This window comes from Pleurodeles waltl, chromosome 4_2, assembly GCF_031143425.1.
Source record: "Pleurodeles waltl isolate 20211129_DDA chromosome 4_2, aPleWal1.hap1.20221129, whole genome shotgun sequence".
NCBI classification, from domain to species: domain Eukaryota; kingdom Metazoa; phylum Chordata; class Amphibia; order Caudata; family Salamandridae; genus Pleurodeles; species Pleurodeles waltl.
In genome coordinates this window covers 1,044,130,859-1,044,275,037 of record NC_090443.1, presented here as the reverse complement: position 1 = coordinate 1,044,275,037, position 144,179 = coordinate 1,044,130,859, and the positions used below count along the sequence as shown (strand labels likewise).

Sequence of the window (144,179 nt, the reverse complement as noted above, 5' to 3'; positions counted from 1 at the left end):
CATGCATCTTAACCACTGTACACTCACCACATCTTTCTAAAAGCACGCACTCACATTCAACAGATATATGGCACATGCATCTAAATCATTGCACATTCACACTTGTGTCTTAAAGCGTGAGCTTGCATTCACCAGATAGGTGGCACATGCATCTCAATCATTGCCCATTCACCACATTCACCACCTGTCTTAAAGTGTGTGCGCATATTCCCAGACACATGGCACGTGCAGCTCAATCATAGCACACTTGCTGCGTGTACTAAGGTGTGCATTCACATTCACCAGACAAATGGTACATGCTTCTTGATCATTGCGCATTCATCACCTGTCTTAAGGTGTTCACTCACATTCCCAGACACATGGCACATGCATCTCAATCACTGCACACTCACCACATGTGTCTTAAAGTGTGGGCTCACATTCACCAGATATTTGGGACAGGCATCTCGCTCATTGCACATTCACCACTTGTGCCGTAAAGCGTGCACTCACATTCACGAGACAGATGGCACATGCATCTCAGTCATTGCACATTCATATTCACAGTGTGGATTATGCACTCCCTTGAGGGATTGTGCAGTCATACTCATCACAAGGATTGCATAGTCCCAAGGATTGCATGCACATATTTCCCACACATTGAATGCACTTTATATAAAGCCCGCCCTCACCAGTATTCTTTATTCACACTCATCCTTATCCCTTATGGCTTGCAGGTTCTCCAAGCACTTCAGCAGGTACAGGCTATCGGAGAACATCTGTACTTGGGGGAAGAGGTGCTCCGATGCTCTGCACCTGCACACCTCGTTCGTGCCTATGTTCTGACTGGAGAAGTGAATGGTCACCATAGCTCCTAGACACTCAGTACAGCTTGGCATTCTCCTCCCTTCCTCTTGACCCAGAAAGACAAGAAAGCCAGTCTGTTAGTAGCTAGGCTTGCCATTTGTTTTCAGTGATACAAATAGTGATTTCTGTGGGGTGCTTACTAATTCCATACTTTGGTCACTGATCATGTGGCAGGCATACTTACTGAGTCTAGAGTGACAATTACTTATCTCTGAGACATGTTTACTGATTCCTGTAATGAGGTCACTGATTGCTGCTCACATGCTTACTGATTATTGAGTGGTGAGTATTTGTCTCTGTGACATCCTTACTGATTCCTGTAAAATGGTTTGTGATTCCTGTGGCTAGCATGCTTACTGATTTTTGAGTGATGAGTACTTGACTCCGTGACATGTGTCTGACAGGCTTCGCGATTCTTGAGTGTCAAGTACTTGGCTGTGTGGCATGCTTACTGGTTCCTGTCACATGGTCACTGACACGGTGCATAATTATTGATTTATGTGATACAACTAGTGATCTCTGTGCATGCTTGCTGATTCCTGTAACATAGTCTCTGATTCCAGTAGATGTTTCTTGAGAGATGAGCACTTGGCTATGTGGCATGCTTACTGATGCCTGTAACATGGTCACTGGTTCCTGTGGCATGCTTACTGTTCTTTGTGGTATGGTCAGCAATGCATGTACTGTGGTCACTGATTGCTGTGGCGGGCATGCCTACTGATTCTTGAGTGATGCGTTCTTGGCTCTGTGACATGCTTACTGATTCTTGTAATGTAGTCACTGATTCCTGTGCCTGACATGTTTACTGATTCTTGAGTGATGAGTTATTGGCTCTGCAGCATGCTTACTGAGTCCTACTGCATGATCACTGTTACTGTGGTATGCTTATTGACTTCTGTGATACAAGTAGTGATCTATGCGGCATGCTTACTGATTCTAAAATGAGGTCACTGATTCCTGTGGCTAGCATGTTTACTGATTCTTAAGTGATGAGTACTTGGCTCTGTAGCATGCTTGCTGATTCATATAAACTGGTCTCTAATTTCTCTTTCTAACATGCTTATTGATTTTTGAGTGACAAGTGCATGGCTCTGTGACATGCTTACTGATTCTTGTTGCACGGTCACTGATACTGGGCCATGCTTATTGATTTTTGTTGATGCAAGTAGTGATCTATGTGGTATGCTTACTGATTCCTGTAACATGGCCACTGATTCCTGTGGCATGGTTACTGATTTTTCAGTGACACTTACTTCGCTCTATGGAATGTTCTTTTGTTTGTGTAACGTGGTTATGTTATATATTCCTATGGCACTCTTTTTGTTTTATGTGACATTCTTAGATATTCCTTTAACTCTCCTATACGTGTGATGCATGGTAACTGATTTGTGCTACATGCCTACTATTCATGTGTCATTCTTAGAGATTCCTGTAAAATTCTTATGTGTGTGGAATGCTTTAGCATTCTGTGTCACTGCTGCAAGTCTCTGCGGTCTGCTTTTAAGTGCCTACAGTATGGTGCATTCAATCATGTTTTAGGTTAAAACCTGTAATAACTGATAAAACCCCACCGAAAGGAAAACAGCCCCTATCAATGTAAACATATAAATACTGATGAACCCCTGCACAGCCACAAACTAAAATGCCCTTCAAAGAAAGGAAAATTAGAGAGAATTAGTCATTTTTATTTCTTCCTGAAGGGGAAACAGTGCAACTTTGTCATACAAGTTAGAAGGAAGAAAGACTAATTATTTTATACACTGGAGATAATCTGAAAATATTAAAATCATGTTTGCGCTTTTTTTGGATCTACGTTCACTGGTTGGTGAAATGGCTGCCCCAAAAGAATCTTGGCCAATGTGCACTATAACATTTATCCACAAACACAGAATGGGTCAGCCCCCTTTTCAGACATGTGGGTATTGATAGCTGAGTTGCTAAACACCTGAGGCTTTAAACACTGAATGCAAACTGTTGTAATCTGTGAAAAGTGCGCTGTCACCATGCACATAGGATAGTGGTAAAAACATTATACAAGACTTTTCACATACCAAAAACCTCAGCTGCAAGTAGCCTGTTACTGTGTGGGATACATTCAGCTAATCGTTTTACTCAACCACAGCATGCTGCTTGGGTTTTGGAGACAATAGTTACAACGTTAGGAGCACAATGTCAAGTCCAAGAATACAATGTGATGTCTGTTAAAAGGCCAGGACTGAGTATAGGAATTTGCCATGGGAATGCTTGGTAGCTATGAATATAGAAGTGTCGAAGAGTGCAGAAAAGCTATGATAAGCATGCTAAAAGCATCAGGTTTCTGGTGGCTTCTAATGTAGGGCTACCAATTAATATGGTGTAATTCAAAATTGTAAAGGTTTCACAAGGTACCATGCTGTTGGCAGGGTTGACCACCTCCATAAAGTCATCATATTCAGTTGGGAGTAGGTGAAAGACCCCAAACTGTGTCTAGGTACTTGTTAATTAAAACATTTTAATATAACACCCTTACCTTTTTAATCAATTATTAGCCCTGTAAACCAAAAAGAGTCCTGACAGAGTGAGCGTGAGAGCTAATGAGACATAAGAGAAGGTAATAAGATAAAGAGCAACATGTTTTATAAAAACTGAGATTTTTTTCTATTTTGGAGCCCTGCAGCTGAATAAACACTGATAAGCACTAATTTCAAAAGGTTTGGAAAACTCTGAGAAAACACCACTGAAATCCACACAAAAATAAACACTGAAATAACAGTGTGAACTGTACAGTGTGCTTGTGTGTGTGTGTACCTGTGTGTGAATGTATATCTGTGAATGTGGATCTGTGTATGTAAATCAGTGTGTGTGTATATTTGTCTGTACATGCTGTGTCTGTCTGTGTACATGTGTCAGTGTGCACATGCATGCACATGTGTGTCGGTGTGTGCACCTGAATGGCTGGCATGTTACACTGCTGCTAGGTGGCTAGGAGCATTAATCGTGTCAGATAGTAGACAATTGAAACGCTTCATAAGATGAAAGATTCCCTTTCATGGTGTCCTTTGTATGGACATAAACCCTGGATGCTACCCTTGGACTTTGACTCTCTCTTGGTGGGCAGGGAAATTTTCGGCAAGACCATGCCAGCTATTTTCATCGGTCCAATTTTGAAGGTAGCTTAGACTTGTCCCTCGCTTCCCGCCTGATGCTCTAAAGTAGGATAAATACTGGTCCCATCAAGCCAGAAGTTGTAAGTAATCTGGCCTTGGTTGAACATTCCATGTACCAGAGATGTTTGCCAGGGACAGAGCCCAGAGATCTGGAACACACCCTTCTCCTGTAACCTTGAAAATGAGGAGGTGTGCATCTGGTATGGAAATGAGCAGGACCGTGACCTTGAAGTTACAGATGCAATGCCATGCAGACTGAAGGCTGCAAGGATGTTCACTCGCAAGAAAGTAAGCTTCTCGGGAACCTTGAGAATTTTGGAGCTGAGCTGGCCAGGACACAACCCAAGAACATTTTCACGTTTGTGCATTTTTGGTGAGTTTGGTAAGCTTGCATCATCATCATCATGACCAGAACCACCTATGACTTTAGGGAGGACACAACTGCTGTCATCTTCACCATCAACCCTTGGGCATGCCCTGGTTAGGATTTTAGAACTACCTTGATTCTAGATCCATTTGAATCTTCATTAAAGCCTTAATGTTTGCAGAGATTGTATTCTTTGGGGTTGAGATTAGACACTAGGATCTAAATCCCACTGCTACATTGGACGATCAAGTAGGTCCCCAGGCTCTGTTGACACCTACACTCACCGAAAAAACAAGGAACCACAGGCACCAGGTTTAAGACATGGGTTTTTAATGTTTTAGTGCCATCAAACAAATGCTTGGTCGCTAGCCCAACAAGAGTATCAGCTTTCACTGAGGACCAGCTTAGACCCTTACTGGTCTTTCCTTAAGTGTGTCTAGAGCCTAACCCCTGGAAACCTTGTAGCCAATTTTACTGGACATCAATCTCCTAACATTTAAGATCTAGACTTTGCCACCAAAAATATCACTAATGAATCACCAATGAATTGCATTGAATTCCTTCTGATTTTGAGCATAGTGTCTGTTTGAGTTAGGTGCATTGTCTGCAAACTATTGTGGGAGGTAGGTGTGTAGAGCTATGTATTGGTGGAGGTGCTCAACAGACCCATCAGATGACAACACTCCTGCTGGAGGGTTGTGCAGAATCTTTGTCTCAGACTCTTGCTGTTATGGTGGAGGTGATGTGGAGACCTGTTGGTTGAGGCCTATGCCGTGCTGTGCAGAGCGCTCAGGTAATTATGGTTCTGTGCTTGTGTAGGTTAACAACAGTACTGTGCTGGTGCTGTGCAGAGCCTTGGTTCAAACTCCCTTTGGTACTACTGGAGATGCTGTGCCCAGCCCACAGTTGCTAACAGTGCTGTTCTGGTGGATAACACAGTTGATAACAGTGCTATGGTGCTGGAGGTGCTGTGTAGAGCCCGGAGTTAATAACAGTGCTGTGCTGGTAGAGGCGTTGTGCAGAGTTTGCAGTTGATAACAGTGCTGTGCTGGTGGAGGTGTTGTGCAGAGCCCTCAGTTGATAACAGTGCTGTGCTAGTTGATATTGCACTTATGCTTAGATTGATAACCATTTTCTCCTAAAATGTCTTTGCAGTTTCCAGGTGCAGCAGACCACCTACGGACCTTATATTGTTTCCATTAATGGACTGACTGCCAGCAACAGTGCGAGAATCTACTGGAGACTGCTGAGTGGGACCACCCCACTGAGTGTAGGTAGGTGCCTCCTCTCTGTGGATATCCAGGCAGACCATCCATTTAGACTATCTGTGGATACTGGGTGAAACTACTGCTCTGTATATAGGTAGCAGCCATGTGTCTATAGGTTTTGAGAAGTCGTGTTCATCTTGACTTGGTTAGAGCAACGTGTCTCAAAGTATTGAGCAAAATCATCTTTCTCAAGTGCCCTAAGGGCCTTGTGCCTGTGATATTGCGTGCTTGGCCCAAAGTCAGAGTGGTGCACCTCAGGGTTTTGGGTGATACTTCAGTTCTGGTTCGAGGTAGGCACCTTGTATCTGTTATTGTAATGATGTGGCCATCTCTCTGGATCTAGGTAAAAGCTGTGGGTCTGTGGTAAATGAGGGAAAGCACCTATCTCAGGCAATGTGGATGCCCCATTTAAAGGGGTATTGATGAATGCCCCCTATTTGAATCAGGGAAGGAGCCATGTCCCTGTGGATATTGAGGGAGACCACACCTCTAGATCTAGGTAGAAGCGGTACCTCTGAGGTGGACACCACTCCGGAGTCATGAAGGAGCTTAGGGTATTCAGGGAGCCCGCTCTTCTGATCCAAGATAGAAGCTGCATGTTTGTGATGATTAAGAGAAGCCACCCGTCTGGATCAAGGAGGGAGGTGCACAACTGGAGATAACCAGGGAGGAGATTGGGATCAGGTAATGTTACAGTAGATGGAAAGAGTGGGAACCAGGGAGAGTACATGGTAAAGGAGAGGAGGACGATCAAGAGGTGGAGGACGCTGGGGAGAGAGAGCTGGAAGGGAAGGACATAGAGACCAGATAGTAGGCATCTCATTTTTTTAAATCAGGCAACTGTGTAATATTAATTTTCTAGCTCATCACAGACCTAAGTCCCAATTTGCACATAAAAAAAGCCCCAGGAGTCTCACTTTATAACTCCGCACGCAGTCCATTTGCCCCTATTTATTGCAGCTTATTAGACAAAGCTAACCAAAGACTGAGCTGTTTGCCGAGGTAATGAGTTTTATTTACAACGCTTATATATTGGGACACCTAAATTAGATCCTTTTCCTAAAATTCAAGCATGCTTTGTTACACAGCCGAGTTGCATCAAGTGTGGCCTAAAACAACCTGTGTCCTGTTAAATTCATGTTTTTCTAATTCCCATTATTGGTTAGATTTCCTGGTGTTGATAATGTGTAGAAACTCACAAATGCAAAAGTGCGGCCTATGTAGCAGAGCAGGTCCACCGTATAGTAATTGATAAAAGGAAGTAAGAAATTAAAAATGACCACCATAGTGAAACATAAACACATAAGCCTTTCCAAAAACACCTGGGCTGTTGCGCGATAGACTCGTGTTCTGGAATCTCGACCCTCAATGTTTTCAGAGTTTAAGACCATTTATGAGTCAACAATCTTTGTACCTGAATTCAATGCACCAAAGCTTTTAAGGTATGAAATGTGAAGTCCTTTGTAGAAAATGTGATATTTAACAGAAAGATATGATATGCAGAGAAAATAACTCTGATAGAGTCCTCAGGTAACTGTCCGCAGTTCTAAACTGTCATGTACTCAATGAGTTACTCTTGAGGTCTAATATAATACATATGTTCAATGTAGTTTAGCAGATGAAGCTCTTTATGGTGAGGATAAATCATGCTCCCTCATAGTCTACAACCATGACATGCCAAGACAATCTCTATCACATTCTCAAAAATCTGCATTACATGGTCAATCCCAGTGAGATTTCCAAGCAATCTCCATCGCATGCCCAAATAACCTCCCTTTCATTCCAAACAATCTCCATGAGATTATCATTCAATCTGCACCGGAAGATCAGTGTCTATCACATTCCCAATCTCCGTCACATGCTCATTCTCCATCACATGCTCAGTCTCTATCATGTTCCCTTATAATCTCCATCCAATTCCAAACAATCTCCATGAGATGATCATTCAGTCTGCATCAGGTGACAAATCAATGTCTGTCACATTCCCAATCTCCATCACATGCACAAACAATCTCCACCATGTGCCCTTATAATTTTCATCACATACACAAACAGTCTCTATCACATGCTCACAATTCTCCATTACATGCTCTGTCCTAGTAAGATATGCAAGCATTCTTCATCTCTGGTCAAACAATCTCCAGCGCATGCCTAAACAATCTCCATCACATTCCCAAACAATCTTCAGCACATGCCTAAACAATCGCCACCACATGCTGAATCCCCATCAATGCTGAATCTCCATCACATGCTCAAACAGTCTCCATCACGTGCCCTTATAATCTCCATCACAAGGCCAAACAATATCCATCACACTCCCAAACAATCGCCATCAAACTCCCAAACAATTTCCATCACATTCCCAAGCAAACTCCAGCAAATTTCCAATCTCAAGGCTTTGTGTGCAGAGTGGTGTAACAGTTGCAAACCTTCAGATTTGATAAATCTGAGGGTTTACTGCTAAAAACTTTTTTTAAATGTAGTAAATCCATTTAGCAATTCAGAAAAGGTTTTTCAAATCTTTAAATGGATTTAGGAAAAATAAAGAATCATTATTTAGAAAGGTGCGTGTTAAGGACTTCCCTTCGAAATACGGATTCGTTAAGGTCAATCCAGTCGCAAAACATTAATATTTTACCACCAATACAAAGGTGGTGGTAACCCATTCGCAAATGGAAAGGGGTCCCCAAGGGTCCCCTTCCCCTACGTTAATATGGGCAAAAAGCAATGTTAGGAGCAGGCAGTGAGGCATGGGAGCACTCTCTGCTCCTAGGAGTGCTTATAAAAGGATTCATTTGCTTTCATAAATACATCCTGTTTTCCTTTTAGGAAAATGATCTGCGTTTTAAAAAAAAAGGAAAAAGCAATGAAAGACATGATAGTGTGCTGACTCTACTAGACCACAATGCCTCTGATTGTAGTCAATCATAATGGGTCTCAATTTGAGACCTACTTCATTAATATTTATGATGTAGATTGAATTGTGACCCACTACGATTTTGGTATTTTGTGAACCGATCTATTAGGACAGAAGTCAGTACACAAAATACAAGCGTATTCAGTAAAAGGTGGGTCTGTATATTGCGACTACATTTACCTAATGGATTATTAGTACATGCGAAAAAAAATCTACATCAGGTGCCCATGCACCACATAGCCAAACAATTCCCATCTCATTCTCAATCTTTATAACATGCCCATACAATTTCCATTATATTCCGAATCTCCATCACATGATGAAGCAATCTCTATCAGATGTCCAGACAATCTCCATCAGACACCCAAACAACTTACATTATATTCCCATCAGATGCCCCAAAAATACCTTTCAAATGGAAAAATAATCCTGTGAAATGGTCTACACCCAGAAGATTTTTAAAGGATGTCTACTGTCAGTTGCTCGTTGGATGCATGATAGCTGGTTGTAAGTTAATTCTGCAAAATCTGAGATAATGGTGTACAGTACCCTTCTATTTATTTGGACAAAAGCACAGTGGTCTCCTGATCTTGGTCAATCTCCTATTCCCGCCACCAAAGCCAGAAATGTAGGGATTTTATTTGATCCAGAAATTTCCACACCGATGTAGGAAGTTCAAATCTTTATTTTAGTAAAGACTCCAGTCAAGAGTAGCTTGGGAGCGGCCTCCACACTCCTCCTTCAACTTGTTCACAAAGGGAAATGTCACTTCCTGTGAACCATAAGCAAACATCTTGGACACAACATAATAGGCCAAAGGGGCCAAGTCAGTGGAAGATCCAGTAAAATCCATTAGATTGGCTTCAGCTCATCAGGGAAAAGACCAATTACACCCTTCCATGGGCTTCACTGAATATTATGCAAAATGTGTTCACAATCTTTCTGAGAAAACGTAACCGTTGAGAGAATTATTAAGAAAAGGAAAGGAGTTTATATGGGGAAAGAAACATGTAAAAGCATTTGAAGACATCAAAAATGAAATAGTAAATTTACAGATTTTGACAGCACTTGATCCCAAGGATTCAAGCATACTATCCGATGATGCTAGTGCCCATGGATCAGGGGCAGTTTTATCTCAGAACAAAGGTAGAGTTCAACATTCAGTGGCCTTTGCTTCTAGATTGCTGAGTCTTACTGAACACAATTATGCAGTCATGAAGCTTGAAGTATTTGCAGCTGCAAGGGGAGCCCAGTATTTCAGTACATATCCATGGGGAATAGGATTTACATTGCGTACTGACCACAAAGCTTTAATCAAGGTTTTACAAACTGGTGGGGGCAGACAGACCCTCTGCCTGATTAGTGTAGGAAAGTGCCCCCTCTGACATGGTCACACCCACTTTTTCCCTGGTACCTAGTGCAGTTTTGACTGAAAGTGCTATAGGTTCCTGCTATCCAGGTCCCCCATGCCAGATCACTTTCCCCCAAATTGCACAGTTGTCACCAATTGGCAATTCCGTGCCCCCCCCATGTAAGTCCCTAGTAAATGGTACAGTAGAGGGGCCCCAAGGGCTGCAGCATTGTAAGGAAATGGCTCCCTGTTGCAGTTACCCCCCCCCTTTTTGCCTGATACTGATGCTGACTTGACTGAGAAGTGTGCTGGGACCCTGCTAACCAGGCCCCAGCACCAGTGTTCTTTCACCTAAAAATGTGCCATTGTTTCCATAATTGGCACAACCCTGGCACACAGATAAGTCCCTTGTAAAAGGTACCAGTGGTACCAAGGGCCCTGTGACCAGGGAAGGTCCCTAAGGGCTGCAGCATATGTTGTGCCACCCTAAGGGACTCCTCACCTAACACATGCACACTGCCACTGCAGATTGTGTGTGTTGGTGGGGAGAAAAAGGCAAAGTCGATATGGCATCCCCCTCAGGGTGCCATGCACACAAAATACTGCCTGTGTAAGTCACACCTCTAGCAGGCCTTATAGCCCTAAGGCAGGGTGCACTGTACCACAGGTGAGGGCATAGCTGCATGAGCAATATGCCCCTACAGTGTCTAAGTCTATTCTTAGACATTGTAAGTACAGCTGTGGCCATATTAAGTATATGGTCTGGGAGTTTGTCAAAAACGAACTCCACAGCTCCATAATGGCTACACTGAATACTGGGAATTTGGAATCAAACCTCTCAGAATAATAAACCCACACTGATGCCAGTGTTGGATTTATTTAAAAAAATGCACACAGAGGGCATCATAGAGATGCCCCCTGTATTTTACCCAATTCTTCAGTGCAGGACTGACTGGTCTGTGCCAGCCTGCTGCTGAGAGACGAGTTTCTGACCCCATGTGGTGAGGGCCTTTGTGCTCTCTAAGGACAGAAACAAAAGCCTGCTCTGGATGGAGGTGCTTCACACCTCTCCCCTACAGGAACTGTAACACCTAGCAGTGAGCCTCAAAGGCCCAGGCTTCGTGTTACAATGCCCCAGGGCACTCCAGCTAGTGGAGATGCCCACCCCCTGGACACAGCCCCCACTTTTGGCGGCAAGTACAGGGGAGATAATGAGAAAAACAAGGAGGAGTCACCCAGCAGTTAGGAGAGCCCCCAAGGTGTCCTGAGCTGAGGTGACCCCTGCCTTTAGAAATCCTCCATCTTGATTTTGGAGGATTCCCCCAATAGGAATAGGGATGTGCCCCCCTCCCCTCAGGGAGGAGGCACAAAGAGGGTGTAGCCACCCTCAAGGACAGTAGCCATTGGCTACTGCCCTCCCAGACCTAAACACATCCCTAAATTCAGTATTTAGGGGCACCCCAGAACCTAGGAAACTAGATTCCTGCAACCTGAAGACGAAGAAGGACTGCTGACCTGAAGCCCTGCAGAGAAGACGGAGACACCAACTGCTTTGGCCACAGCCCTACCGGCCTGTCTCCCCACTTCAAGAAAAACTGCGATGCGTCCCCCAGGGTCCAGCGACCTCTGAAGCCTCAGAGGACTACCCTGCATCTAAAAGGATCAAGAACTCCTGAGGACAGCGGCCCTGTTCCACAAAGACTGAAACTTGCAACAAAGAAACAACTTTTAAAGGACCACACGTTTCCCGCCGAAGCGTAAGACTTTCCACTCTGCACCTGACGCCCCCGGCTCGACCTGCGGAGAACCAACACTACAGGGAGGACTCCCCGGCAACTACGACCCTGTGAGTAGCCAGAGTTGACCCCCCTGAACCCTCCAGCGACACCTGCAGAGGGAATCCCGAGGCTCCCCGTGACCGCGACTGCCTGCTTCAAAGAACCCGACGCCTGGGAAACACACTGCACCCGCAGCCCCCAGGACCTGAAGGATCCAACCTCCAGTGCAGGAGCGACCCCCAGGTGGCCCTCTCCCTTGCCCAGGTGGTGGCTACCCCGAGGAGCCACCCCCCTTGCCTGCCTGCATCGCTGAAGAGACCCCTGGGTCTCCTATTAAAACCTATTGCGAACCCAACGCCTGTTTGCACTCTGCACCCGGCCGCCCCTGTGCCGCTGAGGGTGTACTTTTTGTGCTGACTTGTGTGTCCCCCCGGTGCCCTACAAAACCCCCCTGGTCTGCCATCCGACGTCACAGGTACTTACCTACTGGCAGACTGGAACCAGGGCAACCCCTTCTCCATTGAAGCCTGTGCGTTTTGGGCACCACTTTGACCTCTGCACCTGACTGGCCCTGAGCTGCTGGTGTGGTAACTTTGGGGTTGCTCTGAACCCCCAACGGTGGGCTACCTTGGACCCAACTTTGAACCCTGTAAGGGCTTTACTTACCTGAAAAACTAACAAATACTTACCTCCCCCAGGAACTGTTGAATTTTGCACTGCATCTAGTTTTAAAATAGCTTATTGCCATTTCTGCCAAAACTGTACATGCTATTTTGTTGATTCAAAGTTCCTAAGATACCTGAGTGAAATACCTTTCATTTAAAGTATTGTGTGTAAATCTTGAACCTGTGGTTCTTAAAATAAACTAAGAAAATAAATGTTTCTATACAAAAACCTATTGGCCTGGAATTGTCTCTGAGTGTGTGTTCCTCATTTATTGCCTGTGTGTATGTACAACAAATGCTTAACACTACCCTCTGATAAGCCTACTGCTCGACCACACTACCACAAAATAGAGCATTAGAATTATCTCTTTTTGCCACTATCTTACCTCTAAGGGGAACCCTTGGACTCTGTGCACACTATTTCTTACTTTGAAATAGTACGTACAGAGCCAACTTCCTACAACCATATATTGTACCACCCTCTGAGACTCCTTGGCTGAACACTGGTCAATACGAGTTCCCCAGCTACATGATGGCTTCACTGAACATAGGGGTGTTTGGTATCAAACATCTCTTATTAATAAACCCTCACTGATGCCAGAGGTGCCCACTGAAAAACCTACCATTTACCCGTGTGCAGAAACCCTTCTGGTAGCTAGCTGGTTGAAACCAGCTTCAACCAGCCTGCCACCAGACAGGTTTCTGACCCCCAAGGGTGAGAGCCTCTGCCCTTGGGCAATCAGGAACAAAGCCTGCTCTGGCAGGTGTGTTAGCACACCCCTCCCAACAGGATGACCTTCAAATCTGTATTCCAAGGCAGGAGACTTCAAAGAAGCCTTTGCACTTGGTATGCAGATCTGGCTTCCTTCAGAAAGGGGATGCACACCCCCCCTGCCCCACAGTCATTTGACACCTGGACAGGCAGGAAAATTAGCATCAGGCAGGCGTGTCCACTCTAAGGTCAGTTTCACTCACAAAGTGAGCGGCCTGACGTGGACCAAAGTTTGAAAGTCTGCCATCTTGGTGATAGCAGAACTAGGAACTCTAGGACAGGGTTATGCCCACTTCCTACAGGAAGTGGTCATATGGGGGTTATAGTTACCCCATGGTTAAGTAGCCTATACCCCTAAGTTCATAGTTAAGGGAGCCCCTGACACCCGGAAATCAGATCCTGCTGACCTGAAGAATAATAAGGACACATCAGAGATGCAAAAGGCAAGACCTGAAGACCAATGACTGACTCAGCCTGCCTGCTGCCTTTCACAGTTGTGAGAAAGATGCCTTGTCTTCCAGCTGCTGAAACTTGGAGAAGCCCAGGAAGACTCTCAGCCTTCACCCCAGCACAAGGAACTCCTATGCAGCTTCCCTGCAACCTGCAGGCATTAAAAAAAAGAACTGAGAGGTCTTCAGACTGCCAAAACCCGACACTGGACACGGGAGCTCAGTGACAGGTGTCAAAGAGCATGCGAGGGAACTCCTGTGGGGCTGTCGGTGATAAATTAAACTTCAAAGTATGACATTATCCAGGCTTCAGTGCTTACTTCAAAATTATATAGAAGTGCCTCACCCAAGATGGCGGCTTTGAAAGGCTTTGGACTGCTGCCATTCACTTACCTGCTCGACATTCATGTGACGGGTTGTCCCAACCGCCAAGGAGTCCTAGAAAAACCAAAGGACAAAGATTGAATGAACAAGAAGGGGAGGGGAGGAGAGGCGAAATGAAGGAGAGACAAAAAAAAAAGACTCTGACCAACAGGAGGAGAAAGAAGGGAGATAAAAGGCAACAGAGAGACACTGAGTGGAGGAGAGAAGTGTGGTATTGATTGCGCATGCCATACACCTGTACGCAACTTAGAATGGAACTTGGTGGGTGGAATGTAGAACGTGGGGAGAGGCAGACGGCCGTTAGCTGAAGCCCTAGGCTGACGTGTGTTGACCTGCCCTTATAATAAAGGATCCTCTTAACTTACCTGCTGCCGGAGCGTGTCGATATATCTGACAAGAAGGAGGAGATTGGTTGCAAGGGAGCGATGTTGAGTGCAGAAAGGAGGAAACAAAGAAGACAAGAGACATGGAGTGAGGAAGAGATGCGGGGCAAGGAAGAGATGCGGAGCGAGGGAGACACAGAGGAAGGTAAAGAGTGGAGTGAGGAGGAGGCAAAACTAGGAGCCCAGAGAAGGATGAGCTGTGAGGCAACAGAGACTCATGGAGAGAAGCCGACTACAATGTTACCTGGTCGGAGGACTGATGGTTGCCACCAACAGAGGTTAATGACCCGCCATAGCTCAGGGGTCAGAGAAGGGGAAACCTACTAACCGATGTACACAGTCCCTATATGTTTACATTTTACTCTGCGCTGCTGTCACTCTGGGCATAGTTGGCACTTCTGAGAACCGAGAGGAGACCAGGATGTACCTGCTCGCCGATTCGCCCACGGTGCATCGTCTCTCTGCCTGACTTTGCTGCAGCAAATCCTGTTCAGCGGCTCCTCTCTGGAATGGTATCCAGCCTTCTGAAGTCCTTGTCAGATACAGCCTGCAGTTTTGCCCGGGGGGAGATTTTTGACTTGCAAAAAAGAGACTAAGGCCCATATTTATACTTTTTTAGCGCCGCATTTGCGTCATTTTATTATGCAAAAGCGAAGCAAGCTTACAAAATATAATTGTATTTTGTGAGTTTACGCCGCTTTTGCGTCAAAAAATGACGCAAATGCGGTTATAAAAGTATAAATACGGGCGTAAGGGCCTCATTCATATATTGGAGGATGGGTTACTGCATCACAATGGCGATGGATATCTCGTCCCCCCCAAATCTAAATCCCATTATGTTGTATGGGATTAAGATTTCAGCAGGAGGGATTTCCGTCAACGTTGCAATGGAGTAACCCCTCTGCCAATATCTAAATCAGGTCCTAAGTCCGAACGTAGAAATCTTCACCACAACTTTGGCCAGTGACTCCCCGACGACAAGGCCTCCTCCTTGTACACCACCAGCTGCCTTGCTCTCCTGAATATTACCTTCTCAGACACTTTTTTCTGAAATTTCTTTTGAAGTCCAAAGGTAAGCAGGGACCAGGTTGGCGATTTGACATTTTAGGCACTATTTTTGACTTTAAGAATTCATAACTACTGATTGGATTTTTGTTGTTTCAGTGTTGAATAATCTATTACATTTTACTCTATTTTTCTAAATGAGTGTGAGAGTTTTATTTTGTTGTGTTTTCACTTTACTGCTGTTTGAGTGTTGCATAAATACTTCACATAGTGCTCTAAGTTAAGCCTGACTGCTCTTGTGGCAGACTGCCAGCGGGTTAAACACAGGTTAATTGAGTGACTTTATGGTTCAGCCTGACACGGATTGTGGCTGTTGCTTGAGGGGGGCCCACCACCCCACCCCCCAACCAGCAACCCAATTTCTGACATGCCTAATCTTTTCAAGGGTCATTATCAATTCCAGATCAAAGTTGTCACCAGACCAAGCTTTGTTTCTCCAATCTGGAGCAGTGGAGTGTAGTAAATGATGATGCAGGGTAAACAGTAATATAGGTGAAACAGGATAAGATTTTTCACAAGGGAAGAGTCTCAGGTTACAGGTAGAAGATGTTATGGAGGTAGCAGAAAGCCCCAACGGAAGCAGCATCCTTGCTGCTCAGCCCACGCATTCCCACTGGCACTCACTCAAACCATGCACACAGTATCATTCTACTACCTCAGTCACACTGGCTAAGCAGCACAGGACATATAACTAGGGAGAGAATGCATGGCATAGAAATGAGGATACCACACAAAGTTTATGCAATATGTAGGATAATGTTACATCACCACAAAAGTTTTTATTTGTTCCAAAATCTAAGCTAACTCTGATCTGTTTTTCCTGGAAGCTTGAAACCAATATGTAACAAAGTTGGGTGTTTCCTAGTTGTGTGTGGTGTGTAAATTTGTATCTGCTCCTAACCTGGCAGGTTCCAGAGGGAGAGAAAAGGATGTGGGTACAAGTTGAGAGCTGAAGAGGTAATAGAGGAGGCCGTCCTTACATTCTATTGTAACTTGTTCTCGTTTTTATTTCCGCTAGGAGCTGCAGACTACAAGCCGTCAAATGGAGAGAATATGGTGGCCAAGTTCTCCAACTATTAGAGAGTGGACCTCCACCTGCAGCAACCCTTAGTCCCACCTCATTATCAATATCAATGAAAGTCTTGGCACCCTGTAAATTCAAGGGTGGGCCAAGGTTACTGTGAGATGCTGATGCGCATCCAAATAAAAAGATCCATACTATCAAATATATTTATTGTGCTTCGTGTCAGTTCCCTGTGGCTTTAAAGTGTTACATGTGTTTATTTACATGTCTAACTCAGACTTTCATTGTTCCCCAAACTCTCCCCAAACTTGCTAGCATCCCTTCTGCCATCTCCTGGCATCTTGTACATCATCTTCCCCTCTTGCATGTGTGTTTCTTTGCAAAGTTAACCCTCCTCTCATTTTGTAATCCTTTACAGCCTACCCGAGTAACTTCTCTCTCACTTTTCCATTCAGCCTTGCCCTCTCTTGCCCTCTCCCTCACTACCACTCTCACTTCCTGTGTCTTTCCCCCACTGTCTGCTTCTCTTCCCTTCACCCACACTTCTCCACTTCCAGCCCTCACCACCTCCTTCTTCTTGATCTTATTTCCCTCACCACCTACTCACTCACTTCTCTACCCCCACAATTCCATATCTCACTTATCTGCATCTCCCCCTCACTTCCTTCCTGGCCTTTTACATGATCCTCAGCCCTGGCCCTCACTTTTAACCATCCCATTGCTTCAGATTTCCTCAGCATGCTCTGTGTGCCCATTTCTGGAGTTCTAAATGAAGTACAATATAGTATGAAGTATTTCTTGGCTATCAAATTTAATTGAATTTCAATTGGGTTTAATAATATTTTACATTGGCATAAATTAAACTGAGAAGTAAATCAACAGACAGGACACTCATTTTCAAATTCTCAATATTTAGATTAAATCAAGCGAGAACCCCAGTAGTTTTCAGTTACTTTGACGAGGAGACTGGCACACATGCCTGCACTTTAGAAGAGCAAAGTGGGAGGTTTTAAACAACATAATCTGGAGAATGTATTTCCCCTATTGACTTTCTATTGAAGCAGAGGCAGTTTCAGGTGGGAGACATCCAAAATAAAGCAATTTTTTTCATTGAAAATCAGGAGTCTCCCATCTGAACCGAGTCTATTGGCACGTATGGACTGGCTTTATCCACACCATCTAGATCAGGGGTCTCTAACCTATTCTATAACAAGAGCTACTTGTGTTCAATGAAAAGTATCCCGAACTACTGATATTATCAATGTTGTGAAAATTACCACCATCAAACAAGATTATGGCCCTCATTCCGAACTCAGCGGGAAATCCCGCCGAGTTCGGTGCTCGCGTTCGAAACAACGACCGCCAGCACGTTGAAGATCCCGCCGGCCCAATAAACAACATTCTGCTGTGCTGACGGGCAGAAACAGTGTTTCCGCCAGCCGGCCCAGCAGAATGGAGCCGTCAGCAATGTAGCAGTGCTGCGGGAGCAGCAGCACCCGTTGCACAGATCACTGCCCGTAAATCATGCAGTGACATGCGGGACAGGGCTGTGCACGGGGGCCCCTGCATTGCCCATGCCAAGTGCAGGGCCAGTGCAGGGGCCCCCAGGGAGGCCCCGGGGCACCCATTGCGCCAGCCTTTCCCTGGTGGCGTAAACCGCCAGGGAAAGGCTGGGGCAAAACAGGTCCATTATCCAGCGGTGTTGCCCTGTCGGATAAGGAACTCCGCCATCGTCAGGCTGCCTGGTGGCAGAAGCCTGGTGGTGGCCGAGTTACGCCTGTGGCGGTCTCCCCGTGTATATTATATGGCAGTAATTTCCGCCACCGCCGGCATGGTGGTCCGGACCGCCATTTTCATAATGAGGGCCTATATTTTAGTCACCTTAAGCAAGTGTGCCAGCAATGATCACCTCAGTGAAGCTGGCAGGGTTGCCAGGAGTAATGTTAAAAAGGCTCTGTCAGTTTGAAAGCCTTTACATAGGTAATGCACAAGGTAATAATAACAGTAATAAGTGTCCCCAACAGTACATGATTTATCACTTGCATATGAATTTTTAAAGGTATTTTGGAAATTCAACCATTTTTCTCCAAACACCATTGTATGAGTTCTAAAAATGCACATACTTTCGTATTGGATACACAATTTTCAGTTTTGGTATAAATGTATTAATACAGCCAATCAAGAGCTTCTAATTTAGTTGGTGGGCTGCACAAGGGGTGCTACTCGAAGGTAGCTGGAGAACTACAAGTAGCTCACGAGCAACTCCTTGGAGAAGACTGATCTAGAGATCTGGATGCGCTACATTAAGCTGTTGGATATCTCGACCTCCTTCTTAAAAGTGCATTGTATCCCAATGTACCAAACTCTAAATCTGGGCCAAAATTCCAGAGATGCTCACCCTAATATCCTTATGAGTATTAAACTAAAAATGCTGTAGCACCCTCTAAAACACTGTGTAAGTGGATTTATCTTACAAAACTGCATATAAACAATATGGAATCTAGCGAAACTCAGCTCACAATCAAAGTTGTGACCATATACTGAGGCCTACTGCACTGCTTCCGCACATGTCACTTTCAAAGATCTACAAAATAATCCGAAAATATATTCTCATAAAAGTGGTGATGGGGTTCTTATTTGTGGGACTCATACACATGTAAGGAACCAAATCCTATACTCTTGAGGCCTGATTAACAGTGCCTTGCTCTCCTGCACATGTACAGAGAAGAAAGTGTTGGAGATTTTCAGGCTTGGGGTCCTTCAGAGCCAGAATCCCTGCCACGCTGGGAACAAGTCTCAAGCCCTACATCCTGTTAGAAGTGCTGCTTGGAAGATCTTTGAAGAAGAAGAAAATGTTTGGTAAATTGGAGAGAGCCCTGGAAGAAGAATCCACGGCCCGGTATCCCGGAGAAGAGGAGCAATGTAGGAGGGACTAGAAACTGACACCATGCAGCACTATGCTATGCTAGGGTAGGCTATGTTATGTTATGGTAAGTGCGTTTGTAAAGCGCTCCATCACCGATAAGGGTATCCTGTTGCTATGCAGGTCTGCGGGGCTAGCCCCAGGATGGGGAAAGGAATTATTCAAAGATTCAAGTCTTCAGTTTCTTGTGAAATTCAAGAAAAGAGGATGAGGCTCTGCTGTGATGTGGAAGGCAGCTCCATGCTTTGAGAGTGACGTAAGTCGAGGCTCAAGCTCTGGTTCTCCTCCTGTAAATGCATGGGACGTGCGCCCGGAGACGTCCAGCTGAGCAGAGGAACCTGGATGGTTGGTGAAAGTGTATGCGACGGCTCAGGTAAGCTGGGACCGATTCCGGAAGTGCTGTTTATGTGCGGGTGAGGAGCATGAATTGTTCTCCTTTGTGTATCGGGAGCCAGTGGAGCCCCCTTGAGGTGAGGTCTGATGTGGGTTCTGCATGGGGCGCTAAGGATGAGTCTGGATGCTGCGTTCTGGACGGTTTGCACTCTTCTTGTGAGATGCTTGGTGAGGGTTGAGGACGAGTCTGGATGCTGCGTTCTGGACGGTTTGCACTCTTCTTGTGAGATGCTTGGTGGGGGTTGAGGACGAGTCTGGATGCTGCGTTCTGGACGGTTTGCACTCTTCTTGTGAGATGCTTGGTGGGGGTTGAGGACGAGTCTGGATGCTGCGTTCTGGACGGTTTGCACTCTTCTTGTGAGATGCTTGGTGGGGGTTGAGGACGAGTCTGGATGCTGCGTTTTGGACGGTTTGCACTCTGCCTGTGAGATGCTTGGTGAGGGTTGAGGACGAGTCTGGATTCTGCGTTCTGGACGGTTTGCACTCTTCTTGTGAGATGCTTGATGAGGGTTGAGGACGAGTCTGGATTCTGCGTTTTGGACGGTTTGCACTCTTCTTGTGAGATGCTTGGTGAGGGTTGAGGACGAGTCTGGATTCTGCGTTTTGGACGGTTTGCACTCTTCTTGTGAGATGCTTGGTGAGGGATGATGACGAGTCTGGATTCTGCGTTTTGGACGGTTTGCACTCTTTTAGTGAGATGCTTGGTGAGGGTTGAGGACGAGTCTGGATGCTGCATTTTGGACGGCTTGCACTCTTCTTGTGAGATGTTTGATGATTCCTGCATGAAGGGAGTTTCCATAGCCAAGTCTGCTAGTGAAGAGTGCTTGTGTAACTATCATTTTTAGTGTTATTCGATGGCCACTAGCCCATCTTTCTCAGCATCCTCAGATGTGGGACCAATGGAGAATCAGCCTACACAGCAATGTAGTAAGCTAGTGTTAAACCTGCCCCACTGGTGCCATCTGATTACACTCACCAGGACCTTGAAGCCTTGTTTTGTCCCCCACTTCTGGACTAAAGGAGTAGCGGTAGTGTGGCCATGTGGCAAAGGACACTGATTCGCTAAAAGTAGCATGATTGTTTGTGCCTCTTGTAGGAGACTGGCCTGGCTTATAGAGGTACCAAGAGGTACTTACACCCTGTGCCAGGTCTAGTTATCCCTTATTAGTAGATTAGAGGGGTTCTAGCAGCTTTGGCTGTTAGAGGTAGCTATAGAAGAGCAGCTTAGGCTGAACTAGGAGACATGCAAAGCTCCTACTATACCATTTATATCATACAGCACTATATCACAATAAAACACAATACTCAGAGTTACTAAAAATAAAGGTACTTTATTTTAGTGACAATATGCCAAAAGTATCTCAGAGGATATACTCCCTTAGGAGGCAAGTAATATACACAAAATATACACACAAACCAAAATCAGGTAAGTAACAGTTAGAAAAGTAGTGCAAACAATGTAGAATCACAATAGAATGCAATAGGTAGAAATAGGCCTAGGGACAACACAAACCATATACTCCAAAAGTGGAATGCGAACCACAAATGGACCCCCGGCCTAGTGTAGGCTGTAGAGGGTCGCTGGGAGTGTAAGAAAACACTAAGGGTGTCCAAGATACCCCACCCCAAGACCCTGAAAAGTAGGAGTAAAGTTACCCTACTACCCCAGAAAGACAGTACAGTAAAGTCGAGATAGGGGATTCTACAAGAACAACAACTGCCAGCAAAACACTGAAGATGGATTCCTGGACCTGAGGACCTGTAAAGGAAGGGGACCAAGTCCAAGAGTCACAGAAGTGTTTCCATGCAGAAATACCGCAAACAAGCCTTGCTAGCTGCAAGAGTCGCGGTTGAGGATTTTGGGTGCTGCTAAGGCCCAGGAAGGACCAGGAAGTCGCCCCTTGGAGGAGGAGACAGAGGGGGCGCTCAGCAACTCAGAGAGCCCCCGCAGAAGCAGGCAGTACCCGCAGAAGTACTGGAACAGGCACTTAGAAGATCTGAGGACAGCGGTCGACTCAGAGTCACAAAGGAGGGTCCCACGACGTCGGAGTACAACTCAGTGAGTTGGGCAATGCAGGACGGAGTGCTGGGGACCTGGGCTAGGAAGAGTGCACAGAAGCCTGAGCAGCTGCAGTTCACGCAGAACACAGGATTACTGTCTGGCGTGGGGAGGCAAGGACTTACCTCCACCAAATTTGGACAGAAGGGCCACGGGACTGTGGGAAACACTTGGACCCAGCTCCTGTGTTCCTGTCGTCAGGATGAGAGTGGACCCAGAGGACCAGTGATGCAGACGTTTGGAGCCTGCGTTGGCAGGGGGAAGATTCCGTCGACCCACAGGAGATTTCTTCTTGGCTTCCAGTGCAGGGTGAAGGCAGACAGCCCTCAGAGCATGCACCACCAGGAAACAGTCGTGAAAGCCAGCAGGATTAGGCGCTACAATGTTGCTGGTAGTCGTCTTGCTACTTTGTTGCGGTTTTGCAGGCGTCCTGGAGCAGTCAGCAGTCGATCCTTGGCAGAAGTCGAAGAGGGAGATGCAGAGGAACTCTGGTGAGCTCTTGCATTCGTTATCTGACGAGAAACCTACAGGAGAGACCCTAAATAGCCCTCAGAGGAGGATTGGCTACAGAGAGAGGTAAGCACCTATCAGGAGGGGTCTCTGACGTCACCTGCTGGCACTGGCCACTCAGAGCTGTCCATTGTGCCCTCACACCTCTGCATTCAAGATGGCAGAGCTCTGGGACACACTGGAGGAGCTCTGGGCACCTCCCCTGGGAGGTGTTGGTCAGGGGAGTGGTCACTCCCCTTTCCTTTGTCCAGTTTCGCGCCAGAGTAGGGCTGGGGGGATCCCTGAACCGGTGTAGACTGGCTTATGCAAGGAGGGCACCATCTGTGCCCTTCAAAGCATTTCCAGAGGCTGGGGGAGGCTACTCCTCTCAGGCCCTTAACACCTATTTCCAAAGGGAGAGGGGGTAACACCCTCTCTCAGAGGAAATCCTTTGTTCTGCCTTCCTGGGACTGGGCTGCCAAGACCCCAGAAGAGCAGAAACCTGTCTGAGGGTTGGCAGCAGCGGTAGCTGCAGAGAAAACCCCAGAGAGCTGGTTTGGCAGCACCCGGGGTCCATGCTGGAGCCCCAGGGATGCATGGAATTGTTCCCCAAATACCATTCTGGTATTGGGGGGACAATTCCATAATCCTACACATGTTACATGACCATGTTCGGAGTTACCATTGTGACGCTACACATAGGTATTGACCTATATGTAGTGCACACGTGTAATGGTGTCCCAGCACTCACAAAGTCCAGGGAAATTGCCCTGAACGATGTGGGGGCACCTTGGCTAGTGCCAGGGTGCCCTCACACTAAGTAACTTTGCACCTAACCTTCACTAAGTGAGGGTTAGACATATAGGTGACTTATAAGTTACTTAAGTGCAGTGAAACTGGCTGTGAAATAAAGTGGATGTTATTTCATGCAGGCTGCAGTGGCAGTCCTGTGTAAGAATTGTCTGAGCTCCCTATGGGTGGCAAAAGAAATGCTGCAGCCCATAGATATCTCCTGGAACCCCAATACCCTGGGTACCTAGGTACCATATACTAGGGAATTATAAGAGTGTTCCAGTGTGCCAATCAGAATTGGTAAAATTAGTAACTAGCCTGCAGTGACAATTTTAAAAGCAGAGAGAGCATAAACACTGAGGTTCTGGTTAGCAGAGCCTCAGTGATACAGTTAGGCACCACACAGGGAACACATATAGGCCAGAAACGTATGAGCACTGTGGTCCTGGCTAGCAGGATCCCAGTGACACATATCAAACGCAGTGACAACATAGGGTTTTCACTATGAGCACTGGGCCCTGGCAAGCAGGATACCAGTGAGACAGTGAAAACACCCTGACATATACTCACAAACAGGCCAAAAGTGGGGGTAACAAGGCTAGAAAGAGGCTTCCTTCCTACACCTCTGAGCCCAGAATTGTCAACTGTGTAGATTCACTTCTCACCACCAGTGGGATCGGGGATCCATGTGTGCAGGCTCTTGGTGACAACTTTAGCCTCAAGCATACTTCCTACTACTCCCCGAGGATCTCTACTACTTTGTGGGTGGGAACTTTGGGCCTGTTTTGGGGTGAAGCCCCCAGAAGACACAGAGTGCCAAGGTCAGTAAAGAAACATCTACAGATTTAGACATAACCGAAAAACGTAGCTGAATATGTATGGGTAATTTGATATAATGCTCAGTAACTATTACGTGCAGTAGACATTCCCAAAAGACCTGACTGTAGATGTCTAACACTTTACTGCATAGCTGCACCCCACCCCACTACTCATCTTTTAGCGATTCCATTGTGTATTACCTGACACTATGGGGCATATTTACAAGCCCTGTGCGCCACCTTAGCACCACCATAGGGTCATTTTGTTTACGTTAAGGTGGCCTTTCCCCCGCACCAGATTTACAAAGTGGCACAATGCGTGCATTGCGCCACTTTGCAACCACTTGCACCACATTATGCCTATGCCCGTTATAATGTGTGCAAGGGGGGGGGGCGTTACAACGCAGGGAGGCCTGAAAAAATGGCGCCGTGAAATTTACAAGATTCCACTGCGCCATTTTTTCCTTCATTTTTAACGCCTGCTCAAGACAGGCGTTAAAATGACACACCAATTACAATCAATGGGCCTCCTTGTGCTTTGCTGCACTAGAGTCAACATTGTTGACGCTAGTGCAGCAAAGTGCCACAACAGCGTCAAAAATTCGGACCCTGTTTTGGTAATGACCACCATGATGCACCGTATTGTAAATATGGTGCAACCATGGTGTTGTTAAGTGGGGCAAGGACGACGCACGAGAAGTGGCGTATCAGGACCGATGTGCTACTTTCTCATAAATATGCCCCTATGTATTGTGTGTAGAAGTTTGTTGTGTGCCCAGATTTAGCAGTGCTAAATGTTACACAATCCAAGGCAGTATACAGGGCAGTGATCCTGGTCATGATTCTCCTGTGATGCCAGACTCACTGATCTGCCTGGTGCAGATGCTAACCCCAATCTAGTGACCCTTGGCATCCTCGCCCACCAGCAAACAGAGCCCTGCTGGAAGATATGAGGGTCTTCCTATTACTTAAAAGCATGTCTGCCTACTGAGAGAGGGAAGGAGTCTGTCTAGCCCTGCAGGAGGAAAGGCTATCCAAGCTGAGATGCCCAGCGTCTCCCCAGGATGGAGAAAGCTCACTGCCTGACAGTAAAGAGGATCCCACCTCTCTCCCAGAAAGTTTCCTGATGGACACCGAATACTGCCGCAGAGATTGCTTCAGCTGGTGGGGCTGCCACAGCTTTGTTGACTGTATCAGCCCAATTAGGGCTTCAAGTGCTGTGGTGACTATGTTGGCCCAGTTGGGGCTCGAACTGCTGTGATGACTATGTGTGCCCAGTCAAGACTGCAACTGCTATGGTGACTGTGATGGCCCGATCGGGGTCTGTAACTTCTTCGGCCTGGATGGGTAGCCCTGTGCGGGCTACCTGCACATCTGTAGCTGGATGAGCTGTAGCAGCCGGGTCCACACCTGTAAACCAGGGCCGCTGATGATCACGGGGCTGATCCAGGGCGGCCGCGGGCACAGAGCCTCAGGCTGTGCCAGGCATGCCCAGCAGGAGGAACAGGCAGCCACTGGATCACTGATGAACAAGCAGAAGGGACTAAAAGAGTGACTGTTTACCCCCCTACAAAACCAGGGATAAGAACATACGAAGTGTCTGAATTGATTGGTCATTTGAGTTGTGCGGAGCTGGAGGAAACGTATGTATGGTATGGAAACGATAGAAGATGTAGGATGGAGTTTATGTGAACATAACTATTTGGGGAAAGATAGAATCTTCGCCAGAATTGAGGTAGGTATTAAAGACATATACTATGCATGTGGCAAGTCACCTTATTTCCAGCTGCAGCACAATTGGCTAGGTAGTTGCTATGCAGCCTTAATTTTTCCTAATATCTATCCCACTGACGGTTTGAACACAAAACTCAACACATACCTGAGAAGAAATAAGGGCAGCTTCAAGCAGATAATGGCTGATAACATTGGAGCACTTATTCCTCCAATGGGTGTAACATCGAATGACGTAACGATTAGGTAACTAAAAACTCCAGCAGATAGACTTGCAACAAAGACATCAGGCGCACTAACTGTTATTAACAAGGAGTGGCATACTATGCGAGCTATGATCATTCAGAATCGCCTCACTTTAGACAGGCTGCTCACAAAGGAAGGCAGAATTTGAAAGGACTCTGAACTTGGCCCCATCCCCACACCAAAATACCACACCTGCAACCTCGGCATCATCCAGGACAGCAAACTCACCATGTAATGACAGATCAACAGTTTCCTCATCCTGCTTCCACACCCTCTGCATGCTCCGAAGAATCTTCAAATGGCTCCCCAGAAGCACCAGAAAAACAGTCATGCAAGCCCTAATCACCAGCCATCTGGACTACGGCTACGCACTGTATGCAGGAACCACAACTGAGCTAATGAGAGGGCACTAGATGATACAGAGTTCGGCAACCACACTGATCCTCAGCCTGCCCAAATGGACCCACATTACCCAGCACCTGAGGAACCTCCACTGGCTCCCCATACAGAAAAGATGCCAATTGAAACTACCAACACATGCCTACAAAGTCCTCCACCACCAAAGACCAGCATACATGAACCACAGCCTGAACTTTCACCAACCCTCTAGAAACCTCAGCTCCGCCTCCCTCTCCCTGGCACAGACACATTGCATCTGCCGTAACCACAGCGGAGGACCAGCTGTCTCCCAACTCACTGCCAAGACCTGGAACGCCCTTCCCCTCTACCTCCGAACATCACCCTCACTGACGGACATCAGGAAGAGACTCAAGACCTGGCTATCTGACTAAGCCCAGCAGTCCAGCACCTGGATACCCTCACGGGTGATAAGCCACACTCTACAATACCAACTGATTGATTGACTGAGAGGTAAAACACGCTATGGAACGCTGTGTATACATCTCTAAAGTAGACACCAGATCAGTAACTACATTGCAAACATCACTAACATCACCCATGAACTAACTGTGCTGGAAGAATTCGATGACTGGGAGGCAGTAGGTTCTGTATTTGAATCCACTGGACAGGGATTTACAAAGATAGGTGAATGGCTAGGAAGCGACATGGAGGCATACTAAAGCTACTTTTGACCCCTCTCTGGGTCATACTAATTATTACTGCATGCATGCTTCTCTTCTTAAAACTCTACAGAAGAACTGGTTAAAAGCATTTGAACCATGGACTAATGCAGTGATCCTTTGTCTAAAGTCCTATATAAGAGTGAAATGTTACCATGTAAGGAATAGACCCTTTCCCCATTCTCTGAAGGCGACTCAATGCTGGATTTGCCATTGTTAGAATTCTACTGTATTTTTCCCACCCTTTATTGAAGCTGTAGGCTTGGAAATTGCTAATTGATGGTTGTTAGAAATGGGGTCTCTAGTTGGCAGTCGGTTTGCACCCTGTCCAAATAGGGACCCTCACTCTAGTCAGGATAAGGGAGATACCCGCTCAGATAACCTCTGCTCACCCCCTTGGTAGCTTGGCACGAGCAGTCAGGCTAATCTCAGAAGCAATGTGTAAAGCATTTGCACATAACACACAGTAATAAGTGAAAACACTACAAAAGCACACCACACCAGTTTTAGACAAATAGCCAATATTTATCTATATAAAACAAGACCAAATACGATAAAAATCCAACATATAGTAAGAAAAATATGAATTCTGCAAGATTTACTCAAAACTACAGTTCCTTGAAGTCAATAGCTCCACCTGGGGCTATCACGGCGTTGTGATCAACAAAACCAACAGTTCAGGCCGGCCGCAGCGTTGCTGGCCAGTTATGGTGTCGGGAAGACCCGCAAACAGTACCTTGGATCTGCAGGGCGTCGTGATCCTCACGGTGAGCTCCGGAGAGCGGCGTCACTGACGTCGCGGTGTCGGTTCCGGAGTCGGTGCAGGGGTCATCGGGCCCTTGAGGTCACACGCGTTGCAGATCAAACTCCAGGCTGATGAAGTCAGGTGCGCCGGGGTGGATGGCGTTGGGGCTGCGGTGCAAAGCAGGACGATGCGACGTGCGGTGCCCACAGGTCATGTTGCAGGCAGCGGCTCGATGACGGCATCCAGCGGCGTCGGTGAGACCAGGGCTGCGGTGTGAAGCGGGGCGGGGCGGTGCGACGTGCGGTGTCCACAGGTCACGGTGCAGGCAGCGGCGTCGTCGTTGCTGAAGCGCTGTCGCCGGTAGGCCCAAGCCAGCGGGACGGGACGGTGCTTCGTGAACCTCATGAGCGGTGTCCACAGGCCATGGTACAAGCAGGACGCCTGGTGATGACACAGGAGTCGATGGTGCTGGCGTCAGTGGACCGGGCCGGCGGTGCGGGATGGGACGGTGCTTCGTGTACCTCACGAGCGGTGTCCACAGGCCACGGTGCAGGCAGCGGCGCCGGTGTCAGCAGCAGCGGCGTCGTCGGGGATGCCCAGGCTGCGGTGTGAGCAGGCGATGCTGGACTGCGGGGCCCACAGGTCGCGGTGCGAGCAGCAGGCTCGGTGAAGTCATCCGATGATGGCGCCGGTGAGACCAGGGTCACGGTGTGAAGTGGGGTAATGCGACTTCGTGTGGCGTCGACAGGGCTCGGTGCAGGCCAACGGAGGCGTTGGTGGCGTGGCAGTGGCTTCTCCTCTTGAACAGCACAAAACACACAGTTCCCAGTGCTGCAGGTCGAGGAAACTGAAGTCTTTGGTGTCCCTGAGACTTCCAACAGGAGGCAAGCTCTACTCCCAGCCCTTGGAGAACTTTCTCAAGCAGGACACACAGCAAAGTATACCCTTTGCACTCTTTTCAGGCAGAAGCAGCAACTGCAGGCCAGTCCAGCAAAGCAGCACAGCAAAGGGACAGTACTCCTCCTTCAGCTCTTCTCCTGGGCAGAGGTTCCTCTTGATTCCTGAAAGATTCTAAAAGTCTGGGGTTTTGGGTCTGCTTCTTATACCCTGTTCTACCTTTGAAGTTGCCAAATTTCAAAGCAAAGTCTCAAGTGTTTGTGAGATCCTTCCTCGGCCAGGCCCCAGACACTCACCAGGGGGTGGGAGACTGCACTGAGTGAGGGCAGGCGCAGTCCTTTCAGGTGTGAGTGACCACTTCTCCCCTCCCTCCTAGCACAGATGGCTCATCAAGATATGCAGGCTACACCCCAGCCCCCTTTGTGTTACTGTCTAGAGGAGAGGTGTGAATAGCCCAATTGTCAAACTGACCCAGACAGGGAATCCACAAACAGGCGGAGTCACAGAATGGTATAAGCAAGGAAATGCTCACTTTCTAAAAGTGGTATTTTCAAACAGACAATTTAAAAACCAACTTCACTAAAAGATGTATTTTTAAATTGTGAGTTTAGAGACCCTAAACTCCACATACACTTTTATCTACTCTCAAAGGGAATCTGCGCTTTAAGGATATTTAAAGGCAGCCCCTATGTTAACCTATGAGAGGGATAGGCCTTGCAAAGTGAAAACCGAATTTGGCAGTATTTCACTGTTAGGACATATAAAACACACTAGTATATGTCCTACCTTAAACATACACTGCACCCTGCCCCTGGGGCCACCTAGGGCCTAACTTAGGGGTGCCTTACATGTAGTAAAAGGGAAGGTTGAGGCCTGGCAAGTGGGTACACTTGCCAAGTCGAATTGACAGTTTAAAACTGCACACACAGACACTGCAAAGGCAGGTCTGAGTCATGTTTACAGGGCTACTAATGTGGGTGGCACAACCAGTGCTGCAGGCCCACTAGTAGCATTTGATTCACAGGCCCTGGGCACCTCTAGGGCACGTTACTAGGGACTTATTAGTAAATCAAATATGCCAATCATGGATAAACCAATCCACAGTACAATTTATATGGGGAGCACTTGCACTTTAGCACTGATTAGCAGTGGTAAAGTGCGCAGAGACAATACACCAGCAAAAACAGAGTCCAAAACCAGGAGGTCAGAAGGCAAAAAGACAGGGGAGACAGGCCAAAAAGCTGTCAGGTCTAACACAGGTCCAGCTTATGAACGTTTGAGTAAATCTTTAAGCTCCAGTCCTTTGTCTGTCGTTCCTTGAACAGGACACTTTCCTGTCATTATTCTATGATTTGAGCTCACAGCACCAGAGAGATGGGTCCAGTTGGGGAAGGGGGGCACCAAGGTCTGACGGGAACTACACCGCCCCTGGTCCAAATTACCAGGGTGCTACGGTAGCTAAACCAAAGGCCACTTAGCGCCCTGACACTGGCGACGCAGGACAACATTAAAGCCCTGAACTAAATGGCATGATCTCCTTTTGCATTTGGACTCTTTCCTATATGTTTAATCCTCAGATTACTTTCCCACCAGATCGAAGCCACGTTTATATCCTCATCTTTGACCACTGGATGGCATATACCCAGTGCTTAATTTGTGCTGGTAATTTCTGGGGCTCAGCACCAGTATCTATTTCTGAACACCAGCACATATAATGGGATTACATCACAAGGTGGCACTGTGCATCTAAACGTCTGTTGAATTTGTCAGCATTTGCAACTTCAAGTTGATGGTAACCCATTCACAAAGAGGAAGGGGTCCCCAAGGGACTTCTTCCCCTTTGTGAATAACTGAAAATATTTTTTCAGAGCCTACTCTGAAAACATTAAAAAGAAAACTTCATTTTTTTGTTTGAAATGCTACCTATTTGCCTTTAAGGAAAACGGGCTGCATTAAAAAAAAAACTGCTTTATTTAAAAAGATATCACAAACATTGTGGTCCGCTGTCCCCAGCACGCAACCATCTCTGTGAGTGAGACCATTCCCAATGGGTTCACAAATTGCGACCTACCTCATGAATATTGATGAGGTAGGTCTATTTGAGACACCATTGGGAATCACAAACAATGTTAAACACACAGTTAAACATCCTAGTTTGCGATTTCTTAACAGCAAATCGTTAAGATTCGCTATTAGGAAAGCATAAACCCAAACCTACATACAGCTGGCCCTTTATTTATTTTTTTAAAAATTAAGCACTGCATACACCTATTGCCCTTGACAACCAAAGAGCTGTAGGGGGTGATCTCTTTAATGTCAGAAAGAAGTTGTCTTGCTTGAGGAGGGGTTTTGGTTACCTTTAGAGCTGTAGTGCTGTTTTTGATAAATTGACTTCAGAGAAACTTGATGTGGGGAAGAAAGTCTCTGTTGTGTGGACGCCGCAGCACCCTGCCTCTTTACTTGTTTTTTGTTTTGCAGTTTTATGTAGCACGAATTCGACCCGAAGGTATTGGAGCATTTTACATGAGCACCAGTTACATTATACATTCATTTTTGTAGGCGCTGGGGGAGATTAGGGGCCAGATGTAGGTAGGGAAAAAATAGCGATTCGGAAATTGCGAGTCGGTGCGACTCGCATTTTCCGACTCGCTAAATGTAATGCAAGAAGAAAACGCGACTTCAATTTGCCACTCACAAATGAAGTCGCACCACAGATAGCGAGTCTGCTGTTTGCGAGGTCGCTTTTTGCGACCGCGCTAAAAACGGACACGCAATTTGCGAGTGGGTGTCGCAAATTGCGATTGTGCTGGAAATTGAATGCAGGTGATGCAGAACACTCTGGAAAACACTTCCTGGCACATGATGATGACATCACAGCCAGGAAGTTTACAAATACACCTGGGAGAAGGGAGGACCACACCAATTTAAACAGCAGAACTGCAAACTGAAAGAACAGCAGCTACCATGGCAGAGACACCAAGGAAGCGCAAGCTTAAGTTTGCAGAGAAAGAGATGGAGGTGTTGACAGAGGAGTGCTGCCAGCACCATGACCAACTGTTGGGAAGGGCAGCCCTCACCGTGCCAGAGGTGGAGAAAAGAAGAATATGGATGGACATCCAAGAAAAAGTGAACTCCCTGGGTGTCAGCTACCGGAGCATAGAAGAAGGTGGTATGACCTGTGCTCCCGGACCAAGGAGAGGGTGGCAGAGTGGCTCCGGGAGATGAGGAGCACTGGAGGGGGACCGTCCACATTACCACCACCCACACCCCTGGAGGAAAGAGTAGAGGAGACCCTTGAGCCTGAGGCAGTGTGCGGGATGGGAGAACTGGACACATCTGAGCCTGGACCATCAACCGGTGAGTACCATGAGACATGCATGTACCCTCATTAATGCCATACTCCCACCCACCTTGTACACAGTAGCATGCACAACCAAAATAGCTCAATTTCAGAGTAGCAATCACCAGAAAGGTGCATTATGGGCAATGTAGTCAAGTAGGCAGTTTATAGGCAACAGTTTATTAGGAAGTTGATAACAGGTAGTAGATAATGACAGTGTGTTCCCTATGTCCCACAGGTCTCCCACAAGACACCCCCACCAGCCACAGCAGCCAGGGGCCACTGGTCAGCCAGCAGCCAACAGAAGGATCAGGACCAGCCACCACTGAGACCTGCACCACCAACACCCAGTCCCCTCATGAGACACCAGTTGACATACAGGTGTGTGATCCAGCACCTGGTCCCAGCCACAGTGCCACTGTAGAAGACACGGAGCCTCCACTGCGTCGCAGGCGACGTGTAAATGTACCATCACAGCAGCAGGCAGAGTCAGGGGACGCCTCCATGTCGCGTGCTGAGGCCGCACTCCTACGGGGTCAGCGCCTGCAAACACAGGAGATCAGGAGGATTACAGGGGCATTGCGGCGCATGGAGCGCGATCAAGGCAGTAGCATGCAGCTTGTGCATACAGAGTTGCAACAAATGAATACACACATAGGCGACCTTGCACTCTCCATGCGAGAACTTGTGGCTGGACTCCTAACGCAGACAGAGGGTGCACGGCGTCGGGACCGGCAGCTACTGAACCGGCTGGACAGAATGTCATCATCCATAGTCAGGCTGGCCGTGAACACTACTGGCCTTTCAAGGCGTACGGTCAGCCTCCAAGTTGACATGGGCCACTTTGCCAGTGACGTGGCACGTGGACTGGGCCGTCTCAGCCACGCTGTTGATTTAATGGAGGCACGGCAGGTGGCCAGGTGCACCGGCGACACGCCGCAAGATAGCGAGGAGGGCTCCACCGCCAGCAGTGTCTCTGCCAGTGACACCAGGGTGTTGCGCAGTGGAAGCGCAAGGCAGGGCACTGCTGACACCCCAGGTACCAGCGATGCTGGCCAAGGCCAGCGTAGGATCTGAGCTCCACACTGTCCTGGGCTTGGGGCACTTGAGGTCAATGTGTCCCATGCCAGGTGGACTGTTATAGCCCCAGAACTGTTGACAATGTATATAGTTTTTTTTGGTTGCACAAATTAAATCACTTGTTCTTTCCACTTCACACCTGGACTCTTTGTGTGTGACATTAGTGAGTGTGGTGACAGTTAGCACGTACCTTCCAAAGTATTGGTTTGCAATGTGGTCCCGTCTCTGTCTGCCTTGATTTGCAATGCTTCTATCACCATGATGGCGATGTGGTAGCTCTTGCTCTTCATCCTCCGAATCAGGGTCTTCAGGGGTGAGAGGTAGCCCACGTCTGGTGGCAATGTTGTGCAGTATAGCGCATGCGACAACAATCTTGAAAGCTGTTATTGGGGTATACTGGAGGGCACCTCCACTTCTGTGGAGGCATCTGAATCTTGCTTTCAGCAGTCCAAAGGTCCGTTCAATGATATTTCTGGTCCGCTTATGTGCACAGTTGTATCGCCTCTCTGTCTCATTGCTGGGTGTTAAGTATGGGGTAAGTATCCATGGTCGAAGTGCATATGCACTGTCACCTGTTTGGCAAAAAATGTACAATGTTAGCTGGGCATGGATGGTTTCCACATTGACCTATGTGTATGTTTGTAAGGTGTATTCAGCTATACCTAGAAGGTATCCGTCTCCAACTCCCCACGTTCTAGGTGTTGGTGTATCCCACTGTGCCTAAAAATGTAGGAGTCATGAGTACTTCCAGGGAATTTGGCAACCACTGTCACCTGTTTGGCACAAAATGTACAATGTTAGCTGGGCATGGATGGTTTCCACATTGACCTGTGTGTATGTCTGTAAGGTGTCTTCAGCTCTACCTAGGAGGTATCCGTCTCCAAACTCCCCACGTTCTAGGTGTTGGTGTAGCCCACTGTGAACTCTCCTCCTCCTCCTCTGCTCTGCGGCGTGGGCTCTCCTCCTCCTTGCTATCACATATATCTCCGCCATCTTGAGTCACCCAGGTGCCTCCTGGGTCTCCTTTTATACTTTGGTTCTGGTTACCACCTGCTCCGAGTTGGTGGTAATCTGGACGTGCACAATGGGCTTTTTGCGACTAGTCGCAATTTGCGAGTGGCTTTTGCATTTGGGTTGCGACTTCCTATTAGGGGGTCGCAAAATGGGGTCGCAACTTTTGCGAGTCGGTAATGGCTCGCGTCGCATTTTGCGAGTCGGAAATTGGATTTTTGCATCCCATTTCCGATTTTGCGGGGTAGCAAATTGCGATTCAGGCCATTTGCGACTCGCAAAAGTTTGCTACATCTGGCCCTAAGTGATTTGCCCAGGCTCTCACAATGCCGACGCCGAGAATCGAACCTCGAACCTGGTCCCCCAGTTCTAAGCTGCTCTGCCCTGGTGTTTTTCCAACTCGACAATCTGCAGCCCCACTGAGGGTGCTGTGTTCTTTCCTTGGAGCCTCCAGCAGAGCACCAACATCTGCAACCAGGAGCCCCCCACAGTCCATACTAGAGGGTGGGGACACCTCCCTTGGAGCAGTTGGGAGAGGAGACTGGAGGCCTTGAGTCTCCCCTAAGCAAAGTTCACTCGGTACCTCCTTACTGGGGCCCTTCCCTCCCGTGCATGTATGTAGTGGGCTGTGGTTCATGCAGGGTCCTTCCCATGCACAGTTCAAGGTCATCCCAGCTCTCAGTGCCTCAAGGGTTACACAGCAGGGTTTGCCCCAGATTGGCTTCTGAATACACTACACCTCAGCTGTGCCTGCTGCTTGGCTGTGCTGCCCATCTGCTTGCTGCTCTGCCAAGAGGGGGTGCCCAGTTTGTAAAGGAGGAGGAAAGGGGGTTAATCCTGCTTGTGGCCTCCTCTCTTTGGGCTCTGGTAAGGAAGGTCAGGCAATCAGCGAATCCCCAGAGAGCCTGCATCCCTCCTCAAGGACCCACATCTTTTGACCACTTGCCCAAGCCCCTCCCCTCTGTGGTGCCAGCCTGCGGGTGGCACCACTGGCCCTGTATGGCTTCTGGTTAGGGTGACCAGATTTTCTCTGGGACATTCCATTGACATAGACGAAGGACTGAATTTATAGCCCTTTCCACCCAGGCCCCGAGTATAACAGAGGCCACGCCATACCTTTGTTTGCCTCCCCTGATTACAAGCTCTTTGTTTTCCCCCAACCAGTTTTACTGGGGATGGGAGGACTACATACGATGTTTCTGGTTCGTAAACCAGCAGAAAAAAACCTCATGACACTTTGGCTGAAGGAGTCAAGGCGCATTGCACTTTTTCTACAAAGACATCCTTCCCTTTCTGTTCTACCCCGAACCTCTCCCTCGCCCTCCACCACAGCACAGTGCCCGAACACAGACTGACTACCTGCTCAGGGCAGAGGGTAAATGGGTGCAATAAACCCCCTAGCAGTTCTACTCGTGATTAATCGCGTGGTACTGGTAAAAAGTAAAACCACATGCGGTTCTATACTTATCCCAGTAATATGCAGCTTGCAATCAAGGTTCCTTCTAAAAGTGGTGCACGCATAAGGCCATTATACTAACAATGGTGCCGATTTCACAACATCACACTGTAACTTGTGGTAACTAGTATTTCACATTCATAGGTTCCGACCCATATTAAATGCCCATTAAAAACATGGGATGACCCGGTCACGGCAGGCTGTGTGTGTCGAGTAATATTTGAGTTTATAGCCACGCCTGATGTGCAGGTCACAAAGGAATACTTTTGAAATTGCTTTTAAAACTGGCACGTGCCACACAACTGAGGCGTGCTTTGTGCTGTGTGACCTACTAAGCCCTGCAGCAGCCCTTCTCTGCGGATGATTGATAGAATCAAGCACTTCCTTTGGAAAAAAGAAAGCGCTATAACAAAAAATACCTCGAAAGAGGGTCTCATTTGTGAGCTCTGGCTGACCTGACCCCGCCCAAAAGCGGCAGGTTTATTTACTTTGAGAAAGCTATCGGGACATGCGTCCAAAAAACGGGACTGTCCGGGCAAATCCGGGACGTCTGGTCACCTACTTGTGACCAGTTTCAGATACACACTGTCCCTTGCAAGGCGCCCCTCGACCGGTAGAGGGGGGCATTGGACCACAGAAATGCCTCTGGACACTGCTGTCCAGCCACTTAGAGCGGATGAAAACCCGCCCTGTGGCGCCCTTGGAAACTGAGCCCCCTTGCGCAGTGTGGGTGAGTCTTGATAGAGCGGTCCGTACTAATAATTTACCTGTATTCGGACGCTCTTTAGGCCGATGAATCTTTTGACTAAGTGGGACTCTCCGTACTCTATATCGGTCAATTTAATCAAATCAATAATCAATAACGAACATAAGCAATACCTTGATCGACATAACACTTAACAATTAATCCAGAATACATTTCGGCGAACCCTGAACTTTCAGTCAGGAATAACCACACCTGTTTATTCAAAGTTAGTGAATTTTATTTCCCTATATTAACAAAGCTAGCACAATATAAATGTGTCTCAACACCACATGATAAACATATATGAACATTAATAGCTGTCCATAGCGGCGAAACAGGTGCAATCTATGTAGCATTTGAATAACAAGGCTTTCGATAATAGCAATGCAAATCACTAAAACTATAATCTGTAACGAACTAATTGCATACATTTAGTCAGCATAACAAGATCTCAAATTTGCATCGTGCGACATATGGAATCCTCGTCTAACCTCAAATTAGCATCGGCATGTGGGACTTCATGCAAAAACAATTTAGCAACATTAATTTAGAAAACTCCTAACTAGGGCTCTTATCAAAATCAGCAGTTGGTTACCTAAAGGAAACACAATGCAATTGTACAATTTCCTTTCATATTTACCAATTACGATCAGCATACAAGGAAGTCTTCGTCTCGCAGGTACCGTTTCTCGATCAGCATGGGACGGGGCAAAAGGGGCAGGGGTGGACGGGGCAATTGCCTCACGGCGGCAAGATAAAACTACTACTTCATGCAAGGGATCAAAGTTAAAGTCTCTAGGGCAAGAATCATTAAAGTCTCTTTCTCTCGATTAGAGAAAGCATCAAAGTCTCTTTCAAAATGGCGTCGCAGCAAAGTGGGCCATAATAGCTACAAAATGGCGGGAATGGGCGATGTCCAATAATGGCCGTAATGTCCGTAATGGCAAATGGTAATAATGGCTACTTTCTTCTCAAGCACCTGGTTTTTATAGACAACAGTTCAAATCCAGTAGGGTCTTCCATTGGAGGGTTCATAGGTTAGCTTCAAATTGTCCAATCAAAAACGACAGTTCTCAAGCTTTTACTTAAGCATACATTATCCTTGGAGATGGGTACGCAAGTTGCAACATTTTATACCAATTAACTCACTTTCAGAGCTTCCATTGTCCGCACCTGCAGATCGACCTTGGAGTAAAGAGAAAATATGCCAGGCTGGCACGAAACCTTAAGATAAGCATGTGAACGATCTCAGTGGAAAACTACAGCTTCAAGCAGAAATACACGTTTAATAGCACATTAGAAAAATACGAGCATCTAAACCGTGAGACCAGGCAACTAGGCCGAAGCCTGCACTAAAGTAATGCTAAGCTAAAACATTTCAAACAAGCAAATCATAGCACACGTTTACGATTATGTCGGATTAGTGCAATTCTAATACACCACATTATATAAAGCACGCTTATAAATGTTGGCAAACTACTCTGAGGGCACATTTTGTCCCCGTACAATCTTTATTAGTTCGGTTAAAGTCACACATGATTATTTCACACTACGTTTATGCGTTAATAAATGTAAAACCTTCATTTTCTGCTTCATCAATCCCTCCTCTGATGACTACTTGTCATCACACCAAATCATGCCCACAAATTTTATTCCATTAAAATTCTGTCAGTTCTCTTTTCCTTTTAGTTCCCCTAGTTTTCGCTTTGTATTCTTCTGCCATCTTTTTCATTATTTTCTCTTCCTTTCTTCTTCTAATTCTTTCCATAATCATTATTATTCCCCTTTTTATTCCCCAAATTCCAAATATGCAAATTATTACTATTAATATTCCTTCTATTATTTTCAGTAATATTCCATTCCAAATTCCCCCAATCCAATGTCCCACTGAAGCAAGTCCTTTTCCAACCTTCTCCCACACTCCTGGTTCTTTCAGTTCCTTCAAATCTGCACTCTCTTTTGTTAGATTAGCAAGCATAGTTTTAATCTTTACACTATTGTCAGGAATATATGTACAACAGTGTCGTGCACCAAGCATTTTGCAAACGCCGCCATCCTTTGCTAAAAGAATGTCTAAGGCAAGCCTGTTTTGAAGAGTCATAGCTCTTTCCGCTGCAAGTTCAGCATCTATCAGGATTATAGCACCTGAAAACTTCGTCAACATGTTATCCACTATAGTAGACAACTTTCTTATTTTGATGGAATTCAACACGACTCACAACGAAGGAATCATGGCTCCAAATATATCTCCTACCACAGCAGCTGCGATCTCTCTTTTCTGGATACGATGGGATCCAGATGTCTTTTGAATCATCGATACGTCATCCAGTTGATAAACCTTTGGGAACACTATACCCAAATAACATCTCCCCCACCATCCCTTTGGAAGACGATAATAGGCATTATACCCACAAATGTAATATACACCTGGAATGACAGGGTCAAGTCCGTTCATCATGAATGTCCATTTGGCCTTAAAAATAAACGTATGTTTACACTCACTCGCTCCTACAAAAATATTGTCATAATAGGATTCACCCCGATATATACAAAATTTCCCTACATGCCAAGCATCTAAAGCTATTTTCCCTTGTGTCTTTATTGCGGCAAAATCATAATTATCTACTGAAGTCCTCTTATGTAGCTCCTTTTCTAATTTCGCATTCATTTGTGCTCTTCTATCATCTGTGCGATCTAAAAAGCTTATTTCTATTGCAGAGAGCGAGCAGGTAGGGTTTTCCCTATGAGCGTGAGCCGTTTCAAAAGGTTGCATTGGCTCGAAAAATTCCCTCATTATTTTAGCATCCCAATCTTTAGCAATCTGGCTTAGCTGCGCTATTATAGGAACATATGCAAAGGTAACATCATAATTCGAGTAAAAATACTGTATGTTAGTTTGACCATAAAACCTAGACATTACTATACTACATGTAATCCCGTATGTAAGAGGCATGTGGTGATAAGTCACCCCTTCCTTCACTGATGTCGGTATCTGTGTACACACATAACAATCCTTCGCATCCATAGTCTCAACATATTCTGTTAGCAAGCGATAGAAAACGTTATACGAAAGCTCTTTCTTATCATGCAAGAGCCTCTCATCTAATTCTAATCTTTTTAATGCGGTTAGTTCAGTGACAGTAACAGGAGCAAAAGTAGAAGCGTCAATTTTCTCATTCTCACCCTTTCCATGCATTGTAAGCACTATTGCCATTATTATTAGTACACATGCAGTTACCAAGCCTATACACACATATTTACAATACTTCTTTCTACTGTTTTGTATAGCGTACCCAGTCATGATCTGTATAGAATCAGAGAGCTGGAAGCACCTGTAAAAGAAACTATTTAGCAATTCAGTTACAAAGCTGAGCGAGCGCAATGTTCACACCGTCTTCTTCAAGAGGCCAGTCACTTATCGGTTAGCAGCATTTGTCTCAATTCGGCAATAACTCAGTCTCTATTCGGCAATAACTCAGTCTTTTATCAGTTCAGCAAGTGTCTCATCCGGTTTAGCAATGTCTCAGCTGGTTGTATCACGTTAGATTGTAACAAGCAATGTCATTTATCACCCTTTCAATCGACAGAGTCCATAAAACTTTTCTTTTCTATTGGTATCTCTTCTTCTTCGTTCTCGAGGCTAAGAGATACAAATTCGTCAGTCCAATCGTCATGAACTACATATGCCCATTAAGGACCGGAATACCTTCTGTTCGGTATCCTTTTCCTTTTCAATTTTGCCTCTCTTTTCGATTCTGCCTCGCTGGTACTTTCCTCTTTGGCCAAATCTTTTCCTTCACTTGAGGATTGTTCCACAACAGTCACTTCCTTTCTTTTCTCCTTCACTTTTGGCCTTTCTCCGTCGTTCAAACTTTCTTTAGCCCTTTCTTTTATTGGTGATATACTTAGTCTCCTCTTTGCACCGTGTCCATTTGATGGACCTGCGATCTTTTCTGTGGAAGCTTGAACTTTTTCGTTCTGTTCTGCCTTGTCCCCTCCTTCTGGGGAATCAATCACGTTCTCTTTTTCTTTTTCTCTATCGTCTGCTTCTGGGAAAGCCCTCCTCTGATCAGGCTCTCCTGCTTTTTCACCTTTTTCGAGCCCTTTGTCACCGTTACTTTCGTCAGGCTCTTTATCACTTTCAGCTGCTTCAGGTTCTTTGTCACCTTCAGCTGCTTCAGGCTCTTTGCTACCCTCAGCTGCTTCAGGCTCTTTGCTACCCTCAGCTGCTTCGTCGCTGTCTGAACTTTCTCCTTGGTCTCCCCCAAGCGAGTTGGTCTCTTCGTCCTCAGAGAATATCTCTTTCTCTCCCGTTTCTGCCTGTTCGCTTTCAGTTCGGTTTTGCTCTGTCTCAGCACTCAGCACTGTTTTACCAGGCACTGGCAGTTTTAGCGCTTCAACTTCCTCATCTGTGGGACACAACACCTTCTTTGTGTGACTGGCGTGAATCCAGTTGGGAACCCCCGCACACTTCACAGCGGTAGTTGTCGTCAGGATCACTTGGAAAGGGCCTTTCCAACGGGGTTCCAGACACGACTTTCTCACGTGCTTCTTTACCACGACCCAGTCACCTGCTTTCAGTGTGTGTCCTGGACCTTGAATCGGTGGCAAGGTGGTCGCTTCCACCTGGTGAGAGAAAGAGCGAACCACGTCAGCTAGACCCTTGCAGTAGTCTAACACCATATCATCTGTAATATTCAAAAGCGCGTTTGCGGGAACTGCAGGAAGTCTCATAGCCCTGCCCATGAGAATTTCGTGCGGAGACAATCCAGTCTTTCTATCAGGGGTGTTTCTCATTGACATTAGCACCAAGGGCAATGCGTCAGGCCATTTCAAATTTGTCGATGCACATATTTTCGCCATTCTTGATTTCAATGTACCATTCATCTGCTCCACCAGTCCTGAGGCTTCAGGGCGATAGCTACAATGCAGTTTTTGCTCAATGTTCAGCGCTTCGCAAAGTAACTTTATCACCTCGTTATTGAAGTGACTTCCCCTATCTGATTCTAAAGAGATCGGGAATCCGAAACGTGGTATTAACTCCCTCAACAATAGCTTTGCAACTGTAAGGCTGTCATTTCTACGTGTGGGGTATGCCTCAATCCAGTGACTAAAAATGCACACAATCACCAACACATACTTCAGACCTCCATGCACAGGCATCTCGATGAAGTCCATCTGCATTCGACTAAATGGTCCACTGGCCCTGCCAATGTGGCTCGCGTTCACAACCGTTCCCTTCCCCGGGTTCATCTGTTGGCAAGTGACACATCGATGGCAAACTGCTTCTGCAGCTTGACGAAATCTGGGGTTAAACCAATCAGTTTTGAACAATCTTATCATGGCATCTCTCCCTAGGTGAGCTTGCCCATGATAGAACCGCGCAAGCTGTGATAAGAGACTATTTGGCAAAACAAATTTTCCCTCATTTGAAACCCATAACTCATCTGGTCTTTTTATACATTGTGATTTAATCCAGGAATCTCTTTCATCCTCCCTGACATTATTCTGTAATGCTTTTAGTTCATCTATTGTATCTACAACCTTCAAGGCAAATGCTTCAGCTGGTTCGAGTTCTGGTTCACTTATCGAATTCCATTCATCTCTGAGTAATATACAATTCAAGGCACAAAATCTTGCGACTTGATCCGCATATGCATTTCCCAGAGAAACATAGTCTTGTCCTTTCGTATGAGCACTACACTTTACCACTGCAACTTCGGCTGGCATTTGAATGGCATGTAACAATTCCCTTATTCTCTCCCCGTTTTTCACTGGGGATCCTGAAGAAGTCAGGAACCCTCTCTGTGACCATAGTTGTCCAAAGTCATGCACAATCCCAAACCCGTACTGACTATCAGTGTAAATGGTAACTTTCATCAATGCAGACAGTTGACATGCTCTTGTGAGGGCTACAAGTTCTGCTACTTGTGCAGAATAGACTCCTTGAAGCCAGCCCGCTTCCAAGACACCTGTTACAGTGCATACAGCATATCCTGCTTTCAAAATTCCCATCCCATCTCTTAGACATGAACCATCAACAAAAACAATTTGGTCATTTTCATCAAGCTTAGTATCCTTAATGTCAGGTCGAGGTTTTGTGCAAAATTCAGTCACCTGAAGGCAGTCATGCTCGACGTCTTCAGCGTTCTCAATTTCAGCATTTTCTCCAGGAAACAAGGTTGCTGGATTCAACGTAGTGCACCTTTTCAGCTGCACATTCGGTGAGCCCAGAATTATCGTTTCATACCTTGTGAGTCTTGCTCCAGTCATGTGCTGCGTTCGGGAGCGGGTCAAAAGTATCTCAACTGAGTGAGGGACCATGACTGTTACTGGGTGTCCCATCACTATTCCTTCTCTCTGAGTGAGGCTGATACCAACTGCTGCTACGGCACGCAAACACCCTGGAAGTGCTGCTGCGACCGGATCCAAAGTAGCTGAAAAATACGCTACTGGTCTGTTTACGCCACCATGGGCTTGAGTCAAGACAGACAAAGAACATGCATCACGTTCATGACAAAACAATGTGAAAGGCTTTGTGTAATCAGGCATACCTAAAGCTGGAGCCCTGCACATGCATTCCTTCAATTCAATAAAAGCATCCATCTCATCTCCTTTCAGCTCAATTTGATCCAAGGCATCCTTCTGGGTCAACTTCAGTAAAGGCTTTGCTAGAGTCGAGAAGTTGGGAATCCACTGGCGACAATAACCCACCATTCCCAAAAACTTCCTCACCTCCCTCCTTGTCTTTGGTGGACTCATTTGAAGTACACTTGTTATTCTTTCCTTCATTATTCTCCGTGACCCTTTCTCTATCTGGTGACCCAAGTATTTCACTTTCTTCTGACAGAACTGCAATTTGGAAGGAGACACCTTGTGTCCATTCCTTCCCAAATGGTTCAACAGAGCAATGGTATCGGCTGTGCAGCCACTTTCTGTCTTTGATGCAATCAATAAGTCATCAATGTACTGTACTAGAGTTGACTCGAATGGCAATTCTAATGCTTCCAAGTCTTTCTTTAGAATCTGATTGAAGATTGACGGTGACTCAGAAAGCCCTTGAGGAATTCGACACCAACTGTACACTCTGTCTAAGAATTTGAAACAAAAGAGAAATTGGCTGTCCTCATGAAGAGGCACCGAGAAGAACGCTTGTGACAAATCGATGACTGAGAACCACTCGGCATCGCAAGGGACCTGGAACATTATCATAGCTGGATTCGGTACTACTGGGCAGCATTTGACTATGATGTCATTTATTTTCCTCAAGTCCTGCACGAGTCGGACCTTTCCACTTGGCTTTATTAGTCCCATTATTGGTGAATTACATGGACTGCTTAACACTTCTTTTAGTACTCCCTGTTTTACAAATTCGTCAATGAGTTGGGCAACTTTCATGAGGGTGTCTTGTGCCATGTGGTATTGTGGGGTCTGGGGAAAGATCGCATTGGGCTTTACAGTCACTTTCACTGGTTCCACTCCTTTCATCAATCCCACCTCTTTCCCTGTCATATCCCACACTTCCCTTCCGACTGTTTCCCGTAATTCAGCTGGGATATCTTCTTCAGTCATCATTGGGAACAGACAAATCAGAGGGTAATCTTCATCGACAGTTTCCATCTCATCCCCCTCTACACTGTCCTCTTCTTCCCCATCACTGCTCGTCTGGATTTTGATTCCCTCGTTCGAACACATAATCGAACATCCCAACTTGCACAACAGGTCTCTCCCTAATAATGCTATCGGGCTTGAGTGACATACCACAAATTTGTGTAACCCTTGATAGTTACCAATGCTGACTGGTACCGGATCTGTAATCGGGTTTGTCAGGTGCCTGTTTGCTACTCCCACCACTTGAACTGTACTCCCTGAGAGTGGCAAATTTGGTACTTCACTGCTCTTAACAGTTGAACGTGTGGCTCCCGTGTCAACCAAGAATGAGACACGATGACCCATTACTCTTCCCTCTACGTACGGACCCTTTTGATCAACTTCTAAGGATGCTGCAAGCACACAATCTCCTTCTTCTTCTGAACTTTCACTCTCCCATACATTGTTTATTCCACTCTCACTGTGTAATGGGAACTGTTGTACGGTGCCATTTGTACTCATTACCTGACCCGAGACCTGTGGAGGAACCATCACTTGCTGCTGACTCATTGGTTCCAAAGGTATTTGCATTTGCTGATTAGGTACCATGGGTAACTGCTGTTGCATTGGCTGCATTTGCGTCATCTGCATACGAGGCATCTGCATCTGCTGCGGCTGCATAGGTTGTAATCCCTGCAACTGATTTACGGCCTGAAAATTTGGGTTTGGACCTCTCATTTTCGGTCCCCTCATTGTCTGAAATGCATTGATATCATTGTTTTGCTGACCAACACCTGCACCTGCACCTTCCTGCACCACCATCGGGCACTCGCGTTTCCAATGACCTACGATTCCGCACACGTGACACGGCATCACCTTCTTCATTGCCTGCACACCCGTCACAACAGTGTTTAAATCCGGACCATTATTCACAAAACCTCCTCTGCCTCTGCCTCTAGGCTGTGACTGAAACGCCATGTTTCCCTGCAACTGCGGCTGCGGTTGCGGTACCTGTTGTTGGAACCCTTGCAACCCTTGCAGACCTTGCAAACCTGTCTGAGCTGCCTTAAGCTGCATCATCATCACCTTCTCTTTCAGCTTTTTCTGTTTCACCTCAATTTCGTCGCTACAGTATTTCGCATAATTCAATACTTCGTCAATCGGTTTCGACTGCCAGCAAATCAAATGCGACTTTATCATCTGACTTATCTCTGGTCTCAACCCTTCCACAAATCTGAACACAAAATGAAGCATGTCCTTCGCCTCTATTGTTTCCGTGCCGCTGTAGTTCTTGAACGCCTTTAACAACCTCTCATAGTAACTATGAATCGATTCTTTAGCCTCTTGGGCAGTTCGATCAATCTTCTGCCAATCCACATTTTTCGCGGGTACCTTCGTCTTCAAATGCTCAATCACCTTATAGTACAAGCTCATCACCATAGGTGATGGTGCACCCGTCTCCCTGTCTCTCTCTGGTTCACTTGTCGGCCAACCTACCGCTCTTTTGCAATCCTCCCACAAATCTGCTGGAACCACAATCTCAAATAGAGTGTTCAGGTCTTCCCAGAGACATTTTGCAAGCTTCACAAACCTATCAGTCTGTTGATACCATTCAATCGGCTTCTCTCTCAGTTTGGGAAAATCGTCCGTAAAAGACTGAATATCGCTTCTGTGCCATGGTACATGTATTAATTTTCCCCCTGCTGTTTCCCTCATTGGTAACATGGTAACTGCCTCGCTACTCTGTGGTCTTTTCTCATTGTGCTCTGTAGCGCTGTCCCTCCTCTTTTCCTTTCTCTTTACCCACCTGCTTTCCCACTTGTCTAAGCACCTCCACACTTGTGCACTCTGTAGCAGTTCTCTAAGGTGCGCCTTCATGCCTGCTGACCTCATATGTTCAAAATCTGTGGTCCCAAAGTCCAACCTGTAGCTTCTGCTCAAGTGTTTTGTCTTGTCTATGTCAACCCCGTTTTTGTCGGCTATTTCCTGCAAGCTCTTATGTACCTTGTTCACTTCCTTCGTAATCCTGGGACATAGATACCTCAGTTCTTCTTCCGAGTAGGACTCTAACCTATTCACACCCATAGTCCCTTCCACCAATTCTTGTGCTTCCATGTTCAACCTCATCCTATTCATATAATCTTCTCCCTTCCCACTGGCTGAGCTTTGTGTAGATTTCAGACTGTTGAACCACTGTGTCAGCTGTTGCGCATTCAACCCCATCAGCGTAGCATTCACATCGACTGCCATTGATGGTTGCGGCAACTTTTCAGTGTTCGATGTTAGAGGTATTATCAGTGGGGGGCTTGACCTCACAAGCGTTGACTGAGCACATAGGGGACTAAACTCCATCAAGGACCCAGACCCAGTTGGCTGAGCCGCTATCGGAGTTATCCCTGGAGTGTTTTCTATGCACCTTCTTTCTGTCCCATTCTGCAGCATTGATCCTTGACTGCTCATACCTAGGTTAGGCTGACTATACAAAGGTACTGGTGGACCTACAGTAATGGGTAGTGATATCGCATCTGGGTTTTGTCCATTTCCCATGTTCTGAGGCATGTTCATTCCCCCACCATGGGTCATCATTGCCGGCATGCCCATCTGGCTCCCCGTCATTTGAGCATGTGCTGTTCCCCCCTGCATCTGCTTTTGAGGCATCAAAAACTGGGTTGATTCGGCTTGTGCCAATGTCTGGTTGTGACCATTCTGTACTCCCCTTACGGTTTGTTCTAGGATCATTCCTGCACCGTTGTCACTGCTGTAGTACCCTGGCATCTGCGGCTGATAATTTTCTGCTGGTTTCAACATGGGCACATCTGGATATATTCTCCTAACCTGCGGTATCTGTGGGGTGAACAGTAAACTCGGGTCCTTAGATCCCGATGATGCTCCTGAACTCTGAGTTTCACTGTTCTGTACCGGTGCCGGAGGGGCAGAACTGGTACTTGGACCTTGTCCACTCTCCGCATAAGGTGGTGGACGGTCGTTCAGCAATTGCATTATTAACTCCTCATCCTCTAACTCCTCTTCTCTTCTCAACTTTTCCTCTTCCTCTCTATCCTTGGAACCCTTCCTGTCTGTCTTACAGGTAGCTTTCTTACCTGCCTCCCCTTCTTCCTTAGTAATTGCGGGAAACAATTTTATCCCCTGCAATACATCTGACCTCCACACCTTCTGTGCATTATCCCACCTAGCGTCCGCTAGTGTCTTTTCTACCTTTCTCATTCTGGTCTCGAACTTCTTTTGCTGCTGCTGTCTAGCCATTAGTTCCCAAATTGCTAGAGCCTCGAACTGTGCTGGCCTTGGAGGTACCTTCATGTCGTACATCGTGAATCTCAAATTCTCTAGGATCCTTATATTGAATGTCCCATGTATCGGGAACGCTACGCTCCCATGTTTCTCTGTCAGTTTGTGCCATTGCTTTAGCCAAAGACACGGAGCTACCCCCTTCTCTTCCATTACAATGTAAGCTGGTGTGCCTTCGGGCGGCGTTTCCTCTCCTACGCTCGCTTTAATGTAAGACTCCCCCTTCATCGCACTCCTAAATGCTTTAAAGAATTTCATTTTGTCGTCCTTTTATTTCACAAAGTTTGTAATCAATAGGTGACTTTAATTCCCGGAATACTCTTCGCTTGCCTTTCCCCTTCCAATCGAGCCCCACGGACTGCGTCCAATCCGTGCGCGACCCTTCTCTGCAACCAACCTATCCCAGCGCGGCTCCTAGTGACGTCACACTCCCACACACTGCGGCTGACAAAGCCTCACGGCTAGTCCTCCTTCACTCAGCTCCTCTCGTAACAACCTCTGGCATGTATCGCGAGCTACCAAAAATAAAACAGATCTGTCGGTTTACTACAGGAAGGGTAACACAGTCACTTCAGGACCTTAGGGATTTTTCACTAGCCTCGGCAGTTATTCCATCTTTCTCGGTCCCCATGTTCATAAGCAAATCTGACCCGCAGACCTACTCTCAACTTGTCAATGATCTATTCTAGTGCACTTAGAATTTTGTCAAAGCCCGAAGTCGAAGTTTCTTTCACTCCCTAACACACGTACCAACTTGTTGACCACGCCCGATCAACCTACTCCGGAGTCTCTTGACCTCGCAGGGCCCGTCTCAACAACAACAACCATGTGGACCTTTTTATGCACGAAGCGCCACACGCACATGAAGTTCGACGACTTCCCTACTCTCACCCTCGGAGTTGCACCTCTGCTATTTCTATGAAGTTCGACGACTTCACTACTCCTACACTCGGAGTCGCACCTCCGCTATCCTCTAAAAAGAAAAAAAAAAAAATTCCTCGCAACCCTCTCACACAATCTGCGGCAATAAGCTGTGCAAGCGCAAAACCCTAACTTCACCCATACCATCACTAGTACCGCCAACGCCGATTCCACACCTCCATTCTCTCCATTCGCAAGCTCCGAGATCCCGGGAAAGTCGCGGTGGACCTAGCCCATCATCATTCTGTCAATCTGTTTTACCCAAGAAAAATCTAATTCAACTTCTCGAGTGGGGTCTCAAAATGCGTGCTCGTTAATTCAACACCATGTACTCTAAGAGTACAGGGTCCCAAAAGACGAAACCGTCCTCTGCTACCATCTACTGATAGAGCGGTCCGTACTAATAATTTACCTGTATTCGGACGCTCTTTAGGCCGATGAATCTTTTGACTAAGTGGGACTCTCCGTACTCTATATCGGTCAATTTAATCAAATCAATAATCAATAACGAACATAAGCAATACCTTGATTGACATAACACTTAACAATTAATCCAGAATACATTTCGGCGAACCCTGACCTTTCAGTCAGGAATAACCACACCTGTTTATTCAAAGTTAGTGAATTTTATTTCCCTATATTAACAAAGCTAGCACAATATAGATGTGTCTCAACACCAAATGATAAACATATATGAACATTAATAGCTGTCCATAACGGCGAAACAAGTGCAATCTATGAAGCATTTGAATCACAAGACATTCGATAATAGCAATGCAAATCAATAATACGATAATCTGTAACGAGCTAATTGCATACATTTAGTCAGCATAACAAGATCTCAAATTTGCATCGTGCGACATATGGAATCCTCGTCTAACCTCAAATTAGCATCGGCATGTGGGACTTCATGCAAAAACAATTTAGCAACATTAATTTAGAAAACTCCTAACTAGGGCTCTTATCAAAATCAGCAGTTGGTTACCTAAAGGAAACACAATGCAATTGTACAATTTCCTTTCATATTTACCAATTACGATCAGCATACAAGGAAGTCTTCGTCTCACAGGTACCGTTTCTCGATCAGCATGGGACGGGGCAAAAGGGGCAGGGGTAGACGGGGCAATTGCCTCACGGCGGCAAGGTAAAACTACTACTTCATGCAAGGGATCAAAGTTAAAGTCTCTAGGGCAAGAATCATTAAAGTCTCTTTCTCTCGATTAGAGAAAGCATCAAAGTCTCTTTCAAAATGGCGTCGCAGCAAAGTGGGCCATAATAGCTACAAAATGGCGGGAATGGGCGATGTCCAATAATGGCCGTAATGTCCGTAATGGCAAATGGTAATAATGGCTACGTTCTTCTCAAGCACCTGGTTTTTATAGACAACAGTTCAAGTCCTGTAGGGTCTCCATTGGAGGGTTCATAGGTTAGCTTCAAATTGTCCAATCAAAAACGACAGTTCTCAAGCTTTTACTTAAGCATACATTATCCTTGGAGATGGGTACGCAAGTTGCAACATTTTATACCAATTAACTCACTTTCAGAGCTTCCATTGTCCGCACCTGCAGATCGACCTTGGAGTAAAGAGAAAATATGCCAGGCTGGCACGAAACCTTAAGATAAGCATGTGAACGATCTCAGTGGAAAAGTACAGCTTCAAGCAGAAATACACGTTTAATAGCACATTGGAAAAATACGAGCATCTAAACCGTGAGACCAGGCAACTAGGCCGAAGCCTGCACTAAAGTAATGCTAAGCTAAAACATTTCAAACAAGCAAATCATAGCACACGTTTACGATTATGTCGGATTAGTGCAATTCTAATACACCACATTATATAAAGCACGCTTATAAATGTTGGCAAACTACTCTGAGGGCACATTTTGTCCCCGTACAATCTTTATTAGTTCGGTTAAAGTCACACATGATTATTTCACACTACGTTTATGCGTTAATAAATGTAAAACCTTCATTTTCTGCTTCATCAGTCTCCACATTACACTTACTTACCCAGAGAACTGCTTTACCCCTCAGAAGCAGAGCTCTCCAAAAACTTGTCTCAATTATATTATCTTTAAAAACGGAGAGAGGCACAAACAAGCCATAACGACTTGATTTCAAAATCTAGATTAACCCCCACGGCCCACAGAAAAAAGGCGACCCTTCTTTATGTGTTTGCAGTCTTTTTATAGCGCTAACTCGACCCGAAGGTATCGAAGCGCTATAAACGAGCATCAGTTACTTTATTACACAAGGTTACAAGGTCCTAACTGACACGAGAACAGGTATCACACTACGGCAGGCTACTCCCCGCCCCCTCCAGGCGCCCCAGAGCTGGGAGCCGGGGTGTGCACATCCAGAGGGAAGATTTATCTGCACCCTCCCTCTGTCTTCAATCCCTCGCCCTGCAGGAACCTCCCTGCAATCTCCTAGCCCTCCCTCTGTTTAGTTAAACAGGAAGGCAGCAGGGAGAGAGGGGCCTGTCCTGGCAGGAGAGACGTCAGAGGCAGGGGAGGTAGGGACGGGCCTGTCCTGGGCATTTTTTTAAATTGTGCATTAATACTATTGAGAAAAATGTGGCTCCGCACATAATTTTATAGGTATCCACTTATTTTATGTCATTGCGTTTGGAACAGTTCACTATGACATGTTCAGGGGCGTAACAAAGGCCCCTGCAGCCTCAGCAGTGTGGGAGAGGGCAGGCCTTCCCATGCTAGAGAGTCCCGCTCAGCCCCTACTGATGCGAGTGCGGGGGCCCCTTAAGCATATCTTGCAGCCCCACCCCCCAGGTTTTGTTACACCACAGGACATGTTGAAGTGCCTTTTGCTGGTTTAAGATAACAAGGCGTCAGCTAGACCTCGACGCCATCTTGTTTAGAATGCATATCTCACCCTGCACACTCAGGGGCATATTTATACTCTGTTTGCGCAGAATGTTTTGACGCACATTTGGCGCATACCGTGCACCATATTTAAACTTTGACGCCCGAGCCCGTGGATGTAAAAATTCCTCCGTGTGAGTAATTTTTAGATGCAGGAAACTGCCTTGCGTCAATGACATGCAAGGTAGGCGTTCCCGCCCAAAAAATGACCTTAAGGCCAGTGCGCCTTATTTATACTCCTGTGTTATTTTGACGCACAGGAGAGGGCGGGTCTTAAAAAACGGTGCACAGCCTGATGTGTGCCGTTTTTCAACACCTGGGTCAGGGCAGGAATTAAGGGACCTGTGGGCTCACTTCCATGGTCTCTGACCATGGAAGGAGTCCAGAGGTGCCCTTCCCTGCCCCCAAGGACACCCCCTGCCACCCTCGCCCACCCCTTGAGGACACCCATGGATGAGGGGGGCCCATCCCAGGTAAGTACAGGTAAGTTGAGGTAAGTATTTTTTTTTTTTTTTTAAAGTGGCATAGGGGGGCCTAATTTGGGCCCCCCCTACATGCCACTATGGCCATTGGGAAAGGGGGCATGACTCCTGTCTTTGCTAAGACAGGAGTCATTTCAATGGAGGTTGTGCATCAAAAAATGGCGCAAGTCCGGTTTGAGGCATGATTTTTGCCTCAAACCTGACTTCCACCATTTTTTGATGCACAACCCCCATTTTTCCCTACGCCGGCGCTGCCTGGTTTGAGTATTTTTTTTTTACTCTGACCAGTCCGCAGCACCGGCTAACGTCATTCCTTAAATAAGGAAGTCCGCATGGCGCATAAGAATGGCGTTAGCTAGCAGTAAAATCGTTGAGTGTTTGCATTGTTCAGCACTCCGTCCATCATCCTTTTGTATTGCTAAAGTTACCCTAAGTGGGAAGGGTATGCCCAGACGTGGGTCCCTTGCTCACTGTGCCACTGGGTTCAAGCTAGCCTGGCTGATAAAGGGTGAAACCCTGAAACCGTTCCCAGGATGCTTGTTTCCGGTCCAGTGAGGTCCTGGCTTGGCAGTTCGGGCTGGACTGTTCCCATGAGGAACAGGGTCAAGACTGATTTGCGTATGGTTGGGTCCAAACTGGGGTGGCATGGTGTGCAAAAGAACAATGGATTAAACCCAGATCTGTGACTGGGGGTGAGTGTATGCATTGTTCAGCACTCCGCCCATCATCCTTTTGTGTTGCTAAAGTTGCCCTAAGTGGGAAGGGTATGCCCCGACGTGGGTCCCTTGCTCACTGTGCCACTGGGTTCAAGTTAGCCTGGGTGATGAAGGGTGACCCCTGAAACTGGTCCCAGGATGCTTGTTTCCAATCCAGTGAGGACCTGGCATGGCAGTTCGGGCTGGACTGTTCCCATGAGAAACAGGGTCAAGACTGATTTGCATATGGCTGGGTCCAAACTGGGGTGGCATGGTGAGCAAAAGAACGATGGATTAAACCCAGATCTGTGACTGGGGGTGAGTGTTTGCATTGTTCAGCACACCTGTGTAGGAAAGTACCATCTTGCCTGGCATGTTACCCCCATATTTCACTGTATATATGTTGTTTTAGTCTATGTGTCACTGGGACCCTGCCAGGCAGGGCCCCAGTGCTCATAAGTACGTGCCCTGTATGTGTTCCCCGTGTGATGCCTAACTGTCTCACTGAGGCTCTGCTAACCAGAACCTCAGTGGTTATGCTCTCTCTGCTTTCCAAATTTGTCACTAACAGGCTAGTGACTAAATTTACCAATTCACATTGGCATACTGGTACACCCATATAATTCCCTAGTATATGGTACTCAGGTACCCAGGGTATTGGGGTTCCAGAAGATCCCTGTGGGCTGCAGCATTTCTTTTGCCACCCATAGGGAGCTCTGACAATTCTTACACAGGCCTGCCAGTGCAGCCTGAGTGAAATAACGTCCACGTTATTTCACAGCCATTTACCACTGCACTAAAGTAGCTTATAAGTCACTTATATGTATAACCTTCACCTAGTGAAGGTTAGGTGCAAAGTTACTTAGTGTGTGGACACCCTGGCACTAGCCAAGGTGCCCCCACATTGTTCAGGGCAAATTCCCCAGACTTTGTGAGTGCGGGGACACCATTACACGCGTGCACTGTACATAGGTCACTACCTATGTACAGCGTCACAATGGTAACTCCGAACATGGCCATGTAACATGTCTAAGATCATGGAATTGTCACCCCAATGGCATTTTGGCATTGGGGGGACAATTCCATGATCCCCCAGGTCTCTAGCACAGAACCCGGGTACTGCCAAAGTGCCTTTCTGGGGTCTCCTCTGCAGCTGCTGCTGCTGCCAACCCCTCAGACAGGTTTCTGCCCTCCTGGGGTCCAGGCAGCCCTGGCCCAGGAAGGCAGAACAAAGGACTTCCTCTGAGAGAGGGTGTAACACCCTCTCCCTTTGGAAATAGGTGTGAGGGCTGGGGAGCAGTAGCCTCCCCCAGCCTCTGGAAATGCTTTGATGGGCAAGGATGGTGCCCATCTCTTCATAAGCCAGTCTACACCGGTTCAGGGATCCCCCAGCCCTGCTCTGGCACGAAACTGGACAAAGGAAATGGGAGTGACCACTCCCCTGCACCTCCCAGGGGAGGTGCCCAGAGCTCCTCCAGTGTGTCCCACACCTCTGCCATCTTGGAAACAGAGGTGTCTGTGGCACACTGGACTGCTCTGAGTGGCCAGTGCCAGCAGGTGACGTCAGAGGCTCCTTCTGATAGGCTCTTACCTCTCTTGGTAGCCAATCCTCCTTCCTAGGTAGCCAAACCTCCTTTTCTGGCTATTTAGGGTCTCTGCTTTGGGGATCTCACCAGATAATGAATGCAAGAGCTCACCAGAGTTCCTCTCCATCTCACTCTTCACCTTCTGCCAAAGGATCGACCGCTGACTGCTCAGGACGCCTGCAAAACCGCAACAAAGAAGCAAGACGACTACTAGCAACCTTGTATCGCTTCATCCTGCCAGCTTTCTCGACTGTTTCCAGGTGGTGCATGCTCTGGGGGTAGCCTGCCTCCTCTCTGCATCAGGAGCTCTGAAGAAATCTCCCGTGGGATGACGGAATCTTCCCCCTGCAACCGCAGGCACCAAAAGACTGCATCACTGGTCCTCTGGGTCCCCTCTCAGCACAACGAGTGTGGTCCCTGGAAATCAGCAACTCTGTCCAAGTGACTCCCACAGTCCAGTGACTCTTCAGTCCAAGTTTGGTGGCAGTAAGTCCTTGCCTCCCCACGCTAGACTGCATTGCTGGGTACCGCGTGATTTGCAGCTGCTCTGGCTCCTGTGCACTCTTCCAGGATGTCCTTCATGCACAGCCAAGCCTGGGTCCCGACACTCTAACCTGCAGTGCACAACCTTCTGAGTTGTCCTCCGGCGTCGTGGGACTCCCTTTTGTGACTTCGGGTGGACTCCGGTTCACTTTTCTTCCAAGTGCCTGTTCAGGTACTTCTGCGGGTGCTGCCTGCTTCTGTGAGGGCCCCCTACGTTGATGCCCCCCCCCCCCTGTCTCCTCCTCCAAGTGGCAACATCCTGGTCCCTCCTGGGCCACAGCAGCACCCAAAAACCTCTACCGCGACCCTTGCAGCTAGCAAGGCTTGTTTGTAGTCTTTCTGCGTGGGAACACCTCTGCAAGCTTCATCGCGACGTGGGACATCCTTCCTCTAAAGGGGAAGCTCCTAGCCCTCTTCTTTCTTGCAGAACTCCAAGCTTCTTCCAACAGGTGGCAGCTTCCTTGCACCCTCAGCTGGCATTTCCTGGGCTCCTGCCCACTCTCGACACTGTCGTGACTATTGGACTTAGTCCCCTTGTCTTACAGGTACTCAGGTCTGGAAATCCACTGTTGTTGCATTGCTGGTGTTGGTTCTTCCTGCAGAATCCCCCTATCACGACTTCTGTGCTCTCGGGGGGCAGTAGGTGCACTTTACACCTACCTTTCAGCGTCTTGGAGTGGGCTATTTTTCTAACCCTCACTGTTTTCTGACAGTCCCAGTGACCCTCTTCAAGCTCACATAGGTTTGGGGCCCATTCGTGGTTTGCATTCCACTTTTGGAGTATATGGTTTGTGTTGCCGCTATACCTATGTGCTCCTATTGCAATCTATTGTAATTCTACACTGTTTGCATTACTTTTCTTGCTATTACCTGCATAATTTTGGTTTGTGTACATATATCTTGTGTATATATCTTATCCTCATACTGAGGGTACTCACTGAGATACTTTTGGCATATTGTAATAAAAATAAAGTACCTTTATTTTTAGTACTTCTGTGTATTGTGTTTTATTATGATATTGTGCATATGACACCAGTGTTATAGTAGGAGCTTTACATGTCTCCTGGTTCAGCCTTAGCTGCTTCGCCATAGCTACCTTCTATCAGCCTAAGCTGCTAGAAACACCTCTTCTACACTAATAAGGGATAACTGGACGTGGCACAAGGTGTAAGTACCTCTGGCACCCACTACAAGCCAGGCCAGCCTCGTACATTGGTTGTGCAGCGGTGGGATAAGTACTTGTAACTACTTACCACTTTGTCATTGTGTACTTTTCATAAGAGAATAATATACAAAACAAGTTCAGTGTATGTACACCTAACCAGAAAGTTTTGCTTTTCTCCTCTTACACTTTCTACTAAGTGCTGAAAAGTATTCTAAAAGTTCTAAAAGTTTCTAAAAAGTTAGAAAAAGTTTTTTCTCTGGTCTTTAAAAAGTTCTGAAACGTTTTCTTCCTTCTCACTGTCTCTAAACCTTTTACTATCATGTTGGATGTAGAGTCTGCTCTTAAAATGGTCAATACTACCTATGACAATTTGAATTACAAGAGCCTAAGGAGTCTCTGCTTAGATAGAGGTTTAGTGATAGAAAAGAACCCTACAAAAGAGTTTCTATATAACATGCTTATTGTGAATGATGAGTCCCTAGGAGGCACTTCAAATGAGAGGTTAATAGAAGGCTCCCATTCTGACTCAGGGGATCTCCTTGAGGGAGGTGGGAGGGTTCTGTTCCAAATTTGCCCCTTAGCAGGACACCTAGTAATGTTAGTAGTAATGGAGGTTCCCATCATAGTAAAGGAGTCTTTATTCCTGGAGGCCAAGTTATTAGGGTTCAGTCAATTAGGGACAGATTTCCCTCTGTTGTTTCCAATCTATCTTCTGTGTCCAAGCATTCCCAACCCACCCACCCTGAAGACAAAATGTTAGAAAGGGAACTCAAAAAGTTGAGAGTGGAAGAGACCAGACTGAAGCTTAAACAGCAACAGCTGGCCTTAGATAGGGAATCCCTAGACCTGGAGAAGGAGAGACAGAGATTGGGGTTTGGACCCCATGGTGGCAGCAGCAGTATTCCTGATAGTAATCCTGTTAGAGAGCATGATTCCAGGAATCTGCACAAGGTAGTCCCCCCTTACAAGGAGGGGGATGACATCAACAAGTGGTTTGCTGCACTTGAGAGGGCCTGTATGGTACAGGGGGTCCCTCAAAGGCAGTGGGCTGCTGTATTGTGGCTATCTTTCAATGGCAAGGGTAGGGATAGACTCCTTACTGTTAGAGAAAGTGATGCTAACAATTTTGCAGTTTTGAAGGATGCACTCTTGGGTGGATTTGGATTAACCACTGAACAATACAGGAATAAGTTCAGAGACACCAGAAAAGAGTCCTCACAAGACTGGATAGACTTTGTTGACTGTTCAGTGAAGGCCTTGGAAGGGTGGTTACATGGCAGTAAAGGTTCTGACTGTGAAAGCATGTATAACCTTTTTCTGAGAGAGAATATTCTGAATAACTGTGTGTCTGACTTGTTACACCAATATCTAGTGGACTCAGACCTGACCTCTCCCCAAGAATTGGGAAAGAAGGCAGACAAATGGGTCAGAACAAGAGTGAACAGAAAAGTTCATACAGGGGGTAACAAGGATGGCAAGAAGAAGGATGGTAAGTCTTCTGACAAGAATGGGGACAAAAGTAAAAGTGAGTCTTCATCAGGCCCACAAAAATCCTCTGGTGGGGGTGGTGGGTCCAAATCCTCTTCCAATAATCAAGTTAAAAAGCCTTGGTGTTATTTGTGTAAAGTCAAAGGCCATTGGACAACTGATGCCAGTTGTCCAAAGAAAAACACCAAACCTCCCACTACCACAACCCCTACTGCAAATTCTAGTGCCCCTAGTAATAGCAGTGGTGGTGGGGGCAAACCTACTAATAGCCAATCCAAGGGAGTAGCTGGGCTCACATTTGGTAATTTAGTTGGGGTTGGTCTTGTTCGGGAGACCACAGAGGCTGTGTTAGTCTCTGAAGGTGCCATTGATTTGGCCACCTTGGTTGCTTGTCCCCTTAATATGGATAAGTACAAGCAACTTCCCCTAATAACTGGTGTTGAGGTTCAGGCCTACAGGGACACAGGTGCCAGTGTTACTATGGTAATAGAGAAACTGGTGCACACTGAACAACACCTACTTGGTCACCAGTACCAAGTAACCGATGCTCATAACAACACCCTTAGCCACCCCATGGCTGTTGTGAATCTCAACTGGGGGGGGGTTACTGGTCCAAAGAAAGTAGTGGTTGCCTCAGATTTACCTGTAGACTGTCTACTAGGGAACGATTTAGAGACATCAGCTTGGGCAGAAGTGGAGTTGTAGGCTCATGCAGCAATGCTGGGCATTCCTGGGCATATTTTTGCTTTGACAAGGGCTCAGGCCAAAAAGCAAAAAGGACAGGGTAACTTGGATCTTGGAACAATGGACCAAGTGCTCCCTAAAGCTAGGGATAGCAAGGGTAAATCCCTACCCACTATCCCTCCCTCTACAGATGATTCTCCTTCTGAGGAAGATGAATTTCCTCCCTGTGCAGAACCTTCACCAGATGAGCTGGCAGCAGATACTGCTGAGCTTTGGGTGGAGGGGGTCCTGCCAGGGAAGAGCTGAGTATGGCACAGCAATCCTGTCCCACATTAGAGGGTCTCAGACAGCAAGCTGTCAAGCAGCAAAATGGGGATGTCAGTGACTCACATAGAGTTTACTGGGAGGACAACCTCTTGTACACAGAGGCAAGGGACCCTAAACCTGGAGCAGCCAGGAGATTGGTCATTCCCCTGCAGTACAGAGAGTTCCTCTTAACTCTGGCACATGACATTCCTTTGGCTGGGCATTTAGGCCAGATCAAAACATGGGAAAGGCTTGTCCCCCTGTTTCACTGGCCTAGGATGTCAGAGGACACTAAAGTTTTTGCAAGTCTTGTGTGACATGCCAAGCCAGTGGCAAGACTGGTGGCACACCAAAGGCTCCCCTTATTCCACTACCTGTGGTTGGGGTCCCCTTTGAAAGGGTAGGGGTGGACATAGTTGGCCCCCTTGACCCTCCTACTGCTTCAGGCAATAGGTTTATCTTGGTGGTTGTGGACCATACCACAAGATATCCTGAAGCAATTCCTCTAAGGACCACTACACTACACCACAAAGCCCTCCTGGGAATCTTTTCCTGGGTGGGTTTCCCAAAAGAGATTGTATCAGACAGAGGTAGCAACTTTATGTCTGCATACTTGAAAGCTATGTGGAAGGAATGTGGTGTAACCTACAAATTCACCACTCCTTATCATCCACAGACTAATGGACTGATAGAAAGCCTCTCAAAGGTATGATAATGGGACTCCCTGAAAAACTCAGGAGGAGATGGGATGTCCTGTTACCTTGCCTCCTTTTTGCTTACAGGGAGGTACCCCAGAAAGGAGTGGGCTTTAGCCCCTTTGAACTCCTCTTTGGACACCCTGTAAGAGGTCCACTAATACTTGTGATGGAGGGTTGAGAACAACCTTTAAAAGCTCCCAAACAGGACATAGTGGACTATGTACTTGGCCCAAGATCTAGAATGGCCGGGTACATGAAAAAGGCCAGTAAAAACCTTCAGGCCAGCCAAGAGCTCCAAAAGCAATGGCATGACCAGAAGGCTGTTCTGATTCAGTACCAACCAGGACAGAAGGTGTGGGTATTGGAGCCTGTGGCCCCAAGACCACTCCAGGACAAATGGAGTGGACCCCATCTAATTGTTGAAAAAAAGGGTGAGGTTACCTATCTGGTAGACCTGGGCACTGCCAGGAGTCCCCTTAGGGTGATTCATGTCAACCACCTAAAACCCTACTATGACAGGGCTGATCTCACCCTGCTCATGGCAACAGATGAGGGACAGGAAGAAGAGAGTGACCCTCTCCCTGATCTCTTCTCCTCCACTGAAGAGGATGCTTTAGTGGAGGGAGTAGTTTTAGCAGATTGTCTGACTGCAGAACAGAAAGACAACTGCATAAATCTCCTTGGACAATTTTCTGAACTCTTTTCAACTGTGCCAGGCACCACATCTTGGTGTGAACACACAATTGATACTGGAGACAGCTTGCCCGTCAAAAGTAAAATCTATAGGCAGCCTGACCATGTCAGGGACTGCATAAAACAAGAGTTTCAGAAAATGCTTGATCTAGGAATGGTTTAACCTTCTGAAAGCCCATGGGCGAGTCCTGTGGTGCTTGTACCAAAGCCTCACTCAAAAGATGGAAAAAGGGAGATGAGGTTTTGTGTTGATTACAGAGGTCTCAATCAGGTAACAAAAACTGATGCTCACCCTATACCCAGGGCAGATGAGCTCATAGATACACTGGCATCTGCCAAGTATCTAAGTACCTTTGATTTGACTGCAGGGTATTGGCAGATTAAATTGGCTGAGGATGCTAAACCTAAAACTGCATTTTCAACTATAGGAGGGCACTACCAATTTACAGTGATGCCCTTTCGTTTGAAGAATGCACCTGCCACTTTTCAGAGGTTGGTGAACACAGTCCTGCAAGGGTTGGAGGCTTTTAGTGCAGCATATCTTGATGATATCGCTGTCTTTAGCTCCACCTGGGATGAGCACCTGGTCCACCTTTGGAAAGTTTTGGAGGCCCTGCAAAAGGCATGCCCCACTATCAAGGCCTCAAAGTGCCAGATAGGGCAGGGAAAGGTGGTTTATCTGGGACACCTGGTAGGTGGAGAACAGATTGCACCACTTCAGGGGAAAATCCAGACAATCATGGATTGGGTTCCCCCTACAACACAGACCCAGGTGAAAGCCTTCTTAGGCCTCACTGGGTACTACAGGAGATTCATTAAAAACTATGGTTCCATAGCAGCACCTCTTAATGATCTCACAAGTAAGAAGATGCCTACAAATGTATTATGGACAGCTAACTGTCAGAAAGCTTTTGAGGAGCTCAAACAGGCCATGTGCTCTGCACCTGTCCTAAAAAGCCCATGTTACTCCAAGAAATTCATTTTTTATACTGATGCATCTGAATTAGGGGTATGGGCAGTCTAATCACAACTGAATTCTGACTGCCAGGATCAACCAGTTGCTTTTATCAGCAGAAGGTTGACCCCTAGAGAAAAGCATTGGTCTGCCATAGAGAGGGAGGCCTTTGTTGTGGTCTGGGCACTGAAAAAGTTGAGGCCATACCTGTTTGGCACTCACTTTATTGTTCAGACAGACCACAAACCTCTACTCTGGCTAAAACAAATGAAAGGTGAAAATCCTAAATTGTTGAGATGGTCCATATCTCTACAGGGAATGGACTATACAGTGGAACATAGACCTGGGAGTACCCACTCCAATGCAGATGGACTCTCCAGATATTTCCACTTAGACAATGAAGACTCATCAGGTCATGGCTAGTCTTATTGTCCTTCGTTTGGGGGGTTTGTGTAGGAAAGTACCATCTTGCCTGGCATGTTACCCCCATATTTCACTGTATATATGTTGTTTTAGTCTATGTGTCACTGGGACCCTGCCAGGCAGGGCCCCAGTGCTCATAAGTATGTGCCCTGTATGTGTTCCCTGTGTGATGCCTAACTGTCTCACTGAGGCTCTGCTAACCAGAACCTCAGTGGTTATGCTCTCTCTGCTTTCCAAATTTGTCACTAACAGGCTAGTGACTAAATTTACCAATTCACATTGGCATACTGGTACACCCATATAATTCCCTAGTATATGGTACTCAGGTACCCAGGGTATTGGGGTTCCAGGAGAACCCTATGGGCTGCAGCATTTCTTTTGCCACCCATAGGGAGCTCTGACAATTCTTACACAGGCCTGCCAGTGCAGCCTGAGTGAAATAACGTCCATGTTATTTCACAGCCATTTACCACTGCACTTAAGTAACTTATAAGTCACCTATATGTCTAACCTTCACCTAGTGAAGGTTGGGTGCAAAGTTACTTAGTGTGTGGGCACCCTGGCACTAGCCAAGGTGCCCCCACATTGTTCAGGGCAAATTCCCCGGACTTTGTGAGTGCGGGGACACCATTACATGCGTGCACTGTACATAGGTCACTACCTATGTACAGCGTCACAATGGTAACTCCGAACATGGCCATGTAACATGTCTAAGATCATGGAATTGTCACCCCAATGCCAATCTGGCATTGGGGGGACAATTCCATGATCCCCTAGGTCTCTAGCACAGAACCTGGGTACAGCCAAACTGCCTTTCCGGGGTCTCCACTGCAGCTGCTGCTGCTGCCAACCCCTCAGACAGGTTTCTGCCCTCCTGGGGTCCAGGCAGCCCTGGCCCAGGAAGGAAGAACAAAGGACTTCCTCTGAGAGAGGGTGTAACACCCTCTCCCTTTGGAATAAGGTGTGAGGGCTGGGGAGGAGTAGCCTCCCCCAGCCTCTGGAAATGCTTTGATGGGCACAGATGGTGCCCATCTCTGCATAAGCCAGTCTACACCAGTTCAGGGATCCCCCAGCCCTGCTCTGGTGCGAAACTGGACAAAGGAAAGGGGAATTACCACTCCCCTGACCTGCACCTCCCAGGGAAGGTGCCCAGAGCTCCTCCAGTGTGTCCCAGACCTCTGCCATCTTGGAAACAGAGGTGTCTGTGGCACACTGGACTGCTCTGAGTGGCCAGTGCCAGCAGGTGACGTCAGAGGCTCCTTCTGATAGGCTCTTAACTCTCTTGGTAGCCAATCCTCCTTCCTAGGTAGCCAAACCTCCTTTTCTGGCTATTTAGGGTCTCTGCTTTGGGGATCTCACCAGATAACGAATGCAAGAGCTCACCAGAGTTCCTCTGCATCTCCCTCTTCACCTTCTGCCAAAGGATCGACTGCAGACTGCTCAGGACACCTGCAAAACCGCAACAAAGTAGCAAGACGACTACTAGCAACCTTGTATCGCTTCATCCTGCCGGCTTTCTCGACTATTTCCAGGTGGTGCATGCTCTGGGGGTAGCCTGCCTCCTCTCTGCACCAGGAGCTCTGAAGAAATCTCCCGTGGGTCGACGGAATCTTCCTCCTGCAACCGCAGGCACCAAAAGACTGCATCACTGGTCCTCTGGGTCCCCTCTCAGCACGACGAGCGTGGTCCCTGGAACTCTGCAACTCTGTCCAAGTGACTTCCACAGTCCAGTGACTCTTTAGTTCAAGTTTGGTGGAGGTAAGTCCTTGCCTCCCCACGCTAGACTGTATTGCTGGGTACCGCATGATTTGCAGCTGCTCCGGCTCCTGTGCACTCTTCCAGGATTTCCTTTGTGCACAGCCAAGCCTGGGTCCCCGACACTCTAACCTGCAGTGCGCAACCTTCTGAGTTGTCCTCCGGCATTGTGTGACTCCCTTTTGTGACTTCGGGTGGACCCCGGTTCACTTTTATTCCAAGAGCCTGTTCAGGTACTTCTGTGGGTGCTGCCTGCTTCTGTGAGGGCTCCCTATGTTGCTGGGTGCCCCCTCTGTCTCCTCCTCCAAGTGGCGATATCCTGCTCACTCCTGGGCCACAGCAGCACCCAAAAACCTCTACCGCGACCCTTGCAACTAGCAAGGCTTGTTTGTGGTCTTTCTGCGTGGGAACACCTCTGCAAGCTTCATTGCGACGTGTGACATCCATCCTCTAAAGGGGAAGTTCCTAGTCCTCTTCTTTCTTGCAGAACTCCAAGCTTCTTCCAACAGGTGGCAGCTTCTTTGCACCCTCAGCTGGCATTTCCTGGGCTCCTGCCCACTCTCGACACTGTCGTGACTATTGGACTTGATCCCCTTGTCTTACAGGTACTCAGGTCCGGAAATCCACTGTTGTTGCATTGCTGGTGTTCGTTCTTCCTGCAGAATCATCTATCACGACTTCTGTGCTCTCTGGGGGTAGTAGGTGCACTTTACACCTACCTTTCAGGTTCTTGGGGTGGGCTATTTTTCTAACCCTCACTGTTTTCTGACAGTCCCAGCGACCCTCTACAAACTCACATAGGTTTGAGGTCCATTCGTGGTTCACATTCCACTTTTGGAGTATATGGTTTGTGTTGCCCCTATACCTATGTGCTCCTATTGCAATCTATTGTAATTCTACACTGTTTGCATTATTTTCTTGCTATTACCTGCATAATTTTGGTTTGTGTACATATATCTTGTGTATATATCTTATCCTCATACTGAGGGTACTCACTGAGATACGTTTGGCATATTGTCATAAAAATAAAGTACCTTTATTTTTAGTACTTCTGTTTATTGTGTTTTCTTATGATATTGTGCATATGACACCAGTGGTATAGTAGGAGCTTTACATGTCTCCTAGTTCAGCCTAAGCTGCTTTACCATAGCTACCTTCTATCAGCCTAAGCTGCTAGAAACACCTCTTCTACACTAATAAGGGATAACTGGACCTGGCACAAGGTGTAAGTGCCTCTAGTACCCACTACAAGCCAAGCCAGCCTCCTACATCCGTCCATCATCCTTTTGTGTTGCTAAAGTTGCCCGAATTGGGAAGGGTATGCCCAGATGTGGGTCCCTTGCTCACTGTGCCACTGGATTCAAGCTAGCCTGGCTGATGAAGAGTGAAACCCCGAAACCGGTCCCAGGAAGCTTGTTTCCGGTCCAGTGAGGACCTGGCTTGGCAGTTCGGGTTGGACTGTTCCCATGAGGAACAGGGTCAAGACTGATTTGCATATGGCTGGGTCCAAACTGGGGTGGCATGCTGAGCAAAGGAACGATAAACCCAGATCTGTGACTGGGGGTGAGTGTTTGCATTGTTCAGCACTCCGTCCATCATCCTTTTGTGTTGCTAAAGTGGACACTACCATAGACTACAATGAAGGACTTTAGAAAGGTAAGCCCCTAGTCATACGTCACATTGCAGAAAGATGATTTTCTGCCTGGTTTCCGTTTCCTGCTTCAGAGCGAGGCGGGGCAGGTAGCCTGGGACAGACAGTCCAGACAAATACATTGCTTTCTTTAGAGATACAATTGTATCACTAAATAAACCGATCAATTTAATATTTGAGCAGAAATGTGTAGGAATTTCAGTGGGGTGTAGCCCCTGAGTCCTGATGGAGAAACCGCCCCTGTTCTCAAGATGAGGGGAGCAACAAGCAGTAGGCCAAAAGAATTAAAATAATAGTGATGCACAAAATACAGCAAATCCTGTATTGCTTGGGGGGGGAGGGGGTCCAAAATATAGGCTGGCCCAGCCCTGCTCGGCTCCTGTGGCTACAGCCCTGGGACCAGACGCAGAATCCTTGACTTACGGAATTTTTCAGGGCAAGGATGATACTACTGGTACAGACAATAAACCCGCTGCTGCTGAAAAAATCAGATGGTAAACTGCATGGCATGGAGAAAACCCATCTGACTGTCCTTATGCTAAGTCCAGTGTGAAAATCCTGCTGTGAGGTGGTAAGGGATGCCAAGCCTGGGAACTGCTGTGAGTTGGTAAGGGAAGCTAAGCCTGGGAACTGCTGTTAGTTGGTGAGGGAAGCCAAGCCTGGGAACTGCTGTGAGTTGGTAAGGGATGCTAAGCCTGGGAACTGCTGTGAGTTGTTAAGGGATGCCAAGCCTGGGAACTGCATACTACAGTTACATACAATTACTAACATTTAGGTTGTGACACGGAGAATGGATTAGGGCTCGTCCCACTCAGAGGCGCAACACAAACCGGTGTTGTGAGGATCGGATACCAATACAAAAATATTTTAAAAAATGCATTTCTCTTGAATTGGGGACAAAGGCTTGAAGACCTCTGAAATGATGATTCATCTCCAGTGTTAGAAATGGGGTTTTTGGTTGGCAGTCAGGTTACCCTCTGTCCAAGCAAGAACCCTCACTCTAGTTAGGATAAGTCACACACAATCCAAAATTAGACTGTGCCCACCCTCTGGTAGCTTGGCACGAGCAGTCAGGCTTAACTTAGAAGGCAATGTGTAAAGCACTTGTGCAATAAATCATACAATACCATAATATAGCACCACAAAAATACACCACACAGTGTTTAGAAAAATATATAATATTTATCTGGGTATTTGCAGGTCAAAACAATCAAAGATGCAATATGAATTTGTAAAGATATCACTGAAAAGTGATATAAAGTGTCTTAAGTCTTTAAAAAGCAAACAAAGTCGTTTTCCGGGGCGCGGACAGTCTCTTTCTGTGGGTCGCGACGATCAGCGGCGGTGTGCGGCGTTTTTCTCGCCGCGGAACAAGCTGTTTGTCGAAATTTTCGGCGCACGAAGAGTCCAAATGAAAAAGAGAAGTCTTTTTGGTCCTGAGACTTCAGGGAACAGGAGGCAAGCTCTATCCAAGCCCTTGGAGACCACATTTACAGCCAGACAAGAGTTCAGCAAGGCAGCAGGCCAACAGCAAGATAGCAGTCCTTTGGAGAAAGCAGACAGGTGAGTCCTGTGAGCAGCCAGGTAGTTCTTCTTGGCAGGATGTAGTTTCTGGTTCAGGTTTCTTCTCCAGCAAGTGTCTGATGAGGTAGGGCAGAGGCCCTGTTTTATACTAAATTGTGCCTTTGAAGTGGGGGTGACTTCAAAGAGTGTCTAAGAAATGCACCAGCTCCCCTTTCAGTTCAATCCTGTCTGCCAGGGTCCCAGTAGGGGGGGTGGCAGTCCTTTGTGTGAGGGCAGGCCCTCCACCCTCCCAGCCCAGGAAGACCCATTCAAAATGCAGATGTATGCAAGTGAGGCTGAGTATCCTGTGTTTGGGGTTGTCTGAGTGAATGCACAAGGAGCTGTCAACTAAACCTAGCGAGACGTGGATTGTAAGGCACAGAAAGATTTAAGTGCAAAGAAATGCTCACTTTCTAAAAGTGGTATTTCTAGAATAGTAATATTAAATCCGACTTCACCAGTTAGCAGGATTTTGTATTACCATTCTGGCCATACTAAATATTACCTTCCTGCTCCTTTCAGATCAGCAGCTGCCACTCCAACAGTGTATGAGGGCAGCCCCAATGTTAGCCTATGAAGGGAGCAGGCCTCACAGTAGTGTAAAAATGAATTTAGTAGTTTTACACTACCAGGACATATAACTACACAGGTACATGACCTGCCTTTTACCCACACAGCACCCTACCCTAGGGGTTACCTAGGACACACATTAAGGGTGACTTATATGTAGAGAAAGGGGAGTTCTAGGCTTGGCAAGTACTTTTAAATGCCAAGTCGAAGTGGCAGTGAAAGTGCACACACAGGCCTTGCAATGGCAGGCCTGAGACAAGGTTAAGGGGCTACTGAAGTGGGTGGCACAACCAGTGCTGCAGGCCCACTAGTAGCATTTAATCTACAGGCCCTAGGCACATATAGTGCACTCTGCTAGGGACTTATAAGTAAATTAAATAGCCAATCATGGATAAACCAATCAATAGTACAATTTACACAGAGAGCATATGCACTTTAGCACTGGTTAGCAGTGGTAAAGTGCCCAGAGGTCAAAAGCCAACAACAACAGGTCAGAAAAAATAGGAGGAAGGAGGCAAAAAGTTTGATGATGACTCTGTCAAAAAGCTGGGTCCAACATCCGGGAATCAAGGACTGCAACGAAAGAGGATGTGGTGCCAAAATACACGGAAACGGGTAAATCCAGTAATTGCGTGAGATATAACTTTTTGATTATTATTATTTTTTTTTTCAACATTTCCTTGCACTGTAGAAAACATACTATGAAGAAAGTTATTACAATTACCCAGTTCAATAGTACTCATTGTACATACTTTTAAAGTATTGTGCACTGAGCAGGCTTGTCTATATCTCCCATCTGATTTGCAGGTCACACACAAGTGTTGGTTTTGGGCACATGTAGAAGTGAAGCCAGCAAGTGTGGGCAACTTAACATACACTCTGTGTGTGGTACTGTGCAGAAACTTTATTTGATTATTTCCCTTCCTTTCCCTTGGTATACCCTTTTCTCTCTTCCCCTCCCTTTATCTTTCTGTGTACTGATCCAGGTAGAAGGTTCACTTTGTAAGGTTAGAACGGTGACAGGACAGCTACCAGGAGAGTTTACCATAGTATGCTGCGGCTGGAGTTTCTTCTGTGCATCATTAAACATCATTTGACTGAGCACATAACCTCTATCCTGTCTCATCTGTGGAACTCACTGGACCACTCCATGCAGATCCTCACACTGGCGATGACTGGGCTCCACGACTGCTTAAGAATAAACCTCAGCACTTAGGCTGGGTACCGCCTCACTCTGGAACATGTATGTACTTTGTATGCCTTGCTGCTTACCTTCAGCTTCTTGCGCTTTCTAGCAACTTTGACTGTACATTGTGCCAAACTTTCTCTCCTGCTACATTTGCCATAAATTTACTTTTATGCTACTTAAAGGAATTGTGGATGTGTAACGAATAATCTCAGTTTCCACTACATTTTCAGGGACTTCTATACACACAGGTCATGCATGTGTTTTAATGAAAATTCATTTTGCTTGGAGCCACATTATGAGCACTTTTTGGATTTGGATTGCCCCAGTTACTGAACCTCGTGCTGCTAGCTCCTAATACGGCTATTCTAGCTCCATACATATAGCATGATTCCTCGCTTGAGGAGGAGAGCACGATTCTCTACAACTACAAGCGCGGGATGGACAGCGCCATTCACTACATCCGCGAGCACGAGGCAGAGAGTGGAGTTCACCACAGCCTTGTGCTCGAGACTGACAGAGCGGTACTCTGAAAGCTCAGGCTCAAGAGAATTTCACCAGCTTATCGCTCTGAGTGTGCCTTGTCCGTACACAGCTCTCAGGAAGTCTCATTTACTGGACCATCTGTGACTCGTAGACTATCTGTAACCCCCTTTGGGTGTCCCATCTCTTGACGTGCTAGTCAACTACTTCCTGGATTGGTTTTATCTTTTACAATGCACTCTCATTGGCTACTCATGGTTTGAAGAGTTATCTTCACGGGAAACTAATGAAAGACAACATTTTCTGCTTAATTTAAAAAATAATTGAAACAGGACTATTGGCTAGTCATAGGTATACATAACTTTGTACTTCAATATCACTATTTAATTTTACAGGTGGATACTGATACTTAAAGTGTGTGTATTGGAGAATTCTTTACTCTTCATTTCATTTTGTTTTCTATGTTGTTATTTCCTTTCCGCTCCATTACTTTTTCTTATTACTCCTCACCTTTGTTTCTTGTTCCATAATTTTTCAGTATTTCATTTCTTTCTCTCTTTTATTCTTGTTTCTTTTTAATGCTCTCTTTCTTGTAATTGTATTCCTCTAGTGATTATAATGCACCGTGTTTCACCAGAAGTGGGCATAAAGAAAAGTGGTGTGTCTGTTTTGCAATGAACTAAGTGGGAAAAAAGTCTCCATATATTATTTAAAGATTTGTGGAGCAAACCAGTTTCCTTTAAAGAAAACATCCATGTTGGCACACTGGCAGCAGAAGGTCAGGATATTTTGGAGAACTTACATGACCTTGACTCTGACGGGGGTGGTGACAATCTTAAAGGATTTGATCTGGTGGTTCTTCTAAATGTTTCCATAATTCTATAACATTTTTACTTTGGTAAAAGAGAACAGTATGAAAGTAAATCAGTGGAAGATTTTGTTACTGCATCGAGGAAGCACCGAAAAAAGGATTCATGACCAATTTATGCTAGAGTGTAACAGTGATAAGGTGCATGAGGAGTTATGGTCAAAAAATGATCCTAGTTTTTAAGAATGACACAGCATGCTGTCTGTATCTATGCACAATAACCCCCAGAATGCCAGCAAGGATAAACGTGCATGCTTTTGTTGTGGGAGGCCTAATCACTTGGCCATTGACAAAGATTGTCCTGCTCTTAAAAACACTTGTAGACAGTGTGGAAGGGAAGGCCATTATGCAAAATGTTGCAAATCAGGGAGCATGAGGGACAAGATTAATGACAAAAGATATAAATATCATACTACTAGTAGTTAACAATGTCAAGTGTGTTACTAAAACTGGTTGTGAGCATCCATCAGCATCAGATGTACTTAACTTCGATGGAGTTGAAGTTACTATGATGATGGATTCAGGAGCGAGATTGCAATTGGTATCAGAAATTGATTATGAGAAATACTTCAGTGGTAAGGTAGCTCTTAAAGAGTCTGATGTAAAACCATACAGTTACGAGGGAAACCTATTGAGCTAGTGGGCTATTTTGAAGCTGAATTAGAGTTTGGTGGAAACAGGGCATGTGTGAAGAGTTACGTTACGGTAGAGGGTGACAATATTCTGAGTTGGCTGTACCAAAAACTCTTTGGTATATTTCTTGACCCTAACTCATCTTCTCAGGTACCAGTATGCAAAGTTGACACACAGTCCGATCAGGTTATCTATGAATTTCCCTTCGTATTTACAAAGGGGGGGGGGGGACAAAGTCCGATCAGGTGCTCTATGAATTTCCTCTAGTATTTACAGACAAACTGGGGTGTGTAAATGGGTACGTTCATCGTATTGAAATTAAGGAAGGAGGTATACCTGTGACATGTAAGTTGAGGAACATTCCCGTAAGTATGCACAGTGCTGTGGAAGGGGAACTTAACAAGCTCATGAAGGAGGGCATTATAGAACCAGTGGCAAACTCACAATTGATTGCACCCATAGTAGTTGCCACCAAATCCTCTGGGGGCACACTTCTGTGTATTGATCCCAGGCATCTGAATTAAGAAGTGACTGTAGATAAATTCCCATTACCTAACATTGTGGAGATGATGCTCAGGGCTGGCAGTGTCAAATTTCAACCACCTTAGATTTGACGTCTGCATATCACCAGGCACATCTAAGTGAGGACTCCAGGACAACGTTTTAATTTTCAGTGAGAAAATACACGATCACACACAAAGAGTTAGAGATGTTTTGGTGAATTTTCAACAGAAAGGTATTATACTCAGTCTCAGTAAGTGAAAATGTTGTCAACCTGAGATCTCATACCTTGGCCACATGATTTCAGGTGATGGATTGAGGCCAAAGGAGGAGTTAGTCAAGACTATAATAGACTTACTACCTCCCTTTAAGAAGGAAGTACATTCTTCTCTTGGTATGAGATAATACTACTCGAGGTTTAGCCTGAATTTTGCTAGCAGCACAGTAGCCATTAGAGGATTATTTAAGAAAGGTTAGAAATTCTTGTGGTCAGAGGCCTGTCAAGTGGAGTGAAAGCAAGATTGTCCTCTGCGCAATCTTTGAAAGGTTTTGTACCTGGACAAGCATGTGTTATTGTAACGGATGCCAGTGAGAAAGGACAAAGGGCTGTGCTTAAGCAGAAACATGAAGGGAAAGAGGTTACCATTGCCTTTGCTTTACGCTTATTAAGAGGGACCGAGCAAAAGTACTCTACCATAGAGAAAGAGACACTTGCTGTGTGTTGGACAATGCGGAAATTCAGGCAGTTTGTGCGGGGAGTGAATTGTTTTGTAAATACTGATCATAAACCTTTAAAGGAGGTGTTTGGAAGGAAAGGCTTGGACTGTATTTTGTCTTGCATCTGCAAGTGGCTTTTAGCCCTCCAAGATTTTCAATTTGAGGTGTCTTCTTTACCTCAACAAAGTAGCAGACTGTTTGTCCGGATTTAATTCTGGAATTGATGGTGGGGAAGAAAGTATTTGGTGGAGAGACAAAGAGATCAGGGTGTGCAGCGTCACATCAGGTTGTGTACCTGAAGAAGAGTGGTTTTCTGAGTTATCCAAGGATGAATTTTTGATGACTCTTTGCCAAAATATAATGACAGGGCAAAGTAAGTGGAAGAAGGAAATATTCGTGGGATTAGCCAGAGTTTATGATAAATTGTAAGTCATTAATATTTTGTGGTGAGAGGGAGCAAACAGGTTCCTCCTGCCGGTGTAAGGAGTCATCTTGTACATCTAGAGCATGAAGGTCATGATGGCATAAACAAGATGAAAGAGAGACTCAGGAGTGATTACTGTTTGCCTGGGATGGATATGGTGGTGGAGCAAATTGTTAAAGACTGCTGTGAGTGCAGGGTGTCTGAGTGAGAAAATCTCCCATGGTATTCAGTATACAAAGGAAGTGTGGGATGTGATTGTAGTGGACATATTTCGACTTGTCAGTGGGAGGGCATCTTCCAAGTATTTACTGGTGGCAATTGACCTGTTGTCCAGATGGCCAGAGGTTTGTGTGGTTGATGAGTTCAATACGCATATAGTCATGCGAGAAAGGGGAATCCCAAGGTCTTACTAACAGACAACGGATTGCAGTTCACATCCAAAGAAATGGAGATGTGTCTCAAGGAGAGGGATATTAGTCACAAGAAATGTTCTCTCTACCATCCCGAGACCAATGGGATGGTGGAGAGGTTCAGCCTCAGGCCTAAGGAAACTATACAGATTGCAAAGAGTAGTGGTGAAAGCTGGGTACAAGCGATTATGAAGCAAGTGGAGGAATACAGGTTTACTCCCCTCTCCACTACAGGGTTTAGTCCTTTAATGTTGTTAAAAAACACAAACCCCATACAATGATGAACCCTCCTTGGATGGAGGAGCACAAATGAGACAATGTAAATCTTGATGAGTTGAGACATTATGCAACAGAAAGAGAAGAGCATTTGAGAGTAAGAAGAAAAGAGAACTATGATGTGTGCAAGCAGTAAAGCCTTCGCCAGTTTGCGGAGGGGGATACTGTAAAGATCAAATTGCCAACAAGAGTAAAGGCTACTTCAAGTTTTAGTAAGACATGTAAAGTGACAAAAGTATTCTGTGAAGCTGCAAAAATGGACGATTGTCGCATTTGGAATTTTAACAGATTTGTTGTTGTAAATCATTTATCTCATGTGTGATATATTTTGGTGTGTTATTTATGTTTTCAGATTGCCTCTCTCCTGTTAAATTTGAGGGAGGAGGTGTGTGGTAATGAGCAGATATTTTACATGTTTAATTCCCCTCCTTTCCCTTGGTATATCATTTTCTCTCCTCCCTTTATCACTCAATGTACTATTCCATGTAGAATATTTACTTTGGAAAATTGGAACTGTATTAAGACAGTCACCAGGAACATTTTCTGCGGTATGCTGTGGCTAGAGTTTCTTCTATCGGTCATTAAACTTCACTTTTCTATGCACATAACAACTATCCTGTCTCATCTGTTGAACTCTCTGTACCACTAAGTGCAGATCTTCACACTGTGCAACAAACACGTAACTGCAGCACACAAACTCAAAATACACATTTGTGGAATTCATAGTTTTTATTATATAGACAATATGCAGAATTCTACTAAAAGGACATCTATCTGCAATGGTGTATTCTATTTAATATTATTTTTTGCTGCAAGTGAAAAAAGCACTGAAGAAGAGCACTGAGGAATCTGCTCCATTCGTCTCTTGTATGGACGCTTGGTGCCCCTGGGGGAAGCCTCTACACAGTTTCCACCTTTGGAAGTTTCTCAGGGCTCTGCAGTGACTGGGAGGTGAGCACCTGTGTCTTGTCATAGGCGTCTGCAACCACGTCTTCTTCCTGAAACAAAGAAGGTTTAGAGGAAGACTTCATTGCAAATTGTAGTCAAGGACTCAAGTGGAAGTTCAGCAGATGCTCAGGGATCCACAACAGATACCCATTGATTGCACAGTGCACAGACCAAAAATGAGAACCACGACATTCATCTGCTTAGGACACAAAAGGCTTTAAGGAACCACGTGGAGGTTATAGAAGACGAGGTTAATAAGATTGCTCATAGGGCAGTACGCTAGGGATGAGGGTGCCACTCTGTAGACATATTGTGGGCAGAGTGGTTTAAGACCAGCACCAGGGGTGGGGGGGAAGAGGACATAGGTACTTGGTGCAGTGTGCTGTATTGAGGAAAGTGGGTGTTGGGCTTCTATGGTGTGCTAAGCTCAAGACACTAGGCAATTCCCTTCCCTTCTGCGTGCGGGTTTAAAAAGACAGAAATTGATAAATGAGGGAAAGCTACCACTTGTGTATACACAGCTGTGCACAAAAACCTGAAAGGCAGCTTTTCTGCTTTTACTTTTCCATTGAAAGTGGAGGTTGAACATAGAACACATGAGTGAAACAATGTCTGCCACCTGCAGCCCACCTGAACATCTCATGTGGTCTACTGAAGCCTTGTAACCAGAAAGGAAACTGTGGAGAAGGCTCATCCTTAAATTGTGAAGTCAGGGAGAGACAAGGATGGGAACATAAAAACCACTGTTCCTTTACATTTGATATTGTAGAATGAACACCAATTTAGATACATTTGTAAATCCAAGGTGTTCACTGGATTGCTTGTGTGGTCCAACCTATGCACTGTTTTTGATTTTGCTCCTTTAATACAAAAATCATGTGAACTTTTTTTCCTGAAATCTTCTAAAGCCTGAACAGGATACATTTGTTTTAGAAGCTGAACTCGGAGTACTCATTTATTCAGCTTGTGAAACAAACAAACGATCGGTCCATCTAAGGGATGGACACAATGTGGAACCAGGAATCCAGAGCTCATGTCCCACCTCCTTGTGAGATCACAGAGTAATCACTTCACTTCACTGCACCTTATGTCCTTCACTACACCGTCACTTCACTGCACCTTATGTCCTTCACTGTACCTTCACTTCACTGCACCTTATGTCCTTCACTGTACCTTCACTTCAGTGTACCTTATGCCCTTCACTGTACCTTCACTTCACTGCACCTTATGTCCTTCACTACACCGTCACTTCACTGCACCTTATGTCCTTCACTTCACTGCACCTTATGTCCTTCACTGCACCTTATGTCCTTCACTGCACCTTGTGTCCTTCACTGCACCTTCACTGCACTGCACCTTATTACCTCACTGTACCTTATTTCCTCTCAGTGTTGAATTTATTTGCAAGAGTGCACTTACAAGTAATTCAATTTAGTTTGGACTGTAATACGAAAAGCTGCCTTTCATAAGGTTTAAAAGGTGATACTATCACTACAGATAAAATAACAATTTGTGCCATTCACACAGCAGGTGGCAGGTGCCTTGCCTCCTGGGTCACATATTGTCAGTATCTGCTTCTGGATTCTTGACTATTTCTAAGCTCAGGGTTTGAAGATATTAATTGTGTTAAATGTCACACAAGGCAGTGTTGTACTGAGCTTAAAGATGAACAATAAAGAACTAAGGGGGTTATTCCAACTTTGGAGGAGGTGTTAATCTGTCCTAAAAGTGACGGATATACCACCAGCGTATTACGAGTTCCATAGGATATAATGGACTCGTAATACGGCTGGTGGTATATCCGTCACTTTACCTTCACTTTTAGGACGGATTAACACCTCCTCCAAAGTTGGAATAACCCCCAAAATCTCCTTTTGCATTTTAAAGAGTGATATTTGCTGCTTGGTTTACATACTGGGTATTTGATGGTTTGGCTTCTGCTTTAGCTGTGAGGGGACAAGCAAGATGTCTGTCCTGGCTCCCCCAGGACTCTGGTGACTTACCCGGGCCCGTTATCATCCCAGTGCAGCGAACACTCACATACAGAGAGCCCCTCAAACAGGAAGTGCCGGACTCTCAAAAGTGTCAACTGCAAAACAGTTTTTCTGGACATCCCATGCAGACAGGAAGAGTGTGAGGGGTAATTCAACAACACAAGCAGGAAGCTTAAGAAACACATTGGGGTAAGCAACAAACGAGAAAGAAAGACTTTCTGTGGCATTCGGGATGGCTGGCGGAAAGGTATTTAGGGGCCGCAACTGCTGTGTGCATATCTGGGGTTCATCCCAAAAACAGCTGCGGGTCTCAGTCGATTATTCACAACATCACAGAACACATGCTCTCATACCCCCCGCCTCATTCAGAAGCAGCAGTCAGGACAGGCAGGCAGGACAGGCAGTGAGGACAGGCAGTGAGGACAGGCAGGCACCACAAGTCCTGATATCTACCTGTTGTGAGGCCAGCTTATAGCAGAGGGTCTTACAGCTGTAGCCCAGGGACCACAGGGCAATGCAGAGGGCCAGGGAGGTGGCCACCAGCAGCATGACACTCATGCCAGTCAGCACATACTGCAGAGGAGAGAAGACACAACACTCAGCGTTACTCAGGAATACCCTCCTCTCCAAAAACCAGGACCGGCTGAAGGTAACCAGGGCCCATTGCAAATCAGTGTATGGGGCTGTCTGAAGCCAGCACCTGTAAGGGTTGTTTGCATGATTGCCTTGTTGTGTGATGCCCAAGCCTGTAGGTTCTTTGCACCCAACCTTGACCCACCCACCGCAGATGAGCTCTCCTGCCTGGCCCTGAGACGGTCATTTCTGAGTCTTCATATTAAGGGCCAGATGTAGTAAGCTGTTTGCATGGTGCCAACTGCGAAAATCGCAGTTTGGCCATGCAAACAGCCTTCTGCGATGCACATTCACAATTTGCGAGTCGGTACCGACTCGCAAATTGTGAATGCAACTCGCAAATAGGAAGGGGTGTTCCCTTCCTATTTGCGACTCGCATCGCAGTGCAGAATTGCTTTGTGACCGCAAATGCGGTCACAAAGCAATTCGCAGTTACCACCAGTGTCACACTGGTGGTAACCCATTCGCAAAAGGGAAGGGGTCCCCATGGGACCCCTTCCCCTTTGTGAATGTTGCCCAAAAGATTTTTTCAGAGCAGGCAGTGGTCCAAATGGACCACTGCCTACTCTGAAAAAAACAAAACCAAATGGTTTCGTTATTTTTTTTATTTTGCAACTCGTTTTCCTTTAAGGAAAACGGGCTGCAAAATAAAATAAAAAACTGCTTTATTTAAAAAGCAGTCACAGACATGGAGGTCTGCTGACTTCAGCAGGCCACCATCCCTGGGAGTGCAGGGACTCGCTATGGGGTCGCAAAATGCGACCCACCTCATTAATATTAATGAGGTGGGTCTTTGCGACCCAATAGCGAGTCGCAGACGGGGGTCTGAGACACCGTTTTGCATCCGCATTTGCGATTCGGAAATTGCGAGTCGCACAGAATCGCAATTTCCGAATCGCAAATGCGGAAGTTGCTACATCTGACCCTTAATGAATTATTTTACACTTTACTGGTGAGGTTGAAGATAAACCCCTAACAATATTTGGTCTCCCAACACTACCATTTCACTGATGTCAAAAATGCCTCTTGTTCCTGTCACTACCTGTCGCTTGCATCCTTTCAATGACAATATCGTACTCCATTGCAGATTTTGGTCCAGGACTGAAGTGGAAGATCAGCAGATGATCAGGGTCCACAAGAGATTGCCTTCGACTGCACAGCGCACGAACCAAGAGCGAAAAGCTCGTCGTTCATTCGCTTAAGATGCAAAAGGCCTCAAGAGACCGCGTGGGTTTATAGAAGGCAAGGCCAATGAGATCGGTCATAGCTCAATACACTAGGGGCGAGAGTGCCACCCTGTACACATATTGTGGGCAGAGCGGAGTAAGAGCAGCAACTGGGGTGGGCGGGCGGACGTAGGTACTTGGTGCAGTGTGCTGTGTTGGGCACATTGGGAGGGGGGCATCTGTGGTGTCTAATGAATCATCTATAGGACGAGCTGGTCAAAGCTGCAGCCAGGCTTGGGTCCGTATGTCTGGCTCTAGCCCTTGATCCCTGTTCCATGAGACTGGTGACCACAATCAGTCGTCCAGTCCAGTCGTCTTTACTGTCTGCCACCATCTTCTCCGCCCTGTCACTTTTTCCATCAACATGTCTTCTCTTTCATTATCTCTTCTCTGTCACTTCCCCCTCTGCACACCGTCTCGCTGCCATTCTCTTTTCATCTACTCTGCCTTGCTTGCCTTGTATTCTCCTATATCCATCTATATCATTGTATATGTATGTATATGCGTGTGTGTGTATATGTGTATGTGTGTGTATGCACTAGTGTATGTGTATGTATGTGTTTGTGTATATATGTATGTGTGTGTGTATGTGTGTTTGTGTGCATGAGTGTATATATGTATGTGTGTGTGTGTGTGTATGTATGTATACTGTATATGTGTGTGTGTGTGTGTATGAACAAGTGTGTGTGTATGTGTTTTTGTGTGTATGTATGTATATATGTATGTGGTATTTACACAGCACTAACCTATCCAAAAAGCAGAGGAGTTTGTAGTTGAATTTACACCATAGAGAATCCGAGAGGATCCTCCACATGGACAGAGAGGGGAAGTGGATGAGTAAGTAGGAAATGATGTCTGTATAGTTCAGGCGTAGAGAGGTCAAGCAGTTCCCTGAATAACCCACACATTAATACTGAAGCGGCTTAGGCAAGGAAGGGCTGCTGACTCCCGACTCTGGTGTCGATGAGCATTCATATTTAAGGCTCATTCTCCAGGAATGAATAACTATGAATAACTAGTGTGTAGCACTTTCCCCAGTGTCAATAGCATGAATCTTTGTTCTTCAGGGCTGTGGGCATGCCACATGTTGTAGTCACTGCGTGGATGTGTGTAGGCAGACCAGTAGGTTTCCTGTCCCAGCCTCTACTTACCATGAACTTGTAAAACACATCCATGCATTGCTCTGTCCTCCAGTCTCTGGACCATGGTCGAGTGGGAGCGTAGTAGCCACTGTAAACATTACTCTCTCGATTACAAAAGTAAAAGGGGCTCCACTGGTGCCAGGGGAATGGCATGAAGTCATTGGCGACGATCAAAATCCCAGCAATGGCCACAGCGAGGCTCGCCAGGTTCATCAGCCACGCGGCATACAGCTGTAGACCAAATAAACAAAACTATGATAAGCACCACAGATATGCCCCACCACATACCCTCACTCACCCCCAAGGTGAAGTCACAAACACACATTGCAAGTTGGGTTTTAACCCGCATTCTCTGCATCCAGTTCTGTACTTGGAACTGCGTTTCGCTTTAAAGGCTGATGAGCATATCAAAAATGTCACTTCTATCAGCAAAAAGGCAAACAACCTTTGAGGAACACCTGATAAATAGAAATTATTTTTGATTAAAGACCTTCAAGGATATTGCTTTCTAAAAGGAGATAAGAGTCATCACCCAATTACATAATTCTGCACCAAGTGAAAGGACAGATCTCTCAGGGTCAGAAGCTCCTGTAGAGGGCCTGCGAAGCATGATCGGGAGAAGGGTGGTGGATCACGCCATGGAGCCCAGCCAATCACATATGAGATGAAGGATGGGTTAGGATATGCTATGAAGCTCTCGATGGCCATTGGAGCAGAGATCTTGGGGTGGAGAACCCCGAAGAGGCAGGTCATCAGACCTAAAGAGCGACATGTGAGCTGTGGTGGGAGGGGATGGATCCAAACAACCTCAGGCAAGGAGGTCTGCGAGCTCACATAGGCCAGTCCAGTGCTACCAAACAAAAGACCTGGAATTGGAAGGGTGAAGACACCTGGTTCTAATACAACAACTTCAAGGTGGGCCAAGAAAGACTGTGCCAGAGAAAGAAACTGCCATGCCAGCAGCATGTCTCAGTGCGGTGTGTCCCTCGGGAGACCACTCTCTTCAGATAGTACACAAGTGCGACTTGTTGGTGCTGAGGGAGGTGGAAGTGCTGAAACACTTACCCAGCAGGGGCTAGCACGCTTTTCAGCAATGATGGAGACGGCTCCAGCCAGGATGAACTGGGGAAGGAAAAGATAACGTCTCAGGCATAATTCAAGAAATACTTGTGGAGAAGAAAGGAATTGTAAATTCCAGGAAATGCTATTATGTCAGATCTTTTCTTATATTGTATTAATGTGATTATATCATTTTATTCCTTAATAAATAACATGTACTGAAAAAACAAAACACAGTAAGGCTCTACACTTTCTGTACTAGTCTGTGCCTTGGAAAATCTTCCAGATTTCCTCAAAGCCATTAGCCAGTGCTGCTGGCAGAGAGTTAAGCTAGGACTGTCAATCACGTTTAAAGATTGAGGGCCTGATTCAGAAAGGTAAATAAAGTTAGGCCAAAAGTCAAACTTAGACCAAGGGTCTAACTTAAACTTTGTAAATACGAAAAGTAGTAAAGTCAGACTTTTGGTCTAAGTTAGTCTTTTGTTCTAACTTTACCTTTGCAAATACTGAAAAATAGTAAGGTTCGACTTTACGGTAATTAGACTTTTGACTAACTTTACCTTTGTGAACCAGGCCCAAAGTCTCAGCTTAAAAGGCTCTCTACATTTGCAATTGAAAACCAAATTGATTTCAGGCATTTGATCCACCAAAAACTTTCCAAAGTCTTTAGGTCTTCCATGAAGGCTCACAAGAGACCCAGAGACTTTATTAATGTTAATAGGAATAGTTTCAAACCGGCACCAGCAAGGCCCAAAGACTCTAACTCTGCATTTAACACACCCCTTAAGCGTTTCATCCACCGAACCATGTGCAAGGGTCTTGCAAAGGTCAGACCAATTGAAAATTGATATTTTAGCCTAAATACAGGAATTCAAACATGAGAAGAAAGAACAAAAAAACGTTACTTACCTCCAATACTCTGTTTGGAGCTTGTAGTGTTCTAGATCAGTGGTTCCCAACCTGTGGTCTGGGGACACCTGGGGTCCGTGAAGCCTCCTCAGGGGGTCCCCAACTGCTTAGAAAATTAACTCAATTTTAACAGATTAATAAAGTGTATAGAAATAAAGTGGCTAAATGTACAACTGAAAATTAATTTTTGAAACATACTGTAAATGTCAAGGAATTTGAAATTGAAAGCTGAAAATTGAATTAGTATCCTCAGATTGAGAGCTGGTGCATCGAACAGAATATAGTATTGGACGATGTGTGTCTTTAATTGAATTTAGAAAAGATCCAACCTTCCTAATAAAGTCAAAAACATACATTTTGTGGATTTTTTGCAAATTAAACAAAATGTGTTATCATTTGTGTAGGTGTTTAATGGAATGCTTGCTTCTGTATTTTTTGTGTATTGCTCTGCGATTCAAATCATCAACAATGTTTAGGCTGGGGTCCCTGACTTCAAGTAAGTGGGGGTCCTCGGATTCCAATAATGATGATTCAGTGGGGGTCCCAGGTTACAGTAATGATAAAATGGGGGTCCGCTGAAATCAAAAGGTTGGGAACCACAGATCTAAATCACATGTTGTGCACTCCCCCACAATCTATTGTTGGGTGCAGACTACTGCAAGTTATTTTTCTTCTGGGTCTAAGTGTCATTTTCTTGCATGTTGGCATGATCATGTTCCTAATTCCCACAAGACACCTTTCTAGATTATGCCTTTTTCCCCTCCTGCCAAAGTACCTCAGGATGGTGAAAGGAAGAGCAGCAATCTGATAAGGAATGGGTAAATGCTTGTGCTATTTTCCCACGACTGTGGAGGTGGGAAGGTCGCCTTTGAATCTACAACCTACAAACCCAGCAATACAGGTCCACAGATTGTGCTGTTGTAGGTCACATGCTGAGGACAGATGGAAACATTGGTACCCAGGACCTCCAAGGCAATGTTGAGGAAAATATATGAGGTAGCCACCAGTGTATTAGAAGTATCCAACCTCACCTAAAACTCAGTTGTAACATGTATGTACACAGACAAATGTTGAGTAAAGGTATGGCTGGACCTCCATGTGGCAGCTCTTCAAAAGTTGTCTAAAGAAATGTTACCATGGAAGACCATACTGGCACTTTTATTGCATGGCAAATGCATCTGTGGCATGTAGATAAGGGTGTTTTCTGCATGAGAATAGCATATATTAATGAAATACACAATCCATCGGGCACTGGCTACCTTAGTGATGAGACTACCTTGACGTAGTGGGGAGAGGTCTGCAAACAGCAGCTTAGCTGACTGTAAGCAAAAGTGTATGTTTAATGTGAAGAACATGTTATTTGATCTCCGCACATTAAATCCTCATCTTAATTGCAACCCCGTATGAATTTTTATGTATTTGTGTTTTATTGGGGGTATTTTAATTCACTGTTTGAGTAAACCTTTGGACTTTGCTTGTATTTTATTGGCTTTTCAAACTCTCGCCCTGCGGGTTTTGTGGGCTGAGTTCTGTTCTGTGGTCATCTTTTGGAGGACTTCTCTTCAGCCATCATTTGTCTGCTTGGTTAGTGGTCTAGCAGTTTATAGGAGGCGGGACTGATATGTGCAGACTTGCTGCATGGACGCGCAGAAGTCGCATGGAAGACACACCAAAGGCAAGCCCGTCTGCGCCCATCCATGTCCGTTCCTCAGCCAGCCCCGGTTTGAAACCAGATAATTTTTCATTCCTGGAGCCATGCAGCCAGCTCTTAGGTACGATGCTTCACTGTGGCAATGCGGCCTATCTGCTACAAATCAAGGGTCCCTTTTCCTGCATTCGCTACTACGGGGTTTTCAACTGGCAAATGGGCACATCAAAGGGGCTGGCTTTGGTCTCTAAAGTCTCTGGTAAAGTGTCTCTTTCTGGTGGTCTCATAAATGCGTGTTCTCTCCCCAAACATTCGCAAGGTCTGATTAATGACCGCCATCTTGAAGTCTATTTATTATGGAGTCTTGGCTCAAGACATGGTCTAACCACGATATTCCTGTTGCGCTTCCGTCCTGTTATTCAATTCTTAGATGTGACAAATCTGAGGGCCGAGGCAAGGGGCTGGCTATCATCTTTCATGAGACCTACCAATATAATTTGTTTGCGGTTGAGAATATAAGTTGAGTAGAAAACCTTGTATTTTGTTTTATAGTAAGTCAATTCTGCTCCTTTTTCAGATATTTTAGTTTATCGCCCGCCTGGCCCTTGCTCTAGTTTTCTAGGCTCTTCGGGAGATGCTCAATCTCCCTTCATATTGCAATATTCTAATTTCACCTTTTTAGGTGACTTCAATTGTCTTTTTAAAGACCCTTGAATCCGGATACTAAGAGCTTTTGTGAAATGTATTGGTTCAGTTTCTTCCTCAATAACTGGTCATACTTTGGACTTGGTTTGTACCAAGTTCTGGTCACTGCTGTTGAGGGTGCTGGAAGGTCAGGCATGGTTGGACCATTGGTTCAATCATTGGTTCATCCCTTTTCATACAACTGTAGACTCAGTGCTTCCCGCCACCCGACATTTTCTGATTTTTTGCTCACAAACAAGTGATGGAACATAATGTGCTCTAAATTGTTTAGTCCATTAGCTGATATCCCTCCATCTTTTACAATAGAGTTTCCCGAAGACCTAGAAGCATTTAATCAGTGGATAATAGATGCCATGGATAATCTAGCTCCCTAGGTTTCCCCCAGCAGAAGCAGATGTGTCCCCCTTGGTTTACGCCCTTGATAGCTAAGAAAAAGCTCAAATGTAAGCAGTTAGAACGAAAATGGCGAACTACCTGCAAACTTGAGGACCTAGCTAGATTTAAAATCGCCCTGAAAAGTTATCATGAACTAGTAAGGGATGCAAAAAAAGACTTTCAATACTTCACAAGGGGAGCTTGCCAACTACGTCTCTCCAATTTCCAAGTCCTTTTAACAACCTAAAGCCTTGTCAAGAGATATTTTTCCATTGCAGTCTCTCTGTGACAGGCTGTCTAATTGTTTCGAAGAAAACACTGAAATGTTTCAAATTGGCTATGTGGATAATAGCCAAGAGTTGGGTTGTTCTTAAGGTAATTCACAAGCTGTCTGGTCCCCAACTTCCTCTTTGACCATTTTTAGCCCATCTCCTTGCTGCGATCAGAATGAGTGATTCTTTCTTACAAATCCAAGTCTCCCATCGATCCTTGTCCACGTGCAATCTTTCGAAGGGCTGGAAAACTTGTGAATCCAATTATCAAACACATACTGAATACCTCACTTTCTCTAGCAGTAGTTCCAGCACCTTGGAAATTGGCAGTGGTTAAACTCTTTTTGAAAAAAACTTTGACAGATCCCTTAATTCTGGCCAACTTTAGGCCTATGTCGTTATTCCACTCTCTCACTAAAATGTTGGAAAAGTTGGAAAATTAACGATTAATTACCTTCTTGGAAAACTCTAAGGGGGTCATTACAAGCTTGGCGGGCGGCTACTGCCGCGCGCCAAGCGGTAACCGCTGTGCGGCCCATTACAACAACCCCGCTGGGCGCAAACTTAGTTTACGCCCGCCGGCCCAGCGGGGATGAGGCCGCAACATAGGAGCCGGCTCCTAATGGAGCCGGCGGTGTTGCGGCCATGCGACGGGTGCAGTAGCACCTGTCGCGCTTTTCACTGTCTGCTATGCAGACAGTGAAAAGCTGCACGGGGCCCTGTTAGGGGGCCCCAGGACTCCCCTTACTACCAGCCTCTTCCTGGCGGTGCAAACCGCCAGAAACAGGCTGGCGGTAGGGGAGTCATAATCCCCAGGGCAGTGCTGCTTGCAGCGCTGCCCTGGCGGATTATCACCGCCGGGGCTAAAACGGCGGGAAACCGCCGGCCCCGGCGGTGTGACTGCGGCGCAACCGCCGCAGTCGTAATACGGGTCTCCGTACCGCCAGCCTGTTGGTGGTACGGACGCCACATTACCCCTGGCGGGGTCGTAATGACCCCCTAAGTCTTTAGATCCTCTCCAGTCTGGTTTAATGCTTAGACTTTGTACGGAATCAGCCCTGTTTGAGGTGTCTGGAAAAAATAAAGATGGCGCTGGATTGTGGCCATGACACTTTCCTGATCCTTTTATATCTCTTCCAATGAAAACTGCCCTATAGGCAACAATTGTCTTCTCTGTACTAGGAAAGACTTGAACCAGGATCAAGAGAACTGCACTTGTTCCCTATTCACAGGAGGATTCTTTTTTAATCTTTTGTTATGGTTTTTAGGACCTTTGCATGGCCCCAAATCTCAACCTGATCGCTTCTTTCATTATAGGAGGCAGAGAACCCTTAGATCTTCAAATTCTATTATATTATAACCTCCCACTTTTAGGCTAAAATCTATAGGAGGGAAATATTTTGCCGCTTTGAGATCTAAAGCCTAGAGCCAACTTTCTGGTTTGACTTATCAGTAATGAAACCACTTTAAAGAAGAGTCAGAAAACTTGGTTGTTCTCTACCCCTGATGAACTGTGTCATTGCCTAATTTAATTAGTTCCTGCTCAGGGGCGTTTTATTTCAAGTGCTCGAAGATTGATTTATCTTGTGATAGTTGATAGAGCATTGATGTTTGAGTTAGTGTTAGGATGCTCTGTCTTTGACTGTGCACTTCATAAGTAATAACACCTTTTGCCTTCTTTTGTGAGTTACTTAAAGAATGTCGGCAATGCAATGGATTGGTTAATGTGAAAAGGTGAAACTACCTTGGACAAAAAGCAAGAGTGTGTACATAAAAAAACATTTTGTTTATTCAAAATAAGGTTTTTCAGTTGAGAGACCTTTGAGCACACTGGCTCTGCACCAAAAGGGAACACCGAACAAAAACACAGTTTTTGGTTTCTGGACTCACAGAAATATCAATTTATTGTTTTCTCCAAACCTAAAAGGGCAGGACAGCATCTTGGAATTTAGTTCCCACTTGTGAGTCTTTTGAGTGTGCTACTGAGCAGACCTGCAAAGCTGTTGTCAACTCCCAATAGGTGTTTGGCTAGGAGGTGTCTATGGTACAGGTACCCAATGCTGAACGTGCTGTGCGTTTCTGGACAGCAGGAGAGTGTGTGCACCTCCTTGTTTCTGTATTTAAAGCACAGTGGTCAAGTGGTCTGTAAAGATTAAGATCAGCTAGTGGAGAAGGTTAATTCTGATATACTTCGGCGCTAACTTCATCTCTGTGAGCTAGAAGAGAATGATGTTCTTTCTGGCTTGCCATGCGTTTTTCCACCACTGAACTGGACAGTCTTGCAAGACTACGGAAGGCGTTCAACCTTACCCAGTACGGTTCCTTATCAGAGCTGTCATTTGCTTGCTAAAGGAAACCGGCTGCACATGCAATGTGTAACCACATTGTGAGTGAGGGTTGCTACTAACCCTTCAACTTATGCTTTTGACTGATTGGTGGTGGTGGCAGAAGGTTAATACTGTTGGGACACATGACTTTTTCCCTGTAACTTTGGATCAGGATGCCTACTGCTTAAAGCGCCATAACTGGGGTCATGTATTTGTATCTTACTTGAAACGTTTATGAAAGCTTTCTGTGTGATTTACTGGTGACAGTAAATGGTGGGGTCCATTTGGAAGCCAGGTGGATGCTGCCTTTTGGAATGTTTGCACTCTGCTCAGAACACTAGCTTTGTAGAAGATTGAAACTCCAGCCTACGCACACTCCCTCACAGCAGGTCTCTTCGGAATTAGTTTTGCATGGTGACTGTGGATTTCTATCTGGTGAAAAACCCCACAGATGTGCATTTTCTTGTGATGCTGCTGTTCACATCAGCAACGGTGGGCTGTACCCGGCCCAGTCTAATCTGTAATTAACATATTCACTTAAAATAGTCTAAAATGTTTTCACCTGCAACTGCTTGCTTGAGAAAGCTTGGGCAACATCAAATGATGCACTTCTTCAAAATTTGCTGAGTTTTTCTACATATGAAAGATGCAGCACTTGAGTTGTCCCTGGCTGCCTGCCGTGGCCACTCAAGGTGGATAAATACTACTGTCCCATCTTGCTCCACCTCCCCCCAAATCATCCCCCTGCCAGCCGTCCCTCCAGCCAGTAACTTGTACTCCAATGGAAGGCCCAGGGTTTCTAGAGGAAATATTATGCAAGGAGAGGAAAATCTGCCAGGTAGCACTTCTCCCTCTTGACTGTGCCCAAGTCTGCCATCCTGCATAAATTAGCCTTGCTGTTGTGACCCAGAGTGACTGAAGCGCACCGTCTTGCACGAGGAAATGGACTCTGCCTCCAAGGATGCAGACTGCTCTCAGAAGGTCTGTCCATGACGCAGCTGACTGAAGATTCTTCAAGGAAGGGCCTTGACAGACTGAGGTCACCCAGAAACTTCAGGATTCACTTCAGTCCAGTATACCAGAAGAAACCAATAAGTGCTCCACCTGAGTCAAGGGCTACAAGCTTTTCTCTGTTGAATCAGTGAACCTGTACCTTCAGTGACCAGCATGTAAAGATTCTCATAGTAAAGATGACTAGTTGGATCCTTAACTGCTTGTTGGACTCCAGTGACCTGAGTCCTGAACCGAACCAGGAACCAGAAGATGTTCTCCATCCTCCCCTGAGCCCCACCATCAATGCACCTCTATCATTAGGACATGCCCACACTATAGGGAAAACCCCTCTTAGCAAGTCAGCGAACAACTAGTTGTGAAGATCTGAGACAACCCAAAGTCAGCCCCAATGGAAAACCTAGGCCACAAAATCTGGAATCATATCTCGTACCAGAGTTTACTGGCACGTTCTGGTTTACGGATGGCACACTATTTTTAGTACTGTCTTTGCCTACCTATTAAATAAAAGCCCTATTCTTCTTTAAAGTTATGAAACTGATTGGTCTCCAACGTTATTGGGTGTTATTTATTGGGAAGGAGTGGCCAGCAAGTTGGCCGACAGGACCTGCCTCTAGGGATCTGAGTTTCCCCACAGCTCAATCCACTGGCATTCTGACACCCAAAGCCTTTTCCTTCCAGCAGTTGCCTTGCAATGTGGAGGAGCTGGGTCGAATTGGTGAAGCCGTAACGATCAGGGGAGGGCATTTTGCACTCTGGGGAGATCGTGGCCTGTGAAGGCTTTGCAGGCCATGTCGATATCTGCTGCATTATCCTGGCTCGGGAGGGCGAGCACTGCTAGCAGGCCCGTGGACACGGAGGCCCAAGGCATCAGTGCCTCTAAAGGGAGGGGAGCAGACTCTTACGAAGTTTGTCTTAGATTTGCTGTGGCCCTCGGAGTGGGGGTCTGAGGCTGCCTGGAAAGAATACCACTTTGTGAGGGCAGGCTGTGTCCTGGAGGGGGCTGTGACTGCAGTGTGGATCTGGTGGCCCAGTGGGGATCAGGGCCCTGGAAGAGGGGCATCCCTCATGGACTTCCCTGGCGCAGTGTAGCTGGGCCTTGGAGCTTCTTCCCTTGCCCCTTGACTGCTTGTGGCCTCCTACGCCTGCAACTTGAGAAGACCGTAGGGCTTAAAAGAACTGGAGTGCTGGCCCTTTTCGCCACATGAACCGCCTACTATCAGGGGACGCCCCGATGGAGGAAGATTGGCTTGTTGGCATGACTGCGCCTGCGCAGCTAGGAGTGATGCGGTGAAATTGCCCGTGCCGGTCCTGTGGATCCACCTCATTGAGGACACGCGCAGGTGTCGGTTGGTTCAGGAGACCTCTGGTGGACATGTGGCCATTTACAGGAGCTGAAGGTCACGGCTGTGCTGCAGGAACTGGTGTAACTGGATGGGCTTGCGCCCTGATGGGGTCTCTGCGAGTGCTTTGCACTGGCAGGTGGAGGACCTTGCCTGTGACCTGTGGGGAGTGCTGTCCTTCTGTTGGCCCCATTGGAGAGGGGGGCTCCTGGGGTTTTTCGTGTGAGTGGAAAGGTCCATTTGCTGAAGTTGTGAACAGCAGTTAGGAGGGTCGGCCCTTTCAGGCATTTCGACGCTGTGGTCCTGAGGGAGAGGTACAGTTAGGTTTGTTTGTCCCACCCACCCACCCTCTTTTTTTAAAGAAATAAGACAATTTATTTAGTTTTTTGGATGGATTGAAGCTTTAGGATTGTTTTGGTTGTCACTTTTGGACAGGTGCAGGAAGTAGGGAGAGGTACAGTTATGTTTGTTTGTCTGAGGTAAGGTATTTTAGAATGTTGGAGCAGTCAGAAGCGGTTAGAAACGTGCTCCGAATATTGTGTGAAGCAGGCAGAGATGATTTAATCCAGCCTAGTGTCTTGTCTCAGGCACGGCTCGGAATGGAGCGACAAAAACGTGCGGCAGCTATTTAAAGCGTGCTCACCGCCAGTAAATAAAAATAAAACGTCATCAGCCCATGTTCAGGAGACTGTGCAACATGAAGGGGCAAACAAATATTCAATAGGCAAGGACACGCGCCTTTTAATTAAGGGAGAAATGTCACGTGAATAAGGAAAACGTGATGTCAGTGGGAAATCAGCCCGGGGATCATGGCTGTCAATCAAAGAAGAGTGCGCTATGCGCGGCATCAGTGCTGCCTCATGAGGGCGCGGTGAGGGAGAACAGCAGGGAGGGGGCTGAGGAGAGCCTAATATCGCTTTGCAGCGTAGCAAAAGAAGTCAATATAATGCCCATTGCCTGAAAACAATTTTGAAGGTTTGTTCATCAGTTAATATGGAATATTTGTTGCCAGACATAAAATGTTCTCAGGAGGTCAAGTTAGTGTCTGTTTACAGTCAGAAAACAAAGTGTCTTTAAATTACATTACAACAATTGATTTGGAAAACAAGAATAAAAGGATATTGATGGAAGAAAAGAGAAGGTGTAAGGAGATGGTGGTTTTAAGGAGCCCAAAGAAATCTGTTGTTAAGGCCAAAGAAGTTCTTACTTCTTTAGAGGGCAAAAAAGAGGAAGAAAGGTGGGTGTGGCTTTCACAAGATGAGGTGTCATGTATGCCTGCTGATAGAAATGTAGGGAACAGGACCACAGTACCTGCAGGTTGTAGCGACCTATGGGAAGACGAGGGAGGAATGCTGTTTTGCAGGCAAAAAAAAGCAGCAATGTTCAGCCAGCTGGTTGTCAGGCATCCCAGGTCGACCGGCCAGAAGAGAGGGAGAGGTCTGGGGCGACCATCACGACGCTGCGGGAAAAGAATTGTTCTGGCACTACGAGTATGATCCACAAAAGAGTTGCTTGGAAAAGTTATGATGGGGGGGTTGGGGATGGAGAATGTCTTACTGCGAGTGGGATGAAGGTTGGAAGTGATATTGATTGTGTTTTGGACTATGAAGACGATGACGAGAGCTTGGAAGAAGGGAAAATTCTGCATTGGAAGGATCACAAAGGGGTTCAAAAGAATGAGGTATTGAGAAAAGGTGGGGATATTAAAATGTTGTCCTGAGATCATGTTTTTCAGATAACAGATGCACAAAGGGGATTGCAAGAAACAAGTCCGGGTGTTAAGAAACCAAAGAACAAGAAGAGAAAAAGAAAAGCTTTGCCGGAGTCAAGGAACAGTTGGAGAAGAGGTGAGACTCAATGGTGGAGTAGTTTGGGGGTTGTCGAAGAGAGGGGTCCGCAGAAAAGGGCAGGTAAAGGCATGAATACCATGCTAATTGATATAAGTGTGGGTACAGATCGAGGCATTGGGGAACAGAATGAGAAGAATAAAGAAACTGGATTATGTGCCAAAGTCAGCAGGTGATAAAGTGTCTGGAACAAGTATTGGTGAAGAGAAGCAATAATCTGGAATAGTTGAGAACGAGCAAGAGAAAGATGGGGGTGAAAAGGGTAAAAATGAAGGGTTAAAAGGGTTACCTTACATGGGTTTGTCCATGCCTTTGGGTGCACATCTTGGCACAGTAACAAAAGAGAAGATTTGAAAGGGAGAATAGATAGATGTATATAAGTTGTTACACAGGGAATTACAAGCAAAGAAGGTCCCAGAGAAGAGGCTTGGGAACTAGCGAAAAGGCCTAGGGTGCCGAAAAACAATAGACACTTGGACAGCAGCGTTTTTATTTTATGCTAGTGTATATTGTGAAAAATATCCTGAAAGGTCGGTATCCATATTTAAATATATAGACACAATTCACAAAGCTCACACAGAATTTGGAGATCTGGCATGGTTACGCTATGACAAAGAATTCAGGGCATGCATGGTGCTGTTACCTGAGAAACCATGGGGCGAGGTAGACGATGAATTATGGGTTCAGTGGATGTATGCTCAAAGGCCACCTCCTGCTATGCATATGACCAGTGGTTTAGCAATAACACAGCAGCCCTTTCTTGGGAAACCCACCTCTTTTGGGGTGGGAGCATGGGGGTAGAGTGCAAAGTCTTAACTCTGGAGCATGCTGGGGGTTTAACAGGGGCTATTGCCCAAGAAATCCCCACAAATATAAGCATGAGTGCTCAAAATGCTGTGGAAAGCATACAACACTCCAATGCTTCAGTAGGCAGGCACATTTTGTGGGGAATAGCCAAGGCAGAGGGGGACCATTATGCCAATCAACATTGAGCGTTTATCATTCTGGTTAAAATTCTACCCTAAAAAAGGGGAGGCTTCAAAGTTGGAATGGGGTTTTAGAGAAGGTTTTAGACTTGGCTATCAAGGACCTAGATATAGAAGATTTGCAGTCAACTTTACATAAGCTGGTGAGCATCATCAAGTTGTCAAACAGAAACTGAATAAGGAAGTGGCAGAAGGAAGAATGATGGGTCCGTTTTCAGATTGGCCTTTAAAAGATTTAATGATTTCTCCGGTTGGTGTGGTTCCTAAAAAGAATGAAGGTGAAGTTTGCATGATACATCATTTATCATTCTCCCCATGGTATATCAGTCAACGACTACATAGCAAAGGAGGATACTGTAGTACAATTTGCCACAATTGATGTTGCTTTTGCTCTGGTCAGGCAAGTAGGCCCTGGTGCTATGCTAGCAAAATGTGATATTAAATCAGCTTTTCGCCTGCTGCCAGTTCATCCTCTGGATTTTCCTTTATTAGGTATTCAGTTTAATGATCAAATATATGTTGACAAAGTATTACCCATGGGTTGTTCTATTTCTTGCAGTTTGTTTGAAGCTTTCAGTTCATTTTTACAATGGTGTTTTAGTTTTAGGACAGGCTGTGAACTAGTGACACGCTATTTGGATGATTTTTTATTTGTTGGTAAGGACAACACACATAATTGTGCATTAGCGCTTCATGAATTTCAGAATATGGCAGCTGAACTTGGTGTACCTTTCGCATTTGAAAAAACAGAAGGTCCAAGTAATTGCTTGATTTTTCTTGGAATTGAAATGGATACAGTGAAAATGGAAGCAAGGTTACCTGATAAAAAAAAGTCAGATAAATTGTAGCTTTGCTAGAGCAAGCACTGGTAGCCATAAAACTTCAGCTACATCAGATCCAGTGCTTACTAGGGCATGTTAATTTCACCTGCAGAGTGGTCAGAGCAGGTAGATCTTTTTGTAGACGCTTGCTTTTTCCTATGTCAGGAGGTCAATTGCCACACCACAGGATCAGAATTTCAGCTGCGATAAGAGCAGATTTGGAAGTCTGGTTAATGTTCTTGAAAAAATTTAATGGTGTGACTATGTGGTCTTTAAATTTAGATTTTGATTGGTCAATACAAATATTTTCAGATGCAGCTGGGTCCACAGGCTTTGGGCTGTTTTGGGAAGGGAGATGGTGAGTGGAGCAATGGCCAATACAATGGATTAGAGAGAAGAGGAGCATTGCTTTCTTTGAGTTTTTTCCGTTGTTAGTAGCCTTGTCAGTTTGGGGTACTTATTTGAAGAACAAAACGGTAACTTTCAACGTGGATAACAGATCAGTGGTGGACTTGGTAAGTGGGCAGAAAGTCAGAGATAAACACCTTTTGAAATTGCTGCAAATGTTCATGCTAGGTTGCTTAATGTTTAACATTGTTTTCAGAGCCAAGCATGTGCCAGAAGTGGACAATATTATAGCAGGCGCATTGTCTCATTCGCAGTGGTAGAAATTCCGTGGTTTGGCGCCCAGAGCAGATTTGATGAAAACACAAGTGCCTCAACAGGTATGGGAGCTGGCAGAATAAGGATGCTCGTCCTGGTTGAGAATTCACTTGCAAAGAGCACTAGAACAGCTTACAGAAGAGCATGGGAGGAATTCATAGGAATGGGGGCAGTTTGCAGATTTCAGGATGAACAAAGCTGTCTATTACGTAGGGATGATGTGCTAAAATTCATTATGACTATTATCAGCAACAACAATCGCTGGTAAGTTAGCTGGTTTGAGTTTTTACGGAAACATTTTCTGGGGCTATGAACCTACAGCAGGAGAGATGGGTAGAAGGATCTTACAAGGATGGGCAAAAGAACATCAGAGGGGAAAGTTTATAAGGGACCCCATCTCCATGAAATTACTGCTGAGATTGGTTAAAATACTAGAGTTAGTGTGTTTTTCTTCTTTTAGACAAACATTATTTAAGTTATGTATGTGTTGCTTATTTTTTGGTGCTTTCCAAATATCAGAGTTGCTGAAGAGTAAACATTCCAATGGTTTGAGTGTTGAAGATGTAACAGTAACAGATGATAAACTGCAAATTCTCTTGAAACATTCCAAAACTCATTAGAAAGGATAAGGGGCAACAGTTTAGCTCGGTAAAATAGGTGGTATAGTGTGCCCGTTGACAGCGTGGCACGAGTTTAAGGAGATTAGTGGGGGGTTTTCAAGGAAGATTTTTCTACACCAAGATGGATCTTTTTTGTCTGCAACACCAGTATTAGGCATTATGAGGAAAGCATTGTTTTTATAGGTGAAGATCCTTCCCGCTATGGCACCCATTCCCTTCCCATTAGCACTGCTTCTGAAGCGGCCATGTTGGGTTTCTCTATATAAGAGGAAAAAAGACTAGGGTGTTGGTCTTTGGACTGTTGCCTGCGATATATCAGGAAGCTTGAAGATGCCTAAATTTTGCGATATACTAACCAAGGTTTTTGTTGTAGGTTGTGTAGCGGGCCCAGCATTGGCTTTTCTATCAATATGGATAGTCGAACACTCTTTTGTCAAATGGGCAGCGAAACAAGCTAAGAAACGTCCTTTTGTAAAGAACCTGGGCTTCCGGAGTGATCTAATAAAGATTGAATGGCGGGGGAGGGGAGGTATGAAACGGGGACAACTTTTGCCTTGTCTATCTAACTTGTTGACTGTTCAGATTTGCCCTGATGCGCTCTTATTACATCTTGGTGAGAATTATCTAGTGCAGCTATAAGGGCTTAGGCTTATTAAAGATATGAAGAGAGATCTGAACATTATTGGCCACTCCTGGAGTGGAACAAAATTATCCTCACTGGGTTAGTTCTTAGAAGGGTTTGGAGAGGTGCGGTAAAGTTTACTGCAATAGAACGAGACAGACGTAAGGTTAATAGAGAAATGCAGCATTTTTCTAGATCAAAAAGTATTGTTTGTTTGTAGCATGTTGACATTAAAGAAGATTTTCAATTTTTTAGGCAGGATGGCGTACATCTTTCCTTTATTGGAAATTAGTCATATGTGTTGGAGATCAAAGAAAAGTTGGGTTCAACATTGGCTATTAAGAGATGGTGTTGAGACTAAACATAGGCTGTTTTTAGCGACAGCCCATCTATTTTGAGTTTAAAAGCTGAGTAACCTGCTGTTTTGGAGACATGCGAGAGCAGATATATTATTAAAAAAAAGGGGGGTGGGGTGGAAATCAGGAAATCAGGAAAAACGCCTTGGCAGGGTTTCTTCCTGGTGGCAGGAAGTCAGAAGCTCAAGATAGGCCGGAAGGGTTGGGGACATTGCAGAAGTAACTTTGGCTGAGGGACACAGAGGAGCCAGGGTGAGTCAGTTGGGGAAGGCTGTGCAGGAAATAATGGGCATGGTGTGTTTGGAAGTGATAAGAACCGTTTTGATGCATTTTACTGCTGGGGGGAGGTTTGTGGTTGGGGTGTTAAGAGATGTTCTTTGTATTAGTGAAGTAAAGAATTTTAAATTGTAAACGTTAATGAAATTCAAAGATGCATATCTGTCCAAATAAAGCAGCCTTTTACTCTAAATCTGGTATGGTCACTTTTCTTCTTGCCCGATTTGTGCTCTCATGGCTCTGGGGACTACTTCTTGCTCGCCTGGATCCGTTTCCCACCTTTGCTTAACCTACTGCCATCCCTGGGTGCCTGCGCTTGTTGGCAACACTCTCACTGGAGTAGGTGTGGAGCAGGTAATCTGCATTGCCCTAGCTTCGCCATGGAGAAGGACAGACCTCAGAGACAGATGCAGTGTGACACTATCACGCAGTATACTAACTCTGTGGCAGGTCACCCAAAGATCACCAGACAGGGACCCCGGAGTACGCCGGAGTGCTCTCCGGAGCTTCAGGGGGGACCATCGCATGCCGCCCTCTTTAAGGCCATTCAGGGGTTCAGGGTGGCCTTCGAAGTTCAAATTGCAGGAGTCTCTGTTGAGGTAAGTCTGCTCCATGCGTATCTGTGCCAAGTCGCAGATACGGTGGACGCTGCGGAGGCGAACATCACGTCCTTCCAGGGGGGAGTGCGACAACTCAAAGAGCAGGTGACGCGCCTGACCTCGGTCACTGGCACCTTCGAGGATCGGGTGGAGGATGAGGTGGGTGAAGAATGAGCTTTGCCCCACTGGACTATTTGAAACCTTTGTTAGTGAACGTGTCTGTAGAGCCCTGGTCCCAGTCACTCCTCCAGATGCTCCTCTGAGGGCATTGATTGCTCACCTATTGAATTATCAGGACAGGATGTTACCCTGAGAGCGGACAGGGTGGCTTTGACACCACAGTTTGAGGGCAGAAACACTGCAATTTACCCTGACTATACCCAGAAGGTGCAGGTGCACCATAAAACATTGCTGGAGGTCAAGTAATGGCTCTGCACCAGGGGGCTTCAGAATATGCTTCTTTATAGTGCTAAGCTTCGAGCCATTGAGGTAGGAAAGTCGCACTTACTTGGGCGTCCAGGAGATGTTTGGGTGTGGCTGGACATGGCGTGTCGCCCTGGGGGCATCCCTTGGGCGTGGTTGAACCATTCCATTCAGGTGGAAAGCGGCATGGAGGCAGACGGCATCAGGCTGGGAACGCCTCGCGTCCTGTGGAGGGTGGCTGAGGCCGTGTGATAATCTGCGGTGACAGCACCATGGACCCAGAGGCACCGGAGCTGCAGGGAGAGGTGGAGCCTCGTGAGGAAACATCCTCTAAGAATGATGAGGTCTCGCACTCGCCGGTGAACACTGGGGACATTGTTCTTGGACACTGTATACTGAGGGACGGGGCCTTCTTATGGGGGACGCTTTAAACGTGAACTTTCATTGAAGTGAAGGCAGTGATATGTGTGTGGGGGGGGGGGTGGTAAGTGTGTTATTGGTGTTAGTGTGTGCTGTGGATTACCACTTTTGTGATGTTGAACGTGTGGCCTGAAGTGTGTGTCCTGCATCAGGGTAGAGATTGGTTGATAAACAGATTGATTTCTGGTGGGACTACTACGCCATTCTTATGGAAGTCATTAGGGAACGGGAGGCAGTGGGGTGTGAATGCGGGGTCCGGGGTCGCATTTCAATGTTTGTATGAGTGTACATGCAGTCAAACTTCAGGGTTCTGATAGTATATTTTTATTCTTTCATGTGAGCGGCTGGGGGGAGTGAGGTTTACCTTTGTTCGGTGTGGAGGGTAGGGTCTTTGTCTTTGTGTAAGTTAGGGGAGCAATGCTGCACGTCCTGGCACAATGATTACTTTGGAAATGTGCGTGGTTCTTGTTTAATGCAACTTGTCCAGAGTGGGGTCCTTTCCGGGTTGTTAGCTGTATGGTCTCCAGGGTTCATTGCCATCTTGACATGTGGGGGGCACATGGTCTGATCATATGGTGTTCGGTTTTGATGACTGTCCCGAGCAAGTATAAGCTCCTCTCTTGGAGCGTGTGGGGTTTAGGGTCCCACAAAAAGCATTACAGAGTGGTCTCTCTCCTCACGCAGCATGGTATTAGAATAGCGTGCCTCCAGAAAACACATCTTACTGACACTGAGGGTATGAAACTGGCAAGAAAATGGAGGGAGCAGGTGTATTATGCTAACAAGGTATCTTGTTAGCTCGGGTGCTGGTATGGTTTGCCACTGGAGTGCACTTTGCATTGATTTATTTGAAGGCGGATGAGGAGGGGGGCAGTACCTACTATTGCAGGGTAGTTTGGATGGTATGGAAGGGGCCTTTGTTCATTCATATGGGCCGAATACGGATGTGGAGTCCTTTTACTCCATGATGAGGGATGTCGTGCCTCCGGCTGTTGACACCAGTTTGATATGGGTGAGGGACTTCAACTGTGTTCTGGATGTTGCCCTTGACCAACACCCAGCCCAACCACACACCAAGCCAAAGATGACGGCCGTGCTGCGGGAGGTGTTGGAGCAGTTGTGGCTATGTAATGTTTGGAGGGAGTCCCATCTGATGAAGTGGGAGTATACCTGCTTCTCTCCGACCCATGGTACCTTTAGCAGACTGGATTGTGTCTTATTGCCTACCCACCTGGCCCCCAAAGCACTAGGGGTGACTCATGTGTCCGGTTATCCTTCTGATGATGGCCTGGTGACATGTTTCCTTGAATGGTGGGGGTTGGGGGGAGAGGAGGGATGAGGGGGGTTTTGCCCTAGGTCACCATGCACGTGGAGGTTCCCTCTGGAGATATTGCAGGACACGGGGGGAAGAGCTACACTAGCGTGCACCCTGACAGATTACATTAAGATCAGTTGGGCCTCCACTCAAAACCGAAAAATGGGATGGGAGGCAATGAAAGCTGTCTTGCGGGGATGATGTGTGGGTCGTTTCTGCGGGGCGTGACAGGTATTACAGGCAGAGCTTCTTCAAAAGGAGGAAGCTCTGGCGGAGCTTTAGCGGCTCTCTCCGGATGACTTGGACGGTCGACGTGATGAGGTGGGGATTCAGCACCAGGCGGCCTTGGTGAGGGATCAGCTTGAGAGCTATACCTTGAATTCTTATCGACAGTTGCTTTATAGAGAGGGGGACACCTCTGGGCAGCTCTTGGCCTGGGTGCTCCATAGGGAGACGCATGTCCCCATTTTACACCTTAGGACTCAGGGGCAGGAAGCATAAACACAGAGTGATATAGTGACAACCATTAGGGAGCATTTGGAACATGGTGTATACCTGCCCAAGGCAGTCGGACCCAGGGTGCATTGATGATTTTCTGACAGGTCTGTCGATTACACGGTTAGGAAAGCTGGTGGTCCAGGAATTGGATGCAGATCTCACATTGGGGGAGATCAGGACGGCCCTTGCATGTCTTCCAGGAGGGAAGGCACCAGGGAGTGATGGCTTCCCGGCTGAGTTTTACCATGACTTTGCTCCAGACCATACGCAATGGCAGCTTGAGGTGTATCAAGAGTTTTGTGAACATGGCGTTTTGCTCCCGTCCATGAGAGAGGGTTGTATGTCTATGGTGTTGAAGCCACGTGCAGACACTTCTGACCCGTCTGCCTATTGCCCGCTTACAATAATTAAACACAGACACAAAGATGCTCTTTACAGTACTTGCTCTTACGCTGCAGCCAGTGATCTCCCAACTGGCCCATGAGGACCAGTGCATTTTATTCTGGGATATAACAGATGGTTAATGCATGTAATGCATGAAGTGGAGGGTAGGGACGAAGAACTGGCATTGGTTTCTATTGATATTGCTAAGGCTTCCGACAGGGTGGATTGGCATTATTTGATGTCTCTGCTGGAAATCGTGGGATTTGGTGATCAGTATCACTCGTGGGTGCATCTGTTGTATACTGCACTGATGACGAGGGTGAAGGCTGGCCGCTTGTGCTCTGACTCGTCGGAGGTTGGTAGGGGTACGCAACAGGGCTACCCTCTCTCTCTTCCACTTTTTGCCATAGCGCTTGAGCCACTGGCGATCCTGATTTGACAGAGGATGTCAGACTGGGGTATTTGAGTGGGCGATGTCAACCACCTAGTGTCTCTTTAAGCAGACGACTAACCTCTTTTACCTTACTGCCCACTGGAGTCCTTACTTCTGCTTCTACAATATTTAGACACCTTTGGGGAGCTTACAGGTCTTATGATCCATCGGGCAAGATGCTGCTGTTTCTGTTGGGCGCGCTGGTGACTGGGGACTCCACCATCTTGCCTCTCCTCCCTCTGAGAAGGGAAACTGAGCAATTTGTCATTTGGGCATCATGGTGGTTCGCACTGCCCCACAGCATCAGCGCTGGAATATTGGCAGAGTCACGGAACGTCCAGATGCCTTGGTTTGATTTTGGAACATCCTTCCACCTTCCCCATCGGATGAGTGACTGTGGCTAAGATGGTTTTTACCCCAGTGACTGTGTATTAAGCAGCATTCATTTGACAATATTCCTGAGCGATATTTTGGAGATTGCACCCTCTTCTCACAACATTTATATGGGTGGTGGCAGGAGTAGGTTGGCACATAAATTCCTGTATTTGCCCACAATGAAGTTACTCCATCATAACGTTGACTGATATCCTGTACGCCAAAATATAAACCCCATTATATCCTATGGCATTTATATTTTGGCGGAAAGGATATTTGTCACCATTGTGACTGAGTAACTCGTCCGCCAAGATCTGAATCAGCTCTTAAGTCTCTGGGAGGGGAGGGGTTGCAGTTCCTCTAAGGATGAGGAGCGGGTACCTACTGTTGCAGTTGCTGTTGTGCCTGCAGTACCATGGGAGGAGAGTGTCGGGACATGATACTTAATATTTTTCCTTCCAAGGGCCTTGACCTGCAATAACATTTTACTACATGGCAAATGTTTGAGGATGGCTGTAGTTTTTGTTTTGTTTTTCTTATTTGTATTGCTATTATCCATCTGTAAACAATAAAAGATGTCTTTAAAAAAAAAAGAGTGTTATTTTCTCTGCTGAGTTGTAGCTCCCAGAAAAAGCCTTTACTACTCACTCCCCACATCTAGTCAGGTACTGGAAGGAAGGAACTGGGTGATTTTCTCTCTCCATATGGAGGTTCTCACCTCCCTTTAGCATTTAAATCTCACTGCTCTCTTTTTCTGCAAGTGTTTTCTGTACTTATCAAGACCCTTCTGCCCACTTACCTCTCAGAGCTGTAGGTTGGGGGAGGGTGAGAGGGTGCTCTAACTCAGAGGGAACAAAGGGGGAAGGCTGCTTTAACCTATAACCTGCTAGCTAGATCCCAGGACCATAAAAAGCAGACTTTTAGGTTCCCTTCAAGTGTTTGACTGAGAAAACATCCATTCCAAGTTCCTCCCCTTCAATAATCATGTTTCATGACCATCGTCCACCCCCTTTTATGGCCCCCACCTCAGCATCTACTCACCGGGACCCCAGTCCAGAACCCGCTCCCGGTGTAGAACATTGCGCTTTCTTGAACGAGGCAGAACATCACTGCTACGGAGATGCAAACCAAGCCACTCATAATCTGTACGGCCTGCAAACAAAGAGACCGAGAGGTTAACCATAGCACCCGCTCCTTACTAACACCCCTCCATGCCCTCTGTACGGCCTGTAAACATAGACACTGAGAGGTTAACCATAGCACCCGCTCCTTACTAACACCCCTCCACGCCCTCTGTACAGCCTGCAAACAAAGAGACCGAGAGGTTAACCATAGCACCCGCTCCTTACTAACACCCCTCCACGCCCTCTGTACAGCCTGCAAACAAAGAGACCGAGAGGTTAACCATAGCACCCGCTCCTTACTAACACCCCTCCACACCCTCTGTAGAGCCTGCAAACAAAGACACTAAGAGGTTAATCATAGCATCCGCTCCTTACCAACAACCCTCCACGCCCTCTGTGCAGCCTGCAAACAAAGAGACCGAGAGATTAACCATAGCATCCGCTCCTTACTAACACCCCTCCACGTCCTCTGTACAGCCTGCAAACAAAGACACTGAGAGGTTAACCATAGCACCTGCTCCTTACTAACACCCCTCCACGCCCTCTGTACAGCCTGCAAACAAAGAGACCGAGAGATTAACCATAGCATCCGCTCCTTACTAACACCCCTCCACGCCCTCTGTGCAGCCTGTAAACAAAGACACCGAGAGGTTAACCATAGCATCTGCTCCTTACAAACATCCCTCTACCCCCTCTGTACGTCCTACAAAGACACAAATTTAGTCACATATGCAGCTCCTTACACTCTCATAACACCCGCTCCTTACACCCTTCCCTCCTCACACTCTGTGCAGCCTGCAGACAGCCACTGAGAGGCTAATTATTGCACTTGCTCCTTATATCCTCACGCATTCGTCCTCACACTATGTAGGCTTTGCACTCTGTGGAGCCTGCAGACAAAGAGACAGAGGTTAACCACAGCGCCCCCTCATTACAAATACCCTCACACACCCTCTGTGTACGGCCTGCAAAGGAAGACAGCGAGAGGTTAACCATAGCAACCTCTCCTTACAAACACCCTTCCATGCCCTCTGTATGGCCTGCAAACAGAGACACTAATTTAATCACAGTAACCGGCTTCCTACACACTCATAACACCCACTCCTTACACCCTTCTCTTCTAAAACTCTAAGGCCTGTGGGCAAAAACAGAGCACCTGGTTCTTGCCTCCTTACCTCCTCACAATCTGTACAGCCTGCAGGCAAAGACACTGAGAGTTTAACCATAGCATTCGCTCCTTACAAACAACCCCCCAGTCCTTCTGTACGGCCTGCACACAAAGACACCAAGAGGTTAATCATAGCACCCGCCCCTTACACCCTTCCCTCCTCGCACTCTGCACGGCCTGCAAAGGCATCACCCCATTCCTTGCACCCTTCCACCTCCCTTGTCTTCTTCATAGAGTTTGCACACTGGCCTGTGTGGTAAGGCACCAGCATGTTTGCTATGCATCCCTCACAAGCATACTTAGTTAATCCTTTTAGACAAGTGGTCACTATTGGAACCTTCATCAGTGTTCCTTTAAATACACACACTGGGGACACTGGTGCATGTTCAACTGTGCCGTTAGGAAGATTGGGACATTGATACCTGACAAAAAACTCCTCTTGCCCACCTTTTTGGGAATTGATGGGACCTTATGAAGATGCTGCCTAGAATCAAAACAGAATGGTGTGGCTACCAATGGAGAGATGGCATCAGAGAACAGTGTCAAGCACAACACACTGCTAACCCAAAAAAGGACATGGATGCACGAAAACCAAACATTATGTAAGGTTATGTAAAGAAACCCGGAGCAGGCATGCTTCCACCAACAGGGTTTCTACTCAGGTGTTGCTTGAAAAGATATTAAATGGTTCAAAAAAGAAAAGCCTTAAGGTCTCTGTTCGCTCAACAAAAACCCAACCATACTAAAAAAACTAAAATGGCAAAAATATTTTAATGCCCCCACTAACCTTGCTGGATGAGTTAGCGTGCTACATTCACAACTAGATAAACAACACTACCCAAAAGTAACCATTACCAAGTCTGCAAGCTTCTGTCTGGCCAGAGGGTCAGCCGGCCCTAAGGGGTCCGACTCCTTCACAGCTCGCTCGACAGCGTGGGCCTCCCCTACCTTTTAGAGATGAACTATACAGGTGTAGGTGCAAGCAGCTTCTTGCAGGTCTATCAAGCTTAAAGCAGGGTTTCCCTTCCGGTCCCAAGGAAAACCAGGCACTTCCGATGTATATTTTTGACTCTGTTCCTGCAATAACAGATTTCCTGATTAGCCAAAATGAAGCCTGAAGTCAGTTACCCGACAATGCTTTCATCTTAGACTGACAATGCTTTCATCTTAGACTGACAGTGCTTTCATCCTGGACTGCCAATGCTTTCATCTTGGAATGCCAATGCTTTCATCCTGGACTGTCAATGCTTTCATCCTGGACTGCCAATGCTTTCATCCTGGACTGCCAATGGTTTAATCTTAGACTGCCAATGCTTTCATCTTAGACTGCCAACGCTTTCATCTTGGCCTGCCAACGCTTTCATCTTGGCCTGCCAACGCTTTCATCCTGGACTGCCAATGCTTTCCTACTGGACTGCCAATGCTTTCATCTTGGACTGCCAATGCTTTCATCCTAGACTGCCAATGCTTTCATTCTGGACTGCCAATGCTTTCATTCTGGACTGCCAATGCTTTCATTCTGGACTGCCAATGCTTTCATCCTAGACTGCCAATGCTTTCATCTTAGACTGCCAATGCTTTCATCCTAGACTGCCAATGCTTTCATCCTGGACTGCCAATGCTTTCCTACTGGACTGCCAATGCTTTCCTACTGGACTGCCAATGCTTTCATCCTAGACTGCCAATGCTTTCATCTTAGACTGCCAATGCTTTCATCCTAGACTGCCAATGCTTTCATCCTGGACTGCCAATGCTTTCCTACTGGACTGCCAATGCTTTCCTACTGGACTGCCAATGCTTTCATCTTGGACTGCCAATGCTTTCATCTTGGACTGCCAATGCGTTTATCCTAGACTGCCAATGCTTTCATCCTAGACTGCCAATGCTTTCATCCTGGACTGCCAATGCTTTCATCCTGGACTGCCAATGCTTTCATCCTAGACTGCCAATGCTTTCATCCTAGACTGCCAATGCTTTCATCCTAGACTGCCAATGCTTTCATCCTAGACAATGCTTTCATCCTAGATTGCCAATGCTTTCATCCTGGACTGCCAATGCTTTCATCCTGGACTGCCTGGACTGCCAATGCTTTCATCCTGGACTGCCAATGCTTTCATCTTAGACTCCCAATGCTTTCATCTTAGACTGCCAATGCTTTCATCCTAGACAATGCTTTCATCCTAGACTGCCAATGCTTTCATCCTAGACTGCCAATGCTTTCATCCTAGACTGCCAATGCTTTCATCCTAGACTGCCAATGCTTTCATCCTGGACTGCCAATGCTTTCATTTTAGACTGCCAAAGCTTTCATCTTAGACTGCCAAAGCTTTCATCTTCGAATACCAATTCTTTCATCTTAGACATCCAGTGCTTTCATCTTGGACTGCCAGTGCTTTCATCTTAGACTGACAAGGCTTTCATCTTAGACTGACAAGGCTTTCATCTTGGCCTGCCAACGCTTTCATCTTGGCCTGCCAACGCTTTCATCTTGGCCTGCCAACGCTTTCATCTTGGCCTGCCAACGCTTTCATCCTGGACTGCCAATGCTTTCCTACTGGACTGCCAATGCTTTCATCTTGGACTGCCAATGCTTTCATCCTAGACTGCCAATGCTTTCATCCTAGACTGCCAATGCTTTCATCCTAGACTGCCAATGCTTTCATCCTAGACTGCCAATGCTTTCATCCTAGACTGACTGCCAATGCTTTCATCCTAGACTGCCAATGCTTTCATCCTAGACAATGCTTTCATCCTAGATTGCCAATGCTTTCATCCTGGACTGCCAATGCTTTCATCCTGGACTGCCTGGACTGCCAATGCTTTCATCCTGGACTGCCAATGCTTTCATCTTAGACTGCCAATGCTTTCATCTTAGACTGCCAATGCTTTCATCTTAGACTGCCAATGCTTTCATCCTAGACAATGCTTTCATCCTAGACTGCCAATGCTTTCATCCTAGACTGCCAATGCTTTCATCCTAGACTGCCAATGCTTTCATCCTAGACTGCCAATGCTTTCATCCTAGACTGCCAATGCTTTCATCCTAGACTGCCAATGCTTTCATCCTAGACTGCCAATGCTTTCATCCTAGACTGCCAATGCTTTCATCCTGGACTGCCAATGCTTTCATCCTGGACTGCCAATGCTTTCATCTTAGACTGCCAAAGCTTTCATCTTAGACTGCCAAAGCTTTCATCTTAGACTGCCAAAGTTTTCATCTTCGAATACCAATTCTTTCATCTTAGACATCCAGTGCTTTCATCTTGGACTGACAGTGCTTTCATCTTGGACTGACAGTGCTTTCATCTTAGACTGACAAGGCTTTCATCTTAGACTGACAAGGCTTTCATCTTAGACTGACAGTGCTTTCATCCTGGACTGCCAATGCTTTCATCCTGGACTGCCAGTGCTTTCATCTTGGACTGCCAACGCTTTCATCTTGGACTGACAGTGCTTTCATCTTGGACTGACAGTGCTTTCATCTTGGACTGACAGTGCTTTCATCTTGGACTGACAGTGCTTTCATCTTAGACTGACAGTGCTTTCATCTTAGACTGACAGTGCTTTCATCTTAGACTGACAAGGCTTTCATCTTAGACTGACAGTGCTTTCATCCTGGACTGCCAATGCTTTCATCCTGGACTGACAATGCTTTCATCCTGGACTGACAATGCTTTCATCCGGGACTGCCAGTGCTTTCTTCATTTCTTGGCCAAGTGATAGTCCCTGTCCCAGGTTGTAAGTTCAGAATACTGCAGGTGATACAGACTGCTAGATCCATCTATCAAAGGATTCCTAAACATCTACTGATCACCTGGAGAAAAACCCATGGAATGTCTTGCCAGTGTTTAGACCAGGTCTTCTGCTATTTCCTAAAATTAAGATGGTTGGTGAGGTTGCAAGGAAAAGGATGCTGTGATTTCCAGTGTTTAACAGCAGAGGGTTTGAAGGAGTGGCCAGTGATGCATTTTTTATATCTCTGGTGTATGCAAAGGTTTAGCTGCGACTTTGCTCCTTGATGCGCCAGATAAATTACTTTGGCACCTAAGCTTTTGAGTTCCACACACGTGCACTCCACAGTTCCGGGTACCAATTTGTAAGGTTGCTTCCTGTGTTACACCCAATTTGACTGCTATAGGTGACGTTTTTGTTGTTGCCATGGGTTGGGCCTTCTGTAGCTCTTGGATAAACCCATAACCTCAAAACTCTTTGTTGCATCCTTGTCTTCACTGACCCATTCCTCTATTTACTTCACAGGTTTCTACGTCTCTCTGTTAGTCTTCCATCACGCTTCTTGCCACTCCCCAGTGGGTTCCTTAGATGACCACACTTATTGCTATGTATCCTTAGGCAGCATCCTACAGTCTTGCCTCCTTCTGTTTGATGGTCACTCGTTTTCTCACCTTTCTTTTTTGAGTACTTTCCATTACTTTACCAAAGTTGTTTATTTGCCTCTTTATATTTCACACTTGCTCTCATAGGTGGATTTCAGACTTGTATTTCTGCATTTCAGGGTCACCTTGTGTTCTTCCCGGTTACACAGTTGAAATATCTGAGTGAATTCCTTACATCATTATATCAAATGGTTTTCTGCTTCTTGGTTTGCAAACCTGAGCTGCAGAGATACGTACTCTGAAAAATGCCTGTTATTATAATACTGGATTAGATTGTACTCTTGACAGTCTAAGGTTGACCAAACAGAGTATTTATACTGCTCTGTTTCAGTTGTTTCATCCAAAATGGGCATACTCTTTTGTTCTCAATAGTCTCCAGGTAGTCTTTTTTTTGGTGTCTTGCTGCCTCATTTTTATGGCCAAACTGTTGTTTTACATAGGAATTTAATTGAATCTTCATTCAGTTATTTGTATCTTCCATTGATGACTCTAACCCGTCAGGTAGTTGCAATAGATTGTTACACATCTGCGTTGGTTGTTTCCTCGAATGGTACTTTCGAAACCATAGGGTGGGCTCTTAATAGTAACATACTCTCCTGATCAGGTCTTTTAGCAACAGACATGAGTGAGTGTTACCTGACCCCCGCCCCCAGTGCACCATGAACAAGTCGCATATGAAGACCATTATGTAGCTGCACCCCTCTCAAAATGGCCATCCACCACTTTTTTCCCCATAAGCCTGCCTTCGCCTCAACCACCACTCCCCCACACGCAAGCTCTTCCTTCCCTCTTTCCAAAACAGAAGAACTAACCTCACTCACAAACACTCTACTCTTGGGATGCTCACCTTCATCAAACTCTACAGTAGACCTTGGATCTCGACAATAGACCCAACCTGAAGAAAACATGTGGGTCCACAAACTGTTCCTCTGTCCACTTTCTTCGTTCACCCCACTCTCTCTCGTAACACAACAATAACACTTGTACCCTTTCACGACTCTCCAAACCACTCTGTTCCCGCTATCTCTACCACAAGCCAAACAATTGCTTTTAAACCCTCAACTCTGATCCTCTTAATACACCTTGTCTTTCAAATCTGTCTTCCATGCCCATAGCCCCACCTTTTCAACTACTCCATCCCCCAATCCACATCTCCTTCATCGAAGCCTTCCTTGTCCCTGTTTGCTTTCTCTAGAGCAACCCCAATGCTATGCATACCCTTCTCTCTATATGAGGGGAAAGGCTTACGCCAGTCAGCTATTTGTGCCAGCACGGAGGTGCATAAAGTCTGAGACTTGGCTTCATAGACAACACAATCATGCCAGGTTACATACCACCCTGGCATTCCAAAATACCAAGATATCTCCAAACCACAAATATCATGCCAGTCCACCACCCGTTCTGGTACCAACAAGCGCCAGGCTGCAACTGCATAGAAGAATAACTCGTACCTCTTCCACCCTCAACCTTTCCTTGGCCACAAAGAAGAGCACAAGTCCAATCTATTTACTCACGCACCCCCAACACCTTCTGCTCTCCTCTGACAGAGGTGGCAGGGGCTTTGCCAGCATCCTGAGGGATAGACTTCCATCCCTTCCATGCTGTCTTGGCAGACTCCAGTATAGAGGCCACAGCCGAGGGCTGGTTAATGTTGATGTTAATGACAGTCGGCTTGGAGGCCTCGCTCGTCACTTCGACCCCATTGACGCGGAGGATGCTGGAAGACATGGTGCCCACCTGGAAGGAGGAGAGAAGAATCAGTGAAGCCTGCAGTGCCAACCCTAAACTACAAACCAAACAATCTGCACATTCTCCATCTGATCAAAAGAACATGCCAATACCCCCCAGGAGGCTGAAGACTCCTGATTTTTTAAAGCTAAAAATTATGTAAATTTCACTCTTCCTCTGCTTAAAATTGCCTTCACTACAAGGAAAGTAAAAGTGGAAATTAATTTCCCATTTTCTTCTTTAAATCTCTCCCTACTTTGTCTCAAAAGTTGTCATATGCGAGTAGGTAAATATCAAAAATTCTGTTTACATTTGTAAAAGCCACCTACTTTAAGACACCTCTCTATGACTAGTATGTGCTGGAGGACAAAGCTAGTTTACCTTCTGATCAAGTTCTCTCCAGTTAATACAACTCGTCACTTCATAGTCTCAGTTCATATCTACGAGGGTGATACAGCTCTCCTCTCTGCTGCTGTATTGAAATAAAATATTTAAGAGCCTACCGGCAAAATAAAAGGAAACAAAAAGTTCCTTCAGTGAGCTTTCCCAGTAACGAATAAGAACAACCATGAATACCCATAGAGGGACAGCAAGGATGCAAGACTTTTAGAAGGAAGAGAAAGATTCTGTGCAAGGGAGATCACTGTTGAGTAATCCTCCATTCCCTACTCAGTCACTCTCTTGTCACATTCCTTACTCTAGGAGGACATGGGAAGCAGTGTGGTGGACGAGGAAGTGTGAGTGACAGACAAACATTTTTATAGTTTGTGGCCGCTTTGATTAGTTCTGCGGGTCACTTTATCTTGTTAGTAATTTTTTCTTTTGTTTTCAATCAGATTTACTATGCTTACATTGGCAAGAGGTCCTCCATTCTGATTTTATTGATCCGAGACGTGACCGATGTGGAAAAGTAGCGCGTGGGAATCAGAGATTTGCTTGGATAGACTGGTACATGAGATGTCAAGTAAGGAGATTTTCTGGGATGCATTGAGTTATCTTCTTCCTTTTTCCATCACTGACATTACAGGATGCTGGTGCTCAGATTAGGTGACTGTTGGGAACCTGCAGGATAGACTATGTGTTAGAGTGTTCCGGGGACCTGCAATGTGTGGCAGATCTCTGAAGTCTTTGTAAGTCTGGCTGGAAAGTACTGAACAGTTAGCTAAGCGGGCTGGTATAGCTTGTATCTGTGCCCTTCAGCTGCACGGAAAGTTCCCAAAACTCCTTTTATGTAGGATATGTCTGTCCTGTACATGAGGGATCCGGTATTAAGTTGGTGTAAGATATCGTATGGTGACACAGATTCTTTCAGATCTAGACAGGGAGGAAAGTCAGAACAACTTGGTAGGTATTACAATGTGTGTGATATGTGGGGAAATATTGTTAGAGTACACAGTCTACTCAGCCAGGTGGGTCTTCAGGTGCAGAGTGGCAGAAGGTACCTTTAATACTGAGAGGTAAGGCATATCTTATAGTTGGGAAGGTCTAGTTGTTATAATTGTATGTCAAGGTCATTGCGAGTCCATGTTGTCTGGAGATCCCCAGTTTGTGTGGGGAGCCTGTGTCTGTCTTATTGTGGTGCTAGACACCTCAAAAATAAGAGCTCATTGAGCCCAAACTTCAGAAAAATCATGTCCTCTCATGATGGTGAGAGTGGAAGGGGAGGAGGTTGCCCTTATCAACAAAAGCTCCTTGCATGCAAACTGATCAACACAACTTAATACCTTACTGAGGAGATTACAATCACAATAACTAAACATTTGAGGCAAATAATCTTCTACCGGCCCTGTGGCAGCAAAAAACTTTACTTAGGATTCTCTTAATTACACGACTGACCAACTATTACAATCAACTTTTCTCTAGAGATTTCCAATTGACAGTCACACATAACTCCTCTAATCCTTCCAAGCTGAGAAATTACTGCAACTCTGCATCTCCCCCAACACATAATTATGGCTCCTCATGGACCCGAAGTTCACAAGGAAATACCATGTACAAGTCTATAATCGTCTCAAATTGAATTGGTCATTTCCTCCAAATTATTTACCTCAATACCCTCTCTGGGATAAACAACCACTCAACTCCTCATAATAGTTATCTGTAAATCATACAACAACCTATGTACAGCACAAAATCTTCCTTCGTCAATCTGGTAGAATTCCTATGGCCCAAAACCCAGGACATATTGTGTTGGGCCAAGGACAACAAGTGCCCATGTTTATTTTGTTCGCTGAGCAAGTAGACACAATCCCTGCAGCTCAAACCCTCAGGCTATTTAAAATTGTAGACATGGTGCACTAATGCAGGGCATTTAGTGTTAGAGTCAGCACTCTGAGGACAAGGGTTAGTAAAGCCAATAGGCCTAGTCTACGAGAGCTGTAGCCTTTGGCAAGGCGTTGTAGTCATGCTGTACAGCAGCCCAGCTCTGCAGCTTGACAAAAACAGGTTTTATCGCTGCCCATGTCAGAGCTTTTTTATTATTTTTAGGTGTGTGCTCCCCATCATCTCTTGCCCATCCTCTCCCCTCCACCCGCGTCCTTCTCGCCCAAGTGTTGCCTTGTCCCCTAACCCAGTACCACTTTGGGACTAGGCAACAGAGAGAAGGAGACCTTGAGAGAAGGATGCGAGTAGGGGAGGGACTGGTAAGAGACAGGGATCTCACATGGACAACAACAGGGGGCAGGAGGGGCTGAATTACATAAGGACAATGGTAGGTGAGGTCAATGGTGAAGGAACATGGAGGGGAAGAAGTACATGAACGAGGCAGCTGAAAAACACATGCAGTCTTGTAGCATTTTAAACAAAAGGAAAATAGTAGCACATGAAAAAGGCAAGCCAGTGAAGGACACGGTAACTTATCCATGTTCAATACAAAACGAAGAAGGAAAGCCTATAGAAGCTAACAAATATGAATCAAGCAAATTAGTGATAATGAAGCCAACCAATTGTGAACAATGGGCAGCCTCTAAGCCCACCACAAGATAACAAAAACATTCTTGCAAGAGACAACATATATGCTACCTTAGGCGAGACCCAAAAACAGTGAGATATAACCTCTGCTTGCATTACTGACTGATTTAGAGACAAAAACATATAGACACTTGCAAAAATTAACAATTTGTGACTATTAGAATGCTTATATGCAGAATAATGGAAGCAAGATGTGGGATTGTTATTGTTGGACCTGGTCCTTTTTGCAGGGTTACCCCAAAAGTTTTGCCTTTCTCCTCCTATTGTTCTGACCTTCTTTTTGTTGGCATTAGGACTCTGGGCAGTTTACCACTGCTAATCAGTGCTAAAGTACGTGTGCTGTCACCTCTAAAGATGGTATAATTGGTTTATACTTGTTTGACATACTTGATTTACTTGTAAGTCCGGTGTAAAGTGGTATACCATATACCCAGGGCCTGTAAATTAAATGTTACTAGTGGGCCTGCAGCACTGATTGTGCACAAACAGAATTAGGCCCTTAACCATGTCTCAGGCCTGCCACTGCAGTGACTTTGTGTGCGGTTTACTGCCACCCTGACTTGGCATTTAAAACTACTTGCCAAGCCTTAAACTCACCTTTTAGTGCACATAGGTCACCCCTAAAGTAGGCCCTAAGTATCCCTATGAGCAGGGTGCTGTGTAAGTAAAAAGTAGGGTATGTACTTTTATGTTTTGCGTGTCCTAGTCATGACAAACAACCTATTCTGTTTTTCACTTCTGTGAGGCCTGCTTCTCTCAAAGGTTAGAATTGGGAATTCCCTTATGCCCTTTTCAGTGGTAATTGCTGATCTGAAAGGAGTAGCTTTGTCATGTTTGGTATGTTACGAATGGCAATGATAAATCCTACTTACTGGTGAAGTTGGATTTCACTTTAGTATTTTAGAACTGCCACTTCCAGAAAGTTGGCATTTCTCTGTGCTTATAACTCTGTGTGCTTAGCAGCCTGCCTTCAGTACACGTCTGGCCTGGGTGACAGCTACACTTTGTGCATTCTCTCCAGACAGCCACAACACAGGAAGCGCTGGGTGTGACCGGGGATACATCCTGCATTCATCTGTATACTGATAGTCTTCCTGGGCAGGAAGAGGGAAAGGTGGTTCACACTTACATTTGTATAGGCTATGTCCTGCCCTCGCACAAAGGTCTGATTTATCCCCTACTGATTGCCTGGAGCCAGGGCTGGGCTGAAAGGGATTGTTATACACTTCTGAGGGTTCTTTTGAAGTCACCCCCTACATCAAAGGCATTTTTGAATATAAGTACTGGGACTCTGACCCCATCTAATCAGACACTGCGTGGGACATGTAACCAGATGCTGCGGGTTTTACAATCTGCACATTGCCAGGAGGAAACACCATTTGGACTACCTGCTTTGTTGTGCTGGCCTGCTGACTGCTGGAGGGAGCTTTGATTGAGGACTCCTTGCCTCTCTTAGCTCGTGTTGAACGCTGCATAGTGTCCCCAGTTTCCAGGGGGTCACCACGTGTGTAGCGCCCCTTGAACTTCCAAAAACCAGCATGTGTTGAGCGCGGTTTCTTTCAAGAGACCCACTTGGATTTTCGTGCCTCAGCGCTGAGGGAAGCCCTGGGGTGGTGGCCAGGCATGGTCTCAGGGACAACCGGAGCCCTGTCTTAGTGGGTCTGAAGGAGATTCTCAAGTGCGGAACCCCAGCAACCGGACCGCAACGTCTACCTGCCTACCAATTTTGCCACCCGGGTGTCAAAAACCCTCTAGTGAGGCCCGCCACCTCAAGAGACACAGTGGACAAGGCTCGCGAGCTGTGCTACTGAGGAGAGGACACCGCTTCTGAAGGCCGTGGTGGAGGGTCACCCCAGTGACAGTGTGCTCCACTTGCTAGGAACATGGTACTGTGGGGGCCACTTGGGGAAGTACTGCCATCCTGTGCTCCTTCACAGGAGGCTCTGATGCTAAAGGTACTGTCATGTCCTGTTTGTGAGTGCAGGGAGCGAGAGATCAGACCTCAAACGTCCTTGTGGAGCCAACACGCCCTCCTTCACTGACAACTCAGTTTTTGGGCAGCTGCATTTTGGTACGCTGAACGCGGGTGACCAAGCAAAGTCTTCCTGTGCAATTCTACAGCTTGTGCCCCCTCCTTTGAGACATACCTTGGGGACAGTAGATCTGATGTTGGCATTATGGGATGAAACCTCGACTGAGCCCTCCAGTTGCCACTAGGAACTTGCCTGGATTACCGCATTACAGGTAGTAAGTGCGCAGGTGCTTCTGTGCCCCACAATTTGGTGCCTGATGACCACAGAAGGTTTATTAGGAGCACAGGTGTACTGTGCCCTATGTGTTTATGGCTATACTTTGTGATTTATTATAGTTAGGCTCACATTTTAAACGTACCACACCATAGAAATTCAACAGTTACAGTTAGAGTTATCTCAAGTTACTATAACTCGCACCCCCGCCATGCACAGTTATCTGATCAATAATTTTACTGCAGAAGTTACAGTGACATTATCAATTATGTTATCAAAGATGTCATAAATGCTGTAATTTGTGCGGTAATTAGCAGTGCATAGCAAGGATGCGTGTTATAGTTACCTTAGGGCATGAGTTAGAGATACTCAAAATAACTGCAAATATAGCTGGTGAATTTCTATGGTTTGATACGTTTAAAATGTGAGCCCAACTATAAAGTCCCTGTAACCTTTGGTTTAAGTGAATTGCTATGTTTTTTTAATTCTATTTCCCAACTATAATGTCCCTGTAACCTTTGTTTTTTTTTCAGTGAATTTCTATGTTTTTTGTAACCTAAAGTAATTTTCATTACTATATGTTAATCCAAACACCACCACGCACGGGCATTGGGCATGCACAGCGGCGATAAGCCACAGGACCTAGCCTGCAGCCAGACCTTGCAGCCAACCACCCAATCCAACGCTGCGCACAGCCCTTTGGCGTGCGTGGTGGGAGTTGGCCACAGCCTGTCTCTCTGGGTGTGAGAATAGATGTGAGAGGACGTCTCTGGAGGTAAGAGTGGCTGTGAGCGTATCTGGATGCGAGAGTGGGTGCGTCAGTGTCTTAGTGGGTGCATCAGTTTCTGTGTGGGTCTGGAAGTGGGTGCATAAGGGTTTCAGTGGGCCTGTGAGTGGGTGTATGAGAGTGAGTGGGTTTGTGAGTGGGTGTGTGAGTTTCTGGGTGGGTGCGTGGGTGAAAGAGATTGAAAAAGAGAAAGTGAGAGAGAAAGAGAGTGAGAGGGGGAGCGAGAGACAATTTTTATGCTTTGGTGAATGATATTCTTAGAATGAGATATTTCTTGACAAATTGAAAACAAAAATGTATCTGTCAATTAAAAAGAGTGAGATCACCTTTTATTATGAACCTTAAACTTTTCAAGATTGAAAATAAATGAAAGTAGGAAAGTGACCACAGACACACCTGGACTAGAACGCTCAACTTTCAGTGTAAGGGTCTGTGACCTTAACCATTATATCACAGGTGAGTCCTTGTTCTCTGAAATCATTGCATGGAGAGACCATTGCAATTACTATCTCTCTCGCTCTCTCTTCCACCCCATTTTGGGATGGAAGAGAGAGAGAGGAAGAGATAGAGAGAAAGAGTGACAGGACCGTGGGGGGAGCCAGAAGGTCCCTGAGGTCCTATCTGGCTCCCCATGTCCTGTGGGAGCCGGCATTGCTCCCTGCTTTTAATAGCAGCTTCTTGCTTTCAGGGGCAATGTTTTCATCTGTCTTCCCCGCACACATACTTGAATGCAGGTAAGACAGACAAAAACTCCACTTTCTGCATGGGAGAGCTGTTTGACAGCTCTCTCTTGCAGAAAGCTGACTTTGTTTGCTTTTGCTCGGTGGGAGCTGTTAGCTACACTGGGTGGGGCCAGGGCACTAAGGAGGACGTGGCCAGGCCCTGGGGTCCCCGGGGCAAAAAGCAGCATAGAGAGGGGGGCCGCATGCCCCCCTCCCATTTTAAATTAAGAATTTTGCCCTGGGGAGGTGGTGGTCTGGGGACCCGGGGTTCGCGCACCTCCCTCCTTATATTTAATCAATGTATCCCCGGGGAGGTGGGGTCTGCGCAGACCCCCCCCTTACATTTAATAATTGTAGCCCCAGGGAGGTGGTGGGGCCTGGGGGGGTTCAAGCGGACCCCCGTTACATTCAATAAATGTAGGCCCTGGGAGTTGGGGGTCCTCAGGGCCCAGAGGAGACTGCCTCGCGTGCCCCCCTACACGCAGGTAGGCCCTAGGGCCAACACCCCCTCTGTGCATGGCCAAAGGCTGTGCATGGTGCAGGGTTTGGAGCTTAAAGGGGGTTGATTGCGGCAAACCCCTGCCGCGCATGGCTGAAGGCCATGTGTGGTGCTGGATTGGTGTGGTTATAGGAGGTTACTATAGTTATAGGGGGTAGGCGTAGTTATAGGGGGCTGGCTACAGGCTAGGCCCTGTGGCCATCTCCCACCACACATGGCCAAAGGCTGTGAGTGGCGTGGGGTTGGGTGGTTAGAAGGGGTTAGCATCAGGGCTCGGCTGCAAGCTCCCCTTAAATGTAATAAATATAGCCCTGGGGAAGTGGTGGTCCCTGGGGCCGGGGTGGGGATGTCCATGCGGCCCTCTCTTACATTTAATAAATGTCATCCTGAAGGTGGTGGTTCCCGCGGCCCATACGGCCCCCCTAAATATATATCGTAGGAAGCTGGCTCTGTATATACCCTTCCGGTGTCCAGAGTTCTAACCTTATTGGTCCCTGTCCTCCAGACCAAGATGGAGGATTCTGCAGGGAGGGGGTCACTTCAGCTCTGGGCACCTTAGGGGTGGTCCTAGCTGGAGTGGACACTCCTCCCTGTTTTAACTAATTTTTCGGACTTGCCATCAAAAGTGGGGCTTTTTCCAGGGGGGGCGGGCACCTCCACTAGCTGGAGTGCCATGGGGCACTGAAACAGGGGGCCAGAGTCTTTGAGGCTCACCGCCAAGTGTTACAGTTCCTGTTGGGGGGAGGTGTGAAGCACCTCCACTCAGAGCAGGCTTTGTTTCTGGCCTCAGAGAGCACATAGGTTCTCACCCCATGAAATCGGAAACCTGTCTTTTAGTGGCCGGCTAGCACAGACTGGTTAGCCTTACACTAAAGAGTTGGTTAAAATACAGGGGACATCTCTAAGATGCCCTCTGGGTGCATTGTACAATAAATCCAACACAGCATCTGTGTGGGTTTATTGTACTGAGAAGTTTGATACCAAACGTCCCAGCCTTCAGGGAAGCCATCATCGAGCTGTGGAGTTGTGATGACAAACTCTCAGCCCATGTACTTAATATGGCCACACTGCACTTACAATATCTAAGAATGGACTTAGGAGGACGTGGCCAGGCCCTGGGGAATGGGGTCTGCGGGGCCAAAAGCAGCCTAGAGAGGGGGGTCACATTGCTCATGCAGCTCTGCCCTCACCTGTATTATAGTGCACCCTGCCTTAGGGCTGTAAGGCCTGCTAGAGGGGTGACATACCTATGCCTCAGGCAGTGGTTGGTGGGCATGGCACCCTGGGAGGGATGCCATGTTGACTTCACCTTTTTCTCCCCACCACCACACACAAGCTGCAATGGTAGTGTGCATGTGTTTGGTGAGGGGTCCGTTAGTGTGGCACAGTACATGCTGCAGCCCTTAGGGACCCTCTCTGGTCACAGGACCCTTGGAACCACTAGTACCTTTTACAAGGGTTTTATCTGTGTGCCAGGGGTGTGCCAATTGTGGATACAATGGTACAGTTTTAGGGAAAGAACACAGGTGTTGGGGCCTGGTTAGCAGGATCCTAGCATACTCTCAGTCAAGTCAGCATCAATATCAGGCAAAAAGTGGAGGGGTAACCATGCCAAAAGGGTCACTTTCCAACATATATATTTAATGTTGCCACCTTTGAGCTCCAAACTCCATGCAACGCACGCCCTTTGGCCATTGCGTGGCATGAAATGGTTGCTTATTTGTTGCCAAAGGCCATGTGTGGCGGTGGTTGGATTAATGTATAGTAATTACAAATACTTTATGTTAAAAAAACATAGAAACACAATGAAACAAATTAATGTTACAGGGACGTTATAGTTAGGAAGAAAATGGTTACTTACCCAATAGGCATCTGTTTGTGGCATGTAGCGCTGTGGATTCACATGTTTTGCATAAGTCCACCATAGAGTGTTGGGTTCGTAGTGTTGCAGGTTGTTTTGTTTGGAGAATCTTTTCGAGTCAAGAGATCGAGTGACTGCTTCTTTCGGTGATACTGTGCATGGGCATCAAGTCCTTTGTTAGATTGTTTTCCTGCAGGCGGATGAGGTAAGTCCTATCAATGTAATATATAAGAGCTCTTTTAACATCTAGTGTGTGTAGAGCTCTTCCAGCAACTGTGTCTGGCTGTGAGAAAAAAACAGTAACTCAACTGATTGGTTAATGTGAAATGGTGAATCTACTTTTCGGAGTAATTTAGGGTTTGTCCTAAGGACTACTCTGTCTTTATGTACTTGGAAAAAAGGTTCTTCTAAAGTGAAAGCTTGTATTTCACTTACACATCTTAGGGAAGGGATAACCACCAAAAAGGCAACTTTCCATGAAAGAAATGGCAAAGAGCAGGAGTGCATGGGTTCAAACGGTGGACCCATGAGTCTAGTAAGGACAACATTAAGATTCTATGCTGGAGCTGGAGGAACCCTGGGTGGAATAACCCTTTTAAGGCCTTACAGTAATGCTTTTATTACAGGAATTCTGAACAAAGAAGTATGTTGTCTGTTTTAGAGGTAAGCAGCTATAGCTGCTAAATGAAGTCTAATAGATGATTATGCTATAGTTGCCTTTTGTAAATGCAGCAGGTAACAAACAATGTCTTGTACTAATGCTTTGAGTGGCTCAATGTCTTTAGGTTGACAGTAGTATACAAAACATTTCCATTTTTCAGCATAACACTGTCTAGTTGTAGGTGTACGTGCCTCCCTCAGAATATTCATACATTGAGAGGGAAGTTGTAAATATCCAAACTCTATGACTTCAGGAGCCATTTCGCAAGATTGTGTGTTTTAGGATCTGGATGTCTGATTTGACCTCGGTTTTGAGTCAGAAGGTCTGGCCTTTTAGGGAGTTTGCGATGGGAATCCACAGACAGGTCCAACAATGTTGTGTACCAAGGTTGACGTGCCCATGTGGGAGCCACAAGGATTTTGGTGAGCGATGTCTGTTTCAATTGACGTACCAAAAATTGAATGAGTGGAAGAGGCGGAAAAGTTTAAGCAAATATCCCTGACCAATTTACCCATAGAGCATTGCCCTTGGACTGAGGGTGTGGGTATCTGGACGAATAGTTTTGGCATTTTGAATTTTCTGCAGCGGCGAAGAGGTCTATTTTTGGTATTCCCCACAGGTGAAAGTATTGGTGAACTACTTGTGGGTGAAGTTCCCATTTGTGGACTTGTTGCTGTATCCTGCTTAGAAGGTCTGCAAACTGATTGTCCATTCCTGGGAGATATTCTGCCAGTAATTGAATGTGATGGTGAATTACTCATTTCCAAACTGTCTGAGCAAGAAGGGACAATTGAGACGAGTGTATTCCCCCCGTTTCTGCAGATAATAAATGGTTGTCATGTTGTCTGTATGGACTAGAACCACTTTGTGGGAGAGTTGTGGCAGAAATGCTTTGAGCGCTACAAAGACTGCTAGTAACTCCAAGTAGTTGATGTGATAAGTTTGTTGAATGGGATCCCACCTTCCTTGTATTGTAAGGTTGTTGAGATGAGCCTCCCAACCTATCTGTGATGCATCTGTAGTGAGAGTGATCGGAGGCACAGGGTCTTGAAAGGGCCGCCCTTTGGAGAGATTGATGGGATTCCACCGTTGCAGAGAGCTGTGAGTCTGGAGGTCCAACAACACTAGATCCTGGAGATGACCCTATGACTGAGAGCACTGACGAAATAGACACTGCTGTAAGGGACACATGTGTAGTCTGGCATGAGTAAGGATGGCTTTTCTAGAATTGCTCCCAGATATGGCTGTATCTGTGAGGGTTTGATGATGGGATCTGAGAGAGTTGATTGTAAATCCCAGAGTGTGTAGAAGATTTATTGTGTATGAAGTATGATTCTGACATTGTTGGATGGTATTTGCCTTGATGAGACAATCATCCAAGTATGGGAAGACATGAATATGTTGTCTTCTGAGGAATGCAGCAACTACTGCCAGACATTTTGTGAATACTCTGGGAGCGCTTGTTACCCTGAATGGTAAAACCTTGAATTGATAGTGTTTTCCCGCAATGACAAATCTGAGGTATTTGCGATGTCCTGGATGTATGGGAATGTGAAAATAAGCATCTTTGAGATCTAAGGCTGTCATGAAATCACCTTTCTGTAAGAGGGAATAACATCTTGCAGAGTGACCATATGGAAATGCTCTGAAAGTATGCAAAGGTTGAGAGGTCTGAGATCCCGAATTGGTCTTAATGAGCCGTCTTTCTTTGGTATAAGGAAGTATAGGGAATATACTCCTAACCCTTGTTGAGACAGGGGAACTATTTCTATAGCTCCTTTGAGACGAAGGGATTGTACCTCTTCTCTCAAGAGAATGAGATGATCGTGTGAGACTTTGTGAACAAGAGGGGGAATATTTGGTGGAGTGGAAATGAGTTCTAGACAGTAACCATGTTGGGTAATTGATAGAGCCCATTGATCTGTTGTGATATTGGACCATTGGGGATAGAAATGTGTTAGTCTTCTCCCTACTGGAGAGGTGTGTGCTGGAGGAATCTGTAAGCAGTCACTGGCATGGGTTTGGAGCAGAACCTCTAGAGGTGGATGTCTTACCTCTGCCTTTATTATTTGCGCCCTTGTAAGACCCTCTGAAGGAACCTCTATTGTAAAAGTGCGTTCCTTGCTTGGTCTGGGAGGTGGAAGGCTCAGTAGATGATGTTTTGAAACCTCCCGTAAATGTTGGTCTACCCCTACTTGGTGTAGTTAATAGGACCCCCATAGCTTTAGCTGTCTCTGAATCTTTTTTGTAGCTTATCAATGGGCCAAACAAGTGTTCTTTATCGAAAGGCCTGTTGAGAACTGCCTATTGTATTTCTGGCTTGAAGCCTGAGCATCTCAGCCAAGCATGCTTTCTTATAATAACACTGGTGTTTACACCACATGCCGCGGTATCCGCTGCATCAGTGGCACATCTATTAGAATTGTTTGAGATGGCCTGCCCTTCTGACACTATCTCCTGACTCCTTTTTCGATGTTCCTCTGGAAGGTACTGAAGCAGTTCTTCCATCTCGTACCGGTGGGCCCTATCGTATCTTCCCAAAAGTGCTTGTGAATTTGCAATTCTCTAATGATTAGCAGCTTGTGCAGCTATTCATTTCCCTGCTTCATAAAGTTTTTTGCTCTCTTCATCAGGAGGAGGAGCATCTCCTGTGGTCTGACTCGCTTTCATGCTGCACTTACGACTATAGAGTCAGGAGGTACTTGTGATTTAATAAATATAGGATCTGACAGTGCTGCCTTGTACTTTTTGTCAACCCTAGGGGTAATAGTCCTTCTCTTAATATGTTCTTTAAAGATATCTGTGGCATGTCTTAGCACACCTGGCAGCATGGGGAGGAACTGACTATCTTTCGGAGTGTTGGTCAATGTATCAAAGAGGGAATCCTATTCAATGGGGTCAGTCTTCATATATACATTATGGTATGCAGCTCCTTGTGGAGCCTTCCTGCCTTCCTGCAATAACCTGATTATAAGCTGTTGCATTTTCAGGGGGTGAAGGCCTTGGTTGATATAAATCAGGGTCCTTAGGGAGTATGGGCTCTGGATCATGTAAATCCCGTGGATCTGCATCCTGTGGAATTTCACCTAATTCATCTCCATGAGGTGATGATGACCCTTGTGGAGAAAATTGTGGCTTTATGAAAGATGCAGGAATAAGAGGAAGTACAGGAGAGTGAGGTAGAGAAGGCCGAGGGTGAACTGGAGCCTTGTCTTTATCCTTGCAGACTTTTTTAGGAGGAGGAGGAGTTTCCAATGTCTCTTGAAAGGTAAGTCTCCTTTTAATTGGAACAGGGGAAGAAACAATTATTTTCCATGTTCCTTTCTGTTTGCTGATCTGGCACTGAAGAGCATCCATTATTTCCAGAATTGGCTCCACTGGGGAGGTTGCTCCAGATGAAAGAGTGGAGTCTTTGGAAGCCATTATCCTTGGTTCTGAAATTGTCCAAATGGAAGCACAAGTTACACACCAGGTGTTGATTGGTGTGTAGAAATTTGGAGTGGCATCAAGGACAGAACCTAAATGGAGTCCGTTCCATCAGCCCTGCATATTCCGACAGCACTTGAAGAAGTAGGCCCAAGAAGGGCGTAGACGCCCAGAAGCATGGTAAACTGATACAGGAATTCAGATCGAGTACTTTAAGTTTGGAAAGACGCGATCGAAATACTATACCGTCGCTGAAAGAAAGACGGAAGGAAAAGTTAAGACAAGATTGACTTGAGAAATACTGGAACGAGAGGAAACACATCTGAAACTGATGGCGGAGAGAGAACAATCTAAGAAAGGACTCCCATGTGCAGTATCGCCGAGAGGAGGAGTCACTCGATCTCAGTGGACGATTAGGAGAATTCCCTTAAAACCATAGTCTTGAAACTTGTCTCCTTTATGAAACACTTGGGGGGTCATTCTGACCGCGGCGGACGGCGGTCGCCGCCCGCCACGCGGTTCCCGCCGAAAGACCGCTCCGCGGTCAAAAGACCGCGGCGGTCATTCTGGCTTTCCCACTGGGCTGGCGGGCGACCGCCGAAAGTCCGCCCGCCAGCCCAGCGGGAAACACCCTTCCCACGAGGACGCCGGCTCAGAATTGAGCCGGCGGTGTGGGAAGGTGCGACGGGTGCAGCAGTTGCACCCGTCGCGAATTTCAGTGTCTGCTAGGCAGACACTGAAATTCTTTTTGGGGCCCTCTTACGGGGGCCCCTGCAGTGCCCATGCCATTGGCATGGGCACTGCAGGGGCCCCCAGGGGCCCCGCGGCACCCCCTACCGCCATCCTGTTCCCAGCGGGAGAACCGCCAGGAACTGGATGGCGGTAGGGGGTGTCAGAATACCCATGGCGGCGGAGCGCGCTCCGCCGCCATGGAGGATTCTCAAGGGCAGCGGAAAGTCGGCGGGACACCACCGACTTTCCGTTTCTGGCCGCGGCTGAACCGCCGCGGTCAGAATGCCCAGCGGTGCACCGCCAGCCTGTTGGCGGTGCTACCGCCGACCTCCGCCATGGCGGTAATTACCGCCAGGGTCAGAATGACCCCCTTGGACTCTAGAGCTGAAGATGCCAAAAACCACTCCTGTCGAAACAATCCCAGACTTTCCATATGTTCTCTAATGTTCCTTTTTATGGATATTTATGAGGTGTTTATAACAAGTGCATTTATTTCTTTACTGTGATTCCCGACTACTGCTTATGTTGCAGAATCCTGAGTACTTACATGTTCTAATGTGACTACTGCTTCTCTTGCAGAGTATTAGTAACCTGTGTAACGTTCTGACAATTGCTAAGGTAGCAGAGTATTTCTGACGTGTAATGTTTGGTCTAATTATGTTTTGTGCAATACAGTTTATTTTTACATAGCTCAGTGTTGTGTTTACTTTGTGGAGTATATATTGCGTCACGTGTGTTGTGTGTGTTGTGCAAACGCTTTACACATTGCCTCTGGGTTAGGCCTGACTGTTCGTGCCACGCTACCGAGGGGGTGATCAGGGGTTATCTTGGACGTGTAACTACCTTGCCCTGACTAGAGTGGGTGGGTCCTGCCTGGCTTAGGTGCATACCCAAGCCAACCAGAAACCCCATTTCTAACACCATAGCATACTAAAACATATGCAGGTAGTTTGTTAAAAACTCAATAATTGATAAAATGTCTGATTCATGACAATATTTAAAAATATTAACAATGGGGAATACCATTAAGGGCAACATGAAAATACACCTGGCCCTCTTCTTAAACTCACAATTTGCACCACAGACACGTCCTTGCACTGGTGCACATTTACTAGTTTCCGAAATTCACAAGAGTTTTCTGAAGTAGACCAGGCAACTGCACTCATACCAAACTGTTTTGAATTTATTGTTCACATGAGCAAATTTACACGTGTGGGTTTATGCATGCGAAACTCTGCTCTGAAGCGGTGCATTCACTTTCTCTACATGCGGTTTCGCCCATCCAGGATAATGTTTTACTCCTGCCCTGTTCAGGAGTAAATTTCCTGCCTTTTCCAGCATGGAAGAGAGACTGGAAAAGAGTTTGCGAAGGCATTACAACTTTGAACAACCTCTTCCTACCTACTTACAACCCCCCTATGGAGATTTGTACAAAGGTGGCAAATCTTAGCCCTGCTAGAATCTAAGCTTTGCTATAAAATAAGCTCTTATTCAATAAGAGAGACTTATCAGAGCTCTGATATAGTAGGGTGCTGCCACAACTGTCACCTCCTTGCATGGTACTAAAAAGCCCAAGTGGATATTTTTTAACAGGACAAATAGATTTCTGAATCATCCAGCCCAATGGACAAGTAGATATTTTATATAATTCCACACCCCTGCACCTCCTTGCTCTGTGCCCCCTCCTGCATGTGTTCTGCTTCTCCCCTCTAAACATCACACCTCACCCTCTGTGCTGCTTCCCCAAGCCCCCCTTGTCCTGCTTGGCTCCACCATAATATACTCCTTCAGGGGGATTTATGAGCTTCTATTAGGAGAGCAGTGTATCTGATCAAAGTCAAAGAGCAGTAAACAAATTAAAGCTCTATTGCTGCTCAGTGGCACCTGCCCCTACTCAAGCTGCTAAAGATGGGGGTTCATGACACCATGGGGTTCATAACACCATGGGGTTCATAACACCATTCCCCTAGACTCCTCTGCTGATTCGCCGCCCTTCCCTGCAGCTTGTCACCGACGATTACTTGCTCTCCATCCCCCCTCTCCCACCCTGTTATTTTACTTTTACATTTTTTAAAGTTTATTTTAAGCTTTTCAGAGGCCTCAGAAGCAATTTGCTACCAGGCCCATCCTTACTCACATTTGTGTACTTTAATTTTTTTTTAATTTACTGTTTATAGATGGGTGGCCACAATCTTGAAACAGTGAAGTAAAATGAAAGGTAACAGCTGCAAAAGAATCATGATGCATACATGGTGAGACATGCGTGCCTATAAGTGACCACGCTGGAGCCACCCTAGCCCTATCACACATGCATGCACGTGTGGCGATGCATGCAGATACATTATTGCAGTGGCTTTTCTTTAGGTATACACTTCAGCGTTAGCACAGACTAGAATTTTTTCTTCTTTTGCCAGAGTTGAACGGCTACTACTTGTTAGATTTGGTGTTACCCAGTAAATTTTTATTTTAGTGAGATGAAACTTTAAGATTATACATATTACCCAGCGGCGGTCGCCACCGGGTAGTTATAGTTAGGTCTGGCTTTCCATAGACAGAGCGCTCTTTGGTTTGCTAATAACTATGGCAACGTTTGATGAATCTTCAACAAAACCTTCCAAAAAAAAGGGGGTTCCCAAAATGCGAAATCCCCAGGCATTTTCCATAGACTCCTTTAGGCAGTGCTACCGCAAAAACTGCTGAACAGAATTGCACCAAATTTGATGGATTGGAATGCTAGATCTTGGCGGACAGATTATGATTTGTGTCATATGGCGTAAATCAGTTCAGTACTTTTTGAGAAATTAAGGTTAAAAAAAAAAACAATAATTGTCAATATGGACGGATGGCCCTCTGCCAATGCCATGCTGAGCACTGCTAAAGGCCTTGTGCATCGTGGGCTTGCTTGACTGCAGGGGGCTGGCTGCAGGGTCTGACAGCACGCCATGCCATGCAACCATTCCCCCGCGCACAAAGGCCATATGCTGTGGGGATTGGCTTTACCTATGGCAATAAGATACTACTTTACGTTACAAAAACCTAGTAATTCACTGGAGAAAAAAATCATCAAAAGGTTAAAGTGACGTTAGAGTTAGGTGAATAGGTCAGTGCCAACATATTGTTTCGCATTAAAAAAGAAAAAATAAGAAATTCACCGGTTATAGCTAGCAGAGCCTGCCATGACTTGCGCCTCCGCCATACACTGCTTATGACCTCACATATTACATCACTCATGACAGGTTCTATGATATCATTTATGACTTCACTTATTACATCTCAAAATGACATCACTGATGACATCACCAAAGCTCCTTTTCTACACATTACTCGAAAAATGAGTAGGGCGTTAGAGGTCACAAAGTCAGTACAAAATATCTCAGATAAATAGGAAGCATCATTAATGCCAACACATACAACCCCCTTAGGTGAAGCAAGCTTGTGTTACGTGCAACATTGACCCCGTACCATACACTTCATGGGTGGAGTTTACTCTGTGCCACACTGTTTGCAGACAGTGAAACTCTCATGAGAAATATACCACAAAGTATTAAATAGTACTACCCCTAAGAGCACTGTTCATTCTATGAAAAACTTGTCTGAAGAGACAATATTCAGAATCAGAAAAATCTTTATTCAGCCTGAATGTGGCCATAAAATACACAAAGATTCATGAACACATAATGACATTTATATAAAATTCAATAGTAAAACATCTTCTTAAAATCCCATGCAGTCCATAAATAGCAGTTAATAAAATACAAATATCAAAATACCTAGATGTCCATGAAATTACGCCAGCGCAGGGCACTTTTAAAAATCCTCCCTCTGCATAACAAGCTGACGGCTCAGAAAACATGTGAAGCCGGTCTGTACTGCCAAAACCCGCAATGAATAGGTAAAGAATACGTGTGCCTAAAAGGTAATGTGCTCCAGTGTCTGCAGAGGAGAGTTGTCAAATACTAATATACTTTTTGGATCATACTCGCCTGTTGGGAAGCAGAGATAGCTTCGAATTGAATCAACCCAAAACGTAGTTAACAATGAACGTTCCCAGGAATTTCTTACCAAGGAAAGTTACAGCTTAGGACCGTCACAAGCTTTAATGGTTAAAATTTTCACCTAACTATAAGTCACTTTATTCTTTTCTTAGGAGTTAAAAATATAGATGGATATATATAAAAACAAACATTCATACACACACACTTGTAGGCACGCCAAAGGCAAGCCCGTCTGTGCCCATCCGTGCCCAGACCGCACCCAGCGCCAGGGTCCTTGGTTCTGCAGCGTGACCCCAGTACTCTCCTGAGGAGATTCTAAATCTCATGCTGAAGATCTGCAACACAAACTGCTCCATCGCCTCACCTCGGACCACAAAAGGACCCTTCTCCTGCCACGACTGCAACTTCTCCTGCGACGTGGGAGCCACCAACACCGCCACAAACTGGACACCCAGCGACAAACCACAACTCCACTGCATGTTACTCAATGCCCGATCCCTCTGCAAACACACTATCGAAATCTGGGACACCATCACCACCCTTGCGCCCAACATAATATTCATCACTGAAACATGGCTCACCCCTGCATCAGCACCAGGCATCACCACCGTGACCCCCCCGATACAAGATGATTCACTATGACTGCCCCAACAGACACAGCAGAGGCATCGCCATCATCCACATGGACTCCCTCTATTGCACCGCCTTGGATCATGACACAGCACTTCAACTTCCAGATCAAACCCAATGCCAATACCACCATCAGAGGAACCCTCACCTACAGACCCCCTGGACCACGCCCTAACTTCTTCGACTCCAATCAGGACTTCATCGCACCCCTGGCTATCGACTCCAACCACGGCATCTTCATGGGAGACTTCAACTTCCACCTAGAAAACCCAAGCAACGCCAACTCCAACTCATTCCTCAAAACCCTAAAGAACATCGGCCTCTCTCTGCTGGTCACCTTCCCCACCCACAATACAGGACACACACTGGACCCCATCTTCTCCACAAGTGACAGACCCAAATTCTCCCACACCACCAAAGTAACATGGACAGACCACTGCATCATACATTTCACCATCGAGCAACGACATCACCTCAATCAGACCCCCTACCCTCCAGCGCTGCAACTGGGGCAAAGTCACCTAAACTCCCTGGATCACCGTCCTCAAGGACACCAGACCCCGCCCAGCAGACACCCTCGACCTCAGCATCCTAAACCTCTCCAACTGGCTCTCATCTGTAGCAGACACAATCACTCCCCTAAAAAAACACCACAATTAACAGGCCCGCCAAACAAATCACATGGTTCACACCATAACTTCGGACCCTCATATGCCATTGCAGGAACTTAAAAAGACACTGATGCTCCAACAAAACGCCTGCCAGCTTCAATTCCTTCAGGTCCGCCCTCAAAATATACCACCGCCAACTCCGAGAGACAAAGAAAGAAAGAAGCACTCTCCACCCGCATTAAGGAAAGCGCCAACCACGGTAGAGAATTCTTCAACATAGTCAGAGAATTCTCCTGCCCCCCACCACCGAGAACACAATCCACCCCTCCCAAGCACTCTGCGACAAGCTTTCAGACTACTTCCACCACAAAATCGCCAAACAAACCACAGCACGGAGACAGCCCTCATCGCAGCAACCAATGACATCAGATGCCACCTAAACCTCAATGGGACAGCGGCCCTACACCTCCTCAACCTATCCGCAGCCTTCGACACTGTCTCCCACCACACTCTCATCACGAGACTCCACAACATCAGCATCTCAACTGGATCTCCTTCCTCTCCGGCCGTACACAGAGGATTAGCCACCCACCATACGTCTCCACCCCCAAAGACATCATCTGTGGCATTCCTCAGGGCTCCTCCCTCAGCCTCACCCTCTTCAACGCCTACATGACCCCTCTAGCCGACATTGCATGGACCCACGGACTCAACATGGTCTCCTACACCGATGAAATCTAGCTCGTACTCTCGCCTACGGACGACTCCACCTCCACACAATCCAACTTCCAAAACACCATGAGCAACATTGCCACCTGGTTGAAGACCAACTGCCTCAAGCTAAACTCAGACAAAACTGAGAACTTCATCTTCAGAAACAAGCCTTCCTCCTGGGACGATTCATAGTGGCCAACGACCCTTGGCCCTGCTCCCACGCTCTACAGCCACACCAACAACCTTGGAATCATCCTGGACACCCAACTAACCATGAAGCAACAGATCAACGCCGTTTCCTCCGCCTGCTTCCACACTCTTTGCATGCCCTGCTAAATTTTCCACTGGATAACCCTCTCTACCAGGATAACAGCCACCCAGGCCCTCAACTCCTGCAGCCTAAACTACGGTAGCGCACTCTACGCCGGAACCACAAAGCAGCTCACTAACCACCTCCAGACCACCCAAAACGCTGCAGCAAGACTCATCTTCAACCTCCCCAGAAGAAACAGCATCACTGCCCTCCTCAGAGCCCTCCATTGGCTCCCCATACACCACAGATGCCTCTTCACACTCCTCACCCACGCCTACAAGTCCCTCCACAACGTTGGACCCACCTACCTCAACAACTGCCTCACTTTCCACCCACCGACCAGGGAACTCCGATCAGCCACCCTTGCGCAGGCCCACATCCCCTGCATCAGTCGCTAATGATTCAGAGAGCGCCCTTTCCCCTACCTCACCGCTAAATCCTAGAACAACCTCACTCTCCACCTGCGCACATCCTCCTCACTGGAAACCTTCAGAAAGCAGCTCAGGACTGGGCTCTGACCGCCACCTCCCACCAGGCCAGAATCACACCACCACCGCAGCGCCTGGAAACCCCACCAGGGTGACAGGCCCGCGCTCTACAATAAACTCCTAATTGATTGATTGATAAGGAGTTTCAAACAGCCATTGTCTTCCATTGGTCTGTTATGAGTCAGCTTGTTCTTCCACCCAGTACAAGATGTGGAAACATTTCAGCCCCCTTCAGCCATTGGCTAACTTCACAGTGAGGGCGGGTCTTCTGCTCTTGCACAAAGTGCTCTAATGTTAAATAATAGCCCCCTTTAGTGCCAGAGACTACAGGCCCAATGTGTACTTTTTGATGCAAGCCCAGATCTATTCGCTTTGCCAAAGTTTGTTTTTCTTTCCATTCACCACTGCTCCAGTATGATTTGTTACAGTCATTTCCAACTCTCTTGTTTTAAGCGGGAGACAATGTTATGGTCAAAAACTGTCCGCAGCCTTCGACACTGTCTCCCACCACACTCTCATCACGAGACTCCACAACATCAGCATCTCAACTGGATCTCCTTCCTCTCCGGCCGTACACAGAGGATTAGCCACCCACCATACGTCTCCACCCCCAAAGACATCATCTGTGGCATTCCTCAGGGCTCCTCCCTCAGCCTCACCCTCTTCAACGCCTACATGACCCCTCTAGCCGACATTGCATGGACCCACGGACTCAACATGGTCTCCTACACCGATGAAATCTAGCTCGTACTCTCGCCTACGGACGACTCCACCTCCACACAATCCAACTTCCAAAACACCATGAGCAACATTGCCACCTGGTTGAAGACCAACTGCCTCAAGCTAAACTCAGACAAAACTGAGAACTTCATCTTCAGAAACAAGCCTTCCTCCTGGGACGATTCATAGTGGCCAACGACCCTTGGCCCTGCTCCCACGCTCTACAGCCACACCAACAACCTTGGAATCATCCTGGACACCCAACTAACCATGAAGCAACAGATCAACGCCGTTTCCTCCGCCTGCTTCCACACTCTTTGCATGCCCTGCTAAATTTTCCACTGGATAACCCTCTCTACCAGGATAACAGCCACCCAGGCCCTCAACTCCTGCAGCCTAAACTACGGTAGCGCACTCTACGCCGGAACCACAAAGCAGCTCACTAACCACCTCCAGACCACCCAAAACGCTGCAGCAAGACTCATCTTCAACCTCCCCAGAAGAAACAGCATCACTGCCCTCCTCAGAGCCCTCCATTGGCTCCCCATACACCACAGATGCCTCTTCACACTCCTCACCCACGCCTACAAGTCCCTCCACAACGTTGGACCCACCTACCTCAACAACTGCCTCACTTTCCACCCACCGACCAGGGAACTCCGATCAGCCACCCTTGCGCAGGCCCACATCCCCTGCATCAGTCGCTAATGATTCAGAGAGCGCCCTTTCCCCTACCTCACCGCTAAATCCTAGAACAACCTCACTCTCCACCTGCGCACATCCTCCTCACTGGAAACCTTCAGAAAGCAGCTCAGGACTGGGCTCTGACCGCCACCTCCCACCAGGCCAGAATCACACCACCACCGCAGCGCCTGGAAACCCCACCAGGGTGACAGGCCCGCGCTCTACAATAAACTCCTAATTGATTGATTGATAAGGAGTTTCAAACAGCCATTGTCTTCCATTGGTCTGTTATGAGTCAGCTTGTTCTTCCACCCAGTACAAGATGTGGAAACATTTCAGCCCCCTTCAGCCATTGGCTAACTTCACAGTGAGGGCGGGTCTTCTGCTCTTGCACAAAGTGCTCTAATGTTAAATAATAGCCCCCTTTAGTGCCAGAGACTACAGGCCCAATGTGTACTTTTTGATGCAAGCCCAGATCTATTCGCTTTGCCAAAGTTTGTTTTTCTTTCCATTCACCACTGCTCCAGTATGATTTGTTACAGTCATTTCCAACTCTCTTGTTTTAAGCGGGAGACAATGTTATGGTCAAAAACTGTTTAACTGCAGTTTTCTCTCACTTCTAAGGTTTCACGATTCAATACTGTTCATGGAAAAATGTACCCCTATTTTTTCCCAGTTATCTACTTGTTCCCTGGTGTTAGCACACTGGAGCGGAGGGAGCCTTCATCAGTCCGGATGCTGGAGGCGTTGATGGGTTGGGGGGGGTCTGCTGCCTGCACCTCTTGAGGGGGCTCTGAATACATAACGCAACAATAACTGTGGTAAACGCTTTTCTAAAACTTTCAGCTCTTGGCTTTGAAACTCCCCAGACATTTTGTTTTCTGAAATTTATTGCTTTGACCTTCAGCTTGTTTCCACACAACATTCCGGGGATTTCCAGCAACCGGCTTTGTATATAAGAGTGACGTCAAACCGGCAGCACGAGACCAACACACTTCTGTGTGGTGACCCATCAGTGCCCAGAAGAGGGGCCTTCAGCACCAACATACCTCAGCACCAACATACTTCTGTGTGGTGACCCATCGCTGCCCTGAAGAGGGGCCTATAGCACCAACATACCTCAGCACCAACATACCTCTGTGAGGTGACCCATCAGTGCCCACAAGAGGGGCCTATAGCACCAACATACCTCAGCGCCAACATACCTCTGTGAGGTAACCCATCGGTGCCCGGAAGAGGGGCCTTCAGCACCAACATACCTCAGCGCCAACACACCTCTGTGAGGTGACCCATCACTGCCCACAAGAGGGGCCTTCAGTGCCAACATACCTCTATGTGGTGACCCATCAGTGCCTGGAAGAGGGGCCTATAGCACCAACATACCCCAGAGCCAACATACCTCTGTGAGGTGACCCATCGCTGCCCACAAGAGAGGCCTTCAGCACCAACATACCTCAGCGCCAACATACCTCTGTGAGGTGACCCATCGGTGCCCTGAAGAGGGGCCTTCAGCACCAACATACCTCAGCGCCAACATACCTCTGTGAGGTGACCCATCACTGCCCTGAAGAGGGGTCTATAGCACCAACATACCTCAGCGCCAACATACCTCTGTGAGGTGACCCATCACTGCCCACAAGAGGGGCCTATAGCACCAACATACCTCAGCACCAACACACCTCTGTGAGGTGACCCATCACTGCCCAGAAGAGCGGCCTTCAGCACCAACATACCTCAGCACCAACATACCTCTGTGAGGTGACCCATCGGTGCCCTGAAGAGGGGCCTATAGCGCCAACATACCTCAGCGCCAACATACCTCTGTGAGGTGACCCATCACTGCCCGGAAGAGGGGCCTTCAGCACCAACATACCTCAGCGCCAACATACCTCTGTGAGGTGACCCATCACTGACCACAAGAGGGGCCTATAGCGTCAACATACCCATGTGAGATTACCCATCGCTGCCCTCAAGAGGGGCCTATAGCCCCAACATACCTCAGCACCAACATACCTCAGCACCAACATACCTCTGTGAGGTGACCCATCACTGCCCACAAGAGGGGGCTTCAGCGCCAACATACCTCAGCGCCAACATACCTCTGTGAGGTGACCCATCACTGCCCACAAGAGGGGGCTTCAGCACCAACATACCTCAGCGCCAACATACCTCTATGTGGTGACCCATCAGTGCCCAGAAGAGGGGCCTTCAGCACCAACATACCTCAGCGCCAACACACTTCTGTGTGGTGACCCATCGCTGCCCTGAAGAGGGGCCTATAGCACCAACATACCTCAGCACCAACATACCTCTGTGAGGTGACCCATCAGTGCCCACAAGAGGGGCCTATAGCACCAACATACCTCAGCGCCAACATACCTCTGTGAGGTGACCCATCGGTGCCCGGAAGAGGGGCCTTCAGCACCAACATACCTCAGCGCCAACACACCTCTGTGAGGTGACCCATCACTGCCCACAAGAGGGGCCTTCAGTGCCAACATACCTCTATGTGGTGACCCATCAGTGCCTGGAAGAGGGGCCTATAGCACCAACATACCCCAGATCCAACATACCTCTGTGAGGTGACCCATCGCTGCCCACAAGAGGGGCCTTCAGCACCAACATACCTCAGCACCAACATACCTCTGTGAGGTGACCCATCACTGCCCACAAGAGGGGCCTATAGCACCAACATACCTCAGCACCAACATACCTCTGTGAGGTGACCCATCACTGCCCACAAGAGGGGCCTATAGCACCAACATACCTCAGCACCAACACACCTCTGTGAGGTGACCCATCACTGCCCAGAAGAGCGGCCTTCAGCACCAACATACCTCAGCACCAACATACCTCTGTGAGGTGACCCATCGGTGCCCTGAAGAGGGGCCTATAGCGCCAACATACCTCAGCGCCAACATACCTCTGTGAGGTGACCCATCACTGCCCGGAAGAGGGGCCTTCAGCACCAACATACCTCAGCGCCAACATACCTCTGTGAGGTGACCCATCACTGACCACAAGAGGGGCCTATAGCGTCAACATACCCATGTGAGATTACCCATCGCTGCCCTCAAGAGGGGCCTATAGCCCCAACATACCTCAGCACCAACATACCTCAGCACCAACATACCTCAGCACCAACATACCTCTGTGAGGTGACCCATCACTGCCCACAAGAGGGGGCTTCAGCGCCAACATACCTCAGCGCCAACATACCTCTGTGAGGTGACCCATCGCTGCCCACAAGAGGGGCCTATAGCCCCAACATACCTCAGCACCAACATACCTCTGTGAGGTGACCCATCACTGCCCACAAGAGGGGCCTTCAGCGCCAACATACCTCAGCGCCAACATACCTCTGTGAGGTGACCCATCACTGCCCACAAGAGGGGCCTTCAGCACCAACATACCTCAGCGCCAACATACCTCTGTGTGGTGACCCATCAGTGCCCGGAAGAGGGGCCTATAGCACCAACATACCTCAGCACCAACATACCTCTGTGAGGTGACCCATCACTGCCCACAAGAGGGGCCTATAGCACCAACATACCTCAGCGCCAACATACCTCTGTGAGGTGACCCATCACTGCCCACAAGAGGGGGCTTCAGCACCAACATACCTCAGCGCCAACATACCTCTGTGAGGTGACCCATCACTGCCCTGAAGAGGGGCCGGTAGCGCCAACATACCTCAGCGCCAACATACCTCTGTGTGGTGACCCATCACTGCCCACATGAGGGGCCTATAGCACCAACATACCTCAGCGCCAACATACCTCTGTGAGGTGACCCATCACTGCCCACAAGAGGGGCCTATAGCACCAACATACCTCAGCGCCAACATACCTCTGTGAGGTGACCCATCACTGCCCACAAGAGGGGCCTTCAGCACCAACATACCTCAGCGCCAACATACCTCTGTGTGGTGACCCATCAGTGCCCGGAAGAGGGGCCTATAGCACCAACATACCTCAGCACCAACATACCTCTGTGAGGTGACCCATCACTGCCCACAAGAGGGGCCTATAGCACCAACATACCTCAGCGCCAACATACCTCTGTGAGGTGACCCATCACTGCCCACAAGAGGGGGCTTCAGCACCAACATACCTCAGCGCCAACATACCTCTGTGAGGTGACCCATCACTGCCCTGAAGAGGGGCCTGTAGCGCCAACATACCTCAGCGCCAACATACCTCTGTGTGGTGACCCATCACTGCCCACAAGAGGGGCCTATAGCACCAACATACCTCAGCGCCAACATACCTCTGTGAGGTGACCCATCACTGCCCACAAGAGGGGCCTATAGCACCAACATACCTCAGCGCCAACACACCTCTGTGAGGTGACCCATCACTGCCCACAAGAGGGGGCTTCAGCACCAACATACCTCAGCGCCAACATACCTCTGTGAGGTGACCCATCACTGCCCGGAAGAGGGGCCTATAGCACCAACATACCTCAGCGCCAACACACCTCTGTGAGGTGACCCATCACTGCCCTCAAGAGGGGCCTATAGCACCAACATACCTCAGCACCAACATACCTCTGTGTGGTGACCCATCACTGCCCGGAAGAGGGGCCTATAGCACCAACATACCTCAGCGCCAACATACCTCTGTGAGGTGACCCATCACTGCCCACAAGAGGGGCCTTCAGTACCAACATACCTCAGCACCAACATACCTCTGTGAGGTGACCCATCACTGCCCTCAAGAGGGGCCTATAGCACCAACATACCTCAGCGCCAACATACCTCTGTGAGGTGACCCATCGCTGCCCACAAGAGGGGCCTATAGCACCAACATACCTCAGCACCAACATACCTCTGTGAGGTGACCCACCATTGCCCGGAAGAGGGGCCTATAGCACCAACATACCTCAGCACCAACATACCTCTGTGAGGTGACCCATCACTGCCCTCAAGAGGGGCCTATAGCACCAACATACCTCAGCGCCAACATACCTCTGTGAGGTGACCTATCAGTGCCCACAAGAGGGGCCATCAGCACCAACATACCTCAGCGCCAACATACCTCTGTGAGGTGACCCATCACTGCCCTGAAGAGGGGCCTATAGCACCAACATACCTCAGCACCAACATACCTCTGTGAGGTGACCCATCAGTGCCCACAAGAGGGGCCTATAGCACCAACATACCTCAGCGCCAACATACCTCTGTGAGGTAACCCATCGGTGCCCGGAAGAGGGGCCTTCAGCACCAACATACCTCAGCGCCAACACACCTCTGTGAGGTGACCCATCACTGCCCACAAGAGGGGCCTTCAGTGCCAACATACCTCTATGTGGTGACCCATCAGTGCCTGGAAGAGGGGCCTATAGCACCAACATACCCCAGAGCCAACATACCTCTGTGAGGTGACCCATCGCTGCCCACAAGAGAGGCCTTCAGCACCAACATACCTCAGCGCCAACATACCTCTGTGAGGTGACCCATCGGTGCCCTGAAGAGGGGCCTTCAGCACCAACATACCTCAGCGCCAACATACCTCTGTGAGGTGACCCATCACTGCCCTGAAGAGGGGTCTATAGCACCAACATACCTCAGCGCCAACATACCTCTGTGAGGTGACCCATCACTGCCCACAAGAGGGGCCTATAGCACCAACATACCTCAGCACCAACACACCTCTGTGAGGTGACCCATCACTGCCCAGAAGAGCGGCCTTCAGCACCAACATACCTCAGCACCAACATACCTCTGTGAGGTGACCCATCGGTGCCCTGAAGAGGGGCCTATAGCGCCAACATACCTCAGCGCCAACATACCTCTGTGAGGTGACCCATCACTGCCCGGAAGAGGGGCCTTCAGCACCAACATACCTCAGCGCCAACATACCTCTGTGAGGTGACCCATCACTGACCACAAGAGGGGCCTATAGCGTCAACATACCCATGTGAGATTACCCATCGCTGCCCTCAAGAGGGGCCTATAGCCCCAACATACCTCAGCACCAACATACCTCAGCACCAACATACCTCTGTGAGGTGACCCATCACTGCCCACAAGAGGGGGCTTCAGCGCCAACATACCTCAGCGCCAACATACCTCTGTGAGGTGACCCATCACTGCCCACAAGAGGGGGCTTCAGCACCAACATACCTCAGCGCCAACATACCTCTATGTGGTGACCCATCAGTGCCCAGAAGAGGGGCCTTCAGCACCAACATACCTCAGCGCCAACACACTTCTGTGTGGTGACCCATCGCTGCCCTGAAGAGGGGCCTATAGCACCAACATACCTCAGCACCAACATACCTCTGTGAGGTGACCCATCAGTGCCCACAAGAGGGGCCTATAGCACCAACATACCTCAGCGCCAACATACCTCTGTGAGGTGACCCATCGGTGCCCGGAAGAGGGGCCTTCAGCACCAACATACCTCAGCGCCAACACACCTCTGTGAGGTGACCCATCACTGCCCACAAGAGGGGCCTTCAGTGCCAACATACCTCTATGTGGTGACCCATCAGTGCCTGGAAGAGGGGCCTATAGCACCAACATACCCCAGATCCAACATACCTCTGTGAGGTGACCCATCGCTGCCCACAAGAGGGGCCTTCAGCACCAACATACCTCAGCACCAACATACCTCTGTGAGGTGACCCATCACTGCCCACAAGAGGGGCCTATAGCACCAACATACCTCAGCACCAACATACCTCTGTGAGGTGACCCATCACTGCCCACAAGAGGGGCCTATAGCACCAACATACCTCAGCACCAACACACCTCTGTGAGGTGACCCATCACTGCCCAGAAGAGCGGCCTTCAGCACCAACATACCTCAGCACCAACATACCTCTGTGAGGTGACCCATCGGTGCCCTGAAGAGGGGCCTATAGCGCCAACATACCTCAGCGCCAACATACCTCTGTGAGGTGACCCATCACTGCCCGGAAGAGGGGCCTTCAGCACCAACATACCTCAGCGCCAACATACCTCTGTGAGGTGACCCATCACTGACCACAAGAGGGGCCTATAGCGTCAACATACCCATGTGAGATTACCCATCGCTGCCCTCAAGAGGGGCCTATAGCCCCAACATACCTCAGCACCAACATACCTCAGCACCAACATACCTCAGCACCAACATACCTCTGTGAGGTGACCCATCACTGCCCACAAGAGGGGGCTTCAGCGCCAACATACCTCAGCGCCAACATACCTCTGTGAGGTGACCCATCGCTGCCCACAAGAGGGGCCTATAGCCCCAACATACCTCAGCACCAACATACCTCTGTGAGGTGACCCATCACTGCCCACAAGAGGGGCCTTCAGCGCCAACATACCTCAGCGCCAACATACCTCTGTGAGGTGACCCATCACTGCCCACAAGAGGGGCCTTCAGCACCAACATACCTCAGCGCCAACATACCTCTGTGTGGTGACCCATCAGTGCCCGGAAGAGGGGCCTATAGCACCAACATACCTCAGCACCAACATACCTCTGTGAGGTGACCCATCACTGCCCACAAGAGGGGCCTATAGCACCAACATACCTCAGCGCCAACATACCTCTGTGAGGTGACCCATCACTGCCCACAAGAGGGGGCTTCAGCACCAACATACCTCAGCGCCAACATACCTCTGTGAGGTGACCCATCACTGCCCTGAAGAGGGGCCGGTAGCGCCAACATACCTCAGCGCCAACATACCTCTGTGTGGTGACCCATCACTGCCCACATGAGGGGCCTATAGCACCAACATACCTCAGCGCCAACATACCTCTGTGAGGTGACCCATCACTGCCCACAAGAGGGGCCTATAGCACCAACATACCTCAGCGCCAACATACCTCTGTGAGGTGACCCATCACTGCCCACAAGAGGGGCCTTCAGCACCAACATACCTCAGCGCCAACATACCTCTGTGTGGTGACCCATCAGTGCCCGGAAGAGGGGCCTATAGCACCAACATACCTCAGCACCAACATACCTCTGTGAGGTGACCCATCACTGCCCACAAGAGGGGCCTATAGCACCAACATACCTCAGCGCCAACATACCTCTGTGAGGTGACCCATCACTGCCCACAAGAGGGGGCTTCAGCACCAACATACCTCAGCGCCAACATACCTCTGTGAGGTGACCCATCACTGCCCTGAAGAGGGGCCTGTAGCGCCAACATACCTCAGCGCCAACATACCTCTGTGTGGTGACCCATCACTGCCCACAAGAGGGGCCTATAGCACCAACATACCTCAGCGCCAACATACCTCTGTGAGGTGACCCATCACTGCCCACAAGAGGGGCCTATAGCACCAACATACCTCAGCGCCAACACACCTCTGTGAGGTGACCCATCACTGCCCACAAGAGGGGGCTTCAGCACCAACATACCTCAGCGCCAACATACCTCTGTGAGGTGACCCATCACTGCCCGGAAGAGGGGCCTATAGCACCAACATACCTCAGCGCCAACACACCTCTGTGAGGTGACCCATCACTGCCCTCAAGAGGGGCCTATAGCACCAACATACCTCAGCACCAACATACCTCTGTGTGGTGACCCATCACTGCCCGGAAGAGGGGCCTATAGCACCAACATACCTCAGCGCCAACATACCTCTGTGAGGTGACCCATCACTGCCCACAAGAGGGGCCTTCAGTACCAACATACCTCAGCACCAACATACCTCTGTGAGGTGACCCATCACTGCCCTCAAGAGGGGCCTATAGCACCAACATACCTCAGCGCCAACATACCTCTGTGAGGTGACCCATCGCTGCCCACAAGAGGGGCCTATAGCACCAACATACCTCAGCACCAACATACCTCTGTGAGGTGACCCACCATTGCCCGGAAGAGGGGCCTATAGCACCAACATACCTCAGCACCAACATACCTCTGTGAGGTGACCCATCACTGCCCTCAAGAGGGGCCTATAGCACCAACATACCTCAGCGCCAACATACCTCTGTGAGGTGACCTATCAGTGCCCACAAGAGGGGCCATCAGCACCAACATACCTCAGCGCCAACATACCTCTGTGAGGTGACCCATCACTGCCCTGAAGAGGGGCCTATAGCACCAACATACCTCAGCGCCAACATACCTCTGTGAGGTGACCCATCACTGCCCATAAGAGGGGCCTATAGCACCAACATACCTCAGCGCCAACATACCTCTGTGAGGTGACCCACCACTGCCCACAACAGGGGCCTATAGCACCAACATACCTCAGCACCAACATACCTCTGTGAGGTGACCCACCTCTGCCCACAAGAGGGGCCTATAGCACCAACATACCTCAGCACCAACATACCTCTGTGAGGTGACCCACCACTGCCCTCAAGAGGGGCCTATAGCACCAACATACCTCAGCACCAACATACCTCTGTGAGGTGACCCATCACTGCCCTGAAGAGGGGCCTATAGCACCAACATACCTCAGCGCCAACATACCTCTGTGAGGTGACCCATCACTGCCCACAAGAGGGGCCTATAGCACCAACATACCTCAGCGCCAACATACCTCTGTGAGGTGACCCATCACTGCCCTGAAGAGGGGCCTATAGCACCAACATACCTCAGCGCCAACATACCTCTGTGAGGTGACCCATCACTGCCCACAAGAGGGGCCTATAGCACCAACATACCTCAGCGCCAACATACCTCTGTGAGGTGACCCATCACTGCCCACAAGAGGGGCCTATAGCACCAACATACCTCAGCGCCAACATACCTCTGTGAGGTGACCCACCACTGCCCACAAGAGGGGCCTATAGCGCCAACATACCTCAGCGCCAACATACCTCTGTGAGGTGACCCACCACTGCCCAGAAGAGGGGCCTATAGCGCCAACATACCTCAGCGCCAACATACCTCTGTGAGGTGACCCATCAGTGCCCAGAAGAGGGGCCTTCAGCACCAACATACCTCAGCGCCAACATACCTCTGTGTGGTGACCCATCACTGCCCACAAGAGGGGCCTTCAGCGCCAACATACCTCTGCGTGGTGACTCTTCACTGCCCGGAACAGGGGCCTTCAGCGCCAACATAACTCTGTGTGGTGACCCAACACTGCCCGGAAAAGTTGCATCTTCAGCGACTACATACCTCTGTGTGATGAACTATCACTGCCCGGAAGAGGGACGCCTTCAGGGCACTCCACAACCAGCAATACAGATATTTAAGAAGTTTTAAAGTGGCAGCTGGTACGAAAAAACCCAACGGTTCTGGAATAGTTTTTTCCCATATACAAGTCTGGGACTACAAGTCCCAGCATGCTGGGGGCTCTTGCTTGTGGCAGAGGGGCACAACACTGCCACGTTGTTTAAGCATAACAATTCCATGGGTTCAATCCACTTAACAGTGACATCCAAATGCCAAATATGACACTTTCTGGCGAGTAAAACCAAGTAATGAAGTCCATGTAAAGAGGTAAATAACAGCTATTACACCCTCTTGAGCACTGAAAAGTTATTTAAATAAAACTCTTGAAACTACTGTACCATCCCAGAAAGGGAGGTTACCATTTGCTTTATAATGAACACTAAATATCTGCACAGTTTACCCCAACCAAGCTTATAATGCAATACCATTTTAAAACAGTGCACATATTCAGAGTGCTTTGAATTGCAGGCCGGGACTTCACAACACTATAAAACAGAAGTCGTTATTCTCCAGTGTGCCAACCATGACTCAGTTATGTTTCTGCATGGTTACAAACAAAACATATACAGTAATTGCATTAAAATCGAGCAGCACCGGGTCATATTTCACCGGATGCTGACAGCCTGGCTTTTGGATTCTGGAGCTTCAGGAAATCACTACATATCATTCATTTCACATACATAACATTCATTCTCAGCGTGGAACGAGATAACTCCCAGGATTTTAGTTTCAGTCTTTTAAACCTAACGTGCCTTTTGTGTGATATAACTACATTGGCCTAGTAGGGTTCACGCACTTGCTGCAGAGACCAGATGAGGGAACTGTGCAGTCTGAGAGACAGTTTCTGACTCACCTGGGCTGCCTGGCAATGGCTGGCACCTGGAGGGTGTGCAGCTCCTTGGGGATGTGGCATGCCCCCTTCACCGTCTCATGTAACATCTGCTTCTGGCCGGGCTTGGCAGGAGAGCCCTGGCTGCAGCAGAAGGCGGCAGTTGCAGTGGTGTAACAAAACTTGAGGGGGCTCCCCTGCAAAGTACATGGAGGCCTCCACAGACCCTGCACCTTACACCTCCCAGACCCAGGCAGTGTACTGTGCTGAGGGGGAGCCCTTGGGGTTGGGACACCCCACACCGCGGAGGCTAACGCTATCCTATTAGGCAGCTGTTTGCTGAAGCGGTTGTGGGCTCACACACAAGCTTTCTCTGCTAATTGGCTGGCGCTTTTCAGTACTCTAGTGCACTTACGCATGGCCACCCGGGCATCAGCGAGTGCAGAGGAAAACAGTGCACGGCACCCCCAACCACCAGGGCTGCACACGTGTCGGGGTGGGGGATCCGGGTCTAGGGCCCGGCCCGGAGTAGTGGGAAAAGCCACATCACGCTGTGCATGTCGCGCTGTGCCACTTGTCTGGGCTGGCATGGCAACACAACTTACAAGCATTGCTTAGTTTGTGAAAAACGTAAGTGCTGGGGCCCTTGTCAGCAGGCCACCATAGCTGGTACCAGCCCATTACTCCTGTCAGTGCTGCCAACGACAGACCCAACATAGCTACTAACCATGAAACCCTACAAGTGGTTCAAACTATTCCACACCCTCAAAGCTGTAGCAATGTCTTGGAAGTCAGCTAGTAGCCTTTTTAAGGTATATTGAATTAGTACTCAACTGTTGTGCTTGTCTCTTAACTGGACAAGCAGCGCCACCATGTGGCAGACTGTCATAAGCACTAGTGTTGGCAACTAACTGCTAGTTCTGAGCATCAGAAACCACTGGCTCAAATTAAGCACTGCTTACAAGAAAACAATTCAGCCGGGCAGACTGGTGCTGCTCACTTGGGGCAATCATGATGACGGCCTGCCGGAATACAACAGAGGGACAAGGCGTTGGGTCCACTTGGGTGCAGGATCCTGCGCTTACTGTTTATTTGCTCACACAGGAGCCCCGGCCCTCTGACGTGTGTCCCAAGGTGGCCGGCTGGGGCTGTAAAAAAAAAAAAAAAGAGAGAGAGAGAGAGAGCACAATTTGTTCTAAATGTATCGACAAAGACTACGCCTAAGGGTGATCACCATAGCAATGGTTCCCCAGGCAGGTTGGCATGCAGTTTAGTAGGCTGAGGCAGAGCACACAGAATAAATGCGGTACATAAGGCTGCTTGGCACTCCTCATGATCATCACCACACCGTAAGCCTGACTAATGCTTTTTATGTGGTGATGCGGACACCAGCACTAAAATGCATCAGTCTAACTCCTGATGCGTGGTACTTGACACGGCTGAGGACAGGAGAGGAAAGAAAGGAGCAGAAAAGCAGCATTACGCCAATGTAGCTGCCATCGGGTACCCCAAGATGGACGGACACTGTCTACAACCAGTGGGAACCAATAAAAAACATATCAAACAAAGAACACACTCTAGCCAATTTACAAGGACCAGCAAACACCTGGAACAGTGATAACTCTGGAGTCAAAGACACCAGCATGCAAATGCTGCCGGCTACAAAAGCTAGGTTGAGGGTGGCACAATACAAGGGTGTTAGAAATGGGGTCTTTGGTTGGCAGTCAGGTTACCCCCTGTCCAAGCAAGGACCTTCAATCTAGTCATGGTAAAAGAGAATCACCCTCAGCTAACCCCTACTTATCCCCTTGGTAGCATGGCACGAGCAGTAGGCTTAACTTCAGAGTGCTAGGTGTAAAGTATTTGTACCAACACACACAGTAAATTAATGAAAACACTACAAAATGACACAACACAGGTTTAGAAAAACAGAAAATATTTATCTAAATAAAACAAGACCAAAATGACAAAAATCCACAATACATAAGTCAAGTAATCACAAAAAATGCAAAAAGAGTCTTGATGTAATTTTAAACACACACTAACACGGTTAGCGTGAAAATGTACCTTGGGCGCTTCAAAAATAACCCCGCATGGGCAAGTGTGCGTCAAAAAGGGCTTGCGATGCATTGATTTCACTCATGAGCGAGACCTTGCGTTGTTTCTCCTTTAGTCGGGTTGGCGTGCGTCGTTTCTTCTCTCCGCAGGAGAGTGATGAATCGATCCGGTCAGCAGTCTCGGGTCCAGGCAGGCCTTGCATTGTTTTTACACGGCCAGCGGTGTTTGTGCCAGAAATCCAGCAGCACGATGACCCGAAAACCACGCAGCGTGGGTTGCAATCTCACCAGCCTCTGTCAGAAATGCTGTGCGTCGTTTCTCCAGCCCCGGGAGTTGATCTTTGGGTCGCGTTGCAGGCGCGCGTCGATTTTCTCAACCCCCCACAAACCACTCACATCACATCACACCTGAAGGAGCTGCACTGGCTCCCAATACACAAGCATTTCACACTCCTCACCCATACTTTCAAGACACTACATAACACTGGCCCACCATACCTCAACAATAACATCTGCTTTCACTAAGCTTCCAGAAACCTCCCCTCATCCGTACTCCTTTTGCCCACATCTCATGTATATGGAAAGCCAGATCAGGCATTCAAGCTTTCTTCTACATCGCTCTTAAAGCGTGGAACAACCTGCCACTACACACACAGGTCTCCTCCTTACTTCTAAATTCTGCAAGAAGCTGAAGACCTAGTTTTTCGAGTACTCCCACTAAGCCCCAAGTGTGACTATACTAACACCTGTTCAGCTCCAGGAGACCCTCCCAGTTGAGAGTGCACTCTACAAACTGGCATAACATAACAGGTGCCCGAGAGAGCCATGGAACGCAACACACATCAACCACACTCATCAGGAATCTCAGAGTCATCACTGACAGCAAACTGGACATGATCACGGAAGTCAACATGTTCTGCATCCTGCTTCTGATGCGGAGGAAAATCTTTGAATGGCTCTCAAGCAACACTAGAAAAACCATCACTCATGCCTTAGTCACCAGCAAGTTGGACTACAGGAACACCCTCTACACTGGGATCCCGAAGAAACTCAGCGGAAGCCCACAAGCCATCCACAACTCGACACCCGGACTCATCCGCATCCTACCACACAGAACTCACATCACACCTCAGGAAGCTCCACTGGCTCCCAATAGTCAAACTGTTCATTTCAAACTCTTCGCACACCCGTTCATGGCATTACACAACTTAGGCCTCATCTAACTTCCAACAACCACCCAGATACGTCTGATCTACAGGATTCCTACTCGCGCACATCCCATGTATACAGACAACCAAATCGGATGGACTGGTGTTCTCTTACATCACTCCTAATGCTTGGAACAACCTCCCTCTTCACATTAGAACCTAATCCTCTCTGGAATTTTGCAGCAAGCTGAAGACACAACTTCAATTAACCAACCTACCATAGGTAGGGCTTGGCACATATACCTACACGGCACCAGGATATCCTCGCAAGTAATAGTTCACTTTACAGATACACATAACATAACATACTGTCCTACGGGCATCCAAAGATCAGTAGACATCCAGATATCAACTGGTGATAGCAAACACTAGAAATCAAACACCCAAACGGCAACAGAACTGTAAGGGTAGTCACAAATAGACCTTCAAAACTTGAGACCTCTGCTTCTCATTGGCCACCAATATACCCCATGCGTCCATCAATGTGGCTGTAAGAAGCAGCTAGTCACCAGCTATTTCAGGTGGCCACGTTTCAGGTGCAAGTAGTTCCTCTGGGCTAAGAAGCTGGATGACTGCATGCCGCTGAGACATCACTGTCCACTTGTGGGCTTTTGTGTTGAAAATCATTACTCAATTGATTCAAATTGTACTGAACGAGGACTTCAGCTCTCAGGATGCACCGGTTGTGAAATGAAAACCCAGGACTCAAAACAAGGGGACAGTTAATAGGATTACAAGATGAATCCATGTTTCCGGGACACAACATTATTTCTCCCAGACTGCTTATACAATTAATTGTTTGAGTCCAAAGGATTCGAGGTGGTTCAGTTAGCGGACACGCACTGCTGACACATGATGTGATTTGTAAGTCAAATATTCACATTCCAGGTAAGACCATCTTAGCTTACCATTCTTCTGAAGGCCATTAAATATGTAATTGAACACCTGTTTACAGCTGGCAAAAGCACTTCAAGAAGCACATCAAAGTGTTATTAGGTAAGACTACAATTCCCACAATGCACTGTTTTAGTAACCAAAAGACAGATTGGAAGCCAAGCCTCACACAGGCTTAATTAAGCATCTGCTGTCTCTATGAGAGTAATACTTTATTTGCTGTCTTGGTAGGGCGAGTTTTGTTTTACCTACTATAAGAGAGAGCCTTAGCTATAAAACCTGTGTTATAAAATTCACTTTTGGGATCTGGAAAATCAATTAAATAATCCAAGCTCTGAGTTTCCCAGGTTGACGCACAAGTAGCTCATGTAGTCCAATTTTCTTATTTGTTTCTCATCCTGCTTGGCCTAGGTTTCCCTTCAAAAACTAAAAATGCAGAGGAAGAGCAGGAGTAGCACACTACAGCTTCACGACTACAGGTACCAGAATGCAGAGGCAGAGCATGTGTATCCTACTACACATTAAAGACTACAGGTACCAGAATGCAGCGGGAGAGCATGTGTATCCCATTATACATTAAAGACTACAGGTACCAGAATGCAGAGGGAAAGCATATGTATCCTGTTACAAATTCAGGACTACAGGTACCAGAATGCAGAGGGAGAGCATCC

General features: G+C 46.9%; 1 protein-coding gene across 2 annotated transcripts; it reads right to left on the bottom strand.

Moving 5' to 3' along the window:
• Window positions 1-72,383: 72,383 nt before the first annotated feature.
• Window positions 72,384-140,448, bottom strand: LOC138293697 (transmembrane protein 176B-like). Of its 2 annotated transcripts, XM_069233020.1 has the most exons (7): window positions 140,312-140,444; window positions 106,108-106,326; window positions 98,945-99,055; window positions 78,682-78,738; window positions 77,626-77,847; window positions 75,069-75,188; window positions 72,384-72,671 (listed from the first exon to the last, which is right to left on the bottom strand). In XM_069233020.1, exons 1-7 carry the CDS (start codon window positions 140,360-140,362, stop codon window positions 72,573-72,575), a joined length of 879 nt encoding a protein of 292 aa, XP_069089121.1. In that variant the 5' UTR covers window positions 140,363-140,444; the 3' UTR covers window positions 72,384-72,572. The 2 variants fall into 2 exon arrangements, with proteins under 2 accessions (XP_069089121.1, XP_069089122.1); XM_069233021.1 differs by lacking the exon at window positions 75,069-75,188 and having other exon boundaries at window positions 140,312-140,448.
• Window positions 140,449-144,179: the final 3,731 nt, after the last annotated feature.

Coding starts and splice junctions, on each gene's coding strand:
- LOC138293697 (XM_069233020.1), bottom strand. CDS start 140,362: ATGATTGCCCCAAGTGAGCAGCACCAGTCTGCCCGGCTGAATTGTTTT. Junction 99,056..106,107: donor GAGAGCAGAAGGTGTTGGGG/GTGCGTGAGTAA, acceptor CTTTGTTTGCAG/GCCGTACAGATTATGAGTGG. Junction 72,672..75,068: donor ATAAGCTGGCCTCACAACAG/GTAGATATCAGG, acceptor TCTTTGTTTCAG/GAAGAAGACGTGGTTGCAGA.